This window comes from Balaenoptera acutorostrata, chromosome 4 (assembly GCF_949987535.1).
Source record: "Balaenoptera acutorostrata chromosome 4, mBalAcu1.1, whole genome shotgun sequence".
NCBI lineage: Eukaryota > Metazoa > Chordata > Mammalia > Artiodactyla > Balaenopteridae > Balaenoptera > Balaenoptera acutorostrata.
The window spans coordinates 127,746,257-127,890,435 of NC_080067.1; positions in this window are offsets into that span (position 1 = coordinate 127,746,257).

Here is a 144,179-nt window from a genome sequence, read left to right on the forward strand (position 1 = left end):
TCATCAAATACGTGTCTAACCATTGACAATACTTTTTGGCAAGCAATTCCTGGATATTTCTTTTTGTAATTCTAACTGAAACCATGTCTATACAATTATTTGATGTACAAAAATATAGACATATTTAAATCCAAAGATTACCAGATCATTTCCTCAACCTTCCCAAAAAAATATCATTTCCTTACATACCGTGTATTTTCCATTGCTAGGTAGGATGCTATGGGCCAAGACACACACACACAAAAAAACAAACAACAACAACAAACACTGAATTCAACCTAGTGAAAGACCAATCAAAGAACAAATTTTTACCAATACACGCGTCCTAGTATCATGTTGGGTCATAGGCCATTTCTCTCCCAGGAGCATAGCACAGTGATGATACCGAATTTCTCTCATCCTGACTAATTGAGCTATTCTGTACATGTTAATTTTAATGTGTGACACTTTGAGTCAGTTACAGTAAGATCACACTTATAGTTTAGACTGGCCATAAGGTTTCCTTAGATGTAAGCTTCCAGCACAACTAGTCATTGACCATTTAAATAAATCAATTTCCATGGCAAGCAGCATACCAATGAGTTCTTCCTGAGTCCCCATGACCTCCTGTAGAATTATTGGCAAGCAGGATGCTCTATCACTTTAGTAATATATTTACATACTCCATTTACACATACTTTATCATCTTCTATGCCAATTTCTGAGTGTGGTCAGTATTCTGGAAGAATAAACACTCACTTCAGTGTTCCAGAGTAGGTTATTTTTTTTTTCTTATCTGAGGTGAGGCTTCAGGAAAACCAACAGTTCTGTGAGTCCAAAGTGCCATTTTGCACTCTGAAGTGGTTAAAATGGCATCTATTCAGCTTATATCAAATGCTGTTGCCACCAATACCTTTGGTTTGGGTGCAATTCAAGAAAACTGTAAACACATCCAAAAGTGTCTGTCCTCTGCTTATTTTATGTTCAACATATTGAACTCCTATACAGTTCTTGAATATGACACAAGGCTTCCCATATACATCTTTCTAGGTGTGACTCATAAGTGATATTAGCCATTGTATCATGTCAATGTTCACCTTCTTGGACATCATTCTGATTACACAAATTTCTGTTTACATGGTATTCTGCACACTTTTAAGTTTGGTGTAGTCACAACAGCAAAGTAGACTCTGACATACCGATGTGTCTCCTTTCATCCCAGGGGTGATCTTAGTACACAGCATCAGAATGATTTGGGCATTCATTGCTAACTACCAGTCACATACATACAAATTACCCAAGTAGAGTCCTTGTGTAAATTTTAAAGTTTGTTCTTTGGCTTCTCATTGTGGTGGCTTCTCTTGTTGCAGAGCAGGAGCTCTAGTCACGTGGGGTTCAGTAGTTGTGGCACGTGGGCTCAGTAGTTGTGGCTCGCAGGCTCTAGAGTGCAGGCTCAGTAGCTGTGGCGCACGGGCTTAGTTGCTCCACGGCATGTGGGATCTTCCTGGACCAGGGCTCGAATCCATGTTCCCTGCATTGGCAGGTGGATTCTTAACCACTGTGCCCAGGGAAGTCCCTACTCATTTGCTTTAATCATTGTTTTAACATGGACATTAACAAAGAAATACATGGGCACATTGATAGACGTTTGTTGCATTAATGAACAACTTGAAGATTGAATAATATAGAAAATTTAATTTCCCAGTCTGATGTTTAAATCAAGAATGTTTTTATTATAAATGCTAAGTAAATTTTGAGAGTTTATACACTCACACATAAATGTAACTTTAAGTAGGTAAGTGAATTTTTCTTGGAAGTTTTATAGATATTCTTATTTTATAAACTGTACTACATTTAAATTACTGTGCCAGAGACCTGTAGACATTTATTTTTTATTGAATATTCAGTTCATATATTTCATTTATATTTTATTGAATATTCAGTTGTTCAGTCTAAATGTGTGTGTGTGTATGTGTGTATGTGTGTTCATATGCACTGTCTCAATAAAAATGTATATGGAGTCTTTATTGAGTTGGCTGACTCAGTAAAAGGCAATTACCTATCACTCTTGGTAATGGCAAACACAAAACCTTTAGTAATGAATTCTGTTACTATTTTAAAGCATATTTTTGAGGACAATTAATTTTAAAAATTAATCATCACGACTTTGAGAAAAGATTACACTGTTTTGTCTAACTCTAAATAAATCATACTAAAAACAATCCATACAGATTTTATGCTTTAGCCATCTTATCCTTAACTGAACAATAGTTTTTTAAATTTTAATTTATTTAGATCTATATCTGATATTTTAACTATAATCATATGATAAAATGAATATATATATCAATTTTTTCCCACTTCAAAAAATTGATATATATATTCATTTTATTGTATGATTATATATCAATTTTTTAAAATATAAATGCCAGGCTTTTTAATATTCCTTAGGAAGTATTACCCTAAAATTTTATTTTATTATAACTAGTAAGTGTATTAATGTTAGAAAACATTTTTGAAAATGTATTTAGCAACTAAAAAACTAAATAATTTATTGCAAATCAATGCATGCATTTTAAATGTTCAACAGAACACTGATCCAACCTTTAGAAGTAGAGGAATTCAAAACTGTTAATTATACTAGTTTCATACATTTGTAAATACTCATTTTATCTTTATTTAGCTAATAAATATAACCCGTATTTGACATGTTCCTGACATAGAAATAAGATCCAGATAAAACACTATTCTGATTCTTTTCCATCAATGAGCAGAAGTTAGTATTTATTTTATAATAATTTATAAATAACTCATGCTAACATTTATTATAATATACCTGCATTTTCTCACATTTTTTCCCAAATCTTTTCCTTAAATCATGTCAGTGACTAACACCAGTATTAAAGAGAATGCATTTAAACATATTAAGGGGAATGGATTTCTTATAGAAAAATATATATGACCTTATAACCATTTTATAGTTAAAGCTATATAACATTAGAGCAAAATATTCAAAATATCTTAGAATAAAATACATTTTTAAAATTACAAATAAATCATGAACAAGATAAATAAGGTTTAAATAGGTGCAAGACATTTAAAGTAAGATCAGTAAATTCAATGTAAATTTACATGATATTATACCCTGGCCTTTTCATCATTTATAATATACTTTAAATTGACATACACTTTAGTTAATATAAAATGCAAACTTGAATCAGAAAACAAGATACCTAACACATACACAGAATAAAAGTTAAACAGTTGTTAGGCTGTAGAAATTAAAATTGATTCTCATGTCCAATTAGCCCACAACTTGATGCATTCACATCTTGAGGAAATATTCAGCATATTAGTTTATTCTCATTTCCTTTTATTAATGAAACAGTTTCTAGATGTAAAACAAATATCTGGAACTGATTAAAGTACTGATTAAATAAGAACATGGTACAGTTTTGTTTTGTTGTAGGTTTCAGGTAGAAAGCAATGAACAAAATGATGAAATCAAGTAATCTTATTTCAGTATTTAACTGGGACAAAATAAATATTGTCTACTTTTAGACATTTTATAGATTTGACCATGTTTAATTTTACTTACAAGGATAATAATTAAATGCATTGATAGAAACTTTAAAATTAGAATACAATTTAAACATCAGGGAATATAAAAGAGAATAAACTTTTTAAAGATGTTAGTAACTAAAATAAATTTCATAGCATATTTTGACATATTAAATTTTAATATTTGAAATTCAAAGAGGAAAATTATCTTGCAGGTCTGAACTCATGAATTACTCATGGAGCACATTAAAATATGTAGTCATATATTCTATACAACATATTACACATATTTTGAGGAAAAATATTTCCACTCAAATCAAAATATTCCTAGACTCTTTATTTTAATGTAAATTTCTTTAGAGTGGAATTTTAAAGAAAAAATATTAAAAATAAAATAAAAATGTACCAATTAATCTTTATGTTCTTTAGTCCAAAGACAGTTTAGAATAACAATATATAAATATTGGTACTTAAAACCTGATTTATGACTCTTTACAAAATATTTTTATTTGATATTTCTAAATATTGTTTAATTTTTATACTCACAATAGACTGGAAAAAACTACTATGTTTAACCCCACAAAAGATGTAATTTCTAAGAAATAATGACAAGTATATAATTTATTAAAATGTTCGTTAGTGTGAATAAAACTTTGTAAAATTACTGGAAAATTTCTCATTTTTGGTATTTTCAATAGATTTATAATAAAGAGAGAATAGACCTATCTACTGGGATCATAATGAGTTGAACTAATATTGCAATTTTTTTATTACAACATTCATCCCAAATTTCCTCCAAATTCCTTTCTCTCAGTCTATTTTTCTTCTTAACTCCCTATGTTATCTTTCATATCATGTCATAGAGTTGAGGTTTTCTTATAATTTGGAGTCTACAGAGCAGTTGTTTTCTAAAAGTATCCTGTGAACTCTGTAATAAATCATGTTCAGAAATGTGTTGCTACGGTGATTCAAGTTCTTGCCAATATTGCCGTATTTTGCATATGTTATAGGTATTCTGCTGTTTGTTTTCTCTTCTAATTATTTTTTTGAATGGGTAAAAATCTGCCCAGGGCAGGTCTTTACCCAGAGAATTAATGGTGCCATAACCACCACAGAAGAGTTGAATGTTGGCTAAGGTTTGAGTTCTGATTCCTAAAAATTAACTTGGAGTAAGTCCAATTAAATAAGTAAGTTTCTTCTGTTTTCACTGCTTATGACTCTGATAATTTTTCAAGAATCAGATTTATTATGTGACTCTTCTTTGCCCAAAGATTGTTTACATCAAGTCAGGGCTTTCTTTAGTATTATGCATGGAGTGTGAAGCTTTTGGATCAGTTATTTCCCAAGTGTCGTTACACAGGTAAATAAAATGAGAATCCACACATTTTAAAATGGCTCTTGAGACTTTATTGATAATGCATTATGTCACAGAGTTAAGCCAGGGTTCTTTGATCCCACAAGCCCCCAATTTTTGTATAATTCCTTCTTCTTGATTTAGTATTTTTCTCTCTCAACATCCCATACTATTTTACTGTGACTTTTGAAATTACCTCTCCATATACAGTAAAATGCCTCATCCCAATCTCTGTAAATATTCTCCTCCTATATATCATAACTAAACAAGGGCACCACTTACTCTGAATCTATTGTAATAAGTGACTGTTTGCTTTATCACAGTCCCTGTGAATTAAAAAAATTTACCTATCTACCTACTTATCTATCTATCTATCTTATTTATCTATCTACCTATCTATCTATAAAGATTGACATATAGATAGAAAAATATACAGGTGGTATATATATATATGATATAGATACATATATAGATATGTAATTTTTTTTTCTAATATCTCATACCAATTTATCAGTGAAAAATACAGAATACTACTTCTTGATTATCTTTCTTCTTTAAATATAAAAGCTGTCCTTTTTGCTAGCTAATATATATGTCTGGAGCCCATTTCCACACATCTCAAGTACATTCAACATCTCTTTGGGAACTGCATCTTCCCACTTACTTTTAAAGATACAGAAATCTCAATTAAAATTATATGGACCCAATCCAAATACAATATATATTTTTCTTCTTCTAAATATCCACATTTGGGACTTCCCTGGTGGCCCAGTGGTTGAGAATCCACCTTCCAATGCAGGGGACGTGGGTTCACTCCCTGGTCGGGGAACTAAGATCCCACATGCCACAGGGCAACTAAGCCTGTGCGCTGCAACTACTGAGCCCGCATGCTCTAGAGCCCACGTGCCACAACTAGAGAGAAGCCCCATGTGCTGCAACGAAAGATCCCGCGTGCCACAACTAAGACCTGATGCAGCCAAATAAATAAATAAAGCAGAACCAAAATAATCTGCTATAAAAATACATAAATATCCACATTATCAAAATATTTTATTTAATAACCATCTCCTTTCCTTACTCCCTACTAACTCCTATATCACTTATCTGAAGCTACTGTAGTTTCACCTCATGTCAATACTATTATAGAGATTTTTTAGCTTCTATGATACTTAACTTCTCAGTAGATTTTGGACTTGTTAAATACTCTGTCCTTTTGGTAACACTCTCTGCCTTAGTTTCTGTGACCCAGTTTTCTCTTGGTTTTCCTTTTCTGACCCTTTTGCTGTCTAATGCTATACTATCTGGATATTAAAATTTGGAAATCCTCAAGGCTCATTACAAGCTACCTACTCTCCAAAAATTATAAACTTTCCGTAGAGAATCTTATGTACATATACACACATACAGGACTATATTTTCCAGTTCTACAAATGAATCACAAATGTATTTCTGAGTTACCTCTCTGCCCATCAAATCCTTATATCTAACCACCTGTTGGGCATATTTTCTTGAAATTGTTAAAGTTGTCTCAAGCAAATTCAACATGCCCAACTGGAAATTAATGAACTTCTTCATATAAATCAGTCTGCTCTCTGTCCCATTGAATAGCATGCCTTTCCATATAGCTTCCACATGCCAGAAATATTATAGAACATCATCATACCTTCATTTGTCTATTTCACTCTGATCATGATGTCCTGTGAATTTTACCTGCTAAATATCTCTGATTTTTAACCTTCTCTACCAGCCCATTTTAGTCTAAATTGTCATTCTGTCTCTTGCCTGAATACTTCTATAACATCTAACTAGCCCAATGACATCTAAAATAGTTTTTGTCCAACATGTTCTTCATGTTGTGGCCAGGATTCAAGCTGACCCTCGGCATAAATCCTTTCAATGTATTCCTATCTCACTTAGGATATCCCTAAATTTGGCCAGAAAAGTTCTATTTTGTCTGGTATCCTTCCTGCTTCTCTCTCTAAATAGCATAGCATTACCCTCACACTCCTGCCCTAAGGGTCTCCTTAATTTCTCACTAGCAAGATATCTCCACCCACCAGGGCCTTTGACATTTCCTTTCTTCCATTTTCCCTAATTAATACCCATACATTTTTTATATCTCAATTCAAATTTTACTTTTTCCAAAGAAAACATTTTCTGATTTTTCTGACTACATTAAATATCTCTATTAATAACTCATTATTTGTAACACTTTTTGCTATTTAAATGTTAACTTTCTTTAGTTGATTATGTGAGTCATAATTGTCACCATGACTATACCATAAGCAAAATAAAGGCCAAGGGTCCTGTCTGCTTTGCTTTATCATAATTTCCTAATCCCCAGCTCAGTGTCTCACACATTAATGGAACTTGATAAACAATATTCCGATTAGTGACTGACTGACTGAATGAATGAATCATTGAGCTGAAAGTACTTTTTAAGATTATCACTGTTTTACTTAACATATCCACAAGTTTTCCTGACATCCCTTAATATTCTTGGAAAAAGTACACCTCAACCAGTCTTTCACTTTCTCTGGCCATGTGACACCCTTGAAGATGGATTTCCTCAATGTATGTAAATAGAAGCTGCTGGAGTGCATAGTTTGCTGTTAGACATACAAGTATGAGGATGCACTAAATTTTTAGTCTATTCCTTTGTGTCCTGATGTTAGAGGGAATCAGTCTTAGAAGCTTATCTGAGCTTCTTGAAGTCATCTTTATATTCTGATTTAAATTCCTTGTAAATATCTATTGAAATAGGATCCTTGTGTTATTGATTCAACACATAGTGAGTCTATGGGGATTATGTTTTTGTCACTCTTCTAGGCCCTGCGAAAAGATTGGTTTAAACTATTAATAAAAAAAGGCCACTGATTTCATGGAGGTACTGTCTTATTGGAGAGGAAGAAAATAAACACATAAGTGAAATGGTGAAAAGTGCTACTAAAATTTTTTTTAAGTATTAATAATTGCAAGAAAAAAGTGTCATAGGAAAAGATGTGGTTTAAACGATTATCTAGAATGGCTTTTCTAAAAAGAAGACACTGGAGCAGAGCCCCCCAAGAAGGGATATAATAAGCCATCTGGATTCCCATGGAAAACTGGTTTTAGAAGGACAATGGGTCTGGGGTAGAGTGAACAGTACAGTGAGTGGTAACAGATAAGGTCAGAATAGTTGCCAAAACCAAGATTATTTAGACATGTGTAAGCCATGAGAAGAACTTTCAATTTTCTTCTGAGTAAAACGGAAAAAAACTGGAGAATTTTGAAAAATCAGTTATGTATGACTTCTATTTTAAAAAGATAATTTTGACTCTTGCATGGAATGGAAATTAGGAATTAAGTGGGGAAATTTAGGGAGTCCATTCGGGAACTATTTTAAGAGTCAAAGAAAGAACTTGGAATAGGATGTAGTTATGAGTTAAGTGGTTGAATACAGAGAATATCTTGAGGATAGAGCCAATAGGATTCACTGATGAGTTGGATTATGGGTATGAAAATGAGAGTATAAAAATGACTTCATAAATTTTTTAAAAATTCCATATATGCTTTTATATTATTTTTCTCTATATGATGTTTTTGCTTATTTCATCATACTTGGATTTTTTTTCTTTTCTCAAATGATCAAATCTTACATCTGTTGATTTAATCTACTGCTGTTATCTGATTTTCACATTATTTATTTATTTTTTTTTCAAGATACTATTTTGATTCTGATACTATTGTTTTCCTTTCCAAATTTCTGGTTATTTTAAATAAAATATTTTATCTGTCTTGATTAGCCATATGCCAAAACATTAATAATGAGTAGAATATCTTAGCTTGAATACAGCATCATTAAGTATAGTCTGCAACCAAAAAGATATTTATTGTCTAGTTTCACCATTTCAAATAGAAGGCAATTCTGAATATTACCTAAGTATCATCACAGCTGTCTATAAATTGATGGGACTCCTCACACTGGAAGCCAGGCCGGAAATGGTTGGACAGTTAGCGATGAATTGATGTTCAGTTCCTTGATTTACCATATTTGAGACTAAGTAAATCCCTATTTTAAACCAGTCTCCCCATGCTGATACTGCCTGCCATTTCAGTACACCCATTTCTACTATTATTGCCTCAGTGGAAAAACTGTCTTTACCTGCAGTGATATTTTCCTAAACACTCCTAGAATGTATATGTGCTGGGTTTTGGTAGCATGTACTGAAAATTAAGTATAATTCTAGTTCTGCCTCAGAATATATCGTGTAGCAAAGTCATGAGAAAGATAATAAGGAAAACTTGAACCAAAACACATTAAATATGGTCATAAAAAGGAATAGTCAATTATGGCTTTGTAAAAGCCATTGCAAAGTGGAAAAGATTGTTGGTATAAAAAGCTAATCTGTTTCTATTACTGACTAAGGTATATGATAATTATATTTATGTTATCAGTGGTGAGCAGGCAATGGATATAAAAGAGGTAAGAACAGATGAACCAATCTCAGTGTTATCTAATATATATCTGCCTTCCACAGAAAGGCATTAAGAGAAAGAGCAATGTTGTTATTCTACTGTGAAAAGGAAATTATGAAATTTTAAAGTTGTGCCAATAGAAGCAAGAAAAGTGGAGAGATGGGTGAAACTGATCACTCTAAGCAGCTGGTTTCAGTAATTCATTCTGCTCAAAATAAATGTTTATGATAGAAAGTCAGTAGCACATGCAAGGTGCTAATTTATGAATGTGGGAATGAATTCCTCCAAAATTCTTTATCAGAATATTTTTGAGCTGGTATACTATGGAAGAAATGCCTGCAGTTTCTAGATGAATGATTACTAACAATAGGTCAGATGTAGTTCTCACTAGGCTTATGTAAGCATAAAATATAGAGGGAATAACATAGTTAATATAAAACCATGCATTATGGGAAAGCACAATTTGACAATAATAAATAATTTTATTCCCACATTAGAAATGGAAAGCTAATTTGTTACATTTTACATTTACATTTATAAAAGGTTTAATACAAAGGTATGTGTTTTAATAACCACTGTTTTTTTTTTTTTAATGGTTGTATAAAACCGTATTTGAACTCCCAACTATTTTCACAACTAAACAAAGCATCATGACTGGCTATAGCTATAAGAATGATGGAGAAATCAATATCCATTACTATAACTGTGAAGAAAATGTAGTTTTACCCTTTAAAATTGTACATTTACTATTCAAAAATTTCAAAAATAGTAATAGCGTAGTGTGCTGTAAAAATGCAGCATCATAATATCATAATATGTTAAAATCTAGGACATGTCAAAAAGCTTCTAAACCATCTCCTTAAGAATTTAATTAACATGCCATGCAATTGAAATTCAGTTCTAGAAGTGTACTGTCCAATATGGTAGCCAGTAGTAGTAGTACTAGTAGTGTATACTTCTACTATGTAGTACATATTGAAGAGCATAGATGTTGAACATTTTTGTCATCACAGAAGTTCTATAGAACAGTGCTATTCTAGAAAGTTTTAAATAATAAAAACATTTTCATGACTTACTCATATTATTTTATTCTGTTTGTTCTTTAATAAACATGTGAACTATATGGAAATGTAAAATTAGCTCATAATTTGCTGTTAAAACATAAAGTCCATAGCTATTTTGAATGCAAAGTCTCATAGCAATGACATTTCTTTTCTTTAGCTCTTTTCTGAGTCAATTCAGAAAAAAAAGGTAAAAATTAAATCACTATTGATTGAACATCTCCTAGCAATATGACTCTCATTTCACCTTGTCTCTCATCTACATTAAAACTCAGGCCAGCTGATCTTTGTTCAATGACAAAGAGAATATAATATAAAGCCAAGGAAGAGGAGGACTTGAACATTTCAGGGTGTAATTTTTATAGGAAAATATACCTTTTTTAACTTTACTAGAACTCTGAAATGATTATACATGGCAAGGTTTTCTGAAATGAAGAGTTTCTAGATGTCTACGAATATATACATAGACTTCATTTTCAAACTACTACTTCTAATGTCAAAATGATTTCAATTAGATGTAAGCAGCCATTGTTACATGATTTAATTTTTTAATAATTATATGCTATTTCTTGAATTATGAACTGTCAGTACCTGCATTCATCCAGGTTTCTCTGACCCAATGTGATAACTACTGTTTAAAACGTAGTGGCAAAATATCTGGTCAGTATGCAAATATATCCTGTGTTCCAAAATAAGTGATCAGGAGTTTAATCTTTGCTCTGAGACTATTTATTTCTTAAATATTAAAATATTTAGGGTATTTAAAAAATGTATTGTGAGTAGATGGCATTAGACATTCTCTAACATTACTTCAGAGACTATAATTCAGTTTTAACCTCCTTGAGGTTAGGTTTCTTGTTTGTCCGCTTAACAGCTATATTATATTTACCTTGTAGGACACCAATACACACAGCAGATGCACAATAAGTATGTGTTCAACTAAATTAATAAATAGTCTTCTACATTTGTCACAGGGCTGGTTTCTAATTGTTGGTCAATAAATATGAGTGAACTAAAATATACCTAAAGAGCCTAGAAGAAGAATGGCATACTCATGTATGGTCACTCACAACATAAAGATAAAGTGTAATTTTCTCGGTTGAATCCATTTATGTTAATCAAAACAGTAAAATTCCCCAGAATTCTGTTTTTTATCTATTACAACTGTAAAGACTTACACAAAAAACTACTGAGTTGGCAAATACCAACTCAATATTGGTATTTATATTTGAGTTCTTTATATCAATATTTGAGTTCTTTCCATTTCTTTCTTGATTAGTGCACAAAATGGTAGCCTGGGAGACAGAAATTTTCCCTTTGGGCATCAAATTGTTTTATTGCAAAGAACAGTTGGGTAAGTATTTAGATTTCACTTTCTACTTATATTTTTCCTATATATTAAACTACAAAAAGTAGAGCAATAGAAATGAATGTTTTATGACATTAAAGAAAAAGTCAAACTGTCCAGACATCAGTTTAATCAGCTGAAGATAATCAGTATTTAATCAGCTGAAAATAATCAATATCTGTCTTCTGAATCCAACACTTTTTATAAGTATTAATTTATAAGTATAATTTTTAGAAGTATTAAATCAGTCTTGTGGACATTCTTTGAAAGTGAGAACTTAAGCATCATATTTTATACACATGACTGTATATAAAATAGATAAGCAACGAGGATCTACTGTATAGCACAGGGAACTCTACTCAATATTCTGTAATAACTTATATGGGAAAAGAATCTTAAAAATAATGGGTATATGTATATGTATAATGGAATCACTTTTCTGTACACCTGAAACTAACACAACATTGAAAATAAACTATATTCCAATATAAAATAAAAATTAAATTAAATTGAAAAAAAAGTACTCAGTAAGTGCATCTAATAACATTATTAGTCATTGATTAAGAGCTTAATTTAGAAATTATTTAGACAAAAAAGATCCTTTTTTTAAACCATAGATCTACTTTATCACTTGATGCTTTTCCAAATATTCATTGGTTATTGAGCAATACGAAATGAATGATGGTTCACAGCTGAATTGTGACCAGCAGTGGATACAGTATTTTGGATAATAGATATTTATGTCTATCATGACCACTGGATATCAGTGTATATTTTAGGGATCTGACTGGTATATACGATCCTTCATTTTATCCACAGTCTAATTTAATTTTGTATTAATACCATTTTTAAAATGTTATCTGTGTATGTTTCTAAATGTTACTATGAAAAAACTGACTGTCAGTAACTTCACAGGCCATTTTTTCCTTGATAATTAAAAAGATTTTTTGAAGTATAATTGACATATAACATTATATTAGTTTCAGGTGTATAATTTAACGATTCAGTATTTGTATATATTGTGAAATAATCACCATAATTAATCTAGTTTATATCCATCACTAAAAGTTATAATATTTTTTATTGTGATAAGAGCTTTTAAGATCTCTCTCTTCGCAACTTTTAAATATGCCATACGGTATTATTAACTGTAGTCACCACACTATACATTACATCTTCATGAATTATTTTATAACTGGAAATTTGTATCAATACCTTTTGACACCCTTCACCCATTTTGCCCACCTTCCACCCCCCCACTCCTGCCAACCACCAATCTGTTCTATCTATGCCCTTGTTTTTGTTTTTAGATGTCACATATAAATGAGATTATTAGGTATTTGTCTTTCTCTGACTTATTTCACTTAGCATAATGCCCTCAAAATCTGTCCACGTTGTCTCAAATGGAAAAATTTCATTCTTTTATTATGTCTGAATAATATACCATTGTGTGTGTGTGTGTGTGTGCATGTGTGTATCACGTTTTTTTAATCCATCTATTCATCAGTGGACACAAATTATTATGTCTTAGTCAATTGTAAATAATGCTACAATGAACATGAGGGTGCATATATATTTTCAAATTAGTGTTTTCGTTTTCTTCAGATAAATACCCAGAAGTAGAATTGCTGTATCCAAATGGTAGTTCTATTTTTAACTTTTTGAGGAGTCTTCAAACTGTTTTCCATAGTGGTTGCACCAATTTACATTTCCACCAACAGTGCACAAGGGTTCCCTTTTCTCCACATCCTTGGCAACACTTTGTATTTCTTGTCTTTTTGATAATACACAGGACTTTATTGATTGATTTATTGAATAAGTTGTTCAATCAATAAGTATAGGAAATTAGAAAATTTGACTCTAAAATAATGAGTATGTTAGCTAACGTCTAAAGCATATAGAGTTTACCCTTGAACAACACGAGGGTTAGGGGTGCCAACCCCTGCACAGTCAAAAATCCATTTATAACTTTGACTCCCCGAAAACTTAGTAACAAATAGCCTACTTTTGACCAGAAGCCTTACCAATAATATAAACAGTCAGTTAACAATTTTGTATCTTATATGTATTATATACTCTATTTCTACATTAAAGTAAGCTAGAGAAAAGAAAATGCTATTAAGAAAATCATAAGGAAAAGAAAATACATTTACAGTACTGTACGGTATTTATCATTACCATAAGTTTACATCTGTTTTCAAGATGAATCATCTGTCAGGACCTGCATCAACGTTGTCTTATATGATACAAAACACTGTATATATTATACTTATCACTAACACTAGACTTCAAAAATAAAAAGATAATGTGAAAAAAATTCATATTTATTTACGGGTGTAATGATTCATGCTTTGATAATGAAGAAACAGGAATATGATTGCTTTATGGTAGCCTAGCCTATATACTAATAAATAATTCATTATAAAATCTTTATGGCATACAGTATTACAGCCATATACATAATACAGTATTGGAAACATTGTTACTTAAAAAAACACGTGATAATATGCTGATACTCAGTTTCTCCAATTATAAGAGAGAGAGGTGTACTGTAAGATAATGTAACTTCAAAAGCAAAGTTATAAAACAGAAAACTAACACATTATTAATTTTATATTAAATATCACTCACCTTATGCCTAAGTAATAATAGGCTAGCATCTACATATTTTATATATTCATGATATATCGTTTTCTTAATATTTTCAATATTTCTAGTCTACATGCTTCACCTGTGAGTTTTCTCAAATTCCCATAAATCTCTAAAATCATTTCAGTATATTTATTTGAAAAAAGTCTGCATGTAAGTGGACCTGCACCATTGAAACCTATGTTGTTCAAGGGTCAGCTGTTACTTTTCTAGTGATAATGATTTTAGAATTAAAATAGAAGTTTTAAAAGAATTACAGCTTTTTCAAGTACTAAATTACTCTTCGGTAGTCTCAAACTGCATAGTAAAAACTTCCAAGCTGTTCTTTTTGAACTGATATAGTTCATGCAAGTTACCAAGTTTGACTTAGGATCAGACCATCATTTTCATTGGTTATATGGATAATAACTGAAGTTTCAGTATATCTTATATTTGTAAGTGCTGTGTTGCAGGAAATTTGATTACTTTTCCTGCATTTCCTCTTACAGGCAAGAGCCACATTTTAAAATCCAATTCTCTAATCATATTCCACCACTAGAACAGTGTTTTGTCAGTTTTTCCTCCAGGACATGGATTGATGCTTTTATCCTTCATGAAAGCCAGCACGATCACTCAGCAAGAATTATACCTTATTTTGTATAAATAGAATATGATATTAATATTGGAGCTCTTGGAAGTTATTTAAAACGTGTCATGTCTTCTGCCTTCATTTAGTGATGATTGATGAGGCAATATTTGCAATGTGTAATAAGTTACATGAGTGAAAGCTGTTGAATAACAAATAGAGTACAAGCTCTTCTTATTAAATAATAATTAATTTGAGATTTCCCCATTTTCTCTTCTTCCTAAGATACTTGGAAAACAAAGTAATAAATTATTTGACATTTAAGAAATCAAATTAAGAATATTTCTTTGTTTCATCACAGAACACTTGATAGCTCTTGGTTTCTGGGTTGGTAGATTTCTCCTCAGGCAAGTACAAGATCTTAACTTAAAAACAGTAGCAAAAGCAAGAGCAGCCAGCAACAACAGGAAAAACAACAAAAGCAAATTTATTTAAATGGTGAAAGTAGTTTTTTGTTCTTTTTTACTCTCACTTCCTTAAAAAATAGTAACTGTTGATTATGTTATTTTTTCACATAATCTTACCAAGTAGTTTCTGTTTTCTGTTGTTCTGTGCAATCCCTTTTCCAGTGGAATGTACAGAATTAAAAGGTGATTTATATTTAAATATATTTTAATTATATTAAGTATATTAATTAAATAAGGCCAGATTGAATGGGTTCAGCTAAACCAAGTTTTGTACAAATAAAATGTGCTTATTGTTTTTAAAGATAAATGCTAGAATTTTCACTGAGATCATCAAACCACGTTCAATCATTCACAAAGCTTGAGAATGGATTTCAAAAATTAATTAAATATCAGGCCAATATCAGTTAAAACAAATACTATATAATAGTATGAAATGCAATTGTACTTTTAATTATTTTTATAACTAATATTAAGTTATAGCTAGTGTTGCTATCATGATTACCGTATTTACTATAAAGAAGAACTGTCTTTTCAATGCAGAATTGTTAGTTATTTTGAACATATTTTAAAAAATCCATTGTCATGCTAAAAATAACCTTATCAATGGATTTTTAAATTAAATATATTTTGTTCAATGCATGTGGCTGTCATTTTGAAATCAGAAGCAGATAACTCTCCAATTAATTTAATTTTTGAATATAATTTTAATATTAAAAAACACAATTTTCATAATAATTACAATGTAACATACTTAGTAATTCAAATCAATTCAAAATAGTTCAAATAATTCCCATGTACATTAGACATTCAGTCAACTTAAAAAATTATCACAGTAAATATTTGCCTAATAATTGTTAAGATGGGGAAGTATTTTTATATTTAAACAAATTTTAAATGTTTTTTTAAAATCAGAATTTCCATATAGGTATGTATCTTCTCTATGAGAGAATTTGTTGTATTCTAGAGATAGATAAATTGGAGAACTGCTAATCAGATTCTAAATTTAGAAGTAAAATAGAATTTTACTAGCTTAGAATATGTGCTAAATAATGTAACCAAAGTGTTAATTTTAAAATTATTATTTAAACCCTATCAATCCTGAGATCACTGGTTAAGACTGATAAATAATTCTTATATGGTAAAGGATAACAATAGATAAAAAGATTTCCAATGCTTTTATCCCTTAATTAATTAATATTTTAAAGGAATTGTTAAGGCTACATAGTATTATCATGATTTATCATAGTATTATCATAGTATTTTTTCTACCCTATTAGGCTTCTTTCATAGAATGCATTCTCCTCCTGGCAGCACTGGAATACAATGATGCTCACTAACGCTCAGTGTTGGTGGTGGTGGTGTGGGTTGTTTTTAAAATTGACTCATTTTTTAAAAATCACTTCTGAAATCACCCTATTTTTCTCCCTGAAGTCTGTATTTGGGAGCTGTTTTCTTGCCACTTTTTTTTCCCCTTGTGTAAGAATCTTAAATTAAAACTAACTTATAAAAAGAGGGTGTATTCTTTCTCCAAACCCTAACAAAATTGTGGACGTTTAACCTCTTGAGAGAATGAACAGAAATATTTTCGCTTGTAGTAACACCTGTCCCCTGAGAATCAGGGTACCCCCCCCCCACACACACACACACAAAAAGTAGTTGTATTGAGCAAACATCTACCCACTTCTACCACATTGACTCTCACATCCATGGTACCGAGGCTACACCATTAGGCAGGACTTTGTAAGATTTCACTCTGGAGAATATGACCTGTTGAAGAAAAGGAACTAAAGATAATGGCTGTGGCCTATTGTGCTTTTTTTTTTTTTTTTTTTTTTTTCTCCTTAATTTAAGCAATCAGCGTTATTTTTCAGCCCTGTATCTCCTTTCCCCTTATACATCCGGGCTGGAAACTACTTAGCACAGTTCTAAGCGTCCCTTGTCTTTAGAGTTCTGAAGCTGACTTTTCTAACCAGCCATGCCTTGCCTCCAGATTTGGAATATGGAGGGGAAGCAGGAGCCATATTCTTCCTCCTCCAGCAGTGGGTACCTAACTGAGTGGTGGGCTTCAGGAAGAATCTGCAGAAACCTCTGTGTTCTCCTGGTATCCAATCACATCCAGGCTGCAGAAAACTATAAACTCGTTATCCTGCTTCTATGTGGCAGCACTTGTATTCTGACTGAACCACTGCTGCGTCTTAATCTTTTATTTGAATTATGTTAGTTATAGAAATATAACTTACAATAATATCTGGTAAAAAAGTGTCTAGAAGATAATTTTGCCTGATATAGGCATTCAAAAGCCATATTGAAAACGATCAATCTCAGCAATTAAGGAAGAGAGGGTTAGATGATCTTAACATGTCACCAGTCACAGAAATACTATGTAAATGACAGGAAGAAAAAGGGACAAAAGCTAGACTTGTGCAGCAAAATCTTGATATGATCAGAACTTCTCTATTTAAAATCCATAAATTGTCTCCCAAGAATACAAATAACAGTATGTCGTGCTGCTTACAACTTCCATAAAGCTTTTAAAGCACTGAAATTACAAGAAATATTATTTTCTTGGCCATATAACATGTTCTATAGGAGATAAAAACTGATCATTTACCTATAAATTATTTCACACAACTTGTATTAATTAATCTAGATACATATACAATATAATGTGTGAATTTCCTTGCTCATAATTCATTTTGAATGCATATTTTCATGAATGACGATGATGATCGAAATCATGATAATAATCATTGTATCTAAACATATCCAAATATAAAGTTTTATTTCCTCTAAAATTCATACCTAGGAAAGAAGAAAACTAGAAACAAGAGCTTATACCACCTCCTTGATATTGTTATTTTTCAAAGTCACTAATCTCTAGCATGGAGGTCAATAAATGAATTTAAGCATTGAATAAATTTAAGATTCCCCAAAATCCCATCAGAATGTGTGTATACTTCCTAATTCTGATACACAGCAGAGGGATAACTGGCAGGCTTTGTACCCAAGCCTTTAGTGTGAGCAAACTAGATAAGAAAATTGTAAATATAAGTGAACAAACATAAAATAGAAATGAAAGGGGAGGGATATGTTCAGCTTCATTGAAAAGAATGAAAGCAATCAGTGTCATTCAATTTCAAAAGAAAAAGTTGGTAAAGAAGAAAATTCTATTTACAGACATCAAAGATGACAGTATAAGCAAAAATAATTAAAAATGAAAATGAAAGTTATAGAGTGCTTGTATTGTTCCTCAAATATACACTTGTTAGTGATATTAGATCAGTGAGGAATTCTCGTCATGTATTTTAATTTAATTTTCTTCACACATTTCGGACAAATCACAGATTCAAAATGGGTATAAAAGTTTAAAACCTCCAGAGCAGTCATAAAGCAATTAAATTTTCATAAAATAGCATGAAGTACCAGGTGAGTGGTAAACAAATAAATGTTCTATGTCAAAATACTGTGTATTAATGCACCAAATGACCTAATTGTCTACAAGTACTTAAAATAAGAAATATATCAAATATCCTTGAACTGGAACCAGATAGTCTTAGGTTGACTTTAAAAAACATTAATTCAACAGTTAAATGCATTCTTTTATTGAGTATAGTTTAAAACTTGTACATCAAATTGAATTATCTTACAGTGATCTCACTCTGACACACAGTACTTGTAATAGATAACTTGGAAACTGTTCCTGATAGTTTATAATCTTACTTTTAAGAAGCTTCATGAATAATAGTAAAGACGATGTCTTGAGTTTGGCACTGGCAAAGAATTAGATTTATGGAGTTCAAATACAAATAAAGAACTGAATCACTTGGAGCATAGGAAGATTAATAACATGAGTCCACAAAGTTTACATAGAAACCTTCAAATACTGTGCTTGATTATTTGTTTTTATGTTAGCAAACAATAAAAAGTGCTTTCAGAGAATTCTATCAAAGCCAGCTGTTATAATAATCTATTCCTATGTTAATATGCAATAATATTTTTAAGCAATAGAACATATTTTATTTTAACTGGATAAATATTCAAAATATTTTAACTGCATTTTCTATGGGTCAAGTATAGATTTTTAGAGGAAAGCATACACAAATATATTTAATAAAACCTACTATATTTTGCTTGATGAATTGATATCTTTATTAACTGAAAGTTAATTTAGTAATTATCTATTTCATCCACTTGGGGGAGTCTGCCTCAAAGCTGCTCCCTGAAATATTAAAAGAAAGCACGTGTTTTATACACATCCTGGCAAGGAAACTTCTATTTTGTTAACCCATTTTCTACTTAGCAATTTTGATATAGAGGTGCTCAAATTTAGGTTCCTCACTTGATGTTTAATCATCACAGGAGTTAATTTTCTTATTCAACAGACATCTGGGCACATTTTTTGGGAAGAGTGTGTGTATGTCACGAAGGGGGATACATTAGGACGTAAAGCAACATCTGCCCTCAAAGGGGTTAGGGAGACTTCCTTAAATTTCAATTTCAGTACATTAGGGTGATGTTAGAAGATACAAACATGTAAAATGCATGTATTTTAATATTTTTAAAAGTATAATTATATAGGCTATTAGTTATTCAGAGATTACTACAGGTTCAAGCCCCATGTTAAGCACTTTGCATTGACTGTCTCACATGGTCCTCATAAACCTAGTGTGAGTTTATTACAACCCCCATTTTGAAGATGAAGAAGGTAAAGTTTAAAAAGGTTGTGTAATTTGCCCAGGATCTTGCCAGTTTTAAGTTCATAGCCAGAATTAAATTCAAGCAGTCTGACCACTGACCCTGCAACATCTTGCACTATCATACATTTTGTTTATCAGAAAAGTCCTACTGAAAAATCATTTTTTCTTACTCTTTTAATCACCTTCTATCGGTTAAGAGAATCAGTTGATAATAAATATCAAAAAGAAGTATTTTAAAAGAAAAAATTTGAGAAAGAATAGGATACCATTATTTCCAGATTTTTTAGACATATATGAAAATATTTATTACAAGGAATTGGCTTACATGATTGTGAGGGCTGGAAAGGCAAGTCTGAAGTCCAAAGGGCAGGTCATCATTTTAAATGGATTTATTCAGTCATTCACAGTGTCACCAACATAAAATCTGTAGGCATAATGTTGATCAAAATTAAACTGAATTCTTGACCTCATAATATATTGTTAGAGATAGAACATATCTCTAAAAGTAACAACATAATATGTTTTTTATATTAGACATTTAAAAAATCTGATGTGTACAACTTCGTATGGAAGAGATGCTAGGAAAGGAGACACATGATTCTTGAAGAGATGGAGATTGAGGAAAATATCCTGAGAAATGTTACTGAGATGAAATTGGAAGGATGGCTCAAAAGTAAAAAAGATAAAAATGGAAAAAAAAAAAGGAAAGCACTTCAGGCACTAAGATCCCATAGGGTAAAAAGCTTGGCACATGTAAGAGCCTGATGTTGGCACATATGACAGCCTCACATGTTCTTTTCAATGTGCCTGAAGAGGGAGATTAGAGACAGTATTCAATACTAAGAGACCACATGGACCATGGTAACAAGTTATACCTCTTGCTAAAGAGCAGTGAGAATCAAGTATCAACGAATTTTAGTCAAAGCACAGAGACAGTGGTGGTGGTCAAAGAACACTTATTTGAATGGTTAATTAAAAATTTTAATGCCAGTTTCGAATATTCGAGGTTTATATCATCAAAGATATATTGAATTAGAAGGTATTCTGCTTTGCTATTTATGAAATCCCAGATGGAAGAACTGGCACTACTGAATGAAAGAATTCAGATGGTTCATTTTTCAGATAGAGAAGACATAGCTCATATTTTTAAAACATACTCAAACAGACATTGGATGAACTGTGCCTATTAAAGTTTTCAAAAGATGCTTGCATGGGTTGGTAGCATATGAAAGGGGTGACGGTTGTGTTTTAGTATTTAACTACAAAACTCTCCTCCAGTATTTCAAGTTGAAATTCTTATAACCTGCTAGTGTGTTTTATCTACAAGTAATTCAAAATAATAACCTTTCACTTATTTTATTCTCTTTTGTTATGATTCCAACTGAGATGTGGAGGTGGTTATTTGATTTTCTGTTAGACTGGAGGCTATCCTGTAAATTGAGAACACTTTGGAGTCAGATTGCCAAGGATAGGATCTCACCGCTACAGTTCGCAACTCTAATGAGGATTCCATTACATATTCCTCATAAAGGAATAGTACAGTGACTGTTATCATTGCTCAGTAAATGTTAGCTATGATTCAAATAATTATTAGACAGTTTCCCATTTGGCTGGAGAGGATAGTGACCTTGTCCTTCGAAATGAATATTAGATCAGTGGATGTCAACCTAGAAACTTCAAAGCAGGAGCATCACCTGGAAACTTGTTAAAAACACAAACTCCTGGATTCCACTAAATCAGAACTTCTGGAGCAATTTGGGTTTTAACAAGTTCTACAGGTGATTCTGATGCATGTAAATATTTGAGAGCCACTGAATCAGAAAGTTGGTATATATATATTTCCAATGTGCACAATTAAAATATTTTGAATTTGATTGTTTACAATCCTTGAAGTGTACCAATTATGGCATTTTTAAAATAGGCATATTAATTGCACACACAATATTCTTAGCATTCTGAAATTTACATGTGGTTTTCTAAATCTTCTCTTGTCATTTAAATAAGAACCGTATTATAAAAATAACAGTAATATAATCATTCAAATACCATAGGTATATATATATATATATATATATATATATATATATAATAGATCAGATAGATAGATAAATAGACAGACAGATAGATAAATAGATAAGGGAAGTAGAGATGTTACATGATTTGTAACCTCAATAATCACATAGTTTTTGTCATAGGTGACAAAACATTAACATGTGAAAAACATTGTAATACTGTATACCAAGATAAGAATATTAAATAGTTTAAAATACTTAAATTGAGCATTTATAATGTATAGCTTTCCCAGAAGTAATGAATTCAGTTTGAAATATGTTTAACTTAACTTCAGCAACTATATATGTACTTGGATACTTTATCCCAATCAATGAGAAAAAAATAGGTGAGTCCTAGCAACATATAAGGCAGTATAAAATTATCAAGCAAGTGTTCTTCCATAAATATTTGATTACTTGAAAAAAACGTGTGCCTTAATATCTCTGTAGGTTTATGTGTGTAAACACACATACATAAATACCAACAGATCTATTCTCAAAAGAGCATAATAATGTTTGGTTAGAAACTGTGTTTCTTTAAACACAATGTTATTTCATGTCTTTCTCAAAGAAACAGCATCCAAATATATTGTTTGCAGATTGTTTCTATTTTCCCTGCATAAATAATAGGATATTTAAATTTTTGTCTAACAAGTGGAAAACATTATCATTTTGACCAGAAAATTATAAAATTCTAAACATGGTTCCAAACTTAAAAAGTGGTAAATATTGTAACATTTACTCAGTAATTTGCAAATATACTATTATCACAAGACTACACTCCATTATTCTACATTTTGGGTAACAGATCTATGCAATAATATTATCTCTAGAAAAATATTATTTGGACATACTACTTCAAACATAGTTAATGAATGTCAAAGAAAATTTCTAAATTAATATCCCAGGTTATAAAATATGAAACAGTCAAGATGACGGTTCTCCAACAGAAACACATCAGGTATCACAGGAGTATTACTGAGGTAATGTCGAGAGAATGACAGAAATCCCTGTCACGTCACTAAGGATGCACTAGGCTATTCATAAGAGATGCTGTTGGTACATGTCATGATTAATTTTATATTTCAACTTGACTGGGTCACAGGGTGCTCAGATGTTTGGCTAAACGTTATTTCCAGGTATGTCTATGAGAGTTTTTCTGGATGAGATTAGAATTTGAATTGGTGGACTCAGTAAACTGCCCTCCCCAGTGTGGGTGGGCGTTATCCAATCCTTAGAGAGGCTGAACAGGGAAATTTGTTTCTCCTCTGCCTGACTGCTGAGCTGGGACTGTGGTGTTCTGCAGTCAGACTGGAACTTACCCCAAAGGTTTCTCTGGTTTTCAGTCCTTCAGACTCAGGCTGACTCTGACTAAACTACACCATCAGCTGTGCTGGTCTTCAGCTTGTAGGTAGAGAGAGGGAGAGGGAGAAGGAGAGGGAGAGGGGGAGGGAGAGGGAGGGGGGAGAGTGAGAGAGAGAGAGAAATATATTTATATATGTCAATATATACCAGTAGGGTATATATTGGTTCTACTTCTCTGGAGAACCCTGACTAATATAGTGCATTTTATTGGTTCTACTTAAAATAAACTCTGTGTTCTTGAAAGAACCTCATACTGACAGTCTTAGGGACTATTTCATTAATCATGTAATTTAGCAACTTGGCCAAAGATAGTTCATTCTTTCCTGACCTTCCCTACACAGTATATAAAACTTAACCTGTAAGGAACAGCTTTGAAGTCAGAAGGCAGTTATATATCTGTCTGTGTCTGATCCTCAGTTTCTCTATTGGGATTGCAGACACTCACTTGATATATAACATAATATATTCTTTTATATATACTCTTGAGCAGTAGAAATGATATTGAAATCTACCACATATTGCCGAAGTCATTTGTCAGTTATAGTACTTCTTTCTTTTAAAAGAAACATTGATTGTTTTACTTCCATGAGTTTTGCAATATTTTATGATATTTTACTAAGGGCAAAGAAGCACATATTGACATGCTGTACCATGCATGTTTTCATAGAGGTGATTTGTTAGTTCCTTTAAGTATGCACAAAAATAATAGTATAGCCACTGTTTGTTCAGTTGGAATCACAAAAAAATATGTTAAATTATATCTCTATATTCAAAAGGTCAAAATAAACTTGTTCATTTTTTAAATCTTGTGCCATGTTATGGATTAGGTTAGCCTCTGTATTGTAAATTTACATAAGAGTGTTCTTTTTTTGTCTTCTTACTTCCTTATAGTTAATTAAATTATATTTATATGAAATTATTTTTTACTTGTCAACTAATATGAACATTTTAAATATCTAGTAAGTCAGTAATTTATAGATGCAAATATATCTTTAAAAATTTTTGTTCATAGATGTAAAAGAATATTAGAAAATCACATATGTGTAGTAAGTAAATGAAAAAGAAAGAAAAATTAGAATGAAAATTCTGTATTCTCCACTATAAGTGCCTATATGATATAAAATTTAAGTAAAGATGTTTTCAATTTATGTATCTTATTATTTCCCTCAGTAAATTTTTATTTAATCACTATGAATAAATCAAGATGTAGTCGACAATAAATTGCAATGAGCTACATGTTTAATTTATTCACTGCACTAACGATGAAAAAAAATTTTTGCACTGTCTAAAATAGGGTCTTCAGGAGAAACCATATTGGAAAATTACTATTATAAAAATTTAAGAGCACAGTACTAGAACTGCAATTCCTGAATTACTTAATACAAATCAAGGTACCTGACTCAAAGTAGAAGTGCTTATTTGACAGTCTGTTCACCTGAGCGTTCTCAGTAAATTTTATCTAGTTTGCAAGAAGACTGACAGGAATCTCTTTTTGTTATGGGACTGCCAAGATGACATTTAGGTTCTCTCCTTAATTCTGAAGAAGGAAAAAAAAGAAAAAGAAGATGGACATGTTTGATCAATTCTGATAATCAAGGGGCCATTTGACATTTTCAGTAAAAGAAATAGAATTTCTAATGAGGATGTTTGGATAATACCCACTAAAAGTGAGCTTGGTGGTATGAAAGTTATCACAACCTGTTAAGAGCTACAAAGATGAGTCAAAATAAACTTAGAAGGAAACAGTGGATAGATAGTGAGAAGATAGTAAAGAAAATTGGAACTGAGGAAGTAGAGTGGTAAATAGACTCCAAAATGACTAAATTTTCAAAGTCTAAATTCTTAAACCTAGATTGAATTAAATTCAGGTGATAATGGTTAACTCAGCAAGAAAAGATGTTTAGTCACAGAGCAACTTAATACTATTTTAGTGGCAAGCAAAATCATAACTATAAAACAACAGCTTTCTAACGTTAAACTGGTGAATATCCTAATGATGACTTTTTTTTTTTAATTTTATGAAGGAAAATGAAGCTTCTAAAACTGACACAAACAATAGTGCTGGCTAAATGGAACTAACCGCATCCAAATTGAGAAAAAGGAACTAGAAACTGTATTGCCATTGGCTTTCAAAGTTGGAAACATAATTATTGCTGCTCTGTCTATAGCATTACTGAACAGGAGACTGAGGAAATCTACTTGAAGTAGTTTTATCATTATCCTAATAAATTGATATACGTTAAAAAATGACTTTTAAAAAAGTCATTCATGTACTGCCCTCTCATGCCCACACACTCCCTATTTGAGGCACATGAGAATAATCTATTTTAGAGTGAACATTAGTGAGGAAATACCCATAGAAGCTTTATGATGTTATGTAGTAAAATTAACTTGGCTGCGGAGGAGGATCTTCAAGATGGCAGAGGAGTAAGACGTGGAAATCACCTTCCTCCCCACAAATACGTCAGAGATACATCTACATGTGGAACAACTCCTACAGAACACCTACTGAACGCTGGCAGAAGACTTCAGATTTCCCAAAAGGCAAGAAACTCCCCACGTACCTGGGTAGGGCAAAAGAAAAAAGGAAAAACAGAGACAAAAGAATAGGGATAGGACCTGCACCAGTGGGAGGGAGCTGTGAAGGAGGAAAGGTTTCCACATGCTAGGAAGCCCCTTCGCGGGCGGAGACTGCGGGTGGCGGAGGGGGGAAGCTTCGGAGACACGGAGGAGAGCGCAGCCACAGGGGTGCAGAGAGCAAAGCAGAGAGATTCCCGCACAGAAGATCGGTGCCGCCCAGTACTCACCAGCCCGAGAGGCTTGTCTGCTCCCCCGCCGGGGCGGGCGGGGCTGGGAGCTGAGGCTTGGGCTTCGGTCGGATCGCAGGGAGAGGACTGGGGTTGGCGGCGTGAACGCAGCCTGACGGGGGCTAGTGCGCCACAGCTAGCCGGGAGGGAGTCCGGGAAAATGTCTGGAACTGCCTAAGAGTCAAGAGACCATTGTTTCGGGGTGCACGAGGAGAGGGGATTCAGAGCACCACCTAAACGAGCTCCAGAGATGGGTGCGAGCCGCGGCTATCAGCGCGGACCCCAGAGACGGGCATGAGATGCTAAGGCTGCTGCTGCCACCACCAAGAAGCCTGTGTGCAAGCACAGGTCACTATCCACACCTCCCCTCCCAGGAGCCTGTGCAGCCCGCCACTACCAGGGTCCCGTGATCCAGGGACAAATTCCCTGGGAGGACACATGGCGCACCTCAGGCTGTTGCAACATCATGTCAGCCTCTGCCGCTGCAGGCTCGCCCAGCATTCTGTATCCCTCCCTCCCCCCGGCCTGAGTGAGCCAGAGTGCCCTAATCAGCTGCTCCTTTAAGCTCCTCCTGTCTGGGCAAAGAACAGACACCAGAGGGCGACCTACATGCAGAGGCGTGGACAAATCCAAAGCTGAGCTCCGGGAGCTGTGCGAACAAAGAAGAGAAAGGGAAATTTCTCCCTGCAGCCTCAGGAGCAGCAAATTAAATCTCCACAGTCAACTTGATGTACCCTGCATCTGTGGAATACCTGAATAGACAATGAATCATCCCAAAATTGAGGTGGTAGACTTTGGGAGCAACTGTAGACTTGGGGTTTGCTGTATGCAACTGCCAGTTTTCTGATTTTTATGTTTATCTTAGTATAGTTTTTAGGGCTTGTTATCATTGGTGGATTTGTTTATTGGTTTGGTTGCTCTCTTTTTTTTTATTACTTAAATTTTTTTTTTTATTAGAATTTTGTTTATTTTTTATTTTAATACATTTATTTTATTTTATTTTATTTATTTTCTTTCTTTCTTTTTCTCCCTTTCCTTCTGAGCTGTGTGGCTGACAGGGTCTTGGTGCTCCAGCTGGAGGTCAGGCCTGAGCCTCTGAGGTGGGAGAGCCGAGTTCAGGACATTGGTCCACCAGAGGCCTCCTGGCTCCACGTAATATCAAATGGCGAGAGCTCTCCCAGAGATCCCCATCTCAATGCTAAGACCCAACTCCACTCAACGACCAGCAAACTCCAGTGCTAGACACCCTATGCCAAACACCTAGCAAGACAGGAACACAACCCCACCCATTAGCAGAGAGGCTGCCTAAAATCATAATAAGTTCACAGAAACCCCAAAACACACCACCGGATGTGGTCCTGCCCACCAGAAAGAAAGATCCAGCCTCATCTACCAGAACACAGGCACCAGTCTCCTCTACCAGGAAGCCAACACAGCCCACTGAACCAATCTCGGCCACTGGGGCAGACACCAAAAAAAACCAGGAACTACGAACCTGCAGCCTGCGAAAAGGAGACTCCAAGCACAGTAAGTTAAGCAACATGAGAAGACAGAGAAATACATGGCAGATGAAGGAGCAAGGTAAAAACCCACAAGACTTAACAAATGAAGATGAAATAGGCAGTCTACCTGTAAAAGAATTCAGAGTACGGGAGTCTGAGAACTGGGGCGGTTGGTCCAAGGACACCTAAGCTGGAGTAAATGGGGTCTCAGTCTCTGGCTGTGCACCAGGCAGGGATGGGGTGGAAGGGAAGAGGCTCCTGCCGTCCACAGCCCTCAGCCTACAAGTCCAGTCTCAGAGCCTCAGGGAGGCCTACACAGGACTCGGGGCTCCCCAGGCTGAGGCTGAGCCATCAGGGTTGATGGCAAGGCCAGTCTAGGCCAGCCTTGCTCTCTTCCTGCTGGAAGCAACCCAAAGCAGGGTGGGGAGAGGGGAAAAACCTACAACCAGGATTACTCTACCCAGGAAGGATCTCATTCAGATTCGATGGAGAAATTAAATCCTTTACAGACAAGCAACAGCTAAGAGAATTCAGCATCACCAAACCAGCTTTATAACAAATGTTAAAGGAACTTCTCTAGGCAGGAAACACAAGAGAAGGAAAACACGTACAATAACAAACCCAAAACACTTAAGAAAATGGTAATAGGAACACACATATCGATAATTACCTTAAATGTAAATGGATTAAATGCTCCAACCAAAAGACATAGATTGGCTGAATGGATACAAAAACAAGACCCATACATATGTTGTCTACAAGAAACCCACATCAGACCTAAGGACACACACAGACTGATAGTGAGGGGGTGGAAAAAGATATTCCATCCAAATGGAAATCGAAAGCTGGAGTAGCAATTCTCATATCAGACAAAATAGACTTTAAAACAAAGAGTATTACAAGAGACAAAGAAAGACACTCCATAATGATCAAGGGATCAATCCAAGAAGAGATATAACAATTGTAAATATTTATGCACCCAGTATAGGAGCACCTCAGTACATGAGGCAGATGCTAAAGCCATAAAAGGGGAAATTGACAGTGACACAATAATAGTTGGGGACTTTAACATGCCCCATTCACCAATGCACAGATCATCCAAAATGAAAATAAATAAGGAAACAGAAGCTTTAAATGACACATTAAACAGGATGGACTTAATTGACATTTATAGGGCATTCCATCCAAAAATAATAGAATACACTTTCTTCTCAAGTACTCATGGAACATTCTCCAGGATAGATCATATCTTGGGCCACAAATCAAGCCTCAGTAAATTTAAGAAAATTGAAATCATGTCAAGTATCTTTTCTGACCACAACACTATGAGACCAGATATCAATTACAGGGAGAAAATCTGTAAAACATACAAACACATGGAAGCTAAACAATACACAATAACCAAGAGATAACTGAAGAAATAAAGAGGAAATCAAAATATACTCAGAAACAACTGACAGTGAAAACACAACGACCCAAATCCTATGGGATGCAGCAAAAGCAGTTCTAAGAGGGAAGTTTATAGCAATATAATGCTAACTCAAGAAACAAGAAAAATCTCAAATAAACAACCTAACCTTACACCTAAAGCAATTAGAGAAGGAAGAACAAAAAAACCCAAATTTGGCAGAAGGAAAGAAATCATAAAGATCAGATCAGAAATAAATGAAAAAGAAATGAAGGAAACAATAGCAAAGATCAATAAAACTAAAACTGGTTCTTTCTTTGAGAAGATAAACAAAATTGATAAACCATTAGCTGGACTCATCAAGAAAAAAAGGGAGAAGACTCAAATCAGTAGAATTAGAAATGAAGAAGGAGAAGTAACAACTGACACTGCAGAAACACAAAGGATCATGACAGATTACTGCAAGCAACTATATGCCAATAAAATGGACAACCTGAAAGAAATGGACAAATTCTTAGAAAAGCACAACCTTCCGAGACTGAACCAGGAAGAAATAGAAAATATAAACAGACCAATCACAAGCACTGAAATTGAAACTGTGATTAAAAGTCTTCCAACAAACAGACATCCAGGACCAGATGGCTTCACAGGCAAATTCTATCAAACATTCAGAGAAGAGCTAACACCTATCCTTCTCAAACTATTCCAAAATATAGCAGAGGGAGGAACAGTCCCAAAATCGTTCTATGAGGCCACTATCACCCTGATACCAAAACCAGACAAAGGTGTCACAAAAAAAGAAAATTACAGGCCAATATCACTGCTGAACATAGTTGCAAAAATCCTCAACAAAATACTAGCAAACAGAATCCAGCAACACATTAAAAGGATCATACACCATGATCAAGTGAGGTGTATCCCAGGAATGCAAAGATTCTTCAGTATACGCAAATCAATCAATATGATACACCATCTTAACAAACTGAAGGATAAAAACCATATGATTATCTCAATAGATGCCGAAAAAGCTTTCAACAAAATTCAACACCCATTTATGATAAAACTCTCCAGAAAGTAGGCATAGAGGGAACTTACATCAACATAATAAAGGCAATATATGACAAACCCACAGCCAACATTGTTCTCAGTGGTGAAAAACTGAAACCATTTCCACTAAGATCAGGAAGAAATCAAGGTTGCCCACTCTCACTGCTATTATTCTACATAGTTTTGGAAGTTTTAGCCACAGCAATCAGAGAAGAAAAAGAATTAAAAGAATCCAAATCGGAAAAGAAGAAGTAAAACTGTCACTGTTTGCAGATGACGTGATACTATACACAGAGAATCCTAAAAATGCTACCAGAAAACTATTAGAGCTAATTGATGAATTTGGCAAAGTAGCAGGATCCAAAATTAATCCACAGAAATCTCTTTCATTCCTATTCACTAATGATGATAAATCAGAAAGAGAAATTAAGGAAACACTCCCACTTACCACTGCAACAAAAAGAATAAAATACCTAAGAAGAAATCTACCTAAGGAGACAAAAGATCTCTATGCAGAAAACTATAAGACACTGACGAAAAAATTAAAGGTGATACAAACAGATGGAGAGATATACCATGTTCTTGGACTGGTAGAATCAACATTGTGAAAATGACTGTACTACCCAAAGGAATCTAGAGATTCAATGCAATCCCTTTCAAGCTACCACTGGCATTTTTCACAGACCTAGAACAAAAAATTTCACAATTTGTATGGAAACACAAAAGACTCTGAATAGCCAAAGCAATCTTGAGAAAGAAGAACAGAGCTGGAAGTATCAGGCTCCCTGACTTTGGACTATACTACAAAGCTACAGTAATCAAGACTGTATGGTACTGCACAGAAACAGAAATATAGATCAGTGGAACAGGATAGAAAGCCCAGAGATAAACCCATGCATATATAGTCACCTTATCTTTGATAAAGGAGGTAAGAATATACAATGGAGAAAAGACAGCCTCTTCAATAAGTGGTGCTGGGAAAACTGCACAGCTACACGAAAAAGAATGAAATTAGAACACTCTCTACACAATACACAAAAATAAACTCAAAATGCATTAAAGACCTAAATGTAAGGCCAGACAGTATAAAACTCTTTGAGCAAAACATAGGCAGAACACTCCATGACATAAATCACAGCAAGATCCTTTTTGACCCACCTCCTAGAGAAATGGAAATAAAAACAAAAATAAACAAATGGGACCTAATGACACTTAAAAGCTTTTGCACAGCAAAGGAAAACATAAACAAGATGAAAAGACAACCCTCAGAATGGGAGAAAATATTTGCAAATGAAGCAATTGACAAAGGATTAATTTCCAAAATATACAAGCATCTCATGCAGCTCAATATCAAAAAAACAAACAACCCAATCCAAAAATGGGCAGAAGACCTAAATAGATATTTCTCCAAAGAAGACATACAGATTGCCAACAAACACATGAAAGAATGCTCAACATCACTAATCATGAGAGAAATGCAAGTCAAAATTACAATGAGGTATCACCTCACACCTGTCAGAATGGCCATCATCAAAAAATCTACAAACAATAAATGCTGGAGAGGGTGTGGAGGAAAGGGAACCCTCTTGCACTCTTGGTGGGAATGTACATTGATACAGCCACTATGGAGAACAGTATGGAGGTTCCTTAAAAAACTAAAAATAGAACTACCATATGACCCAGCATTCCCACTACTGGGCATATACCCTGCTAAAACCATAATTCAAAAAGAGTCATTTACCACAATGGTCATTGCAGCACTTTTTACAATAGCCAGGACATGGAAGCAACCTAAGTGTCCATCTACAGGTGAATGCATAAAGAAGATGTGGCACATATATATAATGGAATATTACTCAGCCATAAAAAGAAATGAAATTGAGTCATTTGTAGTGAGGTAGATGGAACTATAGTCTGTCATACAGTAAGACAGAAGTAAGTCAGAAAGAGGAAAACAAATACCGTATGCTAGCACATATATATGGAATCTGAAAAAAAAAAAAAAAAAGGTTCTGAAGAACCTAGGGGCAGGACAGGAATAAAGATGCAGACATAGAGAATGGACTTGAGGACACGGGACTTGGGAAGGGTAAACTGGGACGAAGTGAGAGAGTGGCATGGACATATATACACTACCAAATAAAATAGATAGCTAGTGGGAAGCAGCCGCATAGCACAGGGCGATCAGCTCAGTGCTTTGTGACCACCTAGAGGGGTGGGATAGGGAGGGTGGGAGGGAGACGCAAGAGGGAGGAGATATGGGGATATATGTATATGTATAGCTGATTCACTTTGTTATAAAGCAGAAACTGATACACCATTGTAAAGCAATTATACTCCAACAGAGATGTTAAAAAAAATTATTAAAGATAAAACTCCAGAGTTATTGCAAGCAAGTGTATTCTCCTCAGGAAAGAAATTGAAAGATTTATCTCTGGTGAGCCAATCTAGCCAAAGGCATAAAACTTACACCTACTATAGTTGTAGTTCCCTTCTAATGGTTGACAATGCCCAGCCTAATTAAGCTCCCCTGAGACTAATTACCCGGCGAATTTCTTGCATGCTGAAGAAGCTTACAGTATAGTGTTGGCTCATTCAAAAATATGATTAGACACTCAGAATTCACTATACGTTTGAAGAAAGGCCCAAATTTGAAAGGCAGTAAAAAATTGTTAAATAGAATAAAAGAAATTTAAAGTTTTCTTGTCCCTGAATTCTTAAAGTATTCTCCTTTTTAAAGTCTAGGGAGATAATTTCATCCATGAAACAAAGATAAAAAAGAATATTTAGAGGATAAAGAGAACTCATGGAAATTAAAATAAGAATTCAATACAGAAAAATTCAATAGGATCAGAATATCAAGGATTTTTCTAATAAAGAAATCATCTGTAAAAGATGGAGAATTTGATACACACTATAAAACAAGTAAAAAGTCAATGATTCAGTTCACAAAGTCCACTACCCTATAATAGTTTAATCTTGAACTCCTTTGGTGAAAATGAGTGGAGGAATATTGTCAAACAATTCAGGAGCATTTCTCAAAGACAAACCAAGGTATGTCTTTATGAAATCTCAGAATAGAGTGGGTAAACGAAGATCTCATACCTTTACAGAGAGAATCCAAAACAGTGGGGGATTAGTAAATATGATAACATTGAGCTTCTCAATGGGGAGACTAAAGTTTCAAGATGATAAAACAATTTGCTCCAAATTCTGAGGAAAATCACTTCCAAGGGGAAGAAAAAAGGAAATTAAACTGACATTCACTGTGATCTATAAACTGGAGGATTGTCCTACAGAATCTGGAGATGGATTCATGAAACGTACATAGAAAAAGAAAAAATTAAGTGAGGAATTTGTCTACTCCAGGAAAATAACAGAAGTTATGTAGGAAAGGACATATTATCATAGCATTGCTGTAGAAAAACAAAACCAAAACTTCCATTCTCATGAAAGTGTACTCATAATGATGTAAACCTTGAACAATAATTGCTTGGACTGAAGCAGTAACAGAGCCATACTGTAGTATTGACAGAGAAAGAGAAGTGTGTATGAAGGTGAGGGGTTTGGGGGATATAAGGAATGTCAATGTTTGTTTTAGGAAGCAGATAATATGAAAAGCTGAAAAATTAAGGAAGCAAATTATAAGTATGACATTGCCAAATATAAAGGTAAACTGGGGGGAAAAAGGGTAGAGGGAAGCTTAAGTTTAAATTGATTGCTTCTTGGAACTGTGAATTAAGGATTTTTCTACTGCTGTAACCTAGGGACTGCTTTTTTGTTGTAAGCCTTTAGGAATGATTAGATTACTTATTATGTAGTGTAAAACTTTGAAAAATAATGGGAAAATTTTATAATCAATTTTTATCTTTTGTTGAAAAACAATGTTTATTGCCTCTTATTTTAAGGACTTTCACTTTACAGGATTCTTTCCTTCTCTAACTCTAGTGCTCAGTTTCTGCCACAGACACTTGAGGTTTAATGTAATATCATTACTGTTGTTTTGTCATTTGTTTTCTGAGAGGCACAATGTTCTCACTTCACAGCTGTGCCACTTGTAAAAGCCTATGATCCAATCCTTAATTGCCAGGTAAACTAAAAGTGTTGAAAGACAGTCGATCCACAAAAATATTTTAATTATTTCCTGTCTCTGGTGACCGAGGTGCTTGACTAAGCCTTTTAAATCGTTCTTAATAACCACATTTATTATTCATATAGTGACTCAGTATGATACTGAAAAACCTAGCAATAAAAAGAAGGGGAATTGGACATAGAAAGAATTTTTTATTGAGCTTGTGTACAACCGAACTTTGACATATATAACACAGATGGAAATGTCCTGCTGCTTACATTATAGGGTACATTTTGAAGATATATAGGCAGGAAGAATGTCCATTTGACTGATTAGAACAAGACTGACAAAATCAAGAATGGTATCTCTTCATACCAAACATGATAAATTACATTGTATCAAAGACCCCAGTTCTTCACCCCTTCCTGTAACCAAGCCCTTTGCTTTGTTTCTTTGTAGTGCCCTTCCCTTCTGACTCAAGGTTTGGTTGTATACTTGGTTGGTCAATACAATAAGGAAGAAACGGCAGCATGTCTCTTCCAAACCTAGACCTAAAGAGACCTTGAGTTCTTATGTTTGCTCTTATGCTTCTGTGATTGCCCTGAAAACATGATACGGGTAACCTATTGGAGGATGTGGGGCATGTGGAATCCCAGACAAGGCTCGCCTAAATCATGGCAAACCAGCTGATCTCCAGACATGTCTGTACACGTGAGTCCAGACAAGATAGATATCGCTAATAATCTCAGATGACTCCATGTGCATAAGAAACACACACTGATTATAGCATGCCACTAAGTTTGCATGTTTGTTTTGTATGCAGGTTTATGTGGCAATAGATAATACACACGAATAATACATGCACGAAAATATTTAAATTTATTTTAAAATATTGCAAGAATAATTCTTTGACATAGACCCTTGAATTATACAGCTCATCATTCCAATAAATTAAAATATTGTTCCAATGAAACATGTTATAGCACTGTGGTTTATTATTTGATTTTTAAAATTTAATCTGTTTTCCACAAATATCTTTAATCAAAATTTTATCAGTTAATTTCATCTTTCCCACAAAGCAGCATAATTGACAGCATAAAATAGTGCTCTGATAAATTACATGAAGAAAATTCTCAGTTATATTTTAAAATAACCCAAAATTAAGACTTTATTTTTTTCTATCATAAACATATATATCAATTTCCTAGGTCTTCCATAACAGCATACCAAAAACTGGCTGGTGTTAAACAACAGAAATGTATTCTCTTACAGTTCTGGAGTACAGAAGTCTGAAATGAAGGTGTCAGCAGAGTTGATTACTTCTAGAGACTGAGGGAGAATCTGCTCCCTGCCTCTCTCATAGCTTCTGCCGGTGCTGTGGGCAATGGCTTTGACATTCCTTGGCTTATAGACTCATCCTTCCAATCTCTGCCTTGGTGTTCACAAGACCTTCCCCTTTGTATCTCCCCAGTATAAGGACACCAGTTACTGGAGTTAGGCCCATCCCAAATCCAGTGTGACCTCTTCTTGATATCCTTAACTTGATTATATCTGCAAAGACATTATTTTTGAAAAACAGGTCATATTCACAGGTAATAGAATTAGGACTTGGACTTTTTTTTTTTTTTTTTTGGCAGAGAGGCACAATTCAAACAACTACAGTGCATAAAAACTAACTTTAAATTTTAAAAAACTCAAATTTATATCAAAGACTTTGGGAACTTTTATCCTCTACTGTTAATTTGACCTTTGTTAAGCCTCATAGTCATTCCAATTTATGTTAAAAGGGGAACTGAGAAAGTATCTACTGTAACCTCTTTTATACGTGAGGAAATAGAGAACATAATTTTGTTTGGAAGTCAGAAATTATAGTGTGTAGGTGCCTAACATTTCAGTAAAGGCAACCAAAAGTCCAATCTCATTGTCACATATGACCTGCTTGCTGTAGAGGGTGATACTTAAGTTTTCTGAGTACCAGTTTTGTCATCTTGAAATTGTGTCTCATAACACTTATGGTGTTATTAAAATAATAAAATATCTCCTATAATGTTCATCTGGGATATTATAGATATTTTGAGTAAGAAGATTATCAGAGTCAGACATGGATAATGGCAGAACTTCTTGATGCCTCATTCTTGGTCCTGTTACCCCTTTTATGTTAAATAATTGAACCCTGGGTTGTTATTTGTGTTCTAGAAACCAGTATTCCCATAGAGCCTTATTAGTTTGACACTTTATGGAAATCTCGATGTGAATGTTGTGAAAGTTTACAAAACTAAATGCACATGCATACACAAAGGGAAAAGAATGAAAAGATACAGTAGGAATTGGAAAATTACCAATTTCTCTGAAAGAAGTAAACATAATATTTGGTTATTTATATACTTATTCATTCATTGGTTATTTTCAGTAAGTTTATAATAGGCTTCTAATTTGTGCCTGGAATCATGCTAGATTAAAACAAAATTAATTTGTTTTCTTTTCCTTTTATCACCACGTCAACTTTAGAGTCTAAAAGGGAGGGACATTGGTGGCAAATTACTCTCTCCAGGCAAGCAACTAGTCTCCCTGAAAAAAATTATTTTTCTTTGTAAATTATCCCTTCTTTGAGTACCATAATAGGAGGCTCATAAAGACCACTAAGAATATTACAGCTAAATGAAAAAACTGTAAGATTTAAAGATATACATAAAGAAATCCATACTTCATGATTTATAGAAGAAAAATAATACATATTAGAGGCTTTCCAACTGATCTTGGTAAATTGATTCTGGTATATCAAACATACAGATGTGGTACAAATAGTTCAAGGAAATCTCATATACTCTCTACCCAGGTTCAACAGTACTGTACTGCATCCTCATTTCAGTTTTATTCTCTCTCCTTCTCATTCTCCCCTACTCCTTCTCCTATATTTATCAATTATCTATATCATCTATCACCACCCTAATGCCATTTAAGATTATGTTAGTTTCTTGTGATTGCCATAGCAGATTACCACTTAGTGGTTTAAAACTCACCTTGATGGTTAAGATAACAGGAATTTACTCTCTCACAGTTCTGAAGGAGAGAAGTCCAAAATCAAGGTCTGGGCAGTATTGTTCCCTACAAAGGTTCTGGAGGAGAATCCATCCCTTGCCTCTTGCAGCTTGTGGTGGCTGCCGGTATTCCTTACCTTGTGGTGGCATCACTCCAATCGCTGCTGCCTTAGTTACGTTGCTACTGCTGCTTCTTTCCTAAAACTCTATCTGGTTCTCTCTTGTAAGGATACATATGATTGTATTTAGAACCCATGCTGATAAGCCAGAATATCCACTTTCTCTGTAGATCTTTAACTTAATCACATCCTTTACCATATAAGGTACTATTCAAATGTTCTAGAGATTAGGAATTTAATACATCTTTGGATCATCTTTAATTCTTCCACAGGAAAAGATATCATGGCCCTTTACCCCAGATTTCTTTATTATATATTTCCTAAATGTATATTATCTTAAATATAGAACAGTTGACAAAATCAGGTAACTTAACATTGATATAGTTAGTGTTTACCTAGTCATATTGGAGCCTAAGGCAAAAGGAAAGGTCAGAAATAATTTTGGAGGGCAGCTATACTCAGCACTATACCACCAATGCAAGAAATAATTTTGTAATTTAAAATTTTGATACTTTGTTCATCATAGACTTTTGCATTAATTTTTTCAAACATTACTTTCAAATGTTATTTGATTACTGAGTTATTTGTGCCACCATAAATTCTACGTGCCCGAGATGAGTGGCTTCCTCCTATCACTGTATCCCAGCCTTAATCTGCAGCCCATATTCAAATCCCATCAATTTTCCCAACATTATTCTCAATAGCTCTCTTCTCCCATCCATGATCCCGTAGAGATTCATGTATTGCACTGTTTATGTCTCTTTATTCTGGAGCTGTTCCTCAGCCTTTTCCTTCTTAATATTAACATTTTGAACAGAATAGGCCAGTTATTTTGTAGAATGTCAATTAATTTGGATTTGTCTGCTATTTCCCTGTATTTAATTCAGGTTATGGTGTTTGTGCACCTGTGTGTGATAGCAGGAATGTTACTGAAGTGTACTGTGTCTTTTTGGGGGTGCTGTTTTAGGAAGAACATGATACTACTTTGTTCTACTGTAAGTGATATTAGCTTAGGTTAAGATTGGTGACCTGATTAAGATGGTATCTGCCATATTTCTCTGCTATAAAGTTACTAGTTTTTTTTTTAAATAATTTGTAGAATACCTTTAGCAACTATGTAAATGTTCATTGTAAAAATTTCACTTAACTATTCTAACTACTGATTCTCTAATCCCTTTGTTACTGAATTTACAACTTTTTTTTTTACTATATTTGTGAATATATTTTCAGTTGAAATTCTACTATAAGGAAGGGATTTTTCATTCTCTGTATATGTGTGCTTGTATATTAATATGAATTTAAACATTTGTATTCTATCTGATGGGGCAATAAATTGTCCTTCATATGATAGGTGAGAACTCTTCCAGCTGACTTTTAGATTCTTCTGAGAATTCCCCATAATTCCTTGAGCTTTTCTCATGAGCTTATATCATTCCTTGACCCAAACAAGATGTAGGAATTTAGTATTTTACATGCACCTGTCCTGGAATCAGCCTGTTGTCTAAAATGTCTTGGTAGTTTTAGTGGAGAATCACCTCTATTGCTTCTGATGATGTCAGCTGTTGTAGCATTATTCTCCTGTATGTAATATAACAATTTTCTGTAGTTTCTTTCAAGATTTTTTCTTTATTTTCGGATGTCATCATTTTGATTCTGATGTGCTTTGGTGTGATTGTGTTTACCTTGCATGCAACTCACTTTTATTCTTGGATCCATAAATTTAAGATTTTCATCAGATCTGAAAAATGTTTAACCATTATTTCTTCAAATATTACTTTTCCTCATTCTCTCTCTTCTTTCTTTTTTAGTATATAAACACACATATCTTAGAACACTTGATATAGTCCCAAGTTATACTGAATTTTTCTTTTCCCCCCTCTCCTACATATTCTATAATTCTATTGAATTTTTTATATTTCCTACAGATTAAACTTCTGTTGATTTTCTTTTTTCTCTGTATATTATAAGTTATATTGATCTATCTTCAAGCTTATTGATTCTTTTTTCTCCTTGCTCTTGAGCTCACTTATCATATTATTTAATTTAGTTTTCATAGAATTTCCTTTTTTTTCAGTTTCAATTTTACTACTCATATTTTCCAAATGTTCAATCATTGTGACTAGTTCAATCATTGTGACTAGATTTTGTTTCAGAACCCTTGAATATATTTATAATTGCTGCTTTAAATTCCTTCTGATAATTTCACCTTTTATGCCTTCTTGGGAATCAATTCTGTTGACTGCTTTGTTTGAGTATGTCATACTTTGCTGATTCTTCACGTGTCTAGTAAGTTTTTATTGCATGTTGGGCAATAAAAGTAACTTGTAGGCTTCTGATTCTACTTATGTTCCTCTGAAGGACTGATATTTGATCAAGCTGAGTTTAAAATGGTCAAACTCAAACTCTGAAATCTATTTCCTTCAGGAGAAGCAGCAACTGAAAATCTGCATCCTTTCAACTTCTAGTGACTTTATTTGCCAGGCTCCTTAGTATCTCATAAATGCTTGACTAGATCAGTGTTTAATCATGAATTTTACATATTTTTAAATATAGAATTTGGCTCTCATTCCACATTCAACTCCTTCCTTCCCAGGATTTTCACCTTAATTTCCCAACCAATATGCCAGCCTCAAATCTGCATGCTAACCTCATGCCCACTGCACCATAGAGATCAGGGAGTACCCTTCAGCAAAATCCTGAAAGCATTTAAATCTCACCTTGTGTACTTCCTATCTTTCAGGGGTTATCCTTCTCAAGATTGTTTCTGTTTGAGGTCAATATTTTAAAAATGTTGTATACAGATTTTATGGATATTACCTACAGGAAAGTTTGTCTATACAAGTTTTTCTGTTATTACTGAAATGTGGAACCTCAAATTTATTCCATTTGAAGGTTTTTTTTTTAATTAAAAATTATACCATCACAAAAGAACAGCTCTGGTTGAATAAAGAAATGAGAAATGAGAACAGAATCCTACCCTTTCTCCATACAAGCACATACAACATAAAATTATTCAGGTAGCACTCAATCCAATTTCTAGGTTTCCATAGAAAGTTTGAAAATAACTTACCTATACCAAATAGTGAATATATCTGAGAGGAAGCATATACTCTAAAGAATGTGTTCACATATGTGGCCAGAAAATTGACCACCAAGTTTCATTACAATCTTCAGCAAAACTTCAAAGGATATCTTTAAAAATGCACGACATTTTATATACATTTGCGGGTGCTTTCAAATATATAATTTGCTATTCACAACACTCCTGTAAGTACAGCACACATACTTCTCGTCATTTTAATATTGCTCTTACTTTATAATTCTATGAAACACCACGAAAACATATAATTTAGTCATGATGTATGCCAGACACTATGTTCAAATTTTTGCAAATATCTTACTTCATTTTCACCAGGGGTTTTAACACACTTATATAAGTGTGAAAACTGAGCTATCAAGGGATCTTAAGCCTTACTCAGAGAGGAAGGTAGTAAAAATGTGATCCACAAATCAAACCCTAGTCTATATGCCTGTGAAAGCACTTTCAAATATTGTATCATCCTGCATTTCCCAGAGAATTGAAATGTCTTTCAAATGAACTAAATATTTTGACAAGGTATACAGTTATTCTACTAGAGAAACTAGACTCAAATCAGTTCTTGTAAAGGTTGGACTCGGCTATTTTTGTACTATTCCTTATTGTTTGAAAAAAAGGGAGGAGAGAGACAATATTAGAATATATAGGACATTTAGTTCAACCCTGAACTTTCAATGGCTTAACTAAATTTCTCCAAAGGTTGTCATTTTGTAGTGGCAATTCAAAAAACAACTATATAAGACCTTGAGAATTAAATGGTCTGCTTTGTTCTAGAATTATTTTACTTCAGCAAGGAAAGTCATAATGATACAAACACCTATAGATTAAGTAAATTAGAAGAGGAAGTTGTAGATATTTATTCTGAAACTGAATAACAGTTTACATAATTAGCAGATTAAGACTATAATCCAGATATTTGATATGTTTGGAACATCTTACTTAAAAATATTGTAGTAACAATGTTGAATTAATGTTGCAAAAAAATAATCCCTAATACTACATCTGTTTTGTTCAAGTAAATGCACTTTAGATAGTCATTTTAAAAGCAATTTCCGTGGATAAACTTTAGTAAAAGAAACAGGTAACAAATTGCTGCAAAATATATTATAGATATGGATGCATTTGATTTCAATTCACATCAACTTGAACAGCTTTCAAAAGTTGATAGAGAAATATATATCAATACAAATAAATTAAAATTTATTATAGTATATTGCATATTTTTTCTAAGCCAGAGTTTATAAAAAGGTAACAGTTTCAGTGAATTTTTTTTCTTAAAATCTATTTATTACTACGTGGTCCCCATTTTTTTCTAAGTCTGTGTCTCATTAAAGGCAAGACTGGTTCAGGGAATAAACAAAGTTTTCCTAAATTTAACCTGTAGAACTATTTTTCAACATTGTGATGCTTTCTTCAAGGCTTGGCTGTGTTTTCCCTATAGATTGACTCCTGAAATTGGTAGATATTAAAGTTTATGCGAGAAAAGCTAGAAATATTTTCTTCTTCTCAACCTGCTTATCCAGAAATGCATCTAGGTTTTCTTTTCTTTTCCCCTAACAATTCATTCTGTTGAATTTTTAAAATATACTTCTCTGTGTTGCCTCCTTGAGAAAGTATGTTGCTGAGCAAAATGTATCTCACACTTCCCAGGGCAGCTGGATACAAAGATTCAGGTATTGTTGAATCCCTAAAGATTTTCATGGAGTAGGCCGGCATATAGAATATTAGGAAAGATGGTAAAAAACTCCATATTCTTAAGGTTCATATTTACTTTTTCCTAAGTTATTATGTCTGAGAATGTGCCTGACTCAAAACATGATGCCTGTCTTTCTTTTGATCCATCCTTTCCTAATCATTCTCCACTTAGAAAAGAAATTCATACTTATCTCTTACCCATTCTGATACTTGACTTTTACTTCACTCTGAGATAGAAAAACCTCACGGTGCCCAGTGTATTAGTCAGGGTTCTCCAGAGTATCAGAACCAATAGAATGAAGTGAGTGTGCGTATCTGTATATATGTAAAGGAGACATTATGAGGAATTGGCTTATGTGATTGTGGAGACTAAAAATTCTAATTGACAGTCTGTCCTTTACAAGGTAGAGACCCAGGAAAGCCAGAGGTGTAGTTCATGTCAAGTCCAAAGACCTGAGAACCAGGGTAGCAAATGGTTTAAATCCCAGTCCAAGGGCAGGAGAAGATGAGATGAGCTGCCCCAGCTCAAACAGTGATGCAGGAAAACAGGGGGCAAATTCCTCCTCCTTCCACCTTTTGTTGTATTCAGGCTCTCAAGGGATTAGATCACACCCACCTACATTGGGAAGGGCAATCTACTTTACTGAGTCCACCAATTCAAATGTGAATCTCTTCCAGAGACACCCTCACAGACACAACAAGAAAAAATGTTTGTCTGGGCACCCCATCGCCAGTCAAGTTGATGCAAAAAATTAACCATCATATCAAGCAAAGGGGAAATTCAAAATATTGATCTTTGTAAACACTCCTTTATTTAAGACATCAAAACTCCATAATAGGACTTCAGGCATTACCTAGCCCCCCACACACACCTTCTATTAAGGTGGAAAAGTGGCATTAGATAAAAGATATTCTAGCCTATTCCACAATGCCTGAATTAAATGGTGAGAATGATGTCAATTTCTCTTAATGACTTTGCCTCTTTCATCTCTAACTATTGTCAATCAGTGCATTTCACTGTTCCTGAGAAAGAGAATCAAGACTTGGCGGGGGGAGGGCAATCAGATCATTCATAAGAACTACTGAAGGGAGTGACGTTTTATTCAGTAAGCTTTCATGGTAAAGTAGTCTTATTGGTCTATAGACCTCAGAAGATATACAATTTGTAAAATGATGCTGGTAAACACTAAGCTAATACAAACCTGACCCCTCTGACTCTGCATTTTCACTATTATTGTTCAGAAGGAGGAACCTGGCCAAATTTCTTGTTAACAGGTCTCACAGATAGACAGCCTTCCATAGGTTGCCTGATTTCAAGAAAGATGTAGATAGATTTGTGCTCTTATTTTCTTGGATATTTATTTAGAAACACAAGAGAATCATCTGGTGTCCCCACCTTCACTACTACCATTTTATTTTGGCCAAGCCACCATCATCTCTCAGCTGGAATATTGCAGTTGTCTCCTGAACCTGTTCTAATGTTGTCTATTTGAAAGTTATAGCATCCAGAATGATCCCTATGAAACGTAAAATTCAGTATGCCACTCCTCTGTTCTAAGGATCCACAGTTAAACCTAAGTCCTTACTGTAACCAAAGTTTATGTACCCTCCTTACCTCTTAGACAAGTGCTCTTACTACTACACCGCCTGCTCACTCCTCTCAAGCCACACCAGCTTCCTTGCTGTCCTCAAACATGCCTCAATATTTTCACTTCAGGATGTTTGCAAGGTGTTACTTAAACCCTTCTGTCATAGATGCTAGGGTAAAGAATTTTAGTCAAGCATTTCAAGTTCTTGTATTTGTTTAAAAGAAATGTATTAGTAATGATTTAAAACAGAGTTGTGAACCAAACGTGGAATAGGGCAGAAATATCATTTAGGTGGTTATTGGAGTTATTTTTAAAAAGTGATAAGAATATGAACTAAGGCAAAAATAATAGTAATAGAAAAAAATCAACTTTGACATTTTTAGTGTCTGGCTAGTTCTATGAGGGAAATTAACAAAATGAGATGATTCAGGGGTTTGTTTGATTCAGGCAACTGAGGGAACGATCATGACATTAAGTGAAATTGAGGATAAATAAGAAAGAGCTTAGAAAGGTACAACTGCTCTTTATGTACATATCTGCCCTTCCTTAGGCTGTCTGGCTTGAGAAAGTACAGGTAGCTCATGGAGCTGAGGACAGACAAATCTGGACTACCTGGAGGCTCATTTTCTATGCCTTTATATTAGCTTAGCAGCTGGCTCAGAAAATCCAAGTTAGCTCAACTAAAAATAAACAAAAAACAAAAAAAAAACAAAAAATCTGAAGCCTGCTTAGATGAAGCTGCATAGATGTTTCCAATCCTCCTGACTCTAAAAACATTTTGAGCATTATGGGAATGAAGCCATGCTCTAACAAAAGATAAGCCATGATGAAGTCAGACCAGCCATGCCCAGTCCAAGATATGCCATAGATAATGTGGTTCTTGGGGGTTGCCATCACTCTGTAATTCCCTTATTTAAGGCTCTCTCTCCAATAAACCTTCATCCTTTCTGTGTCTTTTCCACTTTTTTGCACATTTTTAGCTTTACTTTATATATGGCTAATAGTACTATCTTTTTGTGCACCAAGCTTTCCAGTTTTTATATAGTATTCTGACTCCCTGATTTTGATTGCAGGCATTAAAAACAAATCTTGAGGTTTGGACAACCTGACTCCACATTTTCAAGTAGGGAAACTGAATAGTCATTGAGATTTGCTGAGGAGAATTTCAAGTAAGAATATACAGTACATAAAAACCCTAGCTCAGAACACTAGGCTGTTCTGTGAATTACCATGCTTCTCTAGGGAGATATTCTGAAGAGACTAAGGCCCTCCAATTATACATCCCAGCTCTATAGATTACCAACCTGCAACAAGGAAGGGATCTTACCTGAAAAATGAATATATTGGTAGCATCTCCTTAAAGGGCTACTTTGAGAACTAATTAACATAATTTATGCAATATGCCTATGTATTTTCTAGCATTCAAAAATCTCAGCTTACATTGTTTTTATTATTCTAGACTGAGCTTTTTGAAGCCCAGGAGTTTAATCATAGCTGTATGTCCCATGCCTAATACAAAGACTGGGTTTTCAATATATATTTTTCTAAGGAATTAACCATTTATCTATATCACTTGATTTCACTGTTTTTTCACTTTAAAAGACTACAGAAAACTGACATTGAAAATTTCAATTAAATTTGAAGCAATACAATCCTGAATATACAGTAATATTTAACAAAGAATGAAGAAAATAGTGCCATGTTCAAATATTTACACCTTTTTCTCTTATCAAATCTAAGTCAAATCTCCTCTATTTGTGCTCATTCCATCATTTTTTCCCTTAAATGATCCCCTGCATCTGACTTCAAAATTATGAAAATTATCTTTTAGCATATGATGAATATTAAAAGCCTCTTTTTATTTTTTGTGTCCTCACTAAATATCATGAAAGACCACCATGTATACAAAGCTAAATAGAAATATACAGTTCTGAAAGACATTTATCTTTCTCTTCATGACAGAAATAATCTTAAGATAGTATTTTCACCTAATAGAATATACCTTTACTATTAACCAATTATAGTGAAATTCTTCAATAAGAATTTTATTTTATGTATATAACATTTATGTTAGAAATATTGACTTCTATTAGCTGTAAGTCAAGTTTTACATTTTATCATGTCTTTAATTTTATTTAATATATGTCCTCATTCCTGGCCCCCCAAATTATAGGAATCATATTTATAGTAAAACAAGATGGTAAAACCAGAATATTCAATTTTAAAATTTACAAATATTTAAAGTACATTAATTATAGACTGCCATATGGTTGTGACCAGCATAACATTCCTCTTATTTCAGGCTGATCATTCACTCATCTCATTGTCCTTGTTAGAGCCCATGATGTGAAAAGAGTAAATTGTAGTTTGCATCTGGGGTATTTCTCAGATACAAAAGTGTTCCTAAATTTTTGTTGCTTCAGATGAAATCTAAAGCTAAATAATGGAAAGATAGATAGAGTTCTAATTCTTACTGTCTAATTCTATCACAGTTATAAGAGTAAATGTGAATACAAGTAAAATTCATTTAAAAATGTGCGGAAAATGCAGAGGATTAGAAAATTTAAAATAGTTACAATGCCCTCCTGCTCCAACCCTCTAAATTTTAATTGGATGCTCAAATTATTGCCATTTTATTGTGTTCACACTTTTTTTTTTTAATTCCAAAACGGTTCATTTTATAAATCAGAATATTTTCTTTATTTTGGATTGGAGACTACATAATACTATTGATTTTAAACGTTAGGAGGACAAAAGGAAAGAAGTATATAGAATATGCACATTGCTTTGATTTCATGTGAATTCTAGGAGGAATAATCTATAAAACCAATCCAAATTGTTAGCTAAATTAGAAGCCATTCAAATTAACCAGGCATTTCCCTCTACCTCCAAAAAGAATCAAAGAAGTTCAAATACTGCCATAAGAATTGATCCGGTCACACACATGGTTTTATCAGAACATATTCTCTTTTCTAAGTGAAAATAACCTCCTTCTGAGAATAAAAATCTGAACAGAAATCCCATTCTTGATTATCTGCAAAAGCTACAAAAGCACTATGGGCCATTCAACCATCAGTTGGCAGAGTTTTAAGGAAGTCCATTCCTGAAATGTATCTTTATTTCCTGATGTGCTTATTGCCAACGTTATTTTAACTGTTAGAGTTTCTTAAAGACATAAAAGCATTTGGCTAGATGTTCTAAAGATGATGGCAGTAGCCTGCAGCTTACATAAACACTATAGGTCCAAGGACATAGTTGAAATAAAGCAGAACATCAAACACACAGCTTATATAAAACTTAATACACTCAGCCTGGAAGATACTTTTAAACATTTGCTGAAATTACTTTACAAGCAGGCACGTTCACTATAAAATCATTTTAATGGAGAAATGAAGCAGGGGTACAGAATAAAAAGAAAATTCTCCAAAACAATTCAGTTTAAGCACCTAGCTAACAACTAGTGTTATCTTGATGCAACTTACAAAGTTTCCTGATATGAAGATCTCATTTATAGATGTCTGGTGTAGATAATTATCTTATTAAATTTAATGTTGTTCCTGAAAGCTCTCATGTTTTTAATAATCTCTAAGAGAGTCCCTGACCTATTTACCTTCCAGATATGTGTGCTTGTGCTTCTAAGTAAGATTAGTTCATGTGCTATACTTAAAAGCATATGTGCATATATTTGTTAGCATAGGATACAATGCTTATTAATGACTGAGCATTATTATTTACTGGGAGGAGAATCAGTAGTATTGGAAGAAGAAAAGTTGTCAAAGTTAATAAGCAGAAATTTGTGATTAGTGAATTCAGGTAAGATACCACATCCGAATTTTCCTGGATATTCTTTTATTGAATTTCTGCTTTCTCATCACCTTCTATAAAAGAAGGAAAATTGAGGGGGAACAATATCCCGGAAGAACGTGAACCCACATTCCATACCCAGTGGAGCACCTTAGCCAGTGAAAAATTTCTGGGGGACAATGGGAAGATGAAGGCCCAGTAAAGTCTCTTGCTGACTCTGTTTTTTGCAAACTCTCACTTTCCTCAATGCAGCTTATTTCCTGTTGTGTTTAGCATAAAATTGTGGAACTGACCTTGAACTTGATACTTGACAGGTGCTAACCATGAAGGGGACACCTTGTCCTATAAGATGAAAATATAAAAATGAATATATATACACATTTAATTTAAAGAATGTTTTACTATCCTGTGGAAATGATTAAGCTTATCTCCTAAGGAAATCATGTCTCCTAAGTCATTGTGTTTGTAAATGCCTGTAATAAAAATCATAGCATGCATGCTCGACCTTCTACTTCCCATTATCAAGTAGAAAGCAACAGGAAAATATTATATCATCTCTGAAAAAACAAGCTCAGTAACCTATAAAATATTTTTTAAACTTGTCAGATGACTCATATTGCAAGGCCACCTGGTGAAATTAAATCCAGAGTGAGGGTGACGATTCAAAGAGGTAGAGTAGAGAGACAGGACAAATGAACTGGCTTACTTTAGGCAGCTCTTTAGGGAGAAGAGGTGTTGTTCTTCATAGAAGGAGGAAATAAAGCAGCTGAAATTTTAACAAATCCTTACAGATCTAGACTAGCACAACAGTTTAGAATCCCAGGAAGCACCGAGAACAAGGAAAGTCAGCAGCCATTCTACAACTCATTTCTACATTCCTCCACCAAGGGTTCACAAGGAAGATTAGTAGCACCGCAAGAGGCCTGAGGGAAAAGCCCCCTGCAGTGTAGACATACAGGGATTGCCAAGGTGGAAGCAGTGGAATCTAGAGAAAGCTCTCTGCACCCTGGGCCCTGGGTACGTTCAACAATGTAGTGGTTGACTATCGCAGGGAGACAAATAGACAACATGTCTGTATACCAGACACTTCTCTGATACAAGGCAAAAGCCATCTACTGCTGAAAGAAGGGCAAGAAACCTGCTCACCTCCAGGACTCTACACTGACTTGAGGCAACACCTCTGCTACTGGGGGAAAGGCAGAAAACACCTGGGCTAGGCCCTGTACTGAGTAAAAGGAAAGGTTGATTGCCACACAAGGAGGGTCAGGACTGCAGAGAAAGCCTCATCCCTGAGGTTTAGATACCCAAGTCCTGCCTAAAACTAAGACTGAAGCAGGAGAATTGAGCAACCTCTCCACTCAATATCAGGAAACACATATGCACACAAACACACACACACATATAAACTACAGAGCAATATCCCTCATGTAGACACATATAGAAATCCTTAGTACAACATTAGCAAATATCCATGTAATAATTAATTTTCCACATTAACAGATTGAGGGTATAAAATCATATGATTATTTAAATTGACGTAGAATAACCATTTGATGAAATCTAAGAATAGAAAAATCTTCTCCACTTTATAATGAGCATTTACAAAGAAGCTACAGCCAACTCCTATTTTAACACTGATAGTGTTTTACACAGTATCATGGACAAGACAAGAATGTCCTTTCTTACCACTTTCTCACATAGCATTTTACTGAAATCTGAGGCAGTGCAATAAGACAAGAACAAAAAGCATATTGGTTGGAATTAAAAAGTAAATCTTTCTTGGAAGATATGTGTGCATAGAAAATGGTAAAAAAAACCAAACAAACTACAAGTGAGCACAGCTTGGCAGTTTCTTATAAAATTTAACATGCAGTTGATTCTATTTCTGGGAATTTATCTGAGAAAAATAAAACCTATGTTCACACTAAACCCTGTACATAAATGTTTACCAGTATACAAATAAAGCTTTATTCAAAATAACCCAAACCTGAAGACCACCCAGTTGTCTTTCAGTTGGTGAATGGATCAACAAACTGGTTCATCCATACCATAGAATACAACTCAACAATAAAAATGAGCTAACAACTGATACAACCTGGATCAATCTACAAGGAATTATGCTGAGAGAAGCTGATCTGAAAAGGTTGCATAATATATCATTTCATACATTTAACATTCTTGAAATGACAAAATCACAGAAATAGAGAACAGATTCGTGGGTGTCAGGGATGGGAGGAGGAAGGGGTAGCTATAAAAGGACAACGCTAGGGTATTAGAATTATTCTGCATCTCAACTGCATCAATGTCATTATATTATTGTAGAGTTTTGTAAAATGGTACTATTGGGGGAAATTGGGTAAAGGGTCGAGAAATCTATTTCTTATAACTGTATGTGAATCTATAATCTCACATTTGCTGACACATCAACTTTCTAAGACTGAACATTTTAAAATAATGGCTGTCCCATCTGAAAATTTTCTAGTTTATTACATATTTGGAATTTGTTTTCAAAATTTTAGTGTGCTTATTCCCCAAATCATGTGTTCCTTCTAAATGACTATTGTTGTGATAACATTTTGTAATCCTTCAATATATAGTTTTTGTTGCTCATACCCCATAGTTTAATATGGTAAGTTTAGGTCACATTGACTTCATTAAGTTATCCTTATTAGATGTGTTACATTCTCATATATATTTCAATATCACTATCAAATTAAATACAATATTGTGGAAAGAGATACTGCATCTTCATATTTATTTAGCATATCCTTGATCTAAATTCTCATTTAAATGAAACAAGTTGGCACGTGATCAGCCTTTCAAAATATATGTGTGTGGGAGCTAAAACTGTGAGCCTTCTGCCCCCAAATTTTAGAAATTTAAATACATGTCTTACCTTTGACCAAGAAGAATGTATTTGCTCACATTAAGAGTCTTCCAGTGTCTACTGGTATGAATATTAAATAGGTGCCTTCAGCTACTGGGAACACAGAAACACTATTGAAATGGAGCAAAATAAACAGTTTCATTAAATAAATTTGTGTAAGCAAATTAGTTATTCTGAACTGTGTGTGTTTCTTGTTCACACCATCAAATATGAAACAGTAAGTGGGATCATTTTTCTTTGGTGATGTAACCTACAATGTGTCCCGTGAACTTACTTTCGAGATTTTTTTTCAGATCTACAACATTAGAACGTATGTGTGTGTGTGTGTGTGTGTGTGTGGCCCAGAGATTCATTAAATTATAAAAATATTTGTTTAGTGACAATAGTCACTAAGTGTCAGTTACTTTAACAGTGTATGTATAGATGCATATACATGTACATACACATATATACACAACACACCCATATATATATATACATGTTTACTGAAAATGTAAATTAGTCAAACTATTCTGAAAATAACTGATAATACTTTAGAGAATTTCTCCTTAGGTCTGGTCCAAAGCGGTCACCTACATGTGTTTGAAGCTTACTTGAAGTGGATATGGTATGAAAAACGAGGAAGTTTTAAATCTTTCCAGCCTTTTCCCCAGTCTCATAAACTACGATTCTGCAATGCCAACTTTGTTGAAAAAGAAAAGGGTTGATACTAGGTCTTTATCAAGTGCCCACTGAATGGAAAAACGAAGAGAAAATTCTAAGAAATACTTATTTTACTTTTATGAATATGTTTCCCCAATTTAGCACCATTAGCAGGGCTGTTTGAAGAAGAGGATCTTAGGACCCCATTATGTTTCTGCTTTTAAATGCTGTGTAATTTTGTCAGGTTACTTAGAAGCTATAAAACAATGATAATGGTCATGTCTCATAGCAGTTACAGTGATTGAAAGGCAAACTGTGGTAAATTACCTACCACAGTTTGTGGGAACAGAGGCTGTAAGTACATAGACATGTTGGTCTCTTACTTTGCTTCATTTTTCCTGTAGATATTCAGAAGTATTTGAGGAAATAAAGTTCTTTGCTCTACATAAATATTATATTGAAAAAAATTTAATATGGATTTTAGTCAGATATGCTACTGAAATTCTGCTTAACTATTTAACATATGAAGGATATAATATAGGCACTATTTATAGGATATGAGAGAATTTTAAGTTTCTCTCCTTTGGGAAAATGAAGTGTGAGTAGAAGTAAAGTGTATAACTTGTGGGAAGAAACTTTATCTAGTATCCAGTTTAGCACTTTCCACTTCTACTACCACAGAGACTGATATATTCCAAATGGTGGGGCTCTAGTAGCCTGTATTCCTGAGTAAGGCTGATGGGAAACAGCCACCAGCTAAAATGTGAAAGAAAATTTAGCATGAAAAAAAAAAAATAACCTTTGTTGTGTAATTCACTGAGATTTAAAGGTTGTTTGCTACTGCAACATTTTCTAGGTTAGCTTGAGGGATTCTACTTAATGTTCCATGTTGGGCTATAAAAGGGAAATTAAGGAAGATTATGACATTGGCCCTATTTTCCTTTGGGGCTATACTTCTCTCTTGGGGCAAAATACTAACTAATTTCCTCATTTTACATTCATAAAATAATGTTTATACCTATTTCTTTAAACATTTATAGGTTTTAATTACCTGTACTGAGTAGTTGGACACATTCTTTGGAAACCAAGAAGATAATTCTAATTAAAAAAATTCTATTCTACATGAGCCTATACTTTTGCAAGCAACACACACACACACACACACGCACACACATGCACCCACATTCATCCCATCACTAATTAATTCCAAAGAGTAAGAGGAATAAAAAAACACTGATAGTTTTAAGAAGTCCATCTAAGCCCTATATGTCTATGAACCTTCACGTACTAACTAGTATCTTGCAAAGGAAATAGCCTCACAGGTCCCGTCTTTGTTAGAAACAATTACACATGACCCTTTGGGCTGAGTATTACCACAATTATCGCTGGAGACTTGCCCACTACTTAGCTATGGAAGTTAAAAGGTAAATCTTTGAAGCTGAGACTTTCAATTTCAGTTCCAACATGTAAAGAGATTGGCAGTGCTCACTCATTCTTACAACAAGAAAAAGCTGGACCAACTGAAAACCGACAACTCTTCTTACATCCATGTGTCTCAGGTTGTAGGGCAAACTATTTCTCCAAAATCTAGAGAGATAGGTAACCATGGTCTGCTGATTGGAGCAAAAGCTGCTGGAGGCATGAACCGGCAGAAGCCCTTAAATGGCAATTTTGATGAATTGCTGGAGGCTGAGTGTGGACGAGCATGAGAGTGAGAAACACCTCATGCCCCCTGACTTTCATGAGCTTTCCTCCAAGAACCCAGCCAGATTCTCATAGAGAGGATTCTAGATCTCTGTGGGAGCAGGGGAAGGGAAGAGCAATTATTGTGAAACATGTGCAGAGCCTTAGCTCTTGCCAGGGAAAATGATTTTACCAGAGCACAATTCTAAAACTTTGTCCCAGTTGAATTTCTCTCTTAGAGGTAATTTTATTCCAGGGGTGCTCCTTCCTGCAAGGTCTTTATCAGGATCATGAGGTTCCATCTTAGGCAGGCTCCCTAAATTCGAGGCTCAGTCAGCAGGCATCTTTGTCCATTCCCTCACAGAAGCCTCCTGGCTCCTGCTGAGCAAGGAGGAAGCTTTACTTAGCAACCTTCTCCCTCACCACTACCATCGCCTATACACAAAGCACACAAACACAGACACGCTGGCCGAAGTACTTGTTATTGACTTATTTTAGGGCTGGGTCATATGAAGAAGAGCATTTTATGTGACCAGGACAGGACAAGGCTGTTCCTACAGGTAAATGCCATGTAAACTTTTAAAGACAAATTAGAAGCTTATCTTGCATTTCTGAGAAAAAAAATATGCCTCATCAAGCCACTCATGAAAATTGGCTGAATTTGTTTAGGCTTAATGATTGGTGCTAAATTAACTTTTTAATATTCTACATTTATGACAAAGTGGTTTGGCCATGTATTTTATAGAATCTAAGACAACAAAATAATTGTTTCTCAAAGATCATTTATGTGTGGAACAATGCAGTTAAATAAAAATGGAGATTTAGGGGAATTGTACAGGTAATGAAAATAGTGATAGTACCTAAGAGAAGTATGTTTAAAAAAATCAGTAAAAAAAACACACACACACACAAAAAAAACAGTGGTTCAGTGTTGAAAATGGAGGACATTATTGCTTAAAAGATCCACATAAGAAAAGGAATCCATAATGGAGGCAAACAATGATCTATGGAGAATTAGGAGACCAATGGAGGGGTATGGATATTTTGATAAATTTAATGAAGGGGGAGTCATTGGAGTTATGGGGATGGAATGTTGATTGTGATGGATTGCTGAGGAAATAGCACATGAAAAATTTCAAAAATGTTGATAAATGTGATTTTGAGAAGATTGAATTTAAAGCAAGAGAAATTAAATAATGTCCTATAACAACACAGTAAGAGGAAAAAATCAGTAGGTTTGATCTAGGTTTAGTAGTTTATAAGATAGCTGTATTTAAAGGGTAAAGTTGCAGAGGGCAAAACACAGATTTAGTCAGAGGAGGTGAGGAATTTCTTTCAGTGGCACTTGAAAATCTAGAGATGCATAAAGGGAGGATATGGAAAAAAGTAATAGATTTGAGCTTGCAATTTGGGAATAGTTCTTGGCTGAGGCTGTTAATAGTTACCCACAAATATTCATTTATCTTTCTCTTTCTCAAACTCTTTCTGGCCACATGGTTTTTAGCCTGACATTCCATTCCTTAGTCATCCTTGTTATTTGTGGCCACGTAAGCAAGTTCTGGGCAAAGGTACGTGGATAGTACTGACATGTGCCATTTTGGTCCATGATCTTAAAAGCACTACATGCATACTCTCTCAGCCTTTTCTCCCTTCCTGTCTCTGGGAGATGTTGAAACTGTTGCACCTTTCTTGGACCTTGAGAGGGAAGGTGCTCTCTCAACTCTGAATCATGTCTGACACAACAACAGTAAACATGTTTCTTGTTTAAGCCACTGTTACGGGGGCTACTTTGTTACAATGGTACAACTCCTACCCTTTGATAAAGTTCCCATAATAGCCGGCCATTTTGATAATTCCATTAAGATATTATTAAAATATACAGAACTCTAACATCTAGACTAGATTAAAATGATCAAATATACAGTTATATTATCAACACTAACACTCACAATCCAACGCTGTTCTCCAACATACATCAAAATACCCATATCTAACCTTGAGTTGCAAAGGGCACAGAAGGTTTTAAATTAAAAAATAAAATTGCCATCAACTCTGGGTCAGTGAATATTCCATGAAATGCTAAAGTAAAATTATTGTTTTAACTGCTTTGGTTGAGTATCATTTAACTTCAGCGACTACCTGAACAAAGAAATTTAAATAATCCCCAATTCCTTTTGGTTTATGTATGTCCCCAATTACCCAAAGGAATTACTAATCTTGACTAGGTTCCTCTCAGTTGATTTGCCTCCTGCCCCCAAAACCAAACCAAACCAAACACTATCACTCAGTTCTTAGCTCTTTTATATAAAATAAAAGGAATTACATATTTTCAGAAAACAAAAGTTTTGACTGTCGCTGATGTTGTTACTTTTTTTTATCATATTTCAGGACTTACAAAAGCTTTCATTATAAAAATCTTTTTCAAGATAGACTTGTCTCTAGCTGTGACAGTAATAATAAGGAGAGGCTTGAGTTTTGAGAGTAGTCAGTGGACTACATGGATTGCAGCCTTTATGTAACAGCATTTGTACGAGTCAGGACTTTGTTAAGCATTTCTCAGTTTACTCTCCAGAGTGTACTGACCAGACTTTATAATCTCATGGAAAGGTAAATATAACTCAAGTGTTTGGAGAGGTGATAGGAAATCAGTGCCCAGAAAGAGCACTTAGCTATGTTTTTAACTGTAAATGTCAAAGAGCAGGGCCATAAGTGTTTCTGTCTGTTTCTTGAAAGTGTTCTGAATTTGAACACCTTTCTTTGTATTTTTTCTTAGGCTGTGGAATGAGAAGGGGTGGGTAGTGAACTGACCTTCCAGCCAGCATTTATTGTCTTAACACATTTCCTTCTTTGAATAGTAACACTTTGTATGTATATAGTTTTCCATTTTATTCACATGCAATTATCTCCTATTGTTTTAGAAGTCTTTTATCCCATAAAATAAGGTTGCTACAAATTTGTCCATGCTCAAGGAGTTCCTAACTGAAATATACTTCCAGGTGTGGGAGACTTCATGTCCCAGATCTTCTTGATTAATTCTGTTCTAGTACTTTCTGTAACACAGGGCAGTGGTTCTGGCCTTTCAGATCTTATACAGAAATGGCAAATCATGCCTTTCAACAGTATGCCCTTAAAAATGTTATCTGATATGTGGCTACAATACCTCATTGTTAAGTTTCAGTATCATATTTCTAGGTTCATCTGTTAATTCAATAAATATTGTCTAAGAACATCTATTAGCTATGTTACCATTTTCGGCTTTAGAGTTATAAAAGTAATTAATATGACCCACTACCCTCAGGAGTTACAAATATATATATATAAGGAATTCAGGTAATTGCTGACTTAACTGATTATCAGGAAATCAGGAAATTGCCGGGGTATGGAACCAATATTTGGACCCCATCAAATGTTGGGCACATCACGCCTGTTCTTATGAAGCTAAAGGAAGAAGTTGAGAATAAGCAAATACACTTTTCTCACAGAAATGTAAAACAAGTCTTTAATTTGGGGGTTCTTATTCCAGTTTCTAATTCCTCATTAATTAAATGGTGACTGTGTTTACCTAGTGTGTTAATGGGGTAAGTTGATTTCTCACAAGAACCTACCTAGTCCAGGGCTCCTGAAGTGCACACGAACATGCACACACAAACACAACTTAATTCTTACTTTACTTATAATTTCTAAAACGGTGTAAGAACTATTTCCACTGAGACTCAGTGCAGATACACAAATATTCTCTCAGAAGTCGATCACTATAGATTGTAGGTAACAGTCCCCAGCTCTTTACAGAGCAAGATAGCTGGGATTAATTCTGTTAGAATCCCTCTTAGTAGATTGATCTGTCATGCTATGTATTTCTGTGAAACCAGGTCATCACTCAAGAAATAAGGCTTAAAAAAAAAAAAGGTCATGAAGAACCTAGTGGCAAGATGGGAATAAAGACACAGACCTACTAGAGAATGGACTTGAGGATATGGGGAGGGGGAAGGGTAAGCTGTGACAAAGAGAGAGAGTGGCATGGACATATATACACTACCAAACGTAAATAGATAGCTAGTGGGAAGCAACCGCATAGCACAGGGAGATCAGCTCTGTGCTTTGTGACCACCTAGAGGGGTGGGATAGGGAGGGTGGGAGCGAGGGAGATGTAAGAGGGAGGAGATATGGGGATATATGTATATGTATAGCTGATTCACCTTGTTATAAAGCAGAAACTAACACACCATTGTAAAGCAATTATACTCCAATAAAGGTGTTAAAAAAAAAAAAAGAAAGAAGGCTTTCTGTTTACTTATTATCTTCCTATGTTCTCAGCTTCATGACTGCTTTGTGCTTTTCCTCCCATAAACCGACCCTCTCTTCCCTTTAAAAGCTATGTCCTGAATTCTTTGACATTTTCTTAAAAGACTTTATTTTTTTAGAGCATATTAGGTTTACAGCAAAACTGAGGAAAGTACAGATTTCCCATAAACAGCCCAACCCATGCATAGCCTCCCCCATGATCAACATCACTCACCACAATGGTACTTTTTCTTTTTCTTTTTTAACCAAGATGAACCTACATTGACACATCATAATCACCTGAAGTTCGTAGTTTACCTTAGTGTTCACTCTTGGTGTTGTATAGTTTGGACAAATGTATAATGACATATATCCGTCATTATCCAAATGTATAATGATATACCCATCATCATCCATCAGAGTATTTACACTGCCCTAAAAACCTTCTGTTCTCTGCCTATTCATTCATTTCCTCCAACCCCAGGCAACCACTAATCTTATTGTCTCTCCATAGTTTTGCCTTTTCCAGGGTGCTGATTGAATGGAGTGGTGAGAGGTTCATCCTTGACTTGTTTCTGACCTTAGTGGGAAAACTGAGTTTCTCTCCATTAACTATGATGTTAGCCATAGTTTTTTGCAGATATCTTTTATCAAGTTGAGAAAGTTCCCTTCTATTCCTAGTTTACTAAGAGCTTTTATCATGAATGGGTGTTGGATTTTGTCAAATGCTTTTTCTCAATCTATTGGTATGATCCTGTGATATTTTTCTTTTCTAGTCTGTTGATATGGTGGATTACATTATTTGATTTTTGAATGTTGAACCAGTCTTGCATAGCTGGGATAAATCCCATTTGGTCATGGTGTATAATTTTTCCTATTATTTTGGGAAGTTTGAAATGCTAATATTTACATTTATGTTCATTACAGATATTGGTCTGCAGTTTCCTTCTCTTGCAATCTCTTTATCTGGTTTTTGTATTAGAGTAACGCTCGCCTCATAAAATGAGTTAGGAAGTATTCCCTCTGTTTCTATACTCTGACAGAGATTGTAGACATTGGTATAATTTCTTTCTTAAATGTTTGATAGAATTCCCTGGGCACCCATCTGGGCCTGGTGCTTTCTGTTTTAGAATATTATTAATTATTGATTCAAGTTAATAGATATAGGCCTATTCAGATTGTTCATATCTTCTTTTTCTTTTTTTAATTTTTATTTATTTATTTATTCATTCTTGGCTGTGTTGAGTTCTCATTTCTGTGGGAGGGGCCCCTCCAGCTGCGGCGAGCGGGGGCCACTCTTCATCGCGGTGCGCGGGCCTCTCACCATCGCGGCCTCTCCTGCTGCGGAGCACAGGCTCCAGACGCGCAGGCTCAGCAGCCGTGGCCCACGGGCCGAGTTGCTCCGCGGCATGCGGGATCCTCCCAGACCAGGGCTCGAACCCGCATCCCCCGCATCGGCAGGCAGGCTCCCAACCACTGCGCCACCAGGGAAGCGCAAGATTGTTCATATCTTCTTGTGTGAGTTTTGACTAATTGTGTTTCAAGGAATTGATCCATTTCACCTAGGTTGTCAAATTTGTATACATAGAGTTATTCATACTATTCTTTGATTTTACTTTTAGTGTCCACAGGATTTTTAGTGATGTCCCCAGTTTCATTTGTGATATTAGTAATTTGTATCCTCTTTTATTCTTTACCCCGGCAGAGGCCTATCAACTTTACTGGTCTTTGCAAAGAACCAGCTTTTGGTTTTATTGATTTTTCTCTATTGATTTCCTGTTTCAATTTCATTGATTTCTGCTCTAATTCTTATTATTTCTTTACTTCTTACTTTGAATTTAATTTTCTCTTTTTCTAGTTTCCTAAAGTAGAAAGAAAGGTTATTGATTTTAGATCCTTCTTTTCTCTTACTAGCATTCTATTCAATATTATAAATTTCCCTGTAAGCACTGCTTTCACTACTTCCTACAGTTTTTGTGTTTTCATTCTCATTTAGCTCAAAATGTTTTTGTCTTGTGATTTCTTCTTTGACTTATGTTAGAAGTGTAATATTTAACATGCATGTAGTTTATTTTTCCAGTTATCTTTCTGTTATTGATTTCTAGTTTAATTCCATTGTGGTCTGAAAACAGACATTTTATGATTTGTATTCTTTTAAATTTGTTAAGGTGAATTTTATGGCAGTGGTCTATCTTGGTGAATGTTCCATAGGAGCTTGAGAAAAATATGTACTCTGCTGTTGTTGGTTGAAATTGTCTATAGATATTAATATATCCTGTTAATTGACAGTGTTATTGAGTTCAATCCCATCTTCACTGATTTTCTACCTACCGAATCTGTCCATTTCTGAGAGTGAGGTATTGAAGTCTGCAACTATGATAGTGGATTCATCTGTTTCTCCTTGCAGTTCTATCTGTTTTGCCTCATGTAGTTTGAAACTCTGTTGTTAGTCACATACAAGTTAAGAATTATTATGTCTTCTTAAAGAGTTGACCCTTTGTCATTATGTAATGACCTTCTTTATCCCTGATAACTTTCCTTACATTGAAGTTAGCTCTGTTTGAAATTAATATAGCTAATCCTGCTTTCTAGTGATTAGTGTTAGCATGGTATATTTTTCTCCATCCATTTACTTTTAATGTACATGTGTCTTTCTATTTAAAGTGGGTTTCTTACAGACAACTGTAGTTGAGTCTTGGCTTTTTTGATCTGACAATTTCTGTCTTTTAATTGATACATTTAGACTATTGACATTTGAAGTGATGGTTGATATAGTAGGAATAGCATTTACCTTATTTGTTACTGTTTTCTATTTTGTTGCCCTTGTTCTTCTTATTTTTGTCTTCCACCCTTGCTCTGCCTTTTGTGGTTTTAATTGAGCATTTTATATAATTCCATTTCCTCTCCTTTTCAGCATATAAGTTATATATATATATTTTTACTGGTTACTTTAGAGTTTGCAATATACATTTACAACTAATCCAAGTCCTCTTTCAAGTAACACTGTACTACTTCATGAGTACTGTAAATACCTTATAATAACAAAATCATCCTAATTCCTTCCTCACGTCACTTTTACTATTGCTGTCATTCATTTCACTTATGTATAAACATATATATACATAAAATATATCCATAAGCATACATACGTTGTTGCCATTATCATTTTGAACAAATTGTTATCTGTTAGATCAATTAAGAACAAGAAAGTTTTTATTTTACCTTCACATATTCCTTCTTTGATGGTCTTTTTTTCTTTATGTAGATATCAGTTTCTGATCTATATTATGTTCCTTCTCTGTAAAGGACTCCTAACATTTCTTGTCTGCTAGGCCTACTGGCAACAATTTCCGTCAATTTTTCTGAGAAAGTTTATTTCTCCTTACCTTTGAAGGGTTATTTCACAGGATACAGAATTTTAGTTTGATGGTATTTTGGGGTTTTTTTGTTGTTGTTGTTTTGTTTTGTTTTGTTTTTGTTTGTTTTTTCTGTCTCAATCCTTTAACTATTTAATTCCACTCTCTTCTTGCTTGTATGGTTTCTAAAAAAGATGTAATTTTTATATTTGTTCCTCTATAGTTAAGGTGGTTTTTTTGCCCTTCTGGCTTCTTACAAGAGTTTTTTATCGTTGATTTTTTGAAGTGTGAAGATGATGTTTAATTTTAATTCTAGGTGTAATTTTTTTGGCGTTTAGCTGGCTTGATGTTCCCCAAGGTTCCTGTATCTGTGCTTTGGTGTCTGACATGAATTTAAGGAAATTCTGTTACTATTGTTTCAAATATTTATTCTGTTCCTTTCTCTTTCTTCTCCTTGTGTTCCCATTATGTGTATGTTACCTTTTGTCATTGTCCCACAGTCCTTGGATATTCCTTTTTTTTTTTCCTTTAGTTTTTGAGGTTTCTATTGATATATCTCCTAGCTTTCTAGCTCAGATTCTTCCCTCAGCTATGTTCAATCTACTTATGAGTCCATCAGAGGAATTCTTCATTTCTGTTAGTGTTTTGTTTGTCTGTTTTGTTTTATTTGTTTGTTTGTTATCTCTAGTATTTCTTTTTGGTTCTTTCTTAGAACCTCCATCTCCCTGCTTACATTGCCCATCTGTTCTTGCATACTATTTACTTTATCCATTAAATCCCTTAGCATATTAATCACAGTTGTTTTAAGTCACATCTTTTGCTTTTGGTATGTGTCCTAATTTTTTCTTGATAGAAGTACAGGATGTACCAGGTAAAAGAAACTGATGTAAATAGGCATTTAGTAATGTGGTGATGAGGTGCGTGGGTAGAGGAAGTGTTTTATATATAGTCCTGTGATTAGGTCTCAGTCTTTTAGACAGGCCATGCTTTTTGACTATTGTCTTTACAACAGTTTCTCAGTTGTTTTTCTCCCCACTTATGTGGGAGTGAATCATTTGCCTGGGCTGGAGTTGGGTATTTCCCTTTCCAAGGGCAGTTCGGCTCTGACAAAACTCCAGAATGTTAGTTTATGGCTAACTAATTTCCCCTGAGGACAGGCCTTGTTAAGAAGAACAGAGTGCTTGTGTGTCCTTCAAAATGGTTGCCTTCCCCTCCCCACTGCTGGAGGCCTGAGGGTATTTTTCTCTGATATTTACTTTGGGACCATGGTCAAGTTCCTGGAGATAAATCACACAATATTGTGCCCCCACCAACTCCCAAGACTGGGTTACCCTGGAGTTTTTAACTCTCAGAGTTGTCGAAAGTGAACCTCTAGCAATCCATCAATTACCGTTCAGGTTTTCTAGGCCAGCACTGCCTTCCACATCAGTCTGTGCATAAAAGTCCTTGCTCTGGTAAGCCACATCTACTTCTAGTTGCCTGTCTGTCTACCCTCCTATTTTGAGGGTAGTGATTTGCCCTGTGTCCTCCCTTCTCTTATAGATCCAAGAAGATTTATTGATTTCTTAGTCTTTTCAGCCTATTTTTTCGGTCTATTCTACCTATTTACTTGTTGTTACAACAGGGTGGTGACCACCAAGCTCCTTATATGCAAAATCAGAAACCAGAGTCCTGATCCTTTTACTTTTAATAAAACGTTTGCATCTTCTTACCTGAAGTATAACATAGCTTTCTCCTGAAATCACAGCTCCCATTACAGCTTGCTCAAGTGCAAATTATAAAATAACCCATCTGCAGCATGGGAGATGGCATTACTGTCATCTTCAATTTTCCTTCTATTAAAAAAAAAAACCTACCATCTTCTGAGGATCACATCTGTTGCTTTACCAATATTTATTTTTCCTCATTTCTTTTAACTTCTAAGAATCTTAAAGATGTTATCAATTTTGACAGATTCTTCTCTCTAAAATAGCTATGTACAATTTTTCTGGAAAAAAACGAACACTAGGTGAACAGAGAAAACTTCACCCAGCTGGACCAAGCCATGTAGGAATATACAAAACACACCTACACTCAAACCTCAAATATCTACCTACTACCTCAGTTCACCACATGTGTTATGCTACACACCCTTCCGTGTCTGGCTTTTCACTTTCATTCGATTTCTTATAACCCTCCATCTGTGATTTCACAATAAATCATAAACTGCAATCATTTCAATACCCACTTCTACAAGCAAAACTCCACTCCAGGTCTTTTCCAAGGTAAAGTGGCATATTTATTGTAGCATTTATGTATTTATTTACCCTATGACACATGCAAACCTATGCTACTGCCTTTATCAGGTGTTTTGTTTTGTTTTTTAATATGTCACTGTTAAAGTTTTGGAGTGTTGTGCCCTTAACTTCATTTTATCCATAAGCCCTGTGTTTTTTATTGTGTGATTTTGCATAGCAAACTGATTTTTAAGAATTCACATATCACATTATAGCAGAACTGAATGCATCTCCTTTGGCAATTTTTTTTTTTAATGGAGCTACTAAGATATTTAGGGGGAAAAAGTTATACTGCTACTTGTTTCTGACTTTCAGATTCAAGTTGGACGAATATTCATGTGAAATTCAAATTCTTTTCCCCTGCATCAGTTATCTTTTCCATTCTCAGAGGATATATTTCAGTGTTTCTCTATAGTTTCAGATTTTGTACAGGAAAGTAAGTAATTTAAAAACAATAAACTTTCAGGGTAGTAAAAACAAGAAACCACGCAAGATATTTGTGGGATTAGTTTATATTAAAAACAAACAATCATGGGATTTGGCTATGGAAAATGATTAATGAGGGTAAGTAGGAAAACCGTTAACTCTGGCTTGGATGATTGGGTGAATGGTATTAGAATTAATCAACATATGCAAAATAAGAGGAGAGGTTACTTTCTGAAAATTTTGATGAACATAGTTTTGAGTTTGAAGGGCATGTGGATCAGTATATAGGAAAAGATGGAGACTGAGAATAGAGCTAAAAGAAAGTTAGTTTGGTAAACTGTTTGTTGATGATTGGTTTTAATATTGGAGAAATATAAATACTGAGAAAGGAACCAGTATGAAAGACAGATATGAGGAATTGAGAAGAAAACAAATCTACAAAGAAGGAAGTTCTTTTGACAGTCAAAAGTAAGTAGAATCCAGAGGGATTACTATACTTGGGTAGGATGAGAGGCATTCTCCACCTGGGATGTGGGGCAGTGAAGATGCAGGCACAATTGCAACAGCAGAGGAAGAACCCAAAGCAGTGCTTACTTGATGCATTCTTTTTTTCCAAACTTAATTAATTATTATTGATTACAACCCAGAAGCAATAGTCTATTATTCTCTTCTTTGGACCCAAAATAAAGAAAACATCATGGAGCTCTTACTTATTTCTAATCACAAGTTGTGCAAGTCAGTCAACCAGCACTTGCACTGATGAAAAATGCTTCATGCTTATATATCTATATATATGTACATATACATATATATTGATATCTATATATACAGTTGACCCTTGAACAAAATGGGCACTAGGGGCTATGACCCCCTGCAGTTGAAAATCCACATATAATTTCACAGTAGGCCCTCTGTATCCGTGTTTCCACATCTACATCCACAGAGTCAATCAATCATGGATTCAACATATATATATATATATATATATATATATACACACACACATAAAATTCCATCTACTTCCTTAAAATTCCTGAATCATTCAACATGAGAAAAATCATGTGGTTAAAATAAAAACTAACTTTGAAGAGTAATTTTATATGACCAACCATTTCTTTCAATAATTTTTTAAATTATTCCATGTTTATAGCAACAACAACAACAAATGCACAACCTTCTTATAGAATGAAGACATGTAGTACTGCCTCATGGCCATGGTTTCTTTCTTTTCCTCCATAATCTGCACAATCTCCATTTCTGTAATATGAAAGAACAACTAAATTATTTAGGAGGGAAATGAGATCTCCATATATATAGATCCATTTATTAAAAAATAAAATTATATTACCAACACAGATATTTATGCATGGACTGGGACATAGTTCTTTTGATGGGGAATATTATTGTGGTCTTAAACAGTTATATTGTGAAAATAATTGCTTTAGTCAAGGTAGAAAATATATTTTTCATCCCAACTGGTATAAAATTTAAAAGAAAACTCTTCAAAACTATAACATTATCATTTATTAAAGCAAAATACTTATAGATCTCTATCATGTATTTATTTCTTTAGGAAGGATTTTAATTAGGATAATTAATTTAATATAACAAATGCCACTGGCACTTATAAGTAGTAGTATTATTTCCTGATAATAAAGAATTACATAAGAATCTGTGTGTAATATCTTAGCTAGCCCAGAACAGAATTGTCCTTCTAAGAAAACTTGCATTGCCCATCCTTGACATAATTATAAAACTCTGCCATATGTTTCTTACATATGGCAAGCATTTATGGGGAGCAGATAATGTAACTTGCTCTACAATGATGAAAGAAAAAAAGAAAAAAAAGAAAAGAAATCTTAGTCTCCTGAACAAGCATGCCAATAGCAAGTGATTTTCTTATCAAAGGGTACTCTAGTTGAAATTTTACATTAAGGATACAGAGTGACTATGAAAAACAAAATTATATAGCTGGTGCATATGATAAATATAATTAAGGCCTGGATTCCCTTAGAAAAAGATGTACAGAATAATTGTGAATTAAGTTTATTTGAATCACTGCTTTTCCCACTTTAGTAGCTATTTGTTCTGAAATGAAATCAGATGAGAGAAGTAAAATCTAAACTGATGAAAAATGCTTTCATGTTTTTATAACTACAAAATCATAACTTTCTAAGAAGGCTGTGCATAAGTCATGACACCATTTCACAGCAGGAAAATCCCACCTGAATGTAAAGACAGGAAGTATCATGCTGTGACCTAACAAAAACAGAACAAAAGAATATAGGAAAAAGAATGAAGAAACAGGTTGATTTGTTAATTATTCTAGTTACTAAATAGAGCTGAACAATACATATTTTATATCATCATACCTGGTTGATCTTGACATGAGTAGTTAAAGGTTATATGGTTTGTAGACGCAATATTAATGGAGACTTGGAAAGTATTCTTACTAAAATTTTGTGACATACATACTTAAAATTACAAAAAAGTAAGACTATGGTATATATATATCCTATACACACATATATACATAAACATAAAATATGCATTTAAAATAACATATGGTATGATATTAATTTCATTGAAGTATAATCAATTATGAATGTAAACTATTCAGCTTCAATTTTTACAACTTTGTTAATCACTGTATGTAAACAGAAACAGAAATGCAGATATTATGTAGTATATGTAAATTGCATTATATTATATATTATATAAATATATATTATATATGATTAAATACTATATATTATATGTATGGCACAGGATGTGGCAGTTTGAAAGTGTTAGGTATAATTTGAATATCTAAAGAACACATATATAATTATTAATTTTCTCTAGTAATTTAAACAGTAACTGGTGTTTATTCAGCACCTACAAATTTATTATCATTATCATGGAGTACAAGGAAAGTTTAAGATGTACTCCCATCTACAATTTTTACAACCTAATTATGTAGACATAACTAATACACATAAAATAGTTGAAGAAAAAAGGCAGCATTATATACTGATTCAGGCAATTAGAGAAGAGTCGAATATATAAACATGATAGAGACATGGAACTAACAATTTTTTAAAAAGATACAGAACAATGTGGGGCATTTTGAGTAGCGACTTTAAGAAGTACTGGAGCAAGGCCATGGCCCAAGTGATGTATGCTGAGAATGAGAGCAGGAAGAGTAAGATCAAGTAGAGACAATATTATTTAATTGACAAACTGATCTGTATACTATATCAGAAGTTACAATTAAAAATCACTACATGCAAGCTGATTCTTTAAAGTGCACTAAACAAAACAGAAGATTATTTCTCTGATATGTATAATATTTAAGCTAATAGGCATTTCGTGGCTGGGATGGAAGGTGCTCTGTAGATGTCAGTAGGCCTTAGTTTCTAGCTACCCTTCTAACTTCCTCAGCACACTGCTTCCATTCCAAGTCACCATATCATCCAACATGCCTGCTGGACCTCTACCTTTAAGTTTGCATTCCAGGTTATATGCATGAGATATATAGGAAATATTGTCCCCTCCCTTTAGGAAATACTTCTTGGAATTGTAGTGCAATGTTTCACTTAAATTATATTAGTAGAATTTATAATGTAACCCAGCTAGCTTCGAGAGAGTTTAGAACATACAGCTTTTTAGCTGAGCACACTTGATAGTGTTTTATTACTAAGTACAGTCGATTCTCATTACCTGCTGTAGTTATATTCTCTCAAGTCGCCACAAATCCTGAATTAGCAAATGCAGAACCACTGTTCCTAGGGAAAAAACAGGGCTAGGTTCCTAGAAGCCTCTAGTTGCACTTTCAACAACCTATTAATATGTTTATTTGGGTTTCCACATATTGTTGATTCATTAACACTGAACTCATAGATAGGCTTATTTAACTCATACCTGAAGAAAGCATTCAAACAAACCTCTTTTCTCTGAAAGGCATGTCACAAACTTCTTGCACTAGGAATGCTAGATACCACTTCAGCAGTATACTTGGGGGCCATTTTAAACAGTAAAATCACCAAAAAACCACAAAAACACAACAAAACATGACACTACATAGACCACAAAAAACCTCTTGTTTTCAGTACGAACGATGAAACAAGAAAGCAGAGTTACCTTGTTCAGTCTCAGCTGGGAAGGAGCACATCTGGCTGCTCAAATTTTCTCCACTCTCTGTATGTCTGCAGGTGACCGGGATAGCACTGCAGGTATTGATTTTTATTTTTATTTTAAATGGGGGAAATTAGAGTTGAGTTTTTAATAGTAATCTTTTTATTTATTTATTTATTTTTGGCTGTGTTGGGTCTTCGTTTCTGTGCGAGGGCTTTCTCTAGTTGTGGCAAGTGGGGGCCACTCTTCATCGCGGTGCGCGGACATCTCACTATCGTGGCCTCTCTTGTTGCGGAGCACAGGCTCCAGACGCGCAGGCTCAGTAATTGTGGCTCACGGAACCAGTTGCTCCGCGGCATGTGGGATCTTCCCAGACCAGGGCTCGAACCCGTGTCCCCTGCATTAGCAGGCAGATTCTCAACCATGCGCCACCAGGGAAGCCCCCGTAGGTATTGATTTTTGGGTTACAAAATAGTGTTAGCGAGTAGGTGAATTGGCAAATACAAAATCTGTGAATAGTGAGGATCAACTGTAATGAGTAAAAAATGCATATTGAAATACAAAGAAAAAAATTGTTAACAGTTAATGTATTATCTTTATAATTTGATGAAAAAGCAATGTTTGTTAGATCCTTCATGTGCTTTCTTCACTGGAAAATTCTCAATTCTTGTCACTCAAACCTGTAAGCAACTAAGCAGCTTCTGTCAGTAATTGTTTATCCTACTCCGTGTGTATTGGATAGTCCTTGATTTTCATTAGCGGGAAAGCAGCAAACTTTTTGTTGTCTAGCTTCAAATATGTCTTTTCTAAAAGAAGCAATTTTTGCTGTAGAAGTTCAGATCCACTTGCTCTGCCCTGCAAAAGTAGCCTAAAGCCTCCTCATAGGTGGAACTAGGAGTTGCAAACAGATTTTAGCAATTCTTCTTTGATACCAAGGCATTTCAGCAAATGTTATAACACTGAATACCCATAAGGTGAATTGAAGTAGCACATTTAGAACAACAATAGAATAAGCTAATACATCTTTAGAAGTTATCCTGTGCCAGGGACTTTACATTATCAGAGGTAGGATTTTTTTTTTTTCCTTTTTTTAGTGACGATAAAACTGAGACTCAAATAGTTGAAGTAATTTACCCAGGGTCACAGAGATAATTAATGCTAGAGGTAGTAATGCAAAACACATATCTTTTTGATCTTTTGGTTACTCTTCTGTTACACAAATGCTTCCAAGGGCCCAGTGCAAAAGCACAAAGAAACAGATCCAATTCAACAAAAGAGTACAATAATTATCACCATTTTGCAAGGATAGCCTAATTATCTTAAGCAAAAGTGAAACTCAACCTCCATATTCATGGAAAATAAGAATGAAGTTTTGATAAACTTGGATGTGAAAGAAAAATCAAAATGGAGTTGGTATTGCTAAGAGAGCTCTAAAATGGCACTGGGAGGCCATTAAGGAAGTGTGACACATGCCTGTCTCAGCCTGGATGGAATCTGACTTTCTGACCTAGTGAAGTCATCCAGAACATCTGCCAGAAATTCATGTCCTTATTGGACCCCTACCCTAAAACAACTTGTGATTCCTTAAGAACAAATATTTTCTCACTTGCTTTAGAGTTGAGCACAATTCTTACCAGGCAACTCTTAACAGCGTCATGGCTCTTTACCTTTATAAGCCCCTGACTCTTTCTCTTTCTTAGAATACTCTTTCGGGTTCCAGAACCTGTGACTCCCAAGTTGCAGTTCTTAAGACTCTTATTTGAAGCCTCTTGCATTACTTTTTTTATTGACATAGGAATCATCCTGTACAGGAAAGGGGAAATTGTAGAAAGCAGACAACAGAGTATGGTATGAATTGATAAAGGAACCTGGATAAATCAGAGATAATTCCTGTTGTAAGAAATACCATATTCAGAAACTACACATTCAACCACAAAAACTGAAATTTAGTGGCTGTCCTTGCTGATATACACATATGCATGTACATGTTTCATTTCTGTGAGTTTATAGAAATCAATTTTCTGCACAACAGGGGAAATTAATTCGTATAAAAGTCTTCTCACCACTTTATTAAAGTATATAAATCCCTTTAAGGTAGAAAAGTCAATTATTATGTGTACACTTTGTTAAATTCTTATTTTCTTTATTTTTTTCCAAAGAATCTTAATTCACTGAGAGGGATAAAGCCAACCAAGGAATATTGCTACAGGTTAAACACCTTCATTGTTCAATTGAGGAAACTAAGATCCAGAGATATAAGAGACTTTTCTATTCAGAATCCAGCTAATGGCCTAGAAAAGTTCTAATTTAAGTGCAGATCCACTTTTGTCCTGAAAAAAAGTACACAGGAAGGTTTCCAGTTCACAGTATGCACATTCTTTTTCACACCTGTCTCCCTCCTCCTCTGTAGCCTCCTGATCATGTATTTGGAAAATAAAATCCGTATAACCAGACATGATCCACAGCCTGTGAAAGGCCTACATCTTCCTGCTCCTCCCTCTCTGGTCATTTCTTAGGCCCAGGAGTGTGAACACCAAAGATGCTCTAAGGGGAGAAGATAGAGGGCAAGGAAAAGTCTTGACCCATTGAGTGGGGGGATTCCAAGGTCCAAGTTATGGTTTGGAAGAGGAGGCCAAGCTCTGTGTGGGTGCATCACCTCAGTGCAATGGCTGCTGAGACAGATGGGTCATGGCTGGGATCACTAAGGACCTGGTCCAAGAATCCAGGCCCTTTCGTTTGGATCACAAGGTAGTATTGCCTAAGTGTCTTCACAACCAGTGCACTTTCAGGTTCTTTCTAACCTCATTACTCAAAACAGTTTACTACGTGTTTTCAATTTGCATCCTTTCCATTTGAATCTAGGAGATGAAAATTTATTTTGTAGATTCACTTCTTCTTACATTTTTCTAAGTAGGTATTTCATCTTGTATCGAATGTCTGTTCTATTTCAATATTTATTTTTCTTTAAGATGATGAAATATTACATTATCACTGAATATGTAATGTTTCCAGTATTAAAGGAAACAATCAATATTGTTTATGGTATGAAAATTAAACATTTTGCATAAATATACATGAAAAAGTTAAAAGATAAAATGAGTTGTAAAAAAATAAGTACAATAAATAATGATTTCACATATTTTAGATATAGAAGGCTTTTAAATAAATAATAAAATATTAAAAAAATTGAACACTGAGAAAATAATAATAATACAGAATAACATACACAAATGTCTGAAAATGTTATGATAATATATTTGGTTTCTAATCATTAAAAAATGATAGAAGGGTGGAAGAAAGGATATCTTTATATCTTTCAAACTGATAAATTTCTAAAATATGGTAATACGCAACAATGCTACTTAGCTGAAATGGGCATGGATAGGTTGCTAGAAATGGAGACTAATATTTCTGGAAGTCAACTCGCAAATAGGAGTTAAAGCCATTCTACCCATTCCACATCTAGAAATCTAACCTAAGCAATTTAATGTAAGTTTTTTAAAAATACAATGTATAATCAAGAAAAAAATGAAAACTCCCTAAAGATTCCACGTTAGGAAGGATAATGAATTGAATGTGGATTCTACAAAAAATCGGTGCATCTCCAAAAGAATATACATTGTAGACAACTTTATTTGTTCAGAGAACCCTCCAATATTTTTCAGCTTGAAAGGAGGTTGATTTTTTGTCAAACATTCTGGGGGATCATTAAACATTGAAATTTTAAACTTAAATTTTAATATTCAGAAAAAGGGAGGGAGGTGCAATGTTTCCTGTACTCCTTTTTCCAAACGGACTCCAGTGCAGATGACATTTTCCCATCCAGCCTAATTTAAACTAATGTTTTTTAAAAAATGCACTGTGTGTGTGTGTGTGTGAACTATCATCCTACTGGGGTCATTGCTCACAGCACTCTCTGACACATGCCTCTTATGAATCCTCATGCCCCTGGTATTTTGACTGTCCATTCACAGCTGTTCTCTGGGATGGAGCCTTTTTACTCTTGCAGTCAATTCTGGAAAGAAGTGTTTTGAAATACAACCCCTGGCAGGCTCTCTTTTGTAGATACATTTAGCATCTTTGCCCTGACCTAAGTGTCACTGAAGCTTGCTTCAGGGCAACTCTCATTCTCTGCCACTTTAAGCCCAAAACCCAAGTGTCACATCTTTGAAGAGCATCTCACCTGCCCTCGGGAGATGTTAGGTAGTGGCAACACACAGCACATAAACAACATTCTTCAAATAAATCTTTACTCCATCTCTTTGAAGTTAGTGGTAGATTATTACTGGCTGATTCAGTTTTAAAATCTGCTAGCATGTCCCGCACATGTGGTTCAGAACCTCTTTAGTACATGGGGACATTTGACTCAATATGATATTATTTTTAGTCTCTTGGGACTTAGCAGAATCAGGGCACCTCAAAGTGAATGATTAATTATTGCTTCTGATCTAGTTTTAAGATCTTTGGATGTGTCATATATGTGTGATCCCATGTCTTCATTATGTAGAGATACTTTGAAAGGTTATATTATTCTTCCCCTTTGAAGTCTCTGCTGAAACCAAGACACCTAAAAATTTGCAATGGATTATTGCTGATTGAGCCAGATTTTAAATCTCTTAGGATGTTCTAAAATCTTAAAAATCTTAGGATATCCTTCATATGTTTTCAATCACCACTTTAAGATACTGGGATACTTATCATAATGTTCTATGATTTTAGGCCTCTAGATCCTCAACTGAAACCAAGACAAAATTAGTCTAATTTTAACATCATTTTATATACTATATATTTGCAATTATAGGTGCTGATATGTACATATATCATGGATATATATATGGACATATATATGGATATGTATATGACCATATATATATATATAAATATCTCCATACATGTTTAGGCTGAACAGCACAGGGGAGTACATGTTTGCATGTTCTGGGAGACCTATTATTATCCAGACCAAGCAGATTGCAGACCTTCATCTGTGCCAGCATTCACCTGGCAGATTGAAGCATGTATTATCCAGAGGTACTATATCCATCCAAGTCAAAAACATGATTGAGACAAAAATCCATTGGTCCCATGCCTGTCATCTTTGTTTGCGAGATACAAGAAACCACCCCATGACCCTAAGAGTTCTCTACCATGTTATTTTTTGCCACAGTGAGTTCTACTTTATTATTACTGTCTCAGTCTTCAGCCCTCTCCCTCATGGAAGTCCTCTACCACAGAGCACTGCAGAATTCTCTGTATTTTCAACTTTATTAGCTTTCACTAATAACTGCATTAACTAAACTCATATTCTCTCTCTCTGGGGACATAGATTTCTTTTTATCCCCAAACTCTCTTGAACCATCATTTATTCTCTACTTCCCTCTGATCTCAGGATCCAGAGGTGGAGATTGGTATTTTCTCCTTTGAGGGCATTTTTCTTTTTCCTCTTCAAATATTCTGTTTCTCTTTCACTATCACTTCCATTTTTCCTTGAACACTTTGACACCTGATTCACAATCATTATTTCCACTCCTAGATTTCATTGCCATCGGGTATAAACATCCACGCAGACAATCCTAAAAACAACCAAATTCTTAGCTTTACGATTATTTTATGTTCAGTGACATTTTTGACTCATTCAGCATCCACTTCCACAATTACAATTTTGACCTTGTTGTTACCCATAATACAATTATTCCAACTCTACATAACACTAACTCAGTGATTCCCAGCTGTGACCACAGGCTCATTTTTATCTAGTTGCTTGGTCAAAAACTCTTGGTCAGGAGCTGAGACCTCCATAAATTTCTCGCCATCTACCTTTTGTTTTTTTTTAAACTTTATCTTTCTCTACCTTGAGTTCCATGGTCTGTGATTTCAAGGACATTCTTACAAATATTCTAAACCCTCTTGTTCCTCTGTTATTCTTATTGAGCCTGTAAAGAAAAACAGCAACCTGTTTTAGGATGACCTAAACTATCATAATGCAGCATGCCCTTACCCCAGCAGCTGAGCAGTGCTAGATATTTTCACACATGAGGTCATATTAGCCCCCTAAAATGTATTATCACTCACAAGCCAGCCATTGGGACTGCCCATCTTACTTACTCACCACAAAATGTTTTAATCTTCTTATCGGTCTTCAAATTTTGATACCCACACATCTCCTTCACTCTAACAGATGTCTTTGCCAGCTACTTGTCAAAGAAAATAGAAATCATAAAATTAGGTTGCAAATACATTAATACTACAAAATGTAAACATATTCAGTCTGCACTTTCATTTTTCCTAAGGTCAATTCCTTTATTTGTGTGTTAGAGTCCACATTTTTTTGTCTTTTTAGTAAAATTCTATTACTGATTTACCCTAATTTATCTTGTATAGTCAATCTTCAATTCTCAAGGAAAAACAAGCCATTGTTTTTTTTAATTAATTTTACTTTATGTCTTAATCAAAATGGTAAATTTATTGGACAACAGTGTTTCTTTTCTTATCTGCCTATGGCATGGAGGAAACTCGGAGATACAAATTCATATGTTGAAAAGTGCCTTGGTCTCAGACATAGCCACTCACTTGCTGTCAACTGGATGGTGATGTGAACAAGAAATGAAATTTTGGTGTTTTTTGTCATTGATGGTTATTGATCTTATAGTGTTATAACAGCTAGCATTATTTTCACTAATATAGAAATTGTTACTTTGAAGTGGTTTTATGGTTATGTGTACAAAACACATCACAGAAATTCAATAAAAAATACATATATTTAACATATATTTGTATATGTAATATGTTCACAGTAATTCAGAAAAATAGTTAATTATTATAATATAAGCATGTTTACTTCCTTTAAGCTATGTGACTATGAAATAAAAATACTTTGGACTTCCCTGGTGGTGCAGTGGGTAAGAATCCGCCTGCCAGTGCAGGGGACACGGGTTTGAGCCCTGGTCCAGGAAGATCCCACATGCTGCAGAGCAGCTAAGGCCGCGAGCCACAGCTACTGAAGCCAGCGCGCCTAGAGCCCGTGCTCTGCAAGAAGAAAACCACCGCAATAAGAAGCCTGCGCACCACAACGAAGAGCAGCCCCCGCTCGCCGTAACTAGAGAAAGCCCGTGCACAGCAACGAAGACCCAACGCAGCCAAAAATAAAATAAAATTAATTAATTCAAAAAAGAAATATAAATGCTTCTAAATATGAAAAATAAGTGAGAATTTAGTTGACAATGTCTAATTCATTTTATGAAACATGATTTTCTTAATTAACTAACTTCAACAATCTAACGCCCATCCATCTTTCCTTTTCTTTTTTTTTTAAGATTTATTTATTATTAATTTATTTATTTTTATTTATTTTTGGCTGTGTTGGGTTTCAGTTGCGGCACACGGGGTCTTCGTTGAGGCATGTGGGATCTTTCATTGCGGTGCGTGGGCTTCTCTCTAGTTGTGATGTGCAGGTTTTCTCTTCTCTAGTTGTGGAGCTCTGGCTCCAGGGCGCGTGGGCTATGTAGTTGTGGCACCCGGGCTCTAGCTGAGGCGTGTGGGCTTAGTTGTCCCAAGGCATGTGGACCTTAGTTCCCTGCATTGTAAGACGGATTCTTTACCACTGGACCACCAGGGAAGTCCCCATCTTTCCTTTTCATATCTGTTAACGCACTTACTGATTGAGGTTAAAACAAAAAATTATTAGAAAATAATTGAAGGTTTCCTCTAATACAGGATTTAGAAAAATGGCATTTTTGTGGGGGCCAAGGGCTCACAATGGATATTGGAAGATTGAGTCAAGTCTTTTGGAGTAAAGTGGAAACTGACTATGAAATAGACATAATTTGGGGAAAAGGAGACCATTCTTGACCTTAAAACTAATAAAGACAAAATGCAAACTGCCAAATAAGATGAATATATATGGAACTTATTTACTCACAAGCACATGTATCTGATATATGATATTTTTCTTTTACATAAATATAACTATGTGGGTAAAAATAAATAATTGAAGGTTTCTTATTCAGTGTAATCTAGACTGGTTTAGAAATATTTCAAACATTATGGTAAGCAATTCCTAATAGCAGTGAAAGAAACAAAACTTAGCCTTTATAAATTAGTTTCCACGTGACTTAGTTTTTTTCTAGCTTTATTGAGGAATAATAGATAATAAAATCATACATATTTAAAGTGTGCAATGTGAGGATTTAATATACATATACAATATGAAATGATTACTACAATCAAGTTAATTAACACATCTGTTACCTCACATACTTAACTCTTCTGTGTGTGGTGAGAACATTTAAATCTACTCTCAAAATTTCAAGTATGCAATAGTGTATTATTAACTACAGTTACCATGTTCTTCATTAGCTCCTCAGAACCTGTTCAATTTATAACTGAAAACATGTACCCTTTGAAATATACTTCCCCGTTTCACCTACCCACCCCCCCCCCACTCCAGGAAGCCACAATTTTACTCTTTCTGTAAGACTGGCTTTTTATTTCTTGTAGGTTCCACAGATAATTGATACTAAACCATATTTGTCTTTCTCTTTCTGATTTATTTCAAGTGGCAAAATGTCTTCTAGTTTCACACATGTTGTCAGAGGTGGCAGAATTTCCTTTTTTATTCCTGAATAATATCCCATTATGTGTGTGTGTGTGTGTGTGTGTGTGTTTGATACAAACTGAATTCCTCCTAATATTTAAAATGGTTTCAACTATCAAAGTGATGACAGACTGCCCTTGGTTTTTACTTTTGTAGTTACTGTACATAAAATTTCAGGTGTGTATGAATGTTTGTCATAATCGAGACTCCTAAATAGGAGTGATGTGCTGTATTGAGAGGGAATAAAATATCTATAATTTTCAAACATTCTTATCTAAATATTATACAATGCAATATGTTCAACTTTCTTAATTTTTGCTAATTTTCTAAGATATATTAAAAATATTTAATTTTTTTAGAAAAATGGATTCAGTACAAAAATTAAAATACCAGAACAATCACAACAAATTATATATATATATATATATATGTGTATATATGTGTGTGTATATATATGTATATATATATATATATATATATAAACACATTTTCTTTATCCATTCATCCATCAGTGGACACTTAGGCTGTTTCCATATCTTGGCTATTGTGAATAATGTTGCAATGAACATAAGAGTGCAGATATCTCTTTGAGATACTGATTTCATTTTCTTCCAATATATACCCAGAATTGGAATTGCTGGATCATATGGTAGTTCTATTTTTAATTTTTTGAGGAACTTCCATAGTGTTTTCCATAATGATTGTACCAATGTGCATTCACACTGACAGTGCACAAGGATTCCCTTTTCTCAACATTCCCACCAAAAATTACCTGTTGTGTTTTTGACTCAGGACCCAGGGTCAGGACACAGAGCAGTGGCAGCACAGCCCTGGTGATGGTGGGTCAAAGCCCTAACTCAGGACTCGGGAGCAAGGCACAGTACAGCAGTGTGGCCTGGGTGATGGCAGATCAAAGCTGGATTTAGAACCACGAAGGCTGGATTCAGTGTACTGGCAGCATGGCCCCAGGCATGGCAAATCAAAGCGGCACCTTAGGACTCCTTGGGCCGGGCACCGTGCAGTGGCAGTTCCGGACCACTAGATGGCGAGCCAATGTGGCGTCTCATCATGGAAAACAAGGCACATGCGCAACTTGAGCGCCCAGGGGAAGTCTCCATGCCACAGCTCCAGCCCTGGGGAGGAGACACAGCCACAGGGACTCCAGGCAGCTTGTCAACTGGAATTAGCCGCAGTGACGGCTGTGGAGCCCTCCGTAGCGAAGGCTGCAGATGTCCCCGGTGGTGGTGAGGATGACTGAAGTCCTCCGGTTCTTTTCCCAGTGGAGTGAAAGCCCTCTGAGGGAATCCCTCTTAGCACCTAGCGGCTCCAGACTGGAGATGGGGTGGCGCAGCAGAGGTAAGATGCTTCCTATGCTTTTCTGTGTGCCAGTCATTGGTTTCTAGGCTCCATGGAGTTTCTGCTGCATCTTTGTAGTTCAAAGCTTTCCCAGAGCTATTTTCTTCTATTTGTAGTTGTTTCTTCATTGTTTTCTTGGGGAGAGGAGTGTTGGGATCTTCTGGCCTGCCTGCTTGCTGACATCACCTCCTGCATTACAAATTTTAAGGACATATGATGTTATACGCATATCCTTATTATGAAGAAGACACTAAAATGTATATGGTATGATTTTTTAATTTTAATTTTTAATAGGCCAATAGTGTCCATGGAAAAACTGGCTTTCCTAAATAATCTCTTAAATACAGAGACTGTTAGAGGAGGTATTATTAACTCATCTAATCCATTCTAAATTATTTTGCTTTTATGAGCTCATATTCAAATATTAGCTAAACCAAAGGCTATTAGTTAATAGACAAGGGAAGCAAACACCTAAATCTTAGTGTAATTGAAATGACATCACTCGTGTGTAGTTTAGTCTTCATTTGCCTCCATACTCATCAATATACCTCCCTCCTTTTACTTTGTGCTCTAGGGTAATATGGTCTCATTCTCTCACTTGCTCCTGGTTGGGCTCAGCAAATAGGAGACTCAGGGAAAACCCCAGTTGTCTTCCTTTTTCCATGCGTTCCAGTGCTGGTTCAATGTCTCGGTCATGGTAGTGTCCTACTCTGCCCAAAGCACGTCATCCATAGTTCCCGTCCAAGTCCTGGTGAACGTTTGGGTCTGGGTTTGATAATGATTTCCTGCCTTTGATAGTGTCTAGGTACCTCAACATCCTTTCATTTCCATAAACATATGTAAATAGTCCCTTCATTAAAACTTCTTATAGGAGCTCTGTTTGTTAAAAAATATAACAATAGTATTAACAGTGTCTACCTTGTTGATCAAAGACCACATCTGGTTCTTTAAATTTTTTCACACTGGTGGTATTATTTTAGTAATAAGAATAACTGAGGTAGTCAAGTTGAATAAGTAAAAGCTGCATACATCAATTTAGTTTTTGAAGAATAAAGAGAATTTCCTTTTCTTTATACTTCGTGAAATGACTTGAATAGACTTTCCATCTAAAATATACTCTTTTTCATTCAATAATGTTCAAAGTTGGATAGTATGAACATCTAAGCTCAAATGATACATATCGTTTTTTAAAGTAGTTTACTCAATCTTTAAACAGAATTTGAATTCTCAAATAATGGGGAGCTGATACTCAAAAGAAGCAAACTTGGTACTACAATAATGGTTTATACTGATAAAATTTGAATACTACCAAGTTAGGGAGAATATCTGTCTTATTTCTTTTTGTGTCCCAGCACCAGCATTGGGTCCAGTAGGTGCTTACTACTGTTCTAAATAAACACTGATTAAATTAGTAAGTATGTGAAAACTTGGAATCATATAGCATTTCATAATAAAAGGCTTTCACATACATAAGCTCTTTGTCTTTTTACAACTCCATAGGTAAAGTTTTATCATCAATTTCTCAAATGAAGAAAGAGGCACAGAGATTTTAATAACTTTTCTAAAACTGCATGGTAAACTATGTGTTAGAGTCATGAATCCCTTCCTCTTGTTTTGTAACCTTTTCCAGTGATAAACTACTCCAACAAGTGTCCCCTTCATGTATTCTTCCAAAGTTTTTCAGCATATATGGATATATTTTCAGATAGGCCACTATTTATTTAGTGCTTATTATATGTAATGTGCTCACTTACCGACTTATATCATTGCCCTTAATGCTTAAGAAAACTAATGGGATGTACTATTATTTTCATAATCATCATCATCATTTTACATAAGGTGAAACTGAGGCAGAAAAGGCTAAACTTCAATACTGTACTCTGCAAAAGACACCTAGACATTAAACATACTAGTCCGTTTTAAGAAGATATTTGTTTGCTGTTAGCAATAATGAAAAATAAAATTTTTGCTAAAAAACAAAACAGAGAGCAATGAGATAATATCCAATCCATTTATCTCCATAATAATAAATAATCATTGTGAGTCATTTTTCAAGTGCATTGATATTGTTATTATATTATGGAAAACCAACAGTTAAAATACGAAATTATTTTTCATATAGACGTAAAAAGTCAGTGGTGCATGTTTCTTAAGACTTGGCTCATATGATGACACATGATAGAGATCAACTCAACATCTGTTTAAATACCAGTGTTCAGAATTGTGAAAACCTGTTTGCACATTATGGGGATAGTATATTATAATTTCATTCATTGGAATATACATTTTTAGTTTTTTTTCTATTGAAATAATTCCATCTTTATCTATTTTTTGAAGCCATTTCATCAGACTTGGATTTTCTCTACTGGTGCTTCTGTAATTAATCTTGTATGAAGCACCATTTTCACTGTTGGCAAACTCTTATAGGGAATTTTTCCTTCAAAATTGGATTTTTAAAATTTCCTGTTTTAAAAAACCATACAAACAAGACTAGATTCAATGTATAAGCATAGCATTTTCCCTCTAACTCTATCAATATAAATAACAAGTATCTGACTAAATGTGATGTTCAGGAAGGCACATTGATAGAACATCAATATCTGAAAATACCCTTAAAAAATAACCTGCTTTTAGCATTGAGGCAGACCCATTCTTATAAAAAGTTTGGTTATGTTTTCCATTTTGCTGTCAATATTTATATGTTGTTTCCTGCTTGAATTCCTTCTTTATTTCTTGGTATTTGGGGCCATCTGTTTCTCACTTGTTACTGTCCAAATAGAGAAACTTATTTGATATGATTTATATGAGATAAAGATGAAATACATTTATAATAGTAATGGACTCATAAGAAGAACATTTTACTTATCATCATAGCTAAATAGACATCTGAAAATAGCAATCAAAAACTTGAAAAAAAATCCCTAGTGAGGAATAGGAATTTCTGAGTTAAGCATCTGATAAGATAATGGTTGAAAATCATTTGCATATCTTAGCAATCACTTGCAGTAAAATTATGGTTTTCTGGAACATAAGTTCCTGCTTTTATTCATAGCTTAGCTCTTATTCAGAGAGTCTTAAAATACTTGACTTTATGTAAATGAAATAAAACCAAAAAAAAAAGAAAAGAAATGTGTGTATGTGTGTGCATGCACTTGTGCACATATATTGATATATCTTGTTCTTTGCAAAGTTCAAATCAAAATTCAGAATTGAGTGGTAGTTACTTCCTCCTATATTTACTTGTGAATGTTCTCTTTTAATAAATGTTAAGGAAACGACAAGAGAAATGTTGCTAAGGAATTGACAAAATAGGGTTGCAAAACAATATATTGCTATTCTTATGCCAGATTTCAAGACTGAGAAATAACAACAAATAGGACACAAAAAACAGAGAAAGAGATAGACAGAACTTTACTTAAGAGCTGCTATCATAAAAAGAGGATAAGTAGATATTAAGATATTGGAAATTTCACAGGATGGCATGCCCTTTCTGTTTAACAGTGTGGTGGAATTTAATGAATTTTTATATACATATATATATTTTTTAATATGCACTATATATAAAGTTGAATCATATGAAACTGCCAATATTTAACTACTTTTAGCTTATATAACCAGTGATTCAAATTAATTTTATAAATATTAAGAGTTCATATGTCACACAAATGTGAGGATTTGCCTCACTGGAGGCAAAACTGTGGTATACATTGTCATGATTTAAAAAAAATAACCATTGATGATAATTATGTCACTTTACATGACTACACCCATAATAAATTTTTTGATCTCTAAATTGCAAAGAGCATATACTTGGTCAGTAGATAAATTCACTGATTATTAGAATTGCATAAGTATAAGTGCATACATAATTTGAGTGCATTTCTTACAACTACCTGATTGCAAGTAAACACTTCAATTTTTTTTTCAAAAGATAGAGACCCAATGTTAATTTCAACAAATTCACCTTCTTAATAAGTTAAATACAGAAAGAAACTTCACTGATGAATACTCCCTTGTACATAATTTTTAAGGTATATACATATATATGTATATATGAAATTAATAATTTTCCGGGCTAAGAACTTTACTAATGTTAAGGAAAAGAATGCCAAAAGATATTCTTCCTTGAATTTGGAATCTCTTTACAGTATTGCAGACTTCTGATACTTGTCAAGCAGTTTTACTTACAAAAAACAGAAGTTCATTACTTTATCTCTGTAAAGGGGAGTATATGAATAGTGAGAAAGGGCAAGTGTTAAAGAAGGTCATCTTTCTACATCATGACTTAAATCATGGACATTTGAATCAGATAGACCTAGATTTATTTCCAGTTTCTTTGGCTATTATTTAAAAGCAAGTTTATTCTTGGGAAATTTTATCATGCCAATTTTCAATTTCTTTATTTGTAAAATTAATTGGGCTAATTCAAGAAGTAAAATGAGCCATTTCATTAAAAGCACTTGCCAAAGAACCTAACACATGTTAAGTCTTCAATAAACAGAAACTCCCATTAGTTGTTAGGATAGGGCACATATTTTGCAAGGCCCAGTGCAAAATATAAACACAGAGCCCCTTATTCAAAAAGCAGGGGGAAAAGTACTGTTACAGGCACTAAAGTATTTCATTTTAAAGGCAATAAAATATATCATCTTTCATGGCATTTTTGCTTTTCTCTGAATCACAGATTCCTTCCACTTGAATGCCTATGCATGACTCCTCTTCCCTCATAAGTTCAGTTTACACACAATTTCAAAGAATTTTGACCCTGAATATATACTTCAAGGAAACTTTGATACCCATACCCACTATTAATAGCTAAGTCATTTGAAATCTAAATACACCAAAAAGGAATCTGATTTCTCCATTCCACGTTTTTAGAACAGGTCAGCAGTCTTTTGCCTCTACCCAATGACTTCCTTTGATTAGGCTACCACCATTGTTCCAATTAGCTGTGTCTATGGGATACGCAGAGGTGAGAGTCACAGGGCATCAAATGAGGAAGGGGTTATACTGAGGCACTTTTCATCAGAACAAAGGTAAGCAAGTCGCCCTTGGTGATTAACACATACACAATATGGAAGAAGCCCTTTTACTCAAATAATTTACCATGTGAGAAAACCTCAAAATAATTAAAGGTGGTCTATAATTTATACGTTTTATTTTAACTTTGAAAGTATAAATGTGAATTTATTTTAAAATTTTATCATTTGAGGCCAAGGGCTTTGCTTGTAAGTCAGCTAATAGATGGTCCTATGCACTTTTCTTTTCCTTTTACTTCTTTTTTTCTTTTTACATGAAGTATACTCATAACTCATCCTCTGCAATTTTCTGTTTCCATCTCTTTGAAGCACGTCAAGCAATTACAACCACTTGTAAGCAATTTGTGTGCAGAATCCTTTTAGACATCTGTAATATCTTCCCCAGATTTTATGGTTGTCCAGCCCACACTTACTTTGAAAGCCTATTTCAAGCAACTCACCTTTACAAACTTGTTTTCAAGGCATACAACTTAGTTTTTATAGAAACAACTCTATTTTCACACTCCTATTTTCATGAGTTTAAGTGATATTTAAATAAGTTATGTAAGTGAAAACAAAAACAAAAACAAAAACAACTGGTACAAACAGATTTAGGTATAAGCACATCTGATACTTGGTACGCGTCCTTCCGAAACAGAGGGAACGGAGTGTGTGAGACAGTTATGTGAGCCAAAAGCATTCAGCAAGCCAGAGACTTCAGCACGTGTGTTTAACAGAAGAACGGGAAAGCACTGGTTTATGCAGTGAGTTGGTAAAATGGAGGTCATTTAAAAGAATTTTTGTTATATTTTTATTCCTTATCTCTTTAAATTTAGAGTTTGTTTTTTTTTGTTTGTTTTTCCAGTTTTATCAAGTTTGTTTCCAATGGGGAGAGAAAGTAGAAACAAATGTGTTTGTATTTATACCTACTCCATAGGTAATTAAGCACTTTTACCCTATTTAACCCACATAATGAGATGATATGCTCATCACTGAGCTGATGAGCTTGAAATCAATATTTTTAAAATATGCTACAGTGCAGGTCTTTAAGATAGAGCCCAGAAAAAACCCATGTAATGAATGCTGAGTATTTGCAGTTTGGGAAATATGACAGGAAAGATAAATTTGTTAAGAATACCGTGGATCTGTTCTGGAAACTTTTCAGAAAAGGACATGGTCAATGAATAGGGTTTACACATAGAGAAAGGAACTAAGGGAAATTGTAAAGACTGATTTTTTTTTCCCCTATGGCAAGAAATCTGTTTAGCGATTTTAAATTCAGATCATACAAAGGGTACTAATTTCAGACAAAACACCTAAGGAATATTAACAATAACCATATAATTCTGACCAAAGATGCTTTCAATCTATTTGCATTAATATTTATATTTTAATATCTTAAAGATAAAACATTTTAAGAATATCTCAAGCCTTTGTCCTTATCTGAAAATAATTGAGATTTCCCTCCTCACTTGTCTGTAGTCAACACTTCCTTCCTCCCTAACCATTTGTCTGGAATGACTGCTAATTCATGATTCAAGATCCTTAACCTGAGGAAACAATTCCGTTTTTATATCACCAAAAGCAAAAAAATATGGATTTTATAATCTTCTGTCTTCATATTAAGAATATGGAGTGTATAACTTCCTGTTTCCCACAGTGATTTTTTTTCTTAGTGCTGTATCACTAAAATGTATACTCTAAAAGAACTAGATTTTTTTTTTATCTGTTTGAGTTTTTATCTCTACAGCTCTAAAAGCTAGAAAAGTACCTGGCACAAGCATGATGCTAAACTGATTGAATGTGTGAATGAATGCCATGGACATTTTTCCTGTCATTAACTGATTGGTAGTGAAATTAACAATGGCTGTGTAGCATTTTCTAATATGGACATGCCTGTCCCATAAATGAGGATACACATTTGTTTCAATATCTGATCTTTAATGAATTCCTAGAACTGGAGATACAGCTCAAAGTATGTGAGCAAATCCAGGGATTTTGCTACAATGTCTAATTGTCTTGTGGAAAGAATATTACTTCCAACATTATGAAAGAGTGCTTTAACTATAGTAGTTAGTCTCAGTTTTAAAAAATATTTTGAAATGCATAGAGTTTTGTTATAACAGATTTTCCTTTTTTCACATTTAACTCCGTTAACCATCTGCATTTAGTTTTGCCACATTATGAAATAAGCTACAATATGTTTTATAAAATATTTAATAATTTTTATGGATAAAATATTAGATAATTTTTATGGGTAAAATAATAGATAATTTTTATCTGATGGTTTCAAATGTTTTATATCAATATGTTATATATCTCTTTTTTGCATATATTTGAACACTTCTGGACATGTATATAATCTAATAAACTTTAATTCTATTATGTTAATATCACATAGTTTTAATATTGTTTTATCATTGTAACTTATTAATAGGTCTTAATATCAGAGGGATAAGGGTTAACTGGGTTGGCAACCCTTAATTGACGTTATTCGTCCTCAAAAGTTATAGTAAACTGTAGTCAAACACTTTTGTAAATGAAATCTAAAATAAAGATATACTCTTATACTACACTACAGAATTTTATGTAATGTTTTTTACATGGTATTGATCATCTGAAAATTAAGTCTCTTTTATTTGGTCCGTTGTTTATTTTTACATTTTCAACTTCATGAAACTGTTCTTTCTCTCCCTCTCCCTGTATGTTTTTTCTCCTTATTAGAGTAGTTTAACTGTTATCTTCCTTGTTTATATTTTTTCTAAAAAAAATAACTATTGAATTTAATTATCAGTGCTACATTTCTCTTCATTATCACTTCTCCCTTTACCTTTATTTATTCTATTCTTGAAGCTTTTTTGATAATCATCTGCTAATTGATAAATTTGATTTAACTCAGTATTATTTCATTTGGGTTCCAGTTTTCTTGGCCAAATTCCTTTTAAATTCTTAAAAAAAATGTAAGCCTATGATTTGGCTTTATATGACCATGAAGTAACTCAGTAGAGTAAGGACTTCGTTAAAGATTTTTCTTTGTTTCTTTCTTTCTTTTTTTTTTTTTTTTTGGCCGCATGCAGGATCTTAGTTCCCCAGCTGTGCCCCCTGCAGTGGAAGCGTGGAGTCCTAACCACTGGACCACCAGGGAATTCCCCAAGGATTTTTCTTTTTTATTTCTGTAATTTTGAAATACCGTTAGAAAATGGTACCTGTAAAATTTCTCTTTTGATGACTACTTTTAAAGGTGTGTACATGTGTTTGAGTGTGTGTGTGTGTGTGTGTGTGTGTGTGTGTTTTAATATCTATTTATTTATTTGTCTGTGCCAGGTCTTAGTTGCCGCGTGCTGGATCTCCGCTGCGGCATGTGGGATCTTTAGCTGCGGCATGCCGGATCCCCACAGCTAAAGATCCCGCATGTGTGTGTTTTAATTCCTTACCAATGATTCCTATGTTGGAACTATCTCATAGACACTTAAAAGTGACATATGTTTTCTGTATGATTTATAGTTCTAATTATTTAGTAATTCTATGGCATTAATCATATTGCATTTTTTTCGTATCATTTATTTTTGCCCATTTGACTGCTCAAGGTTAAAGGGATTTTTGAAACAGCTGTTCCAATGCATTTTTGTTGTGTTCATATGATATTTTAAAACATATATTTATGCTATTTTTCTGTTTGTGTTAAAGTCCATGACTGTTTAGCTAGTCTTTTTTTAATAACTTTGCTTATTTAATAATACTTTTCTTGATTTCTACATTTTGTTGTAAACATATTAATCTCTGGTTATTTGATGTTGTTGTTGTTCATTAGTCTGAGAATCATTTTACTGTCAAGATATTTGGCTCATTTTGTTTTAGTTTTGTAGTTCAGTCTTTAGAAAATACACCATTGTGGGAGTATTACTTTTTTTAATTTTTTCTTTGTGGTTTTGGTTTGTTTTGTTGTTTCTTTCTTTGTAACCCAACATGAAAATTCCATTTTTAGCAATAGAGGTATTAAGCTCAATTACATTACTTTCAGAATTGACATATCTTGTCCTTTGTTTACTTTGGTATATTTTTTATTTTGTTGTCTTCTTAATACCATGCATGTTCTATGAGCTGCTTTTTCTCTGAATTTTTTCTCTCGAACTGATTTTAGGGGAAAATATATCACATTAATTATTAGCTTTCTACACTTGAGATAGGTATTATTATCTATATTTTAAAATATAGACAGTAAATAAGAAACAAAAAGTTTAAAAGCCTAGCATGTCACTAGGTAGTTAATAAGTGGTGAAACCAGGATTTTAAGATGGTTCTGATATTAATGCCCGTATTGTATCCACCTCAAAAAAAAAAGAAAAATCCACTTGTATATTTTACTGAGGCTGACCGTTCACACATTGAGCCATAAAATGATACTTGGGACTATAGTAGAACATAGATGAAATGGAATGAGCTCATCCCAGTAAAGTATAGCTGTGTGTTGCAGGGTCTCTGTGTGTTAATTGGTGTAATATTTTAAAAGACATGGCCAGTAATTTTCATTTGATATAAGTGGCTATTTGGCAACATGATAGTACTATAAGAAGCTGAATAATGGGATCAAAAGGACACTTGCCTTAGCTGACTATTACTTCTAATTTAATATACATTAAATAGACTGTTAGTTAGGAAACCTTGTAAAGAGGCTATGGCACCATTAAGAGCTACTGAAAATAATTTAACTAAATTGTGGTCGGATAATTAAAAGATCGTGTTATACATAAGAAAATATACGAAAAAAGAGTTAGAAGGATTTGGTGATGTCTTAAAAAGAGAAGATGAAAAGTCACCTGGAAGTGATGAAGCACCTAGTCTTTATGATTTCTAAGGTCAACTTAATACATGGCCAGAGTTTGCTAAGCGCATAATGGCCTTGGTTTTACATATATTTAGTTTAGATTACAGTGCGCATACAAATGAAAATGATTAGGTTGAAAATGTAAGAATTAGGGTTATAAACATAGTCTGGATCTAAAAATCACATACAAATAAATATCCTATTGTAGGTTGTGGAAATTACCTCCCTAATCTGTGTAGGAGAGGCAGAACTTTACCTGTCTTAGGTTTTGAACTGGAACTCTTTGACAAAAAGACAGATTAACAAGAGAAAAACAGTTTATTAATGTGTGTAGCACATACCACGTGGGAGAAACCTAAAGGCAAAGTAACTCAAAGTAGCTGCTTAGAACTAGGCTTAAATTGAATTTTCAACAAAGGAATACATTTATAGAGCAATGGTAGGACAAGGGGAAGGAAGCAGTGTTAGGATTCCACGGGCAGCAAACTGTGGGAAGGTAAATGTATGGGAGTAAACTAATGGCGTAAGGTTTGCAGATTCCTCTGCTGTCCTTTCTGGACTTGGAAAGAGCTTGTCTCCAGTAAAAGGAGATACTATATCCTGCCTTTAGGCAGAAAAAGAGGGAGCTTTTTTATGTGTTTGCTGCTTCTTAATTGCCTTCAGCTCAAAATAATTTTCATGTCAGAGAGGCATATTTTGGAGTGACATATTCTGGTTGTTTTCAACTTCCTTATTCACCTAAATCTTTTTAGGGAAAAGTGCTAGTAATTAGAAGCAACATATAGTGAAGGTGGTATTCCCATCACAGGAATCCTTTTTAGATTTTTCAAAATTGTTAGAAATATTTATAAATAACTTATAAATATGATGACATTAGTAAATTTAGTACTTGAGTGTAGGAATATATTGGACATCAGATGTCCTTTGAATTTCTGAGAATGTCAGTGAATACCAGACTATCCAGTTTTTGTGAGTATGATGCAACGTTGTGTGAAAACAGCATAGTTTCTGAAGAAACAAACAGATCAGTTTGTAACCTAAAATAAATCAAGCTGGAGGTTGACTTGTGTAAAAAACATGTTAGTGGTAGATAATCTGTGAGAGAAAAAAGTCTGTACTGTTTATACATGTGGACAAATTTCATACTCTGAGTAAAGAGTTCTTGCTGTTATGTCTACTTTATGTCTAGACTTTATATCTAAACTCCAATCAAAAAGACAGACCATTGACATATGGACAAATAACTGCGTAAAAAATTTCAGGAAGAAATAATTGTTCTGAAAGAATAAAATACAATGATGTGATAAAAGATGACCAGGATATTAGGGCCATTATGTTGAATGATTAGTGTGAGGGGGTATTGAATTAACATAAGTACAAAAAAAAAAGAAATATTAGATCCAAAATTCAGTGTAGGCAGGAACTTGTAATGAATGCTATTATATCTATCTTGTTCCCATTCTATCATATGGGAAAAATTGAAAGAATAATGCCAACATTTAGAGTGAAGCAGAGACAAATGATGGATTCATGGATTAAAGTTCACCAAATCTATCAAATGCCCAATTCCAGTCGTTAAAATCCTGGGAAGTCTTTGGATTCTCTCCTTGGACTCTATGAGAATATGTTCAGACTGTGTATAATGCATCAATAATTAGTACACAATATTAGGGATTCCAGATAATAAATCCTGTAAGGGGGGGTGAGGATCCTCCGCTTTGTGCTTACGTAGCAAGTAACACGAGCAACCCCCAGTTAAATTTAAATTTCTGATATACAATAATTTTTTAGTTTATGTCCAGATATTTCATGGAACACACGCATACTAAAAATTATTTTTTGTTTATCTGAAATTCAAGTTTAACTGGGCATCCTGTACTTTATCTAGCAACCCTAAGCTTGTGAGAAATAACGTTATTATATTGTAGCTAACCGGTTGGTTAAAATACTGACTTTTGTTGCTTAGAATTCACAGTCAAGGCTCTGGAAGAACATGGGACATTTTAGAAAAAATAGGACTCTCCAAAAAAATATCAAGCTATTGGTGTGTGGCAATGACTTATGTTCACTCCTCAGTAAGGTGCTAAAAGAGATAAATGTCAGTGCTGCTAAAGAGAGAATTTTCGATTTAAGCTGACCGGTCTGAAGAAAGAACAGATACATATATACTGTTGTGAGAAAAGAGATCCTTTCTCCTTTCTGCCAGAGATCCAACACTGCTAAGTGTCCATAATTAGAAACTGCCAAAAGTGACTTCTTTGCCTCATGCTGTAGTTGTGGCAGGCCAGAAAATGAAAGTCAGAAATGTCAGGAGTTAGCTTGGCATCCAACGGGAAATTAAAACAGCAACAACAAAACAAACATAAAAAAGCAGGGAGCCGAATTCTTTATCTCCTCCCATAAAACTCCAATGGCTGCTATGGTCTGCAAAGGTAATATCAATAGTACTCTCACCTGTTGGCACAATTTATCAGATGGCAGGCAGGGAACAGAGGTGACTAGTTTTGCGTGCTGTTTCTCATTAGTCAGAGTCAAATGCTAAGAACTGACAACACAGACTGAAGCTGTTTACATCTATGGCTACAAGAGAGTTCGAGAGTGGGCTTCACATTAAAATTTCATGGTTTAAAAGATTTCTGCTGCTGGACATAAATAAGATGGTCCCCTGCCCCCAATTAAATCTTTGGGTAGTAGTCTAAAATTTTAAGGAAATTAGAGCTCTGGCATCAAGCTGGATGGGAATGTGTGGTTATTTCCTCCACAGGCCTTTATAGCCACATTGGCAATGAATGGGCAGACTGCAGATTTTCAGACTTGAGTATGTCAATAATGAATTTACTTTATTGTTCTTGTCTAGTGGTATGAGGTATAGTACCTATACCAATGATCACTGTGTATTCCTTCAACTTGTAGCCTCTACTAAATTAGAATGTTTAGTGTAGAAGCCTTATTTTTCCATTCTTTATTATATTTTGTATGTGAAGTCATATTTATTTTTTATTTTTATTTTTATTGAAGTATAACCAATGTACAATATTATATTAGTTTCAGGTCTACAACATAGTGATTCAATATTTTATAAATTATACTTCATTTAAAGATATTATAAAGTAATGGCTATATTTACCTCTGCTGTATACTACCTCCTTGTAGTTTATTTATTTTATACATAGTAGTTTGTACCTCTCATCCCCTACCCCTATCTCGCCCCTTCCCATTTCCCTCTCCCCACTGGTAACTACTAGTTTGTTCTCCACATCTGTGAGTCTGTTTCTGTTTTGTTGTATTCATTTGTTTGTTTATGGAGTCATTTTAAATGATCAGATAGCTCAAAGGTTGCAGGTTTTTAAAAAGAAACATCTGGGCATTTAAATGTTACATATACTTCAGCTTCAGATTGTGGAATAAGATAGGATAGTACATATAACTATAGTCATAATAGCTACAACTTCATTTACATAATAGGTATATGGGACAGTTGCATTGGATGAGACATCCTTTGGTGTTTATATAACTGAAGACAGTTGTCTATATACCTCAAGCATGTGTGTGAGATCTGGGCTCTCAAGGGATAGACTTGTTGCAGCCATTGTTTGTGTGTGTTCAGTATCTAATTTCCCTACGTGATTTTAGTAACCAGAGAGGGGCACCTTTTTCACCAGGGATTGGGTTAGAAACAGCCAGTTGATTTCTTGATTCACACCAGAACCATCAGGCTTTTTCTTTGAAGGTGGTGGAGAAGTGTCACTCCTGTGTGACCCTGAAAGCTGAAAGTATGTGTGTCCCAGTCGTTTCTCAGATAGCACACACCCTGCCACATGGAGATAAGAGAGAGGAAGAGGGAAGTAAGGGAGAGGAGGGTAAAGAACAAAAGAGAAAGTGCCCTGGAAGCAGTTAATATATTTAAGGACCAATAGACAATTGTTTTTAATCTAGACGTTGTAACACTTTTGTGGGTTATAAAATTAATCTAGTGGAGGATGGCCAGGAATTTATTTTTCAACACAACAGAATAAAGCAGAATAGAATAGAATAATTAAAAACATTAATAGAATAAAAAGTATTGTTTTGGCATTTTGTGTGTATACATGTACACCCATGGTTTCCTAGGATTGTGATGTAAAATACATTTCTTACTTTGAGTAGCTGTCAAAGAAGTCCAGTGATGAAGACATACTAGTTCTTAAATACTAATCGTTTTACTAGGATTTTAATAGTGTAGGCTACCCCAAGTTCTCTCTGCTATCCACCTTCCATTTTGATTGTACTTAATTTAGTGTTATAAAAACTTTATACACAATAACTCATTTAATCCTCCCAACATCTCCTTGTGGAAGGTACTATTATTGTCTCAACTATAGCAGTGAGAAAATTGAAGCACACAGAATTTAAGTTAATTTTGCCTCAGATCATTCAGTTGTAAATGGCAGAGTCAGGATTACAGTGGTACCCTGGAAAACTATCTAGTAGGAGAAGCAATGGAATGCAAAATAAAACCTATATTTTGTAGAAATGTGTAATGTTTTATAGAAAGAAGAGAATATTGCTGAAACTGGAAACTGTCCTATTAATTGTGGTGTACTAGAGTGGAGGTCATGACTTCTTGTGGCTGAGATCCCTGGGGCCAACTTGGACCAGTTCCAATTCTTATGGGAAATTTTGTGTTATGCTAATTGCTGTTTTTAAATTAGTGAGCAATCCTTAAATCCCTAATGCCTCACATAGATGTTTAAAGTGTTCATTATTTATAATGACATTAGTAACTCTCTTCTTGAAACCAAATTTAACCAAGGTTGTTAAATTTTTTTCAGTTTCAAAATTGTATTTATAGTGTCTATCCAGAGACCCAAATAATGTTTTTGTAGCAAAGAAAAATGCTATCTATATTTTTTAATGGATTATTGAATTTAAGGTGGTATTATCTTTATGTGATAATATCTAATTAGTTCATAAATACTTAAGGTTATTTGTAATGGGGTGTGTGGATGAATCAGACTTCCAATTGAAGATGTAGGGAGCATATCTAATTATTATCCAATGCCTTTGATCCACACATATAATATGAGCAGTTCATGGGTAATTTAGCTACTATGCATAGCTTTAGAAGAAATGAAGAATATAAATGTTCATGTTGATTCTTGTACCTGTATATGACACCTTCTCTATGTTAGGTATCTTATATACTACATTTCAGAACAATAATAAAACATGATAAACAGATTTAGTGTGATTAACAAAACTGCCCAAGACTGCAGTCAGTACGTTAGCTGAGACATTAATGTGTAACCCTAGATATGCCTGAGTCTGAAATATATACTTTTTCAACTACAGTCTGCTGCATTTTTGGATACAGGTTGGAGGCCTGAACAAAAGGAGTAGAATGAAAAGTGTAGAAAGCATTATTTATACTCATAAAATGTAAAAACAGACCTATCCACAAATAATTAACTAAGAAGAGGTCAGGCCTACAAAATGTCTTCATCCTTTCTTTGAAACATTTTTCTCTCTTTTACTGTGATCTTAATTTTTATTCCCTTAATTCTCCTCTTTACATGTCCTAGTTGCTCTTAGCAACATCAAATTATGATGAATCCCTTAGTGCCTTCACGGCTTTAAGTATATTTTACTGCTCTGTGACTTGCAGGGCATAATTTAAGGCTAAAATTTAACTTTTTAATCTCTTTTTGGTTCAGTAAATTTATTGCCTATGAGAAGTAAAAGAATAATAGGAGAAATAATTCTCCAATGAATTAATCTTATAATACCACCTTACCAGATTTTCTAATCTGTAGGGCTCAGCTAAGCAGGAAAGGCCAAGGGGAATGTAAAAGGTGGGGGGGGGGGAGGAGGCAGAGTTATCCAATGACAGTGAAAAAACATGGCATAAGTGCTTGTGACGATGCTCATTGACATCATAATGGGATTGCGAGATCAACTGGAAAAATGTTTAAACATGGTCACACAGATCAGCTTCTAAAATAAAGGTTTAGAGTTAAAATACTATATCCTGCTAACTGTAGTAAAAGTCTACCTCCCTGTACAGAACCCAAACTTAGTTCAAGGACAAAGGTTATGTGCCAGTCAAAAATCATTTGCTCTCCCCGCAGTGGAATAAAAGTCATTTTTAAATCAATTTCAAGACAGCAGTCCACTGCTAGAAAGTAAGGTGAGTTAGGCAAGGCATGAGTAAATACTGAATGTAAAGACTTGAGGTCAGGATATTCTGGAGATATTAGTATTTATTGTTCAAGCTTGTATGGGTATTTGCATATCTCTTCACCCACTAGAGATGTGCTAGATGAATTTCAACCATGTGAATTTGAACTGACTATTGGGAATAAGATTCTGTCTTCTAACATTAAATCTGAGAGGGAGAAGATAGCAGTAAACAAGTGTCTAAACAAGTGTCTAATGGGAAAATAATTGACTTTGTGTGACTATACACTCATTGTTCCAAAAAAAAATAGATAATAAACTGAAAAGGATATATTATAGCATAAGAACAGGAAGAATTGCCCTAAAGATTTCATGATTAAAAAATAGATATCTGAAAATTTAGTATAGGAAAGAGAATACTTAGAAAATGTATGCTTTGTGATCAACTATAAAGAGATAACAGTATGGGTATGAATGTACATGAACACACATACCAGAGGTGACAAGAAAGTGAAAAATACTCAAAAGATAAAAAGTTAGAGCCTGTATGGGTTTAGAGACATAATTTAGCAATACCAAAGCCCAGCTCCTAGGGCATATACATTCCTTTATGACTTAGAACATGGACACAGGAGACAATCCTGAGGTACTGTTTATTAGAAATAAAATATCTATCTCACAGGGATAAAGGCTGAGAAAATTGTCTATCTCAGCTTTAGCTCTGAATAAATAAAGTTATCATGCCCAAAAGTTATCATTTAATGGTGGATATATCTACCAAATATTCAAGAAGCAAGAAATTTTAGCTTTCAGAAATTGTTTGGAGTATTAAACAAGAACAGAACCAAATATCTTTCAATCATTTTATGAATCTCCTATAGATTTGATTCAAAAACCTTAGAAGAAAAGGAAATTACAGGCTAATATACTCATAAATTAAAAAAATAAATACTAGAAAAATAATAGTCATTTAAAAATACAACACTTCCCCGATAATTAAAAATTGGATGAATATTTTAAAATCTATTGATGTAATTCTCTACATTAGAAGATTAAAGAAAATCAATCATGTTGATTTCAGTGGATTTAGGGAATCATTAGATTACATTCATACTCATTTATGACTGATGAGAAAACAATCCTAAGTAGAATGACAAAAGTAATTTTCTTAACCAGATAAACGGATAAAAACTTACAAGTATTATATTTAATAGTAACTTTTTAAAAGCCTTCCCTCCAAAATCAGGAGCAAGCAAAGTATGTTCACTATATTTCTTATGTTCAAAATTTAGCAAATAATAGCAAGTAAATAAGCCCAAAATAAAAGGCATCATGTTGGGGAAAAAAAAGTGTTATATTTTGCAAAGTGAACACAGGTTTATTACGTAGAAAACCTGAAAGAATCTACAGTCAAATGATTAGAATTACAAGATTGCAAGCTCTATTAGGATAGCAAGAATGTGATGTAATAATAACCAAATAAACAGAACCACTGGTTTAACTCATGCACACAAAATTTATGCTTGCCCACACCATGTTTGATCTCGGCACAAGAAACTCTCTATACTAGGTCATACATGCTGTGGTTCAGTGATCCAGGCTGACATGGTCTTGCAATGCTGTTAATCTCCACACCAGGCCTCTATATCCCCCAAAGCAAAGTAGGCAATTATGTTTACATATTAATATAAAACAATAACATAACTTCATGAAAAGTGACATATTTATTTTGTATTCCAGGTTCCCAGATCTTAGAGTTAAAAGAATTGTGAAGTGCTTTTTGAGCCTCTACTCACATGCCTGTGATATTTTACAAGCCTCCAAATGTTTCAAAGCCACAATTTAGTATTGATTAAATAAGAATAAAATGTGTTATGATCTCACCACAATTGACTGGTCATATAGTATTTTATCCCATTTTTATCTATCTCTGACTTGTAAAGCTTTTATAGCAAAAAAAATTTGTATAATATATGCAGAAATAATTTATACATTATAAAGATCTACACAGAGCTAATAAAAGGGTACACAAAATACATTCTTCAGAAACTTCAGAAATACATATCTATGACTAAGTTCATGATTCCAAGTATTAACAAAAGATTAGTGGAGATAAAATACAGATAATATATAGAATAAGGTAGTGATAAATACTCCCTCACCACTATCCACCCCAACTGTCCCCCCCAAAAATGTTATAGAAGACCTAAGCCAACATTACATCAGGCTGATATTATAAGAAAGGTTTAATGTAAGTGGGACATTAGAGCTAAGTCTAAGTCTTGCAGGATGTGTAGCTTTCAAAAAAATAGATAAGAATGAGAGGAGAAGTATTTGAGCAGTAAGTAAGGGGAAGGATGGAAATCAAGATGGAAATTTACCAAGACTATGTTGGTAAATCCTGACTAGCCTAATGTGGCTGAGGTATGCTGCTTTTAAGAGGGAACCGTGAGGTAAAGGACTGGAATGATGGTGTGAGGACAGGCCTGGGGTCAAATAATGAGAGTCTTTAGTTATAGTCGGTACAAAATGGGAAATCATTGTAGTTTTGGTTTCCCTAATGCTTAGTGACCTTGAGCATTTCTTCATATACCTGTTGGACATTTATATATCTTCTTTGAAGAAATGTCTAGTCAAGTCCTTAGCCCATTTTTTGATAGAGTTGTTAGGTTTTTTGCTGTTGAGTTGTAGGAGTTCTTTATATCTTTTTGCTTTTTTTAAACTTTGCTTTTATATTGGAGCATAGTTGATTAACAATGTTGTGTTAGTTTCAGGTGTACAGCAGAGTGATTCAGTTATACATATCCATGTATCTATTCTTTTTCAAATTCTTTTCCCATTTAGGTTATTACAGAATATTGGGCAGAGTTCCCTGTGCTGTACAGTAGGTCCTTGTTGGTTACCTATTTTGAATATAGCAGAGTGAACATGTTAATCTCAAACTCCCAATCTCTCCCTCCCCCCATCCTTTTGAGATAAACCATTTATCAAATATATGTCTTGCAAATATTTTCTCCCATTCTGTACGTTGTCTTCACACTCTGTTGATGGTTTTCTTTGCTGTGCTGAAACTTTTCGTTTTGATGTAGTCCAGCTTGTTCATTTTTTTGTTGCTGTTGTTGTTGCCTGTGCTTTTGCTGTCATATATATGAAATCATGCAAAGACAAATGTCCTGAAGCTTTTCCTCTATGTTTTCTGCTAGGAGCTTTTCAGTTTCAAGTATGACATTTAAGTCTTTAATCCATTTAAAGTTGATTTTGTGTATTGTGTAAGTTAAGGGTCCAGTTTCATTCTTTAGCATGTGAATATCCATTTTTCCCAACAACATCTGACTATTCTTTCCCTATGGTGTATTCTTGACTCCCTTTCAAAAATCAATTGACTGTGTATGAGTGGATTTATTTCTGGGTTCTCCATTCTGTTCCAGTGGTCTGTACTGTATGTCTGTCTTTATGCCAGCACCATGCTAGATTGATTACTGTAGCTTTGTAGTAGATTTTGAAATCAGAAAGTGTGATACCTCCAGCTTTGTTCTTCTTTCTCAGGATTGATTTGCCTATTTGTGGTTCCTTATAATTCCTAGAATTGTTTTTTCCGTTTCTGTAAAAAATACCACTGTGGCTTTTAGCACTTCCATGTTCATTGTAGTACTATTCCCAATAGCCAAGATGTGGAAACAACCTAAACATCCATCGACAGATGGAAAGATAAAGAAAATGTAGTATATAAATACAATGAAATACTAGTCAACCTTAAAAAAGAAGGAAATTCTGGTAATATGCAACAACATGGCTGAATTTTGTGGACACTATGCTAAGTGAAATAAGCTAGCTACAGAAAGACAAATACTTTATAATTCCACTTATATGAGGTATCTAAAATAGCCATTGAATCAAAGAGTAGAATGATGATTTCCAGGGTGTGTGGGAAGGGGGAAATGGGGAGTTACTAATCAATGTGCATGAAGTTCCAGTTTTGTAGAATGAATAAGTTCTAGAGATCTGCTCTACCACATTGTACCTATAGTCAACAGTAATGTATTGTATTATATGTTTAAAAATTTGCTAAGGTGATAGATCATCTATTAAGTGTTCTTACCACTTTATAAAGTGTTCTTTATAAAAGTAAAGAAAAAGAAAACCAGAAGAAGTATATTACAACAATAACAATGAAAGAAAATGGGTAATCAATATTCTTTTCCAACATTCTGATGTAAGAGAAAACAAGAGCAGAAGCTAGAATTTTGGCCAAAAAATTAATACAAGAATCATACATATTTATGAGAGATGCAGTTTGCAATTTAATTGTCTGAACTTAGTCACAGATTGTGTATGTCTGGGCAAAGGGTGCCTGAGAGGATGGGAGCATCATTTAATAAATGGTGATACACAGTCAGTGAACAGGAGGATAATAATTGCTGATAATTTTTATACCACAACACTTTTCTGAAGTATCCTGGGAAATTATGAAAAGAGCTTATTTCCAGTTTGATGTACAAGTTGACTATCAATGAACTATACGTGTAAGACTTGAACTCAAGATTTCAAAGCCAGAAATGAAGATTTAGGCACAATCTGTGTACAGGTGATTTCTGAAATCATAGGAATGGCTGACTATTCTAAGAAGAATATGTATAGAAAATTTGGAAAACAGAACCTCTAGGTTTTTTTAGATGGTGTTTAGTTTCACCAAGATTAAAGGAAAATAAGTTCATATATTAAGTCACATTTATTCATTACTACTATATATAAGTTACTGGGGATGTATTAAAATATAGAGATTAAAACAAGTACTATGGTACTTGGTAGCTGGAATGCAACCTATAAATCATTGCATGTCCAATTGTGTTTGGTATTTTGGGTGATTTTTCAGTCAAACAGCAGCCTTGAAAATTACTTTATCTAAATTCTGTGTATAAGTGGGAAAATTACATTTAAAATAACACAGAAACAAAATTTGGATTGAAATACCTGTATGAATCATTCAAGGGCCTATGCTTTTTCCACTTCATCAAGCAAGAGAAGTTAAGCAAAATAGTGGTAAAGGAAATGTCTCTATGTTTAAGACGTCATTAGAAGCCTTAGAGGACCTGATTGTGTAGAATGTTGGAAGAGGTAGACATAACTCTCAGTGATTAATGAATTAGCCTGAGGAAGAGAAAACCAAAAATGACAATATTCTGAGAAATATGACTTGGGGAATACAGCCAAGAACATGATCTGCAGGGAAGAAGCATGCTCATTGGAAGATTATCAAAGAATAAGTGTAGGTAGCATGTTTGCAGGCAAACTGAGAATGGAAGGAAAGAAAAAAAAATGATTTGGAGGGAATTTCATCACTGATATCCTAAGATCCCTGAGAAGGAATGTGGACACCAAATCAAGGAAGTGGTTCAGGAGACACCACTTCAAATGATGGAAAAAATGAGAGAATACATGGAATTCCTGGTTATATGAACAGAACAAAATGATTAGCAAGCAGAAATACTGATAAAATTATATCAACAGGAAATGATAACAATCCTTTAGAAAATATCATTAAAATGCTGATTCTGGGCTTCTGACCTTTAAAAGTCAGAAGACCTTTAACAAACATAGGCTGTTTGGATATTTAAATGATTTTCTCTTTAAAGCTGGTATTGAATTTGTTATTGTCCTAAAACTACACTGAAGTCCCTCTAACAATTATATATATACGTACAGATCTACAATGCTATGTAAGGTCTATTCATATAAATATTTAAAAAGTAGATAAATATATAATTGTATGTGTGTGATTTTGTTAGGTGTATGTTACTTTTGGGAAAAGAGGGAATTAAATATTAAGAGGTTATATGTGTTTAATAAACCTAGGAGATTGGATCCAGACTCTAACAATAAATGTCTTCAGCCTCAGTAATTATCACTATTCCAGGAATATAACATTTAAGTTCATATATTTGTATGATCCTTAGCTTATTCTGTACCCATTTTCTAGAATTCTCCAGAAATTCTACTTACAACTGTAGAATACTTGCTTTATCATGGAAGCTATCTGGTTCATGAAAACTTCCTTTATTTATATTTTTATATATGTATACACACACATTAATACTTTATTCTGATAAAAATACATACCTATCTTAAGTCAGTTTTATTTTACCTAACTTGTATTATTATTTTTTTAATCTCCCAGCCTTAGCTTCTTTAGTAATTTGTGCCTTGAGTATGTATGAGATTCAACGGAAACGGTAGTTTATGTTGGAAAGAACACAAACTTCACATCCTGACACAATTATTATACCCAGTTTGAGGTGTTGCAGATTGTTTTAGCTTTCTGATTTCAGCTTCCTCTCATACAAAATAAGAATATTAACTGTATCTTATAACTTAACATATAGTAGGTTCTAATAGAATTTTGACGTTATTAATAAAACTTGTTGCAATTACAACATAATTGTGTACTGTTAATTTTAGTTTTTCAGAGTTGGAAAATAAAGTCTTTCTAGATTTTTAGGTATTTTTTTTTGTCAGTGTTAACTGGCCATCTGTTATCAAAGTCAAGGAATGCTGATTTTTTTTTCCCAAGTCAATATAATCATAATATTAATATGCCAGAACTATAAATGATTTTATGTTTGGAAATATACACTTATCTCTTTCATATAGAGACAAATAGAATTTTATTTTATAAAATTTTTGATGTCAAAATATGACTGAAAGTCTAGTATTAAACTTGACCATTCCATATTACTGTTATTTATACACATGAATATATGGAGGTGCCAAATATAGGTTATAAAATCCAATTTAAATTTCACAGACACATTTATTCATCTGGTTTTGAAATCACCACAAAGTCCTTTGTTTTCAAAGTTCTAGAAATTCCATTAAATGTATCTCTAGAAGAATGGATCCAAACACTGAGAAATGGATGTTTATCTCATTTACCATTTTCTATCAAGACTGATACCAGTCCACTATCTTATTTTCTCTAACCTTCTAACTTTGTAACATTACCTTAATTCCCATCTTTGCTATCCCTTGATCTAATGGTTACCTTAGCTGTCTACTGTTGAGTTTGCCTGTGCTCTCTCCAAATCTTCCACTTTATATTTGAACATTCAAGTCCAGATATGACTCTGTAAAACCAATATTTTTTCCAAATTCTCATAGGTGATAAAGCTAGTTTAGCTCCACTTCCTCTGTTTCTGTTTTCATTTTTGAAAGGTAGGGTTTGAGGGTGTAATTAACACAATAGCTGGTAGAATTATCAGCAAAAATAGATGAGGAATCTCTCAATTCATGTTGCAGATAATATCTATTCATTTTCCAACTGAGAAGAATCTATAGTGCCCCTAATCCCGAAGCTAAAACCCAGTGTTAAAATCAGAGGGCGATCATGCAAGTTATTAATAATAACTAAAGCAATATTTGCCCTAACTCTACCTCATTTTAACACTTTCAACCCTACCCTTTTCCCAAATAGTAACATAGAGTCAAAGGAAAAATTGCTTAGAGACATCTGACCCATCAAGGACATAGTTATTCACTCTGGAATATTATTACCACAAGCTTTGGAATCAAGGTAGACTGACTTCTAGTTCATGATCTGCTACCCAATCATCAACATAACCTAGGACAAGCAACACACTTGTAAACTTTCTGAGCATATTTTATCTTTGAAACTTGGAGTATAGTATTATTTACTTCCACGACTGCCTAAACATTAAACAATGTCTAAAAATAATCTAGAATGCAACCTTGTATGTAGTAATCACTGGATAAATATAATCTTTAAATTAAAAATATATGTGTTTTTCTGAGAGGCTGAAAACTTGAAATCTTTCAAAACCAAATTCTTATTGACCAGAATCTTATTGTTTTTGAGAAAACAGAGGCATGCACACATCTAATGTTTTGACAAATAATCTTTAATGATCTCTCTTTTTAAATGGAATTCTGCTTGGAAACATATCCTAAGAAACTAATACTCATTAAAAGTAGAAATTATTCTCTTTATACTGTATTATTAGATTGAACCACAAGAAATTGTCGTTTCAGAAGGTCAGAATGGTTGAATATCATCAATTTCATATGGCTCAACCTAATTATTTAGCACTCACTCTGTAAGTCTCAATATTGAATAAATGTCAAACAAGTCAAAACATGAGTTACATTTTTAACTGTACTACTTGCAGATGAAAAAGTTAATAAAGTTCTTTAAAATGTTTGCTACCTTATAAAATGTTGTTATGCAATAAACAGAAGCCCATTTGATCTTATTCACAATGTTAAATTGTTCTATAAAGGTTTTTTTCAGTCAAATTTTTAAAAATCTTTTTTTGTGTGTGTGCTGACAACATCACTTATGAATTGGAATTATTGTATATTTTAACAGGTTAATTATTTTGCTTGTAAATGCCTGTGTCACTAGATTTAATCCTAAACATGTAAAATTTCCTGCTATATAAAATAATTAAAATTGCGTAAAGAAATAATGAAAGTCACTAAGAATAAAATTCACCATGAAAGTCACTTTTAATTTTTTTGGTTTGGTTCAGTTCCTCCCTCACGTTCCTCAGCAGTTGTCCCCTAACAGAACTAGTAGTAGTAGTAGTAGTACTCGTAGTATCAGTGTGGTCATTAATAAGTAATATGTTAAAGGTTTACAGTGTGTAAGACACCCTTACCTGTGTTACCCATTCACATTCACATAATGCTCATAATAAATTTTTGCATCTACACATATTCTGTTTTCCACTATTTATCATGGATGAACTATCCTTGTTCCTCACCAAGGCAAGTACTTCCACTGTGCACTAGATCCAAACATATATCACCTAACCAAGGATTTTGCAAAAGTAATCTTCCTCTCTCCAGTATTTCTTTAGAATATAAATGAGCTGAAATTTCTACCCCGTAAATTACCAGACCATTTATTGATATTTTCTCCACTTTCTAAGTGAAACTCCTTGGAAGAGTTGTCTTGAACACATTGTCACCAATTCCTCTCCTAGAATTCTCTTTTATGTTTGACAGTTTTACTCGATTATTTATTAAAGTATAGTTGATACAGAACAGGAAGTAATCATAGGTACTTAGGTACTATAGCTTGGTAAATTATCGCAAATTGAGATAAAATAGTAAAATTAGAAGCTTTCAAGAAGTCCCCATGGTGCCTTCTCTTGGATTATTTCCAATTTTTGTTTATAAAAAAAATGCTACTATTGACATACTTGAATGGATGTACTTATATCAGATTTATTGTTATAATTTAATTTCAAAGTGCATGCATTTTAAGTGCACAGTTCAGTGAGTTTTGAGAAACATATGCACCTTTGTAACCACTACCGTAATCAAGATATAGAAGCATTTCATAATTCCAGAGTGTTCCTTCATGACCATTTGCTATTAATCTCCCTCCCTAACCCTGGCCCAAACCATTTTACTGCTAGGTGTCACTATAGATTAGTTTTGGCCATTCAAGAAATTAGGTTGGTAGATAGGTTAGAGACAGAGAGAGAGAGGGAGAGAGAGAGAGGGAGATAGGCATAGAGATCTATACGTAGGCATAGATATATAGATATATGAAATCATACTGCATATACTCTTTGTGTTTGTATTTTGTCACTCAGCGTAAGGTTTCCTATATTTACTCATGTGATTCTGAGTATCAGTATTACATAAATGTTATTACTGAGTAGTATATCCATCCATTCACCTATTGAAAAATACTTCATTTGTTTCCCTTTGGAGCTATTATGAATAAAGCTGCTATAAGCATTGGTATATAAGTCTTTGGGTGGACATATATTTTCATTTTCGTTGGCTAATATATAGGAGACGAGTTCAATTGCTAGGCCATATAGTAATGTTAGAAAAAACTTCTAGATAATTTTCCAAAGTGATTGTGACAGTAAACGTTATCATCATCAATTCATGAGAGTTGCAGATGCTCCAGATCTTTGACAACGCTTAGAATTGTCAGTCTTATAAAAATTGTAGTGTGTGCACGTTGGTATCTCATTTTGATTTTATTTGCATTTTCCTAATGATGTTGAGAGCTTTTTTATGTGCTTATGGGCCATTTGTATAACTTCTTTGTAAAATGTGTCAAATCATTTTCAATTTTTTTAAAACCAATGGCTTACTTATCTTCATAGTGTTGAGTTCTAAAGATTTTTTATATATTCAAGTGAAAGTTCTTTGTACTGCGAATTAGTACTGTGAACATATTGTCCCAACCTATGGCTTTATTTTCCTATTTTCTTAATAGTATCTTTAGTTGGACAATAGTTTAACATTTTAATTAAGTTGAATTCACCAGTATTTTCTTTCATGTTGTATGATGTTTGTTCCTATCTAAGAAATCTTAGCCTAGTTCCAGGTTGTGAATATTTTCCCCCCAGATGCTTTTTTTCTAGTTATCTAATTTTAGTTTTTGTATTAGATCCATGATCATTTTCAACTTAATTTTTGTGTACCATGTAAATCAAAAGTTTTTATTTTTATATGGATATTCCGTTCAAGGAAAAATTATTGAAAATATTATTTTGCTTTACTGATTTATCTTGGCAACTTTGCTTAATATAAATGAATATCTACGTGTGATCTATTTCTAGACTCCCTATTCTATTCCAATGATCCATATGTCTATATCTTTACCAGTGCCACACTGAATTGTTTATCATAGCTTCATAAGTACATGTTAAAATCAGATAATTATGTATTCCAAATTTGTTCTGATTCTGCAAGATTTTTTGACCATTCATAGTATTTGCATTACCGTATTTGGGGGACACAGGATTCAGTATGTCAATTTCTACCAAAAAAAAAAAAAGTTCGTAGATAAATGATTGGAAATGCTTTGGAAGTTAGAGATCAATTTTAGTACAATAGACAGCCCAACAGTCAGGTTGTGTTCCACTTAAGACATCTTTACTGATTATTTATTTACTTTCAAACCTGTATGCCTTTTATTTCATTTCCTTTTCTTACTGCATTAGATAGGCCCTCTACCACAATACTGAAGAGAGCTGGTGAGACAGCTCTATTGCCTTGTTCTTGATCATAGGGGAATAGCATTCAAGTTTTTTGAAGTGTGATATTAGCTGTGGGGATTTTTTTTTTTTTTTTACAGCTGCTCTTTATCTGGCTGAGGCTACTTCCTTCTAGTTTGTTGCATTGAAAATTGTTAAAATTTGTTCAAATGATTTTCTGTATTTATAGAGTTACTCAGATGTTTTTCCTTCGTTATTCTATTGATGATTTACATTGATGTACTTTTAATACTAAATAAGCCCTGCATCCCATGTATAAACATCATTTGTTCACATTTATTGTTTCCATATACTGATATATTTGTTTTGATATTTTTGCATCTATGTTCATGTGGGATACTCATTTTCAGGTTTCTTTTACTTTTCTTGGTTTTGGTATCAGAGTAATGGTCCTCAAAAAATGAGCTGGGAATGCATTCTGCCTCTTTCATTTAAAAAATATATATATATAATTGGGAACATTACTTCTTTGAATGTGTGCTATAATTCATTAGTGAAAATATCCAGGTTTGGAGTATCCTCTGTGGAAATATATTCAATCATGTATTTCTCTAACAGATATAAACTCATTCATGGTTTCTATTTCTTTCTAGGGACAATATTTAAACTTTAAAAAAATAATTGTTACATTTTATGTATATTTGCAGTTTGTTCTGCCATAAACTTGTATGCAATATCACCTTATTTTTTTAAAATGTTGATACACTTACTCCTTTTTTCTGTCCTGATATTGGCAATTTCTGTCTTCTCTTTTTGTTGCTGTTGTTTTTTTGTTTTTTGTTTTTAACTGTCTAGCTAAAGATTTAGCACTCTTATCTCTTCATTGATTTTTTAAATTGTTTTTCAGTTCTGTTTTATTTATTTCCATTCTTATCTTTATTATTTCATAACATCTACTGATACTGAGTTTAATTTGCTCTTCTTTTTCTGCCTCCTTAAATAATTTATTTTAGATCATTCTTTTTTTAATACAGGAATTTGAAACTATAATGTTTCCTCCAGCACTGCTTAGCAGAATTATACATATATTGATTTGCTTTGTTTTCATCATCATTCAATTCAACTTAATTTTTCATTATCTTTTTGTTTTTATTTTTCCATGGGAGTTAGAACTTGAACATGTCTCTTTGGGTGCCAGTATTCAACTCATTGCACACATACAATTGAATACAGTTGAATTTTGTTGTTTTTCCTGTCTACAGTCTCTGCCTTTTTATTGGAGATTTTGTACCATTTGCATTAAATGAAATGACCAATTATATTAATAATTTTATATTGCTGTTTGAATTCTATTCATTCTGTTCTTTTTCCCTCATTTACTGCTTTATTTTACATTGAATAATTTTAATATCCTATTTTATCTTTCCTAATGAACTTTTAGCTTCTCCTTTACATATTTTATTTTCAGCAGTTTCTCTAGGGTTTGCAATATGAATCTTTAACTTATGACAGGTTGCCATGAAATAATACTATACCACCTTGGACATAAGAACCTTCTAATATTAATACTTCTATTTTCTTCTCCCATTGTGTTACTTTTGTCACACATTTCTTTCTACTTATAATCTCCTAGTCCATTGTAATTAGTTTTGCTTTAAACAGATTATGATTTTTACATTAAAATTGAGAAAAATATATTTTTATAGTTACCTGCAATATTATATTTCTGGAACTCTTTATGTATTTTTCCAAATCAAAGTTTCTATCTGATACTATTTCTTTTATTATGTAGATTTTACTTTAAAATTAGTTGAGTACCACTCTTGTGGCAACACATTCAGCTTCATTGACCTGTAAAATGTTTTATTTTGTGTTAATTTTGTAAATGTGTAGGGTGTCATCCATTTTAATTTTATAACTATTTTACTATCTACTGGAAATTATCACTTTTTTTTAAAGTTAATAATAATTTATATTTCTATTATATATACCCAAGTATTTACTCTTTTCCTTTTCATTGTTTCCTTTATTTTTCTAATTTCATCAGGATTATTTCCTTTCTGCTTAGATGCTCATCTATTAGTGTAAGTCTGGTGGCAGTTGTTTTCTTTTTTTTTTTTGTCTTTATATTAAAAAAAAAAATGTAGAAGTATACCTTAGCAGTTATTTTTCTTCAATATTTATAGATATCATTTCATTGTCTTATATAATTTCACTATTTTAAATATCATCTCTGAGTCAGTCTTATTGTTACTTCTTTAAAAGCAATGTACATTTTTTTCTGGTTGCTTTTTAGATTTTCTTTCTGTTTTTAGTTTTAAACATTTTTACTATGATGTGTTTAGGTGATGTTTCTTTGTATTTATCTTGCTTTGGATTGTTCAGAGTTTCTTAAATATGTAACATTATGTATTTCATCAGTTTAAGGAATCATTTAAAGACTCAGCGAATAAACAGAAGGTATATATAAATATATAATGTCTCAACATCTTAAGTGTGCAAAAATCATTTACCAAAGAAACCTCATGCACATACATTTATTAATATATTACTATGATGACACAGGTTCATTAGAAAATAGACTAATTTTAAAGGTTAACACCCCTCAGTTCTGTTAGATGATATTATAATAATGTCATTACCTGATATTATAGATATTATAAAATACATTTGTTGACTTATTGGATACCCCCATTAAATTTAATAACTATAAGATCATAAGCTTGTTTATTTTTTTATTATTACATTTCAATGCCTCAAGTAGTGTCTGGCTAACAGTACCCACTCAATAAATGTTTGTAAATAAATAAATGCATGTATGGCATAAAATGGGTCTCCAGTTTGTGGCTACTAGTAAAGAGAAAAAAATGGGATCAAGGATACAAGTGATTAAATAGGAACAAGGAGAGTCCTCTGCAACTGGAGAGCAAGAATATAGGGTATTTGAACAGTCTCTGCATTTGAGAAATGTCAAAGCAGAGGAGGTTCATAAGCTGTGGTAATTCCCATTAGATATTCTTGTCATTGTATATAAAGTCAGATATAGTGAATAAAGTGCTTGGAAATGGGCACAAGACTTGAGGATAATTTACTAATTTTTTAACACTGTTATCCATTCAATCTATACTTATTACACATTTACTAAATTTCATACACTTTTCTAGGGGCTGTTCCTGGAATAGTATAAAAAGCAGATATGTCCCCGGCTCAGGGAACTGTAGTATACAGCAATGAAAGCTTATAAACTTAATGCTATACTGAAGTCAAAATTTACAACCTATAAAGCTGATGAATTAAATGTAGAAATCCTTTATTTTCTGTAATGTGTCTTCCTACACACAAGCAAAATACAACGAAATTGCCCATCTTAGACTCTTCTAATTTAAAATTACTTTTTTTCTCTCTGTCTTTGTTTCTTTCAGATAATCATTTCAAGCTTACATTCAGTCATATCTGGGTTCCCCTCTACCCTTTCTCTTGAGGAAATTATGGATCAGGTTGGTGTAAGAGAAAGGGAGAGATGGCTGTTCATCTTATAGTTTTTATGCAGGACTCCAAACAGGTGTACTTCACCTTGTCTGGTGACCAGCCATTACATGATGGAATGAGCTGACAACTGTGTAGTCCTGCCTCTGTGTGTGTGTGTTTGTGTGTGTGTGTGTGTGTGTGTGTGTATGTGTTTGACATTGAACTGCATCTAATACTAAATGATTACTAATACTAATACTAATACTAAAGAGACCTCTACTTTAGATGCCATTCCTGAGATCCTCATTTTCCACAGTTTTAATTTTTTCATACACCAGGCACCCACTGATATACCTGTTCTCTGAGAACATTTTAAAACAGTGGGACTCCTAGCACTTACAGACTGCTATTTCTCCCTCAGGCTGTTGTGGGTAGTACTTTATGTGTTGTACTCTGGACCACCTGCCTAAATACTCTCATTGCTGCCTTTATTTTTCTAATCTAGAGCCTTAGGACAGTAACTGCATGCTAGATACCAAATGTATCTAAGAACCTGAACATTTTCAAAGACCATGGTCTTGGAATCAGGGAACAAGATCCCCTTCTGTGGGATTTACACAGCCTCCCCTGGCTGTGTCTAAAACATACTCCCATCACCCAACAGCAGAGTTTTGATAGAAATCTGTGTGTGTGTTTGGGAGGGGAATGATATGGAGCATTCAAGATATTTATCCCTTGCCTTCTATTCCTTTTTCCCCTCTGCTCTACCCAGTACCAGAAGGGCCTTCTGCTGATTTCTGTCTGATGGGAATCCATTATTTTCTCTCCCACTGTAGCTTCATAACTTTATCTGCATGGTGAATGGTGGCAGGGGTAAAAGTCCATATTATCCAGGAAGTAAAATACAGGGGAAATATTTTTAAAATTCCCTTGTACATCTTTAATAAGGAGTAGTAAGTGTTTATATGGGGGAAGTAAAAATGCTGTAAGAATTTCTTAGTGACTTATCTTGAACTTAATATAGTCAACAAAATACAATAAATATGTGTGAAGCTAAAGTAAGAAAACAGAAAAAAAAAAAAAAGAAAAAGAAACAAATCTGACCAAACTACTGGAAAAATAGTTTAGTTACCTGTATAAAAAGTAGAAGAATAATTTTTTTAACCAAATGAATTCAGCTGCCACTGATTCAATTTTATTAATGAAATCTTACACAATTTTAGAATTATACATTACTTAGTAAATTGGAACTATATACATTTCATGACTGTTGAACTTTATGCAAAATAGAATTTATAAATTTCCTCTTAAACATGCACATAATTATTTCTGCTATTTTAGACAGGTAGAAAAACTGAATCAGATGTACATTGATTTTAAAATTTTCATTTTCATTCTCAAAGAGCAAGCAATTGAAATTAAATGTCCCCTGACAACTTATTTGATATTGTTGTTATATAGCAGTAAAAATAACTTCATTGACAAACATTAATCAAATGTCAGGTATTTATAATATATAAGGATTTTATTATAATATTTATTGGTCAGCATATCTTAAATGGAATTTTGTTAGCTCTTTTATACTTATTCAAATATAAGAGCAAAAATAAGCCAACATGCTTTACAAAATGGTATGCCTCTCTCTCAACTATTAATACTTGAGCACTGTTATTGGTCAAATTCAAACAAGTAAATAAAAATTGAAAGTAGAAATATTTCACTTTACTTCTTACACTATCCCTGTGTAAAACAAAGCTATTTTACAACTGGACAGGAACAGTTCTCTGTTTATTTATCTCCTGGTAAGCCTGGATATTTGGTCCTGACTTCTGGCTAGGGTAAGAATAAGTCTGGTAACTAATGATTTATATTAAGCTGTTTAATATTGAAAACTTCCCTTGTGGCACCCAGGGCAATCTCGCTTATTGGTAGCTCACACATTGTATAACTGTTTAGAGCGTCTGGTTTGACCACATGAATAAGGATGGAAGAGTCTCAATGGGAAACTTGGGTGGGATATCTCCCCAAACCACGAGTCTTTACACATATATCAGTGGTCCTCTCCAGAGACAAAGTGAGTTCTACATAACTGAAGAAAGGACTTTGAGAGCTGTTCTTGGAAGTCGTTCTGGCCCCCAGTGCTTGGCTGTGCTTTCTTTCTCCTGCTATACTGTACCCTTTGCCTGAACAAAGTCCTACATAAATATGCTCAGTGAGATGCATGCTCATATTGCTGTTCTTCTTAATTCTGTTGGCAGTCACCTCTGCAATCTTAACAATATGCTTATATCTCAGTTTATCGAACTTAAACAACACCCACTAAAATACTTTTATGGGAGATGATCTTACTTAACCTGTCCCCCCCAATAACTTACATATTTTTGTTGGTTTTATATTTCTTAATCCATGAATTTTAGATAATATCTCATTATCACTATGTAAAATTAGTGCTTCCACACTCTCATCTATTTCCAAATAGTTTTATCTTCCAGCTTACAACAAGAATGATTTTATTTTCTGTGGGTTATCAAAGTCTATAACATATATTTTGAAATTATAAATTCTGATAAGTTATATAAGTGTAAGTAAAATGAAATTTTCTTTGTCTAATAAAGGAGAGGCAGCTGTTCTTCCCTTACTAGAATGTTCCTTGAAAATATAATAGGCTCAATACTAGGTTCAAGTTTTAAATTTTATACTCTAAGATCTCAGTTGGAACTGGAAACACATACTCTGAAATTCATTAGGAATTTCTCACCAGTTTTATGAGAGACTATCAAAAGGTATAACTATTTGTCTCTCAAGGAGATAAGAAAAGTTTTAATTGATCTTTCCTTCTACATTAATATATAAACTTGTGAAAAAGTTTGTTTATACTTGGTAGTCTCTCAGTGTAATCTGATTACATATGCAGTAACAACTTGTGTTCTCTCCCTTCTCTACTGGTATGGAGGACTCTTTCTGTTGGTAGGAATTTTTACTTCCCTCATGGTTGTCTAGAAGTTGATTCTAAAAATTAAAATCCAGTGCAGAGTGCTTGCAAATTTATGATTATATAAATCTTATCCTCTAGGAAGATTGATGGGAAAAGATGGATGATATATATTGAAGTCATTAAAACTGTCCAATTTGAATAAGAATGTGAGAGGTATCAAGTTGAAATGAATTATCTTTACATACTACACACTGCTTTTGAAAATTTATGGCCCAAATTGCATCATAATTGGAACATGACTTCGTTTGATAGATTTTGTTTTATCTAGAGTATGCAATAGCCTTTTTCACTTGTAAAATATATATATGACTCTATTTTATTAATAAACACACTGAGTGTCTTATTTCATACCACATGTATAGGTGAATCCTGTTATATGTTGTAGAATGTTGGATCCTGAAGGGGTACAGAGTATGACACCCAAATATATGCCACTTTAGCTTGGGGGATTATTTTAAGCTGGAGGCAAATGAGAATCAACATATGCAGAAAGAAACCTACCTGGAGCTTCTCTTCTCTTATGAGAAGAAACTTCTAAGAAATGAGGAATGTCATAAATCTCCTCTCCTGGGGAAGTTTTATGGCCATGAAGACAAAGTAGGTGTGAAATGGACCTGTACAAACAAACCTTTCTCCATTAGTGTCCCCATATATTTATATTCCCACAACTTGCCACCCTTAAAAGCTTAAACCCCTTTTACGTTGCCTTGCCACTTCTCGACAAATATATTGTTCTTTTTTTTTTAAGATGTTATATAAATTTAAGCTCTAACCACCCCTCTCAGTTACTCATCACTGAGGTTTCTCCTGTGTAATGTGTGCTGTATACATTTACAAACTCTGTTCTTCTTTTACTGATCTTTTCATCAATCTAATTTGCAAAGCCAGGCCAGAGAACCTAGGAGAATAGAAGAAAGAAGTTAAGTTTTTCCTCCTCTATGATCTTCAAATATCAACAGCATAAATTCTTCATAAGAGAAATTGACTTTGTTACTCACAGGATAAAGGAGAATAATGTTTCTGTAGAGCTTGGACAGTGTCTTGGAGTGAGGAGGCAAGATCAGAATTTATTGACAATTTGAAGTTTGGTTTAAGGCAAGACTTTAAATACTGGTAGGCTTGATTAGGATTGGGTAAAAATCATGATATAATAGTCTCAGATTGGTGGAAAACACAAGGTAAAGATTTTGAGGCAGGAGATTCAAGGAATCTTAGGACACAATCTGTCTATTGATGCTTTCCATTAAAGACTTGACAGGTCTTTCAGGAAGTTCCATAATGAACAATCAAAACATCTGCCTAGACTAGAGACTTCTAGAAAAGTACAATGATATTAATAAAGACAGTGGAATAGCTAAGTCACGTTATTGTGGTGTTATGGACTGAATCCCACCAAAATTTGTATGTTGAAGTCCTTGCCCCTGGTTTCTCAGAATATAACAGTATTTGAAGGTAAAGCCTTTAAAGAGGTAATTAAGGTAAAATGAAGTCATATGGGTGGGTCCTAATCTAATCTAAGTAGTGTCCTTTTAAGAATAGGAAATTTGGACATAGACATGTTCACACATAGGAGAAAGACCACATGAAGACAAAAGGAGAGGGACCTCAGAATGAAATCCTGCTGACACCTTTATCTCCGACTTTTAACATCCAGAACTTATCAGTAAATTCTACCCTTACCTTACCACTCTGAGTTTCTGCTGTTTAAGCTACCTCATCAGTGGCATTTGTTATGGTAGTCCTAGCAGACTGATAAATGTAGGTAAATGGGGGTAGGTAGTTTCAATCTTCTGTGTTCAGGCCAAAAGTATGGGAAGAGTTTCACTTTTCAGGATATATATATTTTTTTCAGTGTGCTCCCAATTTTGGCCCACTATTTATAGTCTCTATTCATTGGATTTAATTTGCATGTTGGTACCATATACCCACAGATAATATTTTTCAAAATTTCTGAGTGAAGAATTTGCTTATCTTGATATTTATTTTGTCTAATCTTATATTTGATTTGGGTCTCAAATCTATGTTCTATTTTATTTCCTCTTATAATATGGTTCCATTGTTTTTTGTTTTTGTTTTTGTTTTTTTTAATTATTTATTTTTGGTTGTGTTGGGTCTTCGCTTCTGTGCGAGGGCTTTCTCTAGTTGCGGCAAGTGGGGGCCACTCTTCATCGCGGTGCACGGGCCTCTCACCATTGCGGCCTCTCTTATTGCGGAGCACAGGCTCCAGACGCGCAGGCCCAGCAACTGTGGCTCACGGGCCCAGTTGCTCCGCGGCATGTGGGATCCTCCCAGACCAGGGCTCGAACCCGTGTCCCCTGCATTGGCAGGCAGACTCTCAACCACTGCGCCACCAGGGAAGCCCGGTTCCATTGTTTTATAACACTTATTATCAATAAGGAAAATTTGATGTCAGTTTAATGAAAATCACATATATATACACACATGCATATTCCTTATGCTTTATATTCTAAAAATCTTTCACTGTACCTGGTGATTATTAGTTATGTGTTCATAATTATAGAATCAGGGGAGTTTTTAATGGATGACAGGACCCTATGCCAGACCAATTAAATTGGAATTTCTGGGGCAGGGGCATCTTAACCACATCCTAAGTATTCTCTAAATGATTACAGGTTTACTGGGAAAATGCAAATATATATATATTTAATTATTCGTAATAGTTATTTCTTCTAAACTTGAGAGGCAATTGGATGTTTTTTGTTTTTAGGAATGGTGTTTCCAGTAGCAAACCTAATAATTATTAGCACGGTGTTCACAATGATGACTACTGCAATCAACCTAAAATTAGTAAAATGCAGATGATGGATTTATTTTGGCCTGATTAAAACTATACTAGAATTTCTAGTCCTTTCTAGGGAGATCATTCCACTTTTTTTAAAGCACTGCTCTAGAAGTCAATGCTGAACCTCTGATGATTCTACACAACATGTGGGTGAAGTTAAAAGGTAGGGAAGAATAATTGGCAAAAATTCCAGCCATTGTCATAACCCTCAGTTAATATCCTTCTCTGTTATGCTTTCCATCTTTTCCTCCTATCCCAAGCTTTGAGCTTCTCTAGGCTGCTACTGGAGCCAACTGTGCTACTGCAGCCTTCTCCCATGTGTGCATTGGACCAGGACTTCCTCCACTGTCTTTGATGTAGCACTAAGTTCCCATCTGCTTCTCATTTTCTAAACATGTGTCAAAGTCTCTGTAACAACAATTATTTCCTTTACTTCTATCTCTGTGTACTATTTACTTTTTTTTTTTCTTAAGGAATCATCAGAGCGAGAGAAAAGACATATATTTGATATATAGATACAAATATTGATGCCATTCACATTATGCCTTCTTTTCAATTGTGTAAGAGTGTAAGGCTATAGATAAAAGCTATTAGGACAGAGTAAAATAAAGCTGTACTTACACTGTGTCTATCCAAATATCTGTATGGATTTATTCATATGCATGTTTTTGAAATTCAGGATTAAAGTTTCTTTATTAAGAATTAAAAAAGGAAGTTTAAACATTGTAATCTGTTGTCCTGCAATTTACAACTTTAGTGTTTTTCTTTTCCACTTATTTTAATGAAAATATACCATATAACTGAGTTGGATTCACTTTGTCACTATATCCTTACTGATGAGGGATTTCTTCTCTCATGACTTCATCTCCTATCTGTTCATGAATAATTTTCAAAAACTGAGTTCTCATACTTAGACAGATTTCTTGCAGAGCAACACATCATCACCTACTCTGCAGGATGCCCTGACTGTCTGTCTTGCATGCCAGGTTGTGTATATCAAAGACAGAATATTACATTCATCTCAAATGCCTCAATATTCTGTATGCTCGGAATCATTACAAACATGTAGAGAGTTTCCATGCCTGGGCTTTTATTCAATTAAAACAGCTCTTTTTCCCTAGGTTTTTTTTTTTTTTTTTTTTTGTATACCAATTTTAATGGGACTAAATTTAGTGCACAGTGTGCCATGGGACACTAGGACTAAGAGAACTACAATGTTTGACAAGAAATAGTTTAGGTTATTCCTTTGAAGTACAGAATAAAGAGCATCTGTTTGCTTCTAAATGGCTTAAACATGCTTTCAGAATGTTAACTCCTGAGCTACTGGAGAATATTTGGAATAAGTACATAAGGGATGCTGTGAACATCTTTACTGTCCCAGTGAGAGCACCTTCCGGGCTTCCAAAGGTAGAAGCAGAAGCTGCAGTCTTTATGTTCAGGCACTAGAAGGTATACGGAGATGCTACTTCAGTGGAAATTCTGTGATTTAAAAACAAATGAGTGAGTGAGGTCAGTGAAAATGATATAACAGGTAGCTTCAAGGGCTCAACGCCACAGAAACATTGAAAACTCCAGCAAAAACTGTCAGAATCAATTTTGTCAGAATTCTGGAAAGCAGTGAAAGGTTTATAGCAAAAAAGCAAGTGCTGAATCAAGAAAACAAAAATGTGAACATGGTAAGGATATTTTCTGGCATTTTCATTTGCCCTTGTCACATTCTCTTTCCCAGCTCAGCAGCAGTCTTTTTTTTTTTTTTTTAATTTATTTATTTATTTTTGGCTGTGTTGGGTCTTCGTTTCTGTGCGAGGGTTTTCTCTAGTTGCGGCAAGCGGGGGCCACTCTTCATCGCGGTGCACGGGCCTCTCACTATCGCGGCCTCTCTTGTTGCGGAGCACAGGCTCCAGACGCGCAGGCTCAGTAGTTGTGGCTCACGGGCCTAGTTGCTCCGCGGCATGTGGGATCTTCCCAGACCAGGGCTCGAACCCGTGTCCTCTGCATTGGCAGGCAGATTCTCAACCACTGCGCCACCAGGGACGCCCTCAGCGACAGTCTTGTTGATAGCAGTCCATGTCTTAGACTGGGACCCAGGTCCCTGGTTCCAGAGGAGCAGAGCAGAATTTATTCTCAAAAAATTGTATATGTCTGGTCTAACCTCTGTGGGGCTGCCTGAATATTGAGGCAAGGAACTTGTCTTTGTCTAACCTAGCTTAGAACTCAGTCATGTCTGAAAATCTGTGGGATTGCCTCAGAAACATGATAAGGTGAATGAAAAACCCATAGCCACCTGGGGCAAAAGATTACAATTGAAGCGAACAGTAGAGTGCCAAAGGCCTGGGAGAGAAACTGGGGAGAGAGTTTCTTTGGGAAATTAGGGCACTCAAAAGTGCCTGTGTATACTGGGGGATTTTGAAAATCATATGCATGCCCTAGGTAGGACACATGCTCAGAGAAGACCTGCAGATACACTAAGCTTTCCCCTCTGGCTAATCTCTAGACACAGGGTAAGCAGATAATGAAGACTAAGGCAGAATTGGCCTGGCTAAGTGTTGAAGGAGGGCCCCACTATTTAGCCAATCCACAAAGATTGGGAGATTTTTTTTTTCTTTTTTTTCCCTTCATTTCCCTCCTGCTCCCCTCCACCCAATCTCTCTCTCTCCCAGCATTCAAGGAAATGACTGTCAAAACACTAGCTAAACACAGCTTAAAGAAAACTGACTTCAGAGACCATACATGATAAAGAATATAAGCTTATGTCTCAAAAACAAAAGACAAACAACCCAATATAAAAATGGACAAAGGTCATATACAGACATTTCTCCAAAGAAGATATACAAATGGCTTATAAGTACATTGTCAAAAACCAAATGCTGCACACTGAATAAAAATTTAAAAAGCAGAAGGATGAATTTATTGCAAGGCTTTTAACCTGCAAGCTGGGCAAAGCTACAGGAGCAATGAGTCCAAATTGCCCACAGACTAAGGGTGATATGGGATAAGTACAGAAGTTATTGGCTTTTTCAGCTGATTGATTACCTGGTGGTTTTCTTTCTTATTTAGATCAGGATACCTGAGTCAAAGGAACAAGGAAGCACAGAGAGGGTGTGGACATACTTACTTGGCATTTGGGGACTGACTGGTATGCTCTGCTGATTTCTGAGAAGAGCTGTAAATTCCTGTAACATTATGTTGTTTCATTTGTGCACCTGTGTTGACCATTTCCATTTCATCCATGACAGAAGTGACTCCATTTTAGATTGTTTCTACAACATGAAAAGATGTTCAGCAGCAGTCATTAGGGAAATGCAAATTAAAACCACAAGATACCACTTTTCATTGACTAGGATGGTTGTAACCAAAAAGAAAAGAAGGAAGGAAGGAGGGAGGGAGTAAGGAACAAATGTAAGTAGGTAGGCAAGGGAAGGAAGGGAAGGAGGAGGGAGGCAAGGAGAAAAGGAAAAAAAAAAGTGTTGATGACTGTGGAGAAATGGAAACCCTCATACATTGCTGGTAGGAATGTAAAATGGTTCAGCTGCTATGAAAAACAGGTTGGTAATTTCTCAAAACATAGTTAAACATAGAAGTACTGTATGACCCCACAATTCTACTCCTAGATATATACCCAAAGAATTGAAAACAGGTACCCAAATGAGTCGATGTACATGTATGTTCATAGCAGCACTATTCACAATAGCCAAAAGGTAGAAACAATTCACATGTCCACCAACAAGTCAATAGGTAGCAAGTTTACAGGAATATCATTGAACTGTATAAAAGAATGAAGTACTGATGCATGCAGTAGTGTGGATGAACTCAAAACATTATGCCACGTGAAAGAAGCCACAAGCAAAAAGGTCATATATTGTATGATTCTACTTATATGAAATATCCAGCATAGGTAGATCCATAGAAACAGAAAGCAGATTGGTTGCTAGGGTTGGGGGATGGGAGAATGGGAAGTAACTGCTTAATAGATACAGTATTTCTTTTTGGGGTGTTGAATTAATATATTTTACAGCTAGATAGAGGTGGCGATTGTACAACGTGACTGTACTAAATGCCACTGACTTGCTCACTTTAAAATGGACTTTTAAATCATTAGTTTAATGTTATATAAATTTTATCTCAATTATTTTTTAAAAATGTAGAGGCTACAGACCTCTGCTCTTGGAGTTTTGTTTTTGGAAGAAGATATATTTTATCCACTTTACATATGAAAAATCTTTCTCCACACCAGAAGAGATTCTGAAAATAATATATGCTGGAAGGTGATAAACCTTAATTGCAAGTTCCAGTGGTCTTGAAAACCTTCTGGAGGAAGTTAAGCAATAACAATATATGTTAATAAATAGATTGTTTCCTTCAAATCCTAAATTTCTTTCACTAAATCACATGGCTCCCTTAAATGGAAATCTTGAGAGACACGGTTTCAGTTAATATCACTTGCATCTCCTTGTTTAGTTATGCAGCAGGTTATTTGATATTGACATAATGTGTTTAATAACATTTATCTGATAGTTCTCCCCATTTTAAATTAGTTTCTGGCATCAAAATCTCAAGAAAGGCTGCGTCCGCATAAAGAAGGAATAGGAAAAAAGTACTCCATGAATGAATGTTTTCAGACTTACTCAGCATGAAACTTTAAAAAAAAAACTTTATATATATGAAAAATAAACATCTAGTTTTTACTCCAAATGGATAATTCATTGGGAAACATAGTAATATATTTAATATCAAAATTCCTGAAAATTGAAATGCTCATTTCAAAAGTTTTTCTCAACAACGCAAATTAATATTAAAGTCAGTGGACATTCATTCACTGGGATATCCTTAGCATATCACCAATTTTTTTGCATCGACTATACAGAAGGTCCATGTTTTTTTCATCGCTTTTTTCAACTTTTTTCTTGCCAGATATTTTGAGGAATCAGAATCTACTAAGATTATTATAGTTAAATAGGAAATAATTTTATTCAAATTAATGAGGAAATTCAAATGAATGCTCTGAGTAAATATTTGAGATTTATTTAATCTGTAGTTACATGTTTCTACAGCATTCTTTTCTTTTATCTCTCTCCTCCCACCCTCTGGAATTCATTTCACCATCACCTACTGAAAGTTCTGCAGGTGGCTCAGAAGTACTCTCATATTCATGGAAACAGAAGCAAAGAAAACTAAAGAGGCTTTTGTTCTTAAGCAGTCAAAACAAGATATGCCAACAATGGTTACAAAGCAGTGGATTCAGTAGTAATTAGAGATTTCTAGTCTCTTTGTGACACTGCTATTCTTCAAAGCCCTAATCCTTCCAATTTCTCCTTCATATATTCTATAGCTTTGACTTCTTCAATTCACATGTAATATCAGTACCTAAATGAAGTTTCCAAGCTAAATATACACAACACAAGTTTCCTCTGTAAGACTCAATACCTATACTTTGCAAACAAATCTCCTTTATAAACTGCTGTATGCAGTTTAATGCACATAAAGGCATTGATTTAGTAAATTAATTTTTACTGAGCCCCTGTTAGTACAAGATTCTGCAATTAAATGGTACAGTGCATTAAAAGTATATGAAATGATTTTATACTCCTTTCTGTGAGAAGGTGTTGAAATTGTAACTATGCAAGGTTAATTACTGGCAATAAAAAAGGCAGTATTTTTAGCAGGACAGTGTTTTGTTAAGGAAAACTAAAATATGTTTGTGACCTCATTTTTTAATGTTAAACTTAAAGATTACCTTACGGAATGTAATTACCAAGAAGTAGAAGTAGATTAAGTAGATTAAGTAGATCCAGAAGTAGATTAACGAAGTGTTATAATGTAACATCATTGAATAAAATACTTAAAAATTTGTGTGATGATGAGCAAAATGCAGTGAAACAGTAATAATAAGTCAACAATAAGAATAATGACCCTGTTTTTATCATGTCTAGCATCTAAGATGAGAAAGTCCTATGTCTAAGCAAAGATCTCTGTGGCAGAAGAGAACAGAGAATAGAGGGAAGATTTTTTTAAATCCTTCTAATATTTTTCTAATTTTTTGGAAGTATCTTAAAAACCTTTCTTTCTCTTTTTGAATAATTTTGATAACTTGGAACTCTTTCTTGCTTTATCTAAAATTTAATCAAATTCTGTGAAAAAGTCCAGTCAGTGTGAAATTTGGCAGGGACGGTTATCTCTGAACTACTTGGATTAACCTCTGTGGTGTAATGGAGACTGTAAGACTCTTGGGGGTGACAGTAACTACAGTGACAGAAGAACACCTGGTTATTGGCATTTCATCCCTTATAATAGATGCCCAAAGAGCCCCCTAGATACCAGCAGAAATTACAAGGGTGTGTTAGACCATGACAGTTGAGAAATTATTACCAGACACATCTTAAAATGGGTTTCTGAGCTTTACTATCATCCCTGAAGGAAAAAAATACCATTTGCCTGCTGGGAGGAAAACTTAGCTAAATATTCCAAAGAAAAAAACTAAAATATATACCTAAGATAAGCATGTATACATAAAGCAAGAAATAGCAAAATTAGATAACAAAATAATTTAAAAAATAGGAATATGCAAAAGTATCATAGTAAAATTAATGTCGTCAAATAATGAAACATTTTTATATACTTATACACTTTACACTCAAGGACATAATACAGCTAGAAGTTATTATATACAGTTTAACAGAAAATAAAAACAATGGTATGATATTAGCATTGGGACCAATTCTACATTTTAATTGCATACAACAGCAAATATAAATTGTACTTTCATATATTCATGCTAAACTAGCTCTGGGATGATCTTCACAATGCCATTGGGAGTTTCCATAGAGTAGATTTTAATAATGATAAGGCTTATTTCTGTCCACTTAACTTTTTGCTAGAAATTGGGATACATAACCAAATATTTTCAAAAGTATGCTAATTAATAATACAATGTAATTATATACAATAAATACTACAATATATATGTATACATATCTATACTATATATTATATATAATACAGGTATGTATATATGTACACATAGTAGTTATTATATATGTGTGTATATATATATATATATATATATATATATATATACAAATATACATAGTAAGTTTGATACTCGTAGTTTTCTATTATGAAGAGACTATTTTATTTCCTAATACTATTCTCCAGTCTTTGAGTGATTACAAAGACATAAAAGCAAACAACATCAGTTTTTTCCAGGAATAATGCTAAATTATTTTGTTAGTGGTCGTACATCAAACATTATATATGTTTTCTGGGGAAACTCTTGACTATGTGTGGCTGTTTTGGTTTGGTTTGGTTTGGTTTGGTTTGGTTTGGTTTTACCCTAAAAGCAGGTTAATACTTCCTCACTCAGTGACATATATCCAGGAGATAATACCAACCTTATAGAAAGCATACTTCCTTGGGGAGAATTTTAATACCTACTGCAGTCTCTTATTCCACTGGATTTTCTCACTTCTTTCTTCTCATCTTCTCATTCTTTCATCTTATTTACAGAAATTCCTTATTGTATGCTATTTGAATTTAACAGTAGACTCAAAGGTTTTGAGTCAATCATGTAAATGAGCCCCCCCCCCCATATATTTCTGCTAATTAGCACTTACTCCCGCATTTAAACAGAAACCTTGTAATGGAAAAAATATGCATCTGAGTGTATTCATATGGTACACAATTTTCATATGTAAAAGCATAAGATGATCCAAATGGCAATAAAAAAATTATGAAGTACTCTTGCAGTATTTTGGTTTACTTTTCTTTTAAAGTAGACATGTTTAAATAGATTAATTTATTCACCCAAAGATGATAATGGAAATATCTCCTTGATATTTTGGAATAAGTTTAATCACTTCCTTAGTACCTTCTTTGAAACTGTCTCTTGATACCCCAGAATAAACATGTGATCACATATTTATGAGGTAGACTCTATTGATCAATAGAAATAAGTTATAAGCCAGATGTAATTTGACTATTTTGCTTTGATTTATTAATATTTATACAGGTTTCAGCTAAATAATAGAAATTACTTATTCATCCTAAGAAAGTTTTATAATGACATTTTAATTGGATAGTTATGAATATACTGAGAATTTTATGAAAATACTGAGAATTTTAATAATTATCTTTTTATTTTGATAATTGATTTTAATATTTTACCTTATCTTAAATTTCATTAGATTCTAAAGCAGTGAAATCTAGTTTATATCTGATATGTTTAGCTTCACATTATTTTAGTTACTTGATTTCTTGTATTTTTATCTTACTGAAAATATCCCCGAATTACTTTTTTTATAATTAATTAATTAATTTTTGGCTGCCTTTTGTCTTCGTTGCTGCACGTTGGCTTTCCCTAGTTGTGGTGAGCGGGGGCTACTTTTTGTTGCAGTGCATGTGCTTCTCATTGCGGTGGCTTCTCTTGTTGCTGAGCATGGGCTCTAGGCATGTGGGCTCAGTAGTTGTGGCTCACAGGCTCTAGAGCACAGGGTCAGTAGTGGTGGCACACGGGCTTAGTTGCTCCGGGGCATATTGGATCTTCCCGGACCAGGGCTCGAACCCCTGTACCCTGCGTTGGCAGGCAGATTCTTAACCACTGCACCACAAGGGAAGTCCCCTGAATTACTCTTACTATTCCAGACTTTCCTGCTTATTTTCATAAATTTATGTTTCCTTGTTAATTTTTAAAAATGTACTCTTCCCACCAAGTAATGAAGAATAAAATGAGGATTATGGTGAATTAATAAACTTATAGAGAATTTTATAAGGTAGTTTGAAAAACCTGCAAATTTATATCTGAAGTAATAATCAATAAACAACATAAAGTAAAAATTAATACTTATTATAATATCAGAAAATGTATATATACATGTGAAAACACATATATACGAAATAGCTTCCTACATCATCTCCCAGTACATTAATCAGTAAAAATACAGACTTGGAAATATTTGTTCATTAGCAAGAGGAGATCACTGAGAAATATTTTCATCCTGGAATAAGATGTTTCCCTTCTATAGGCCTTGTGAGATAGGGGTATAGGTTGAATTTTCAAAAACTGTGGTCCGGAAAAATCTCTAAGTGAGAAATTAGCCAGGGAGAAGCAAAGCACATATGCTTTGGAGTTCCTGAAATTGTTAATTCAAAATGTAGGAAAAGACATGCTCAAAGAGAGCCTAATATTCTTCCGAAACTAGCAGTATAAATAGAAAGAATCCCTTTGGAGATTTTGAAGTGACAATGTACAATGTAGAACAACAACAACAAAGGGAAGAGATTAAAATTTGCATATCAGTGGGTACATATCCCTATAAATGTTTTTTTTTCTTTTGATCTCCTTGATGGAATCCTATATTGCATCAGAAATTTGGCTACTCTGAATAAAGACTAAAATTCTGCAGATCACTTGAAATGAGATATAATTATACTAAAGGCAATCAAATTAGATGCAAGCAGAAGAGGCATGTGCAATTTTTGGAAAGTATCATTAGAGAGACAGGTGATCTCTTTTTTCCTTCCACTTCCCATTCTGCCACCTGGAATGTGTAGACAGCCATGGTTAATCCTGAGGTTTAAGGCTCTGTACGGTAGAGAAACATGATGAGCATGAGTCTGATGATTTCTTAAATTAGAAGTTATACACTGGTCCTGCACTACTAGTTAGATTTGAATTTTGTACCAGAGAGTAAAAATCTATTTCATTAAGTCACTATTATTTTTTTATTGGGGTATAGTTGTTTTACAATGTTGTGTTAGTTTCTACTCTACAGCAAAGTGGAGTTCCCTATGCTATACAGCAGGTTCTCATTCATTACCTGTTATATACATATTAGTGTATATATGTCAATCCCAATCTCCCAGTTCTTCCCACCCCCCCTTCCCCTCTTGGTGTCCATATGTTTCTTCTCTACATCTGTGTCTCTGTTTCTGCCTTGCAAATCAGTTCATCTGTACCATTTTTCTAGATTCCACGTGTATGTTAATATACAATATTTGTTTTTCTCTTTCTGACTTACTTTACTCTGCATACAGAATGAAGCCACTGTTATTTTGTTTTTGTTTTCTTTCACTGCCAAATCTAACACTATTTTTTTCTTTACTGAGATTGGATTGCTCAACAAAAGAAAACATAAAATAAAAGGTGATGATCCCTATTATGTGTTGGCCAAACATTTGTTAAATAAACTGCCATTCAGTATGCTGACCAAGTTCAGAGCATTATCTGATATGGTGGAAGAGATTTGAATGCTTCACGTTAGATACTTGTTGTTACTTGTATCAGGAGCCAGTACAATAGACTGCCTCAAGCTTCACCTAGACCACTGGTTCTCAAAGTATTGTCCAAGCACCCCTGCCAAGAAGCCATAAAATGTTGAAAAACCCAAATGTTTTTTGACCCTGATTTTTTATACCAGTAAAGGATCATGACTTCAAATTGTCAGTTGTAGAAAGATATAAATATAGTTAATCAAGTTTTGTTGTCATACTGGTAAAGATATTTAAGGATATTGCTTTTCCACTCAAATCCATTGTTAGAGATGTCCTCAAGGGAGCAACCATACATTGAGAGAGAGGGCCCTGGAAGAGCAAAGAAGCTAGGAGACAAAGACTGCAAGGTTTAGACTAAATTTTTTATCTAATTTTCATGTAGTTTTTGAACATGAAATTCACAAGGAGCAAAATGATAATTATCAAGTTTTTGAAAGAGTTGGGTTACCAAAGTTACCACAAGTCTCTACTTCAAAAGCCTGTGAGCTGTTTGTCTGCAAACTAAGTCCTGTACCCTTAAAATGTCAATTTTGTGTTTGGTTCACAGTGATTTGCTGATAATTTAGAAAGTTTAATGAAATATTCAGTTTTCTAAAGAACTATTAATTTATCAAAATTTACTCCAGTAGTATTAGAAAACCTGAACTCATCTAAGATAATTAAAATTAATCAACACTAAATATTTACCCCCATCTCCATACCCCACATATACACAGAACTGTCTGGGCCTAGATGTTGTAGCACATTATTTAAAACAAACACAGATATTTTCAAATTATTACACATTTTTCCAGTGAAGAAAAAATTGGGGAATATTTCTTCAATTATATAACATGTTTAATCTTAATATGAAAAAAAAAGAGCATGAGAAAGGTGCACTTGGGCAAATAACACAAATATTTTAAATAAATTTTAACACATTAAACCCAGTATTGTATATAAAAAATGCACACAAATAATTTTAATTTAGCATAGGAAAGCAAAGGTAGCTTAACATTTGAAATTCCTGATAGATTACCTATTAATATGTTTAAGGATAAGTTTAAGAGCTCTAGAAACATATTTGATAATATTCAGTATTCTTCCATGACAAAATTTCTTGTCATTCTGAGATTAGAAAGGGACTTTCTTAATCTGCTGAATGGTATCTACCAGAGAATCTACGGCTGTAATCCTAAAGGTGAAAAGGTAGAAGCATTCCATTAAAAATGAGGGAAAACTCATATAAACTCCACTCTTAAGTTTATAAACTGTGATTTCTTTTGCATATGTGCACAAGGGCATGTTAGAATATTTATAGTAAAGTCTCTTATAATAGTGAACAATTGGGCAAAACCTAAATGTTTATCACTGGAATAGACTACTGCCGCCAAAATACAATAGTACATTCATTCAATATATTGCCATACAACAGTCTCACAAACATAATGCTGAGGAAAGATATCATTAAAGATGAATACATATGCAATAAAACTTACATAATTTTAAAAATGAAGAGTGAACTCTGTTTTGATACACTTCAGTTTTATGTTTTATTTCAAAGTCTAGCAAGATAACAAAATGCATAAATTTTTATATATAATATATATGTATATATATACACATTATATATACATATACATGTGTATATCACAGAGGTAATGCACAGAAACTGGAAATGTTCCACAGCCAAGTAGGAGAAATCATAAAAAAGATGTAGAAAAAAATACATTATATGGAAAAATAAATGAATATATTTTGTGATTATATATGGATATATGGCTGAAGAGCATATGCTTTTTTAAATACATGAAAAACATTTTAATATGTAACTTGCATGTTTAGAATTCATTCATTTATTTCCAGATCATTTATAAAACTTTGAAGAACGGACTGTTGCTATGATGATTTTGCTTAATAATTGTCAACTAAAGGATAAAAAAGCTAAAAATTTGCATTCATAAGAACACAATGCTTGTGTTCATATTTTGGAGCTCTATGGCATGAAGCACATGCTCAGTTACTTACTGCCAAATTTTGTAGCAAAAACTTCCACTCCCATTTAATCTAAAATTATTCTATTATGTTTAGGTTAATTTATATTTTATTCACATTAACATTATATTGACAAGAGATAAGCATTTTATACTGTCATTATGGGTAGTAGCTGAAAAAGAAATAAAGAACCTTCCATGAATTATCTGATACTCTTAAGGAAGAACACATTCTGAATCCTGTAGTTTGGTTCAGAGCCATTGCAGAGGTCCCTGCATATAAAAAAGGAGTTTTCAATACAACAATTTCAATTTTTTTCTTCCTAACAGTTTTGGCTAGGGTTCATAACTTGCTTATAGGGATTCACAGATTTTTAAGCAACCAAATCTGCAAAATTACCACATTTCATACATATTGCCCACTAAGAAAGTCTGTCCCTCTTCAATCTGGCTTGCTCATCTGTGGTTTGACAGATGGATTCTACCCACAGGCAGAGAAAACCTTATTTTAAAAATAAAAATTAATTAATTTAAAATCTCACATCAAGTTGCAAGGAATTTTTATTGAATAAAGTTGTATTAAATCACTGATCACACTGTTTTAATATCCATTTTCATCTGTCACTGAAGGTAGTTTTAAAATCTTTGTTTTCTATTTAGTGCAGGTATCATTTATCAAAACTTGGTAGGGCAGTCAGATTACAGTGGAATGATGTGGTAGACATTGACTCTTTACAAATATCCATCTCCCCCATATTCCTGGCCAATAAGATACCTGATCTTGTTTGAAGCAACAGTGAGCCCAGCTGCAAATAGTAGATGGTGATTGAACTAAACCAGCAATTAGAATTTTGCTTCCCCTATTCTCTTGCTGCCACTGGTGGCTGCGGTAACACTGCTTTCCTTCCACAGACATAAAGGGAAGCTTGCTGGGGTGGGGGGGTTATGGGGTTTTAGAAGAAGCTTCTGTGTTTCTGATAAAAGAGACAGATTAAACTTGTTAAATTTCCTTCTGCTTTTTTTTCTACTGCAATTGTAAATATGCTTAGAACTGGGGCAACCATTTTGCTATCATGATTTATATGCATGAAAATTAAAATCCAGCATTCTAAAGATGATAGAAGGGAAATGTAGAAGAATCTTGTGCCCTTGATGGCATGAGTGAGTCCCTGAGCCAATGCTAGAAACAGCCTAGATTCACATATTGTCCTTTAACTGACACAGAGCCATTCATGTTACCGGGTTTCTCTTGAGGGGATGTTTGTGGCTGGTTTCTTTCCAAGTAATATGACCATTTTATCTAAGTTGTCAAATTTATGGGCATAAAATTGTAGCATTTCCTTATTTTCATTTTAGTGTTTGTAAGCTTACAATAATATCCTCTTCTTCATTCCTTTATTGGTAATTTGTGCCTCTTGTTCATGATTATTATCGCTAGATGTTCATTAATTTTATTTAAATTTCAAAGCAATTTTGTTATCATTGATCTCTTTTTCTCTCTCAATTTCATTGATTTATGCTCTTGTTTTTATTATTTATTTTCTTATGCTCATATTCTTGCTTTGATTTTTAATTTGCTCTTTATATTTCTAGGGTTTTTTTACGTAGAAGCTTAGATAATTAATTTGAGACATTTATTTGATAATAGAAATATTTATTATTTATTTATTTATAAATATATAAATATAAATTTATATTTATTTATAATGCTATAAATTTTCCTTTATGTATTGCTTTAGATGCATTGCACTCAATTTGGTATGTGTTTTCATTTTCATTTAATTAAAAATCTTAAAAAATTTCCTGTGTGACACTAACATGTATAAAATAGATAACTAATAAGAACCTGCTGTATAAAAAAATAAGTAAAATAAAATTAAAAAAAAAATTTCCCGTGTGGCTTCCTCCTTGACTTATAGGGTAGATAGAGTATATTTTTTAAATTTTTAAATATTTAGGGATTTTTCCAGATATCTTTATATAATTAATTGTTTAATTCAAATGTCAGAGAACATATATTGTATGATTTCAATTCTTTTAAATTTGTCATGTTTTGTTTTGTCACCCAGAATCTGGTTTATATTGGCGAATATTCCATGTGAAGTTAAATATGTTTTCTGCTGAAGTTGAGTGGAATTCTGCAAATGTCAATTAGGTCAATTTAGTTGATAGCGTTGTTCATCTTTTCTATGCCCTTACTGATTTTCTGTCTACTTGTTATATCAGGAAGAGCAGTGAGGATTTTGTTTTCTTATCTTTTTTCATTTCTATCAGTTTATACTTCATGCATTTAGAACCTCTTTTTAAAGTAAGTTAGATAGAGAAAGACAGATATCATATGATATCGTTTATATGTGGAATCTAAAAAAAATGGTACAAATGATCTTATTTACAAAAGAGAAATAGAGTCTTGGAGGAGCCTGTCTTTAGATTTCAGGCTACTTGTTTGACCTGTGACCTTAGCACACTGATGGGTTTGTAAAAGTTTAGTAGTTCCTAGTTTATTTAGTTTTTTAGTCAGTGAAGAAAGCATGGTCTTCTCAGATCTACTCCCACACACATTCATTCTCTCTGTGTGTATGTGTATGGCTGTACCTGGAGCAGTATTTGTTTTGTTATCCCTAATTTACAGGTAAAGAAACATACAAAGAGAGTAGGTAACTTACTAAAGCTCGCACAATTAATAACTGAACCAGGATTTGAACCTACTTCATTCTGACTTTAATACCTGTTTTTTCTACATTGTTGCACTTCCCTCATGAATTATTTTCCTAAAGAACTCCTATTCGTCTCTATAACCCAATGCTACGGTGTTATTTCTCATGTGAAGCCCTCCCTCATTCTCCCTCTCCATCTCACTCAGACAGGGTTATTCATTTATTAGAATTCTAAATGATGTTTTGCTTTAGTAAGTGGCGTTTGACTGGAGGACCCAGGAATACCTGCATTTTGGTCTGTCAATTCTCTCTCCTCCTAAGCTAAACACTCAAGGAATAACAGAAAAAATTGTCCACTTATTATTAGCTGGGTCAGTATCTGATGCCCCCAGGGCCAAGCTCCTGCCCACAACTCTAAATCTATGTATAGATATAAGTAAATCTATTTATCTATGCATCCATCCATCCTTCCATCCATCTAGAGAGAGAGAAAAGAGAGATGCAGTGCTATAGAGTTGGTTTTAACTATGAAATCTGTAGTATTTATTTTAAATCATGTAGTGGAAAATATAAAATATTCAAACATTTCAATTCAAAATATTCAAAAAGTGTATTCAGAATCTTCTACCAAAAAAGGCACAGTTTTTAAGTGGAGCAAAGTTCCCTAAGAAGTAGCCTGCATCCTGGAAAAGTTTACAAAATAGTGGGAGAGAAACTACTATGCACAGGAAATTTACATTTTTCAAAATTATTTAATTAAATGTCTACTATATTTTGATTAAATGTAGAAAATAACACATTTTATACTATTTAAAAATCAGATAATGCTATTTATTTTTATTGTAGCAGTCCCCTTATGATATTTCTATATAACTGTTTAAAATATTAAAAGTACAAATAAATATTTATACAGATAAATTAAATTATACTCTGAGTTTCCTCTCAGTTATAAACCTTAAACAACAATACCAGAAAGCATTTTTTACATTTGTTTAGTTTAAAGATCCTATTTAGTGGCACAGAATGTAAAAATGTATATATTTTAAGTTCCTGCCAATCTTGGCCTACTGGGGTTGCCATAACAAAATACCATAGACTTAGTAGTTTAAATGATATAAATTGATTTTTTCACAGTTCTGGAGTCTAGAAGTCAGAGATAAGGGTGCTATCATGGTCAGTTTTTGATGGGCGCACTCTTCCTCGCTTGGAGGTGGTAACTTTCTCAATATGTCCTCACATGATGGAGAGAAAGAGCAAATTAGCTCATGTCTCTTCTTATAAGGACACTGATCCTATCATGAGAGCCCCAATCTAGTGATTTCATCCAACCCTAACTACATCCCAAAGGCCCCGTCTCCAAATACCATCAGATTGGGGTTAGGGATTCAACATGTGGATTTTGGGATGATACAAATGTCCCATCCACAATACTGCCTAATAATTTAAACAGAACTATTGATATTTAGGATTAATAGAAAGAATAGTGTCACCTTTAAAGTGATATCTTACTCAATTTTAGCATTACTAATTACTCATTAATACATGCAAAACATTATGAGCATGATTCATGGAGTAGACTTGTCTATAGTTCGTTAGGAAGGTGGCAATTAACCGTAGGTCACATCCATCCTGGGAAATCATAGAGCTGTTCTGTTCAGTGTTCACACATAAGACACTGAAAGAACTATCAACTAAGCTGAGAGAATCATCTCAAAACAGAATTGTCTCTTCTCTTTGTTTTGTTATTATTAAGTCTGTTACATTTTTCATTTGCTTTCTTTCATCTTTTTTTTTTATATAAAGCATGTTATTATTTCCACAAAGAAGGACCCTATTGACAAGCAATATTAGCTAAATATTTTCATGTGCCACAAAAGCATTGAATTTTATTGGTTAAATAACACTTTGATAAGTATTTTTTCCCCTTTCAGCTATGGTGATAATTATGAAAAGAAATTAAACACTAATAATCCTGTAGCTATCAGTTAGTTATTCCTGCTTTTAGCTAATCCATTTAATTTTTTTTTAAAGAAGTCTTTGATATTATCAAAGATTATTAAAGAAAAAAGTTAAACTTGAGGTAGAAAAGAAAAAACTTTAAAAAGACTACTAAAAGAAAATTAAAAGGAGAGAAGACAAAATCTCAAGCTTGCCTACTCTCTTAAATTATAGGAAATTTTCTTATCTAAACTTCTTGTTATTTCTTTTGAAGTCATGATGTGGGAGATAGATAGAAAAGGAATAATAAGTGATTTCTGACTGAAGACTTTGCAAAGTTCAGGTATACAATACAAACTAATAACTGTAGAAAATTCAAGAAGGAGGGAGAATATACTAGGAATAATGTGAGTTTTGTATCATATATAGGAAATTTTTAAGGAAAATATAAATATTGAGATTTTAAAGTTTTGAATTATATGTATTACTTAAATAGAATACTTTATAGAATTAATGCTATTTAAATAAATGTGCTCTCAGTTATTTTGGCTTGGAGAATCTGTCATCTGGTGCATTATTAGTTTGATATAAGTATTGGTATTATATGTACTGTAACCTTTTAGATAACATTTTAATCTCTGAAGAATAGTTCCAAGTATTTTCAACAGGACATGCAAACTTTTCACATTTTTCCTGCATAGGTCATATTTTATTAAAGCCATGGATACCTTTTTTTCCCCTAAATTACAGGAAATTATTTCAGTATAATTCTACTGGATTTTTTTTTTCATATTTTTTTAGATAATGGGAAATGGTTTTTTTGCTGTTTGGCTCTGGATGAGAGGAAACGGTTTAAGTAAGATTCTGGTGGATAAGTCTGTTCCTGTCTGAATCTCGATTGTGCACTGAGATCAGTCTTTCAACCATAATACACTTTAGCCATATGCAAATTAAGGAATATAGCTAGATGTCTTAACATCTTGAAGCATACTAAAGAGTTAATACACATTTATTTATAATATTTCATGACACCTAGGGAGTCATGAAATATCTTCATAGAATACACAGAGAACCTTAGAGGGGGCTATATTCTCTATCAAATACCAAAATTAAAACTTGCTGTTTGGCCTAGTAAAAAGGAAAGAACCTGTGTTAATAGGAAATTCATTATATATATATATATATATATATATATATATATATATATATGGAACAAAAGGCAAAGGGAACGTGAAGAGGAAATTCAGAAAGTATAAGGAAGGTGTTAAAAGCCAATATTTTCTCTCTTTCTCTCTCTCCACCCACGTACCCACACACCCACGTACCCACCCACACACACACACACATACACACACACATCTTTATCAGTATCTCCCCTTAGTGAGTTTGTGTTTGTGTGCATGTATTCTGCAGATAAACTTTCTTCTCCTTTTCCATGTACATGTTCAGTTTCCAACTCATATGTTCAAAATCTTCTATTAAAGGAACCACCCAGAGCAAGGCTAGCATTTGTCATTATAAATTCCAGATTCCCAGGAGAAAGGATCTGACTGTGCTTGACTCATGTGATCAACACAGACTGACTTTTGTAAACAGTGAGCACAGCTTCATAACTTATAAATATAGCTACTAGGGACTCAATTTTATGAATTAGAGATTGATGATATTAAAAAAAAGAGAGGTGGTATCATGACTTATAAAAATACTCTAAATATCTTTTTCGCAGTTAGGAAACATCTCAGATAAACCCCTAAGATTAGTCCCCTGGCCCTTCCCCATCCAATTAATATGATCTTGGTAATGTAGAGTTATTGATGGGTGAAGTATTTTAAATAAATCTGTATTTGCTTTAGGGACAGTAGAGAAACATGTTTGTCACAAGGATTTGAAGCCAGGCCCATCTCAACATAACCATTTGTTGTTTTATGTAATTGCTCCATGACGATGGTCAAATTATTTGTTGTTCATTTAAGTTTCCTAAATAGCAAGAATAAAGATAATAACATTTGTTACATCATAGATTTCTGAGTGGATAGCAAAGAAGATAAAAAATACAACTTGCTTTGCACGATGCTTGCACATAGAGAATGCCTGACATATATTGATTTTTTGGTGGTATTGGCAGATGTAGAAGGGCTGGTAGAAAAGCAGCTGATAGAAATATTAATCCGTTGGGCAAATGAAAGGCACTGGCAGCTTTAAATAAGCAATTAGCACATGATTTAAACATTCAACTCATAGCAGAATGCGTGTTAACTATGTTGAGTGAGATACATAACACAAGGAGTAGAAAGAAGAATTAGGACAGTAGGAATATCAGAAAATAGGTGATGAATTAGTTTTCTATTGCTACCGTAATAAATTACCGTTAACTTAGTGGCTTAAAAACACAAATTTATCATCTTACAATATGGAAGTTATAAGTCTGAAATGGGCTAAAATCAAGCAGGGCTCTAGGGAAGAATCTGTTTCATGCCATTTCATAGCTTCTAGGCTCTACACATTCTTTGGCTCATGGAATGTCTTTCCAGACTTTCCTGACTTCCTCTTTCACTTTTAAGGACTTCTGTGATTATATTGGTCGCACCTGGATAATCCAGCCTAATCTCTCCATCTCAAGGTCAACTGATTAGCAACCTTAATGCACCCTTACCATGTAACATAAGATATTCACAGGTTTCAGCAATAAGGATGTGAACGTCCTTAGGTAGCCATTACTCTGCCTACCACAGGTAAGTAAAAGAGTTTGAAAGTATTTTAAAAGTTAGAATATACAGGCTTTGTGCTTAGGTCAAGACAGGGGACAAAAATATATGTGAATAAGTAAATTACTCTGCTAGGCAAAATAACCGATTGGCTTTTCTTCTCAAGATATAAATTTATGACAGGCACATTCCTACCCATTAATAAGAAATTAACCATCTGCAACAGAATCCTTTCAAACACTTGTGTCATTTATAATCATGTGTAATAATCGGGATATTGGACCATACTAAAAGACAGATTGAATGGATAACTAGATGGACTAGATGACTATAACAGAAGCAAGGTTAAACATTACTTTAAATTTTTAAATGATTAAGAACAAATGTGTGTCTGAAAGTTGTGAAGACTTCAAATAAATATTTTTATCTAGAAAAGTAACTATCCCATTAAATATCTCACTATGAATTTTCAATAACAAGCTTGCCTTTTTTGTTTCTGAAAATGTAAAAGCTATTTAATTTTGCCATCTGTTCTCAGAACCATTAAGTATAAATTAATTGTGAACAATAATTTTTAGAATGCATTGAATGCCAAGATATTCTAAATGTTGATGATGATGTTTCTGGAATTTTATCTAAATCTCTGATAATGTTAATATGTTTTTGTTTAAATAGAAGCTCACTTACAACTCTTGCTTACTCCCAAATTTGCCACCTTTTAGGAATACTTGTTAACATTGAAATGGAAAATCCTAGCTCTTCTAAAACTAGGCAGAAAAGAGAAAAATAGTGTTGCAATATTAAAATAGAAGGCAAATCATTCAGGTTTGCAGGTGGGTATTTTTAAAGAAATGTAAATAGCTGAAGGAGACAACTGAATTACTTCAAATGAAGAAACAAACCAAAAGTAAACAATAACAAAAAATTCAACTAAAATGTAAGCAATTTATTACATGCTAGGAATTCTTCTGTGGTTAAACAGAACAAATGAGGTTCTAGTTCCAATAAACATAAATTCCAGTATGTGGAAATAGGCAATAAAAATAAAAAATAATATGATATTGATAGACGATATATAAAGAATTTTAATGCAATATATTTTAGTAGGTCAGGGAGTTCACTTTAGATTGGATGGTTTAGTGTCAAGAACCAAACTTGGGTCTGGTCATCTGAGCCCAGTACAGCCAGTCTACTGACACCGGATTGTGGTGAAGGAAAGTACAGCATTTATTGTGCCCAATGTGGGGCCAAGCAAGGAGAATGGACATTTCATGCTCAAAAGACCCAAACTCCCTAACGGCTTTCAGGGAGGGGTTTTCAAAGACACGGTGAGAGAGAGGGTCGCAGGGTACATGATCATCTCATCTACATCCTTCTGATTGGTTGGTAGTGAGGTAATCAGCAGTCAACATCATCCACCTTCTGGTTCCAGCCAGTCTGGGGTCTAGTGGTTGTGGTCAGCACTCAGTTAACTTCTTCCACCTGGTGAGGGTTTTGGTATCTGCAAAACAACTCAAGGATATGGCTCAGAATATTATCTATAGCCCTTGAGGTGGAACTAAAGGCCCTCGACTTTGATTTATGGCTAAATTGTTATTATTTTGTCTTGCTTGACTGTTTTCCTTTGTTTCTGCATTTTTTCACTTCTCTGATTAAATTTGCTCTTTGGGCTTCAGGGAAGGCCTAGGAGGCTAAAGCTTTTCTACAAATAAGAGGAGGGGGTTATGTGGGTCTGTTCCCAGGAAGACCCTGCTGGGTCCTGCTTGGTTTCAATAGTAAAGTTGCTCTAGAGAGCTGATAAATCAGCTGATCTCTAAATGACAAGGAATCAAACAAAAAGATCCTGAAAAACTGGTAGTATCCTTCACACTACATAATCTTTACTCTCTTATAAGATTTCCCACTCTTTTCTTTTTTGGTTTTTTTTTTTTGTGAAACTCATGAATTAATATCTTCTTTCCTTAATTCACCCCTAATGCTTATCTTTTTGTTAACACAGCATTAGACATCTAATTATCTTAATTTAAAAAATTATTATGAATGTTTAATAGTTTTTTAAATTATTCATCTTTTTGAAATTTTCTCCTAAATATTATCTTCTAGTTCTTTGCTGAGTTTTAAAAATGTTTGCTCTTTTTCTTTCTAAATATCACAAACTCTTGCTTATTCTTTTTGTTTTTTTTTCATATTATCTGGTTCTTTTCTCAGTTTTGCACTATCTTAAATTTTGGAAGATATATACAATTTCTTTGAAGTATTATTTTGTTCAATACTATAATTCATATACACTCCTGTATGTATATATGTATATGTATATGTGTGTGTATAGATGGCTGTGTTTTCACTTCTATATTTTGAATTGGAGTCGTTCCTAAAATGTATTATGATCATTGTATGAATACTAGTGAGAAACTGAAAATCTGTTTTAAAGATTTCTATTCAGTGGAAATAAATATTGGTCCTGGTGGGCATCACTGCAGAATAATTAATTGGGCTTTTTAGTAGGGTTCCTCTAATGGTCTTTTCTATGAGTGAAGTCAAGTTCTAAAGTTCTTTATGATCCTCTTATGTTCTATTTGAACAGTACAGATCTGACATTAGGTGTCGTGGAACTGGGCCAGAAAAGGAGGCTATGGATTTCAGTTTTCTCTTTTTAGACTTTCATAGGATCCCCCTGTTTTCAATACAGTCATGTGAACCACCCAGCCTTTCCTTGACTATTATTTCTGAGACCAGAACCCCTGGAATTCAATTTCTGAAAATAAATGAACTGTTGCCCTACAGAAGCTTTATGGAAGCGAGATGCCACATTGCAAGGTTTTGAATGGGGTCTTAGGGAATGTGGAGAACCAGCTGTTTATACCCATTATTGAACTTTCACCTGTATTGAGCATCCCGCCTTCTGCAGCATCATGTGCATGCCTTTGCAGGGAACACACTCTCTTCTTGGTTCTTTCATGCTTCTCACACTCTTCCCTATATCTGCCCATCCCCAGTGTCCACACCTCTTTTAGCAGATAATTTATTTCAACTTCCGATGATAAATTATAAGTTACAGAACAAGAACTATCTAAATTTGCTAACATCAGATCTCCAAGTTTGCCCACATCTGCACTTGTTCTTTACTTTTTACTCTGTTGTAATGAAGCATTGTCCCTTCTCCTACCTGAGACCAATTCTTGCACTTGGGCCCCTTCCACCTTCTTAGAACCTCCCACCTTCATATTGTCTCTCCTTTTATTTTCAGAATTTTCCAACCTACTCTCTATTTCACATCACAACACCTCAGTGTCACCATATTTTAAAATTTAAAAATCCCTTGATCCTACAGCTGCTTCTAGGTATCATCTCATGTCCTTCATAAAAGTTTTTTTTTTTCTCCTAAAGTGTAATCTATATTTTGTCTTTGATTTTTTACCTCTCAGACTTTCATTGACCACAGAACTTCTCAACATGGGTGTAGTCTTCACCATTCTTCATCAGAGTCTTCTCGCAGCAGATATCTTTGGAGTACCTTCCTTTCTCATCTTCAAAAACTTGATGCAATTGAATATGTCCTTATCAGGAGCTCAGCTCAGCTGGAGAGGGCTGAGCTGCCAGATGCTAGAGTAGCTCATTAAGAGAACAAGACAACAAGCCAAATCAAAAAATAGTCAATCCTCTCGTCACTTACTATAGTAGTTTTAGCAAGAGTCTCAATATCACTGGCTCCTCTCTTTCATTTTAACCCCAAGGAAAGTCATGTTGAGGGTCAAGTGGATCCGGACAGACATGAGTGTCATCTCACTGCCAAGGCTTGCAAGTTCTTGAACCCAAGGATGGGGAGAGGTCAATGGGGAGGGCTAGGAATAGAGAAGTACTAGATACTGAGTCAGAGTGGGGGACAGTGTCTTTAAGATCCTTCCTTCCCTCTGGTAAGAAGATTTCAGCAGAGGCACCTGAGGAAGGCCTTGACTGAAGGCCCCCACTAAAAAGACCTTTGAATGAAGGCACCTGGGCTGGGAATGTGGCTATGCATAAAAACATGGCGGGCCAAGTGGGCTGAGTGCCTGACGGCAACTCCTTTCAGAAACTGCAGTGCCCTGCTGGGCACCAAGTCTGGTACGCAGAGGGCAACTTTCCCTGTGAGGGTTCCCAGATAATGCCCTTGTAATTTTCTATGACCAGAACTGAAAAATCACATATGGTGTTTTAACCAGGAGCCAGACTCCTCAGACTTATTTGTGAAACATTAGCTTCCTATGGTTTTCATTCTTACAATAGTTTTGAGAGATTTTGCTGTGTATTCTAATAATTAAGAGCAAGAACTGTGATGTGTAACCTCTTGGGTTCAAAGATCAGCTCCACCTTTCATTAGATTTTGACTCTGGGAAAATTGTATATTTCTCTGTACCTTGGTTTTGTCGTCTGTAACTTGGGAAAAAATAGTGGAGTAAGAATTAATTTAATGTAAAGCCTTTTAGATGTATTGTTTAACTTATTATGTTCATCTTAACACTCTATTCACATTTTCAAACTCCTAAGCTTATACTTTCAGTGTTAATAGAGTATAAAAGGAATGGTTAAGGGCCTTTTCAGGCATTCCTTATTTGGTTTTTTAAACATTTGCTCTGTTATTTAAGGAATAATTTAGTTGGCATCATAAAAATTAGCTGAGAAATTAATTGGAGCCTACAGCTATGTTATTTCTTTATTTAATATTTCATCATGAATTTTAATAATTTTCATTTTAAAATTTAATTAAGGGATAATCTTCATGACTGTGAGTTTGTAAGACAGAGATTTTGAGAGATACGGGTGAGTAATGAAAGGTGAGTTAGTAAATAGGATACTCCGGTTTAAATGGTAAATTTAGGCTTTCATTAGTTTTTCTCCATGAAGAATGTCCAGACATCTCCTTTAATGCTAATACTGTGGGATTGGGGGAGCATTAAGAAGCAAATGATATCTTAAACTATTTCCCCATTTGTAGTTTTTCTATCCTTACCTCTCTGTGTATGTCATTCCCTCACTTCTGAAACAGCAAGGAGAACAAATAGAAAAATGATGGTGAAAGAAAGACAGATGACCAACCTATATGGAGTGAATGTGGGTTCTTTGGTTTGATTTATATACTTACATATTGTAACATTAATTTCTTACATTTTAGTAGACCTTAACTCCTAAAAGAACTTTTACATAAAATATCTGATTGCTATATCCATGGTTCCTCATATCCATGGTTCTACAAACTTCTTAGAACAAGTAAAATTATTTGTGCAATATTGTTGGAAGACAGAGGAGGAAGTGAAATACTCCTAATGCCTTTTAAATAGGCAGTAGTGTATTCTTACAGAAGGTTTTCATATTAATTATATTATTTGATCATGTAAAAAAATTACTAAATTATATAGGTGTATAAAAATTCTGATAAAGAATTTTTGTGACTAGCCATGATAGCAGCCTAGTTGGAAGTGTTATATTAAGAACTCTTGTCAAGTTAAATGTGAATGGATCCCTAACTTGCAGGACTATAAACTTTTCTTTCAAATAATAGCCTTAAAATCAGTTTGTTCTCACCAAATTTATTCTACATAAGCATCAGAATACTGGAGAGAGGATAAATTCTTAACAGCTTAGACTCAGTATTTAAGAGGTTGAAAGAATTTGAATAAAATGATGTGAGTTAATGTGACTGGGGAAAAAAAAAAAAAAACCTCTGTGTTGAAAACTAGTTCAATTATTTTTCATCTGTATTGTACCCTGATTAGAAAAACTTGCATAGGCAGCTGAGTAAAGAGACTAGGGGTTTACTTGGAGATAATATTATTCTTGAAATATGTTTGAACAAAATCTATAGGAAGGAAAAAAACGTAAAGGATATTCTGGATTATAAAAAATGTATTGCTATAAAATGTAATTTTAGATTTTTATTTGTTCTTCCCTTTTGAAGAAAGTTTATTTTGTTAATGCAAAATATGGATTTTTTTAATAACTTAATTTGACAAATTTATCAGCTTGTCATTTGTAGCAGATATTCTTTTAAAATGGACATTTTCAGTAAGTATTTTAATATAATTACAGGCAGACATACAGGCAGAAGCACGCACACACACACCAAATCTACAATCTTTTAACACATTATGACAGTTTCCATTCCGTATTGATTAATATAAATGAATTTTGACTGAACAGATCTCTTAGGCATATAACCTTTACTGACTTTCATTTGAGTTCTGTACACATGAAATGTGCATGGTAATGTTAATAAAATATTTTTTTTGCATAGCAACTTTGAGCTTAAAGGATACCAAATGCTTTCATAAGCACAGTTTCATTTGTTCTAATGTAGAGAGCAAATATTATCACAAAGGGGGAAACTGAGGGAAGATCAGGTGAGCTGCTCATCAAGTTTATTTCAAGATTTATTTCAAGGATTTCTGAATATTCTTGCTTAATTTATGTCGTTAATTGCTCTAATGAAAATAGAATTAGAGTATGTTTTAGAATCTAAGTACATTGTCACAGAATAAAATGGAATAAAATTTTATAAAACATATTGGACTTAAATTGCTGAACTCTGTTGGAAGTGAAGTTACTGAAGAAAAATATAAGGTATTTAAATAGAGTATTTTCTTCATGAAACATTGCATGGCATGCTTCAAAATGAGAATAAAATGTGAAATGAATTTTCTGTGTTTAGTTTTATAGTCTAAGGAAATTTAATTGTTTAGGTAGATTAATATCGACAATTGAGGATATTTAAGAACATCTCAAATTTTTTTTATGACATTTATATACCTAGATTAAAAAACAGTGAAATAGTAGTCTGTCACTTAAACTTTCTTTTTAAACCCTAAAACCACCAGGAAGTAAGGATGAAAAACTAAAATTTTAAAGCCAGTTGATAATATGTTACTAGATATCAAATGTTAACCTTGTTCTTTATCCCATTTATTTGGCTACACTGTCAATCTAAGATACATATAAGGTTGTGATGGTGTCACTTTCAATAACATGCTTGACAGGAACAATTTTTATACATTGACATGGCATCCAGTTTAAGTACTGTCTGATTTTCCAGGCTATCACTAGAAGAATTTCCCATTTCATGTATTACAGCATTTACCATAGTAATGCTCTAGTTAAAAAGTTACCTTATATATACTGTTTATTGCATAATTTTGTAAGTGCTAATGTTTTGTCACCTGTGTTTCTGTGCACACAGGATTTCATAAGGCTACATATAAAAAATTGGTGACCACACAGTAGAGAAGTAGAACAGTAACAGTTAAAATGAAGTGTCAATAATAGAGTTCTTGTATCCCTGGTAAAGAAGTTAATGTAAATTGGTGAGAAAAGACGAGGAGCTGAATCAACTAAAACTATGATATTGCTAGACAATCCATTATTATATAAAATAGTGTATTATCATTCATAACTGAAAAGTGTTCCTCTTTTTGATTTCTTGCTTTTATTTTCTCAGTTACAATTTACCTTTCTGGGTCTCTTTACACTTTGAGTATTCTCTTTTTTTTCACTTGATTTTTTTTTTTTTTTTTTTTTTCTGTACAGAACTATAGACTTTTCCTGTTGAAATGCACTATATGAATTCTGGAGATAAAAATTAATGTTAGGTTTTCAAAGTGAATTTGTTGCAACATATTTCACATACTGGGAAATATCCAAACTTGCATATTTAATTGTGACTTAAATTATTTTGTATACTACTTAATGAAATTACATTTCAATATGAATTAAAATGGAAAATAGAGACCCTGCAATGTCCTCTATTACGAGTCATGTGCAATATTCAAAAATCAATTACATGATTGAATATAGAAAGTTTATTTTGCTTTGCATGAAATACATCATATCTGAAAAAACAAGCAAGGTCTAAAATTGAACCATTTGACTTAATATCATGATACAATAACCTGGCAAGGTCTAATGACATTTATAATGTGTGAATGTATTCAACAGTTATCACTTTTGAAAATGGAAGTGTAATGTCGATTTATCTTTTTCCCCTTCGATTATCCTTTTTTTCCCTGTTACTTTATAGTACAATGACCTAAATTAAATATCAATATCTATTTCCACATTGCTTCCTTCTCAACTATATTAAGCATCAGTCATTTAGACTAAGCATGGTAATAACTATGAGCGGTGTCTATTGCCTACTTACCTACATCTTCTTACTTGAAAAGTTCACATCTTTGGTGAAGATTTACATAAACAGAAAGGCGTGAAGTTGTGGGGTTTTCCCCCTATATTAAACATTTATACATTCCAAAGCAATTTGTCCTGTCTTTATATATTTGGACATTTTTTTTAAACAGTGAATTCCTGAAAAGGACTTTTTTTTTAAATTTTTTTTATTTTTTAAAATTAATTAATTGATTAATTTATGGCTGTGTTGGGTCTTCGTTTCTGTGCGAGGGCTTTCTCTAGTTGCGGCAAGCGGGGGCCACTCTTCATCGCAGTGCGCGGGCCTCTCACTATCGCGGCCTCTCTTGTTGCGGAGCACAGGCTCCAGACGCGCAGGCTCAGTAATTGTGGCTCACGGGTCTAGTTGCTCCGTGGCATGTGGGATCTTCCCAGACCAGGGCTCGAACCCGTGTCCCCTGCACTGGCAGGCAGATTCTCAACCACTGCACCACCAGGGAAGCCCGAGGACTTCTGATTTATACTGTAGGTTAGTAGTTTGTGTTAAAATATCTTCTGTTTTCAAAGAAGATATTCTTGAAATATCTTTCTGAAATATCTTTCTGTTCTCATTTCGAGTGGCTATTAAACAATTTAGGATGTAGCATAAGGTCACAGTCAAAACAATATCTGTACCATACATTTCCAAATTGTCAAGCAGAACTTTCAAAGTGAGCTACTAGATGTGCAAGAACCTTGCGCAATACCAAGTGTAATTTGTGCTAAACATACGATGTTGTTTTTTTTTCTATTGCTCTTCCTGTATGTTTTTTTGTATCCCAAATGATTAGATAATAATTTAAAATTGTTAAATTATAGAATCCCTTTCTTAGTCTAAAAGTTCTAGTAATCTGATAATTTTACTGGGGCAGGTGACAAAAAGAGAGGTAGATTAAATTTTTCCTTTGCTTCAGGTTACTTTTAAAAAATTTTTGTATGTATAATTTGGTTTTGATGGCTGGTTCCTTTCTGTTAAGAGAGCCTTAATGACATTAAACAAATTCCCCTTGTTCCCTTTAATTTTTTTTTTTTTTCTCCTGATCTTCTTTGAGACTTTCCCCAGTACTTATTTTCCAAGTGTCCTGATTTGGTCATCATCCACTTCTCTGAATAATTATTCAATTTAGATGTGTGTCTCCTATATGAACTTTGTAGAAAGAAATGTTAGAGATAACATTTATTTCTGGCTTAATAGTCTTATAACTCAATGTTCTGAAAAGTGAGAGAAAAACTCAGAAAGCTATTATTGAAAGCTATGTAATATTTCATTGTTAACATGTCCCTCCTGTTAGGCCCTTTCTGGAAGGGATGTGCTGGAATAACCAAGTCATGTCTTTAAATGTTCAGGAAGGGGACAGAGCTACTGGATGTGCCAGTCTGAGTAAGGAAATTGGTGAGGTTAAATTGGGGCAGCCTGTGTTTGTATTTACACTGATGCTGTATTTGCATTCTTTTTAGGTTTGGTTCATCTTAAAAATTGTAAGTGATTTTATATTTTTTTTCTATTGTGGAAATAAAGACCAACAAATGAGAACAGGTGAAGACTATTTTTCAGAGCTTGCTCTTGCAAGGGAGTCATCATTATCACTTGTGCTTTGGCAGAAACTCAGATGCAGGCAGTAGAACGGGAAAGCTTTCTAGTGGAAAACAGGAGGAGCTTCAGGAATGTTCTAACTGGAGGCTCTTAGCACAGGGAAGCTGCAAGCAGGCTAAGCAGAATCAGGGCATCCAGTGTGATTGGTTAGATATTTATATTTGGCTTTCTCTGGTTGGTTCTATGTTGGAAGCAGGGACAAAAATTAGGGAAGCTGAGAATTATTATCCAGGTTTTGGCCATCTTAGGCTGCTTGTTACAGGAGTTGCTGTTTGGCTTCCTGGAATGTTTGCTAGAGATAGTGAGTGGTCTGACTTTCTGTGTGTTTGTCTTGTAGATAATAGGTTGGATTCCTGAGCTGGTTACTCTAAATCATGCGTTGGTCTTCTGGGCTGCCTGCTGCAGATTCTGAGTCAGAGTTCTGTCTTTATATATGGTCTGGTCATTGCCCATTTGTATATTCGGTCTCTCACTTTTAAGAGACAAACTTCAGATGTTATTGTTTAAAAGGTTATATTAGTTTTATTTAGATTGATGAGCGAAAGAGTAGTTTCAAAAACCAGAACTTTAAGAAAATATTACCTAAAATACATTTGATAAATATTTACATTATGTATTATATCATATATTATGTGAATATTTGTTACCACTTGAATATCTTTCTTCACATTCCCCTATTATCCAGGATAAGCTTTCTTAAGAATAGAACTAACTCATTTTTATTGGATTTGTAAGAAGTATTGACCTTAAATAGGAAAATTTCTAGTCACATCAGCTGATTATTTATAAAAGGAAGGTAGTATTCATTGATGAATAACTATATATATTTATTTTAGGTTGATAGTCATCTCTTATTTCTGAGGGTGACTTTAAAACTGCTCCAAATTCTGAAGAGAGTAAAATGAGCCTGTAAGAATAATTTCTGCCATTTATTGAATTTATTCTGTACATTAGACAGTTTGCTCCCCTTTACATATGTTTTTTAAGTGACACTCTCTGAGGAGTAGTATAGTTACGTTTATTTATTCACATGAGGAAAGTGAGACCCAGGGAATGTTTACATTCTAATAGGCTGTGGAAAGAGAATTCAGAGTCTAATTCCATTATGTTCACAGCCCCTCAAATGATGGAGCTTTGTCTTGTCTACAAATTGTTTATCTACAAACTGTATGTCTCCTAAAGTGAAACTATAAATTAAACACAACATCCAATGTGAGAGCAACAGAAATTACACTGATCTGGAATTAAGCCTGATCCTGAGCCTTT